The sequence below is a fragment of the Pelodiscus sinensis genome, chromosome 2, assembly GCF_049634645.1.
Source record: "Pelodiscus sinensis isolate JC-2024 chromosome 2, ASM4963464v1, whole genome shotgun sequence".
In the NCBI taxonomy this organism is placed as follows: Eukaryota; Metazoa; Chordata; order Testudines; family Trionychidae; genus Pelodiscus; species Pelodiscus sinensis.
This window is the reverse complement of record NC_134712.1, coordinates 55,428,970-55,573,148: the sequence shown is the minus strand read 5'-3', so window position 1 is coordinate 55,573,148 and position 144,179 is coordinate 55,428,970. Positions and strand designations below refer to the sequence as shown.

The following is a 144,179-nucleotide window of genomic DNA, read 5'->3' as shown; positions in this document are numbered from 1 at the left end:
GAAACAGGTCAACATTTGGCCCTGAAAATCTAATGCCACCCCTGCATATGCACATTCAGCCCTCCTGAGGTCAATGTAAGTGAGAACATGGAACAGATTCTAACCCTGGGTTTTTATTTTTATTAATATTTTGGATCAACCGATACATTTGAAAAGGAATAACGTTAAACATTAGGATTCAGATGCTAACAGCTACGTCTTGCCCAAGGGAAGAGGACGAGCATGGAACACAGTCTGTGCCCTTTAGCCATGCAGCAGACTTCAGCATTCAAGCAAAAGAAGGCTGGCTAATGTACTCGTTAAAGGATCATGCTAAGAACCCCAAGCATGAATGATGAAGTCTCCAGCTCGTAGTAATCTATATAATACTTGTATTTATAATAGTAACAAAAGGTAGCCCACAAATTTTCCCCCTCTCCCAATTCTGATCCATAGAGATCCTGCAGCACACAACGGATTTTCCAGCATTCTGCCAGCATACCTTTGCAATGTAGGTATCGGCAGGATTTGTGCTGAAGGCACAAATTCAGCAAAGCTCTTTCTTTACTTATATGTTTAAGTAGGCACTTAATTGCTTTGCTGAACTGGGGTCGAAAATAACTTAATCTATATACTTAAAAATGATTTGACTAACCTGTTCCAAGGCAGGAATGGTTATCTGGAAAGCACAATCCAGCTCCACAGGCTCTCTTACTCTATGCAAGTTCTTTAATGACCCCAACTTTTAAAATTTGTCAGACATAAAAGCAGTACTAATCTGATTAGTAACTGTGATTGAGTAAATCTACTGTAAAATGGACTGTGCACTGGTTTTGAACATGATACCTTGCAAGTCATTTGAGAACTGCCACTGTGAAACATAAAAGTCTCTTTGATGGAATATTTATTTCATGAGTTACAAAAAGGAATAAGCTTAGCATTGTTTATTTTCAGAATCACTTGTAAAATTTTATTAGCGGAGGAGACGATACTCAAAATATTTGGGCAAAAACCGTGCAGTGTAGTAAGAGAGAGAGATAAAAGTTCATTGAAATGGAAATCAAGTGGTTAAGTCTAAGGACTGCTTATTCTACTTCTGTTAGATGCAGTCTGATAGGAATAAGGGGCAGACCTATTTTGAAAAATTGCATTCGTTAAGCTGAAAAAGTCAGCAAGCTTTGTTGGGTGGCCTTGGAAACTCACATCAAGTTTTCTTGCTGCCCCTTAGAATGTTTCTGCATGTCACTTTGGCAGTCACAGCTACTCATCTTAAAACAGAGAAGACTCTTTGTTCCTTGGGGCTGACATGAACAGCAATTAGGCTTATAACATGCCAGAAAAAAAAAAAAATCTGGCAGCTGAAATAAAGTCCAGGAAAATGTCAGCATTGCTGAAGAATAGATTCTCTGAAAAGAAGTAGGAGATTGGCGTGCGCCGCAAAATTTGGATCTGAAACTAGGCTTTGAAGACTTGAGGTGTGGTGCTTTGGATTGGCCCATTATATAGAGAGCGATCTGCTGCAAATTTTGGATCCAGACCCAAGTTTGGTTAACTATTGTAAGTGTGCACACATATACACTTTACAAAAGTCAGTCCTGACTTAGACATCAAAATATCAGGTGGAATAGAGGTGTGTGTGTGTACGTGCACACCCACTTACAATAGTTAACCAAACCCGGATCAGAGTCCAAAATTTGCACACCCCATCCTCGCCACTATTCCACCTGATTTCTTGGTATCTATGAGTGACAAGTAATATTTCAAATCTAGTCTTTGTCTGAGTTGGTGGGGATTTTGTCTAAGTTATGAATGCAAGACTGAGCCCTTTTTGAAGAGGACACACTGACATAAAACTTCAGCCTATTTAAAGAAATCTTAGATCAGTTGACTGACACAGAATACAGCATGAATGGCTAAAAACTCACATTTGCAGTGCAGAAACCAACAATTTCATCACATTTCAGAGAAGTGAGACTGGAGTGATTTAGCAAAGTTCTCCCCCGCCCCAGGATAATAATATATAGGTAAACAAATATGTACATAAAATATAGCTACCTGTGCACACCATCAATTTTTTTTAAAGGGAACCCCTTTTTAGTCTCCATTTCATTAATTACAAGTTTAACATATTATTAAAAACTAATCTTAGAACAGTGCTCACACATCAGCAATCAGGAGTGCAAGCCCTTGTGCTAGGTGCTGTACAAACACAAAGCTTGATAGAGCTCACAGTTGCAGACACATGATGATAGCCTTTAGACATCTAACTAAAGCCGCTAGTGCTTTTTCAGAGTAAGGAATACAGAATCAGACACAAAATGAGCAGAATTTCTCAAGCACCTTAACCTTAAATGCTAGGCATAAAAACTATTAAATATTTCCTTCAAATAGTTCCCGTTGCCTGCCTATTTTGAAACAGAATTCTGGGGGGTGGGGGGGAAGCAGAATGGCATTTTGCGTAGACCGGGCCAAATTTTCTAAAGGCTGGATCTTAGCCATCCTTTCCCAGAAAAACAAAATTGCACCCAGCAGTCATGTAGTTAGAGGAATAAATACCCTGATGTTAGTTTGTAATTGAATTAGCCTGCGTTTTATGCCCACAATTCAATCGTATCTATGAATTTTGTGGATATAAATTGAGAATTTGGCCTATAGTGTTCCACAGTATTTAGTGTTGCATAAAACGAGTCTGTCAGTTTACAGGCATGAAGTAATCACAGGAACTGGTCTCCTTTGGTCAAACTTAGCAGGATGTAAAAGATTGTTGACTACAGCATCATAAGTAGCAGAGGGAGAGATCCTAATATTGCTCTTTAAGAAGAGTATATGCTAGAAATGCAATAGTTGTTTTGTCTTACTAGTCGTAGGTGATCCATTCAATGAATATTAAAGAAAAGGAAGGGTGAATTAGACTTCTTATCAGTTGTCAGAATTATATATAGCTACATCTGGACAAAACAATGCACATGCTGCTTTGTGTTCAATGTTTTACTTAGTGCATAGTCCATATTGCAGAGTCAACTCTAAAAGAAATGTCTCCCTGTTTCCTCCTCCCTCAGCATTTGCCTCAACTCCTAAGATATGCAAAAAACAGGGTCTATAACAGGCCTGGGCAAAATACGGCCCATGGGCCAGATCTAGCCCGCCAAGCCACTGGATCCAGTCCGCAGAGATAGTAGGGAGCCCCAGACAGCCTCCTCTGCTTGCCCCACAAGCCACTCAAATGTGGCTGCAGAGCTCTCTCTTTGCTCACAAACAGGGAGGAACTAATAGGGGAAGTAGAGGTGGGTGACAACCTGAGAAGCAGTGATCATGAGATGGTAGATTTCAGGATCCTGACCAAAGGAAGAAAAGAGAGTAGTAAAATACACACCTTGGACTTCAAAAAAGCAGATTTTGACTCCCTCATTAATCTGATGGGCAGAATCCCCTGGGATGCTAACATGAAGGGGAAAGGAGTCCAGGACAAGTGGCAGTATTTTGAAGAAGCCTTATTGAAGGCACAGAAAGAAACCATCCCGATGCGTAGCAAGAGAGGCAAACATGGTAGGAGACCGGATTGGCTTACAGGGGAAATCCTTGGTGAACTTAAGCAGAAAAAGGAAGCTTACAAAGAGTGGAAACTTGGACAAATGACTAGGGAGGGGTTTAAATGTATAGCTTGAGAATGCCGGGGGGTTATCAGGAAGGCGAAAGCGCAAATGGAATTGCGACTGGCTAAGGATGTGAAGGATAACAAGAAAGGTTTCTACAGGCATGTTAACACGAAGAAGGTGATCAGAGAGGGTGTGCGGCCCCTAATGGATGAAGGAGGTAACCTAGTGACAGATGATGTGGGGAAAGCTGAAGTACTCAATGCTTTCTTTGCCTCTGTATTCACAGACAAGGTGGGCTCCTGGACTAATGCGCTAAGTGATGCAAGATGGGATGAAGATGGACAGCCTTTGGTGGGTAAAGAACAGGTTAGGAAATATTTAGAAAAGCTAAATGTACACAAATCCATGGGTCCAGACTTAATGCATCCAAGGGTACAGAGGGAGTTGGCAAATGTCATTGAGGAGGCTTTGGCCATTATCTTTGAAAAGTTGTGGAGGTCAGGAGAAATCCCGGATGATTGGAAAAAGGCAAATGTAGTGCCCATCTTCAAAAAAGGGAAGAAGGACGATCCAGGGAACTATAGGCTGGTCAGTCTTACCTCGGTTCCTGGAAAAATCATGGAAGGGATCCTTAAGGAATCCATTTTGAGGCACTTGGAAGAGAGGGAAAGTGATTAGGAATAGTCAGCATGGATTTACAAAGGGAAAGTTGTGCCTGACCATTCTGATTAGCTTCTACGATGAGGTAACTGGCTCTGTGGATGTGGGAAAGTCAGTGGATGTGATATTCCTTGACTTTAGCAAGGCTTTTTATATGGTCTCCCACAATATTCTTGCCAGCAAGATAAGGGAATGTGGATTGGATAAATGGACAGTAAGATGGATAGAGAGATGGCTAGAGGCACGAGCCCAGCGGATAGTGATCAACGGCTCGATGTCAGGATGGCAGTTGGTTTCTAGCAGAGTGCCCCAAGGTTCGGTTATAGGACCAGTTTTGTTCACTATCTTTATTAATGACCTGGATGAGGGGATGGATTTCACCCCTAGCAAGTTTGCAGATGACACTAAGCTAGGGGGAGAGGCAGATATGCTTCAGGGCAGAGTGACTTAGACAAATTGGAGGATTGGGCCACAAGAAATCTGATGAGGTTCAACAAGGTCAAGTGCAAAATCCTTCACTTGGGATGGAAGAATCCCAAGCATTGTTACAGGATGGGGACCAACCAGCTAAGTAGTAGTTCTGCAGAAAAGGACATGGGGATTACAGTGGAAGAGAAGCTGGATATGAGTCAACAGTGTGCCCTTGTAGCCAAGAAGGCTAATGGCATATTAGGTTGTATCAAGAGGAGCATTGCCAGCACATCCAGAGATGTCATTATTCCCCTTTATTCGGCTCTGGTGAGGCCACATCTGGAGTATTGTGTCCAGTTCTGAGCCCCCCCACTACAAAAAGGATGTGGACGCATTGGAGAGAGTCCAGCAGAGGGCAACCAAAATGATTAGCGGGATGGAGCATATGACCTATGAGGAGAGGCTGAGGGAGTTGGGTCTGTTTAGTCTGCAGAAGTGAAGAGTGAGGGGGGATTTGATAGCAGCCTCCCGCCCTCAAGGCAGGACAAAGCTCCATCTACCCATCCCTTACAGATGTCTATCTAACCTGTTCTTAAATATCTCCAGAGAGGGAGATTCCACCACCTCCCTTGGCAATTTATTCTAATATTTGACCACCCTGACAGTGTGGTTTTTGCCGCATTGGGTGGAGAGAGCAGGCCTGACCATAAGTCAGCTCATTGGCTGATCTTTTACTGCAGTGGGTGGAGCGAGCAGGGGAAGATCAGTAATTTACATGCCCTTATATGGGAAGCGCTCTGCCTCACAGACAGAGCCCCCTATACCAGCCCTTGATGTATGACAAGCTATGGCTCTCCTGCGAGGGGCAGCCATTGTTGTAGTTCTGACTCGGACAAAACTAAATTCCATACAATTACTTGCTTGTACTACTCGATATATTATACACTGAAATATAAGTACAATATTTATATCCTAATTGATATATTTAATTATATGAGAAACACAAGAAATTAAGACTTTTTCAGTCGCAGTGTGTAGTGATACAAAATCAGACACAAATACAAAGGTAAGCAAGTTGTTTTTAAGTGATATGATACACAAGGGATACACAAGATGAATGGACTGTATTGAATGGAGTACAGTAGTTTGGAAAGGTTGAGAGCCACGCTTTAGACCTTCTAAGTGTTTAACACTGTTAGAAGCTCCCAACCTAGTATATTTGATGATGAGAATGTTTATCATGTACAAATTGTGTAATTTGTTTTAAAATGAAATTAGTATTCAGATTACTTGAGAGTTGTATAGTTACAGCCTTCCAAACAATGGAATCCCATACAATGTTCGAGGCTGTATATTAGGAATGACAGTGGGTTAAGAATAAGCTGGGAACATTATTTGTTTAATTTCCAAGCAGTTCTATAAACTCAGTTCGCTTACAATCTCATAAACTTCATTCTCTCATGAGGTCTTTCTGTAGAATTTCATTCACACACACACACACACACATACACACACACACACAGCATTTAAGAGGTTTACTTTAGTTTGATAATCTATTGGGACTGATCATAAAAATCAGGTATCTAGTAAAAATATTCTTTAACATAAACACATCACCTCATGCCATCATGGGTTCATTTCCGTAGGGGTTATTGAATTTATAACATTATTCCATACCAAATGAGAACAAACTGACATGTCTCAGGGCTTGTGCTTTTTCAAAAATTCAAAGGGCCAGAATAGGAGATTTATTTTACCAAGGAGAATTCCTCTCCAAAGAGAAGAAAATGGCAAATCAACTAAATACGGGTATGAATATGGCAGGAATGGGATAGAAAGAGCATCAGTATTGGAGATGGAGTCTGACATCTAAGATTACTTTACAACAGTGGTCTCCAACCTTTTTACACCCAACATCACTTTTTAAATGACAGAACAAGCCAAGATCTACCGCCCCGCCCCCTTCCTTGAAGCCTCGCCCTCTCTATTCTCTTCCTCTCCATCACTTGCTATCCTCAATACTTATACTGCTGCTTTCCCCCCCAATTCTTCTGTACGAAGAGGTTTTTCCAACATTTTGCCTGTTGAGACTGGACCAAATGTCAGAAAAACCCCTTCTTTTGGAAGCCCCCTTATTCCTCATGGAAAGAGGAATATAGGGGTGACCGAAAGATCATGTTTGCTCTTCCACTAAAATAAGCGGAAGAACAAATGCATCCCTGGAAGCAGAAGTGTTTTTCTGGGATCTCTCTGGAATCCTGAAAAACTCCTGCAGTCTAGCTGTACCCTCACTGGGTTGAGACAGGATGTGTAGGCTCTGGGCTGGGAATGAGGGATTTGGGGGTAGGAAGGGGCAAGAGGTGCAAGCTCTGGGAGGAAATCTGGATGCAGGAGAAGGTGGATAAGGGGACACTGGCTCAGGGAGGGGGCTCCATTTTCACTGGAGGCAGGTAGTCGGGCTTCTCAGAGGTGGGGGAAAAATAGGGGGGCTGGACGCCTCACCATTGACTGATCGAGGCCTCGTGATAGACCAGTCGATTGTGATCAACCTGTCGATGACCATGGCTTTACAGCCACTACCAACAGACCATTCAGAATTTCAGTAATAATTACTGGACATCCAACACTCTGGTCATCTGAAGAAGTGGGCTGTGCCCACGAAAACTCATGATACCATCTACATGTTTTGTTCGTCTTTAAAGTGCTACAAGACTATTTGTTGTTTTTTAAGTGTATCCACTTCTGTTTGGGTGGTTCAGCATACCTCATGCCCAGATCCTGTTACCCCAAAAATATTCTCACTGGAGACCATCCACGGTTACACTAGTATGGGTTTATTTCCACTAGGTAAAACTAAAGAGGCGAAAGCAGCCACCAAAGGTTTAAGCTAAAGAAGATAGAACTCTCTCTCTCTCCCTCTCTCTCTCTCTCACACACACACACCCCTCCATTCATACCCATTCATTCTTGCCCTCAGGCAATCACATACTTACACAGATATATGGGTTGCAGAAGGAGCCAAGGCATGTGGATCCTGGAGGGTCTGTCTGCTCATCATGGCTGGGGAAGCTGGTCAGGAGAAAAGACACTGGAGGGGAGCTTCTCAGGATCAGTGGAAGGAAAAAGAGTGTCTCACATGTGCTCCTTCGATTTATATAGTGTCTGAATGGCTCCTGTGACTCATTCACCTTGTCATCAGGGAGCATGCCCAGACTTCCCTTTATCCAGCAGAGAGCATGCCCAGACTGTGATAACTCATTGCCATGTGGTCCATTGTTCCAAGCCTTCTTCAAACACACTCACACTCTCTCTCCATTCACTCAGGGGAGAATGCAACTTAGGGAAAGTTACATGCAAGATGTCTGAGAGTTACAAAGATTACAAGGTTTCAGTTTACAGTAAATTTGAGTTACACAAAGTTTGACAAGTATCACAATGAGTTACAGTTTAAAACCTTAGATCTTACAGTTTGGTGTAGCTTCAGAAAAATCCATGTATATAAATCTAGTGAGCTCAGGCGGAGGCTTTTTTATGCAACAGATGCCATAGTCTTTGCTCAGTCAGCACTCCAGAGGGAGTCCACATTAGCTCTTCCTTGCACAGGAGTGCAGGATCAGGTTCACTGAATGTCAGACTTGACTGAAATACCTAGGCAAACGGGGTGAGTTAAGGACAAATGGGCGGTCTTACTGGCCTTTGAGGACTAAATCAGAGCATTGATGCTATTTAAATATAATACTTGGTTTCACTTTCCTTTTTAAGGCTCTGATCTTGCCAGCTCTAATGCACATGCCCCACTTAATGCACTGATTAGTCCCCGTCCACACTTGTACTAGTATGAAGCATGCAAACAAACTATAATCTCTCAGTAGTTATTAGCAAAACATAAAGTATATTGGGTTTTTTCTTGAAATATTGTTCAGTTTAGTTCAGCAGGACAACTGGCCTACATTACAAACAAACTAAAGAGGATGACAAGTTTTGTTTTCAGTCCCAAACTGGCTGAGTTTAAAACTCAGGCTATTACTTTTTGCACTTGTAGTTTGTGCCTACAACTAAATTCAGCTCCAGTACTGCTGGTCTTTGTCTCCTATAATAAGTGTGTGTGTAGATCTGAAACTACCTGTGGTTACCCACTAATAGAGAGTCAGACATCTATTTATCCTCAGCTTGTGCCACAACTAGCTACAGGCTGAACATCTAAAATCCAGGACTCTTGGGCCTGACAATATCTGTGGTCCAGCAGGACCATGAATATTGCTGGACCAGAAAGCCCTGGGTGGCCAGGTTCAAAAGCCTGGGCCAGGTTGGTGGCAGGGTATGCAGCCCCAGCAAGGCAGGACGCAGTGGGGTCAACCCTTGGCTAGGGGTGGTACAGTGTGGCGTGCTGCCCTAGCTGGAGCTGGCATGGTAGGGGGCTGGAGACTGTTGGGCCGATGGCAGGGAATGCAGCCCCTGCTGGGAACAGAGCCTACAACCAGGTGGGAAGCCTTGACCTCTCCTGGCCCGGAAAAATCCATAGTTCAGGACTACTCAGGTCCTAAAGGAGACAGACCAGGTAGGTTCCTCCTGTATACCTAAAGAGTTGGAAGCAGAAGAAGTGAGGGGACTTGGTTAAGGCTATTTTAAAAGTCATGTCCAAAATGCAGTTTTATCTTCAAAGATCTTTGGTCCTGGTTAAACATTGCCAGTCTAGAAGTTGGTATTTTATGGTTAATCCTCCTTGTTTCACTGTCAGGGTGTGTCTACACATCAGGGCTTAACGGGAAATAAGCTATGCAAATTGGGCTATGGCAATTGGGAGCATCTACACAGCACTTATTCTGAAATAAAGCACTCTTCCTCCGACTTTCCTTACTCCTCTTACAATGAGGCTACATTTACACTGCGCATTGTTGCCCAAAAAGATATGCAAATGAGGCACAGCAATGAATATCACTGCGCCTCAGTTGCATACCTAATGAGCCGCCATTTTTGCGGAAGGGGCTTTTGTGCAAGAAGGAGCTGTCTACACTGCTGCGCAAAAAATCCCTCTTGTGCAGTAGCTGTTCTGCCACTTATTTTCATTTTACTTCTGCAAAAATGGCAGCTCATTTGCCTATCTTCTTGCTCAACAATGCATAGTGTAGACGTAGCCTGTGGGTTACAGAAGTTGGAGTAAGAAGTCCTCCAGCTTGACAGTATTTTGGCATTATTTCGAAATTACTGCCTACTGTGTCGATGTGGACTAAGTTATTTCAGAATAACTTATTTTGAAATAATGTTGCTGTATAGATGTACCCTCATTGTTTACATGTGACAAGACCTGCAAAATATTTTGTACACATGTCATCAGAGCTTTTGGCTCCATCCCTGAATGCAGTCTCTTCCCACCTTCAAGATTAATACTATTAAAAGCAAGCTAATTTTACCCGGACAATAGGCCTAAATCCTTTCCATATTTAATGCAATGGGAGTTTTACCATTGCTATTAATGTGAGCAAAATCAGGCACTGGGCCGTGATTGATGTATGGTGCCTATTTGGCTCCAGGGATATTTCACTGGATATATACAGTGTTAGGGGGTTACACATCCCAATCAGCTCCTGCATTCTTGTTTGCCAGAATCCAAACTGATTGATCATCAGCTCATGCTGAGAGGGCTCTCTTCTCCTTTGTTTTTCTTTTGTAGCTGGGGAGGGTATTAGGAGGCTTTCGTTTTGGGAGAGATCATTTCTGCCTTTGTTCTTTTTTAGCCTTTGTTGTTTCTTGAGCTAATCAATGTTATTTATTACAGTGCATTTTTAAAGATTGTAGATGTGCCTATTGCATTGCATGGGGACGTTTTAAAGGGCTGAAATAAAATGAAACATAAATAAAATAAAAACAGTAATTCTACCAACACTAGAGAAAGGATGAATCATCAGCACTGTGCCTAGAAGTCACCAAGGACAGAAGCGTTTAAATCCATCTCTTCTCCTAGTTGTCAGATATCAAAATGTAGCCCTCTAAGTCATATGGACTCTCATAGGTTTACTGGACTATGAACTTCGTGCTCTGCCAAAATAGTACATTGGACTCCTGAATAGTATTTCCTGATCAGGGACCAAATTTCATCTTCAGTTGACCCCTCCCCCCTCTGTACCACAGCAATGAAGTAATTTTTTCACATTTTTTACTCTTTGCAAATATACCAAGTTGCCAATTCTGGAAGACGCTCAGTAAGATGCGAGGCTCTGGCCCTCCCAAGCTGCCTAAATGATTGGGATTTTGTAAATTCATTTTTCAATTTGGGAGCTGAAATTAATTCTGCATTTGTTACTGTTATGTTACTCTGAAATGCATCACTCCAAAACTGCAGCAAGAATATGACCCGATCTACAAGTCTTTGTACATTGAGCCTATTTTTTTTTTGAGTTCTAGAAGCTGCCATTTATTTCTATCGTAGTATTTCTATGTTTTATCTGCTTAGTGAAGAAGAAAGAATTGGAAGTTTCTATATATGAGACAATGACCAAGTATTGAAACGTATGTTGTAATTCATGGCATTACTCATGCTCTCAGAAGGCATAATCCCTAAATCACAAAAAATATCTGTCATTGGGACCAGGGCTGGTAGAAACAGTAGCTGCCTCCACAGGAAGTCTGCCAGCAGATGGCAGTACACATACACCTAACTCTGTAAAACAAACACTGTGCACACAAAAGAAATTGATACTTCAGTGAGGTCACATGCCATTTCAAAGAAACCTGATCGTTTTTGCGTACTAGGAGCCCATTTAACATTATCTCTCAGCTATTATCTCATCTCTATATTTTATCTGACAGTTTTCTAACTCAGCATTTTATATACAAGCAGTACACCAGCTTAAAGGTCAAGCATTGCTACAAGTGTTTGTTATTAGCTTACTTCATGTTTGAGAAGTTTGAGTGGACCATGTCAGCTTTTAATAGAAAGATTTTGTGTAGTGCTTCCTACAGTGACCTTGATGGTGCTATTTGCTACATCCACCTGTATTTTAATTTTGAATGACTGTCACGGCAAATATCTATATTCAATTAAACTAAACCTGGGAGTATTGTGGTCTTGAGTCTGTAGGAATGCTATTTTTAACATCATATTTATTATTTTCCAAAGCTATTAAAATTAGCTAGTGACAGCCAAGGAAAATAAGACCAAATAAGGGTATGATTTTAAAAAATTAAGAGTGTACAGATATTGTTTATGGACATTCACACTGTATGGAAATGAATAGTCACCATAAATATGAATAATTTGCTATATTTCTTATATAAAAATGTCCTATGTGGCTGATTTTTCTGATATTTGCTGATATTTATACCTTTACAGATAAAAAAAATTATTTTGGTGCTCAAATTGAGGCACCCTAAAAAAAAAACCCCTCTGATTTTCAGAGTCTGATGTGCTCACCACTTTCAGAAAGGCATTGAAACCACCAGTAAAAATAAAGCATCCAAACTGTTGTCAGAATTATTTTAGCCATGGTAACAGCAATGATCAGGCTTTCACATGAGAGTATAGTGACCAAAAGTATCACTTTGTGTTTTTGGTTTTAACAAACCTCACAAGGTGTGGGATTCAGGTTCAATTTGGGTAACCATCTAACTTGAGAAGGACCTGACACACAGCTAAAATCTGGATCAGGATCCAAATTTCTTGAAGGTCATGGTTATTTGGATGCATTTTTTAAAAAATTTACCATGTACGAAGAGTGGAAAGCTATGAAATTCATATGCATCCAAACTCTTCTAAAAAGTAGGAGCTTTCAGATCCAAGCTTTTAGTTTGAGTCTCTCTCTGCTTTCAACTGGATGTTTATCTGAAGTTTATCCAACCGATCGAAAGTTTGAGTCTGCAAAATACTGGGAATCTCACAAACAATCTCTCTTGCGGTATTTTTGCACTTTCAGTTTTGAACAGAAATTTTGGAAGAAAAAAAATGTCTGAAAACTTAAAAAAAAATCTCAGTAAAAACTTACTTTAGAGTTTGTCCTTAGAAAATAACAGAGGTAGAGGGTTGTTATGTCTATGTGGCAGTAGCAGTGACAACAGCAATAAAGTGAAGCGGTTCTTATTTTACATAAACTGGTTCTAGGAGGTTGTCACAATGCTGCATGGCTCCGTGGATATCTTGCCAGGTGAGCTCACTTGATATTCAGTAGTTCAATTAATATCTAACTCAGAGTGGCTGCCTTACAATCCACAAAATAAATCAAGTCCAATACTGATCTAAACGAAAAGTGCAATCAGAATTAGGATCTGGCCAAATCTAGTTTCTTTGGCTAAGATATATGAAGGATTCTCCATCCCCTCTTCTGGCTGAATCCAAAATTACCATCTGAGAGAAGCAGACAGACTTTTTCATCTGGCCTGATGATTCTTGATTGTCTTTTACCTGCTCCTAGCCGCTGGAGGATTAAGTTTCACTGGTTCCACTAGCAGCTGACCCTGGTCAATGCCTGGAGGTCCAACCTCTGCCATTTTTCTGTTAAAGGCTCCTTTCTGGGGCAGCATGCACCAAGACAGCATGGAGCAGCTTAGTACACCCAATCACAGAGGGGTAATAAAATACACTATACACAAAATACACTATACACTATACACAAATGCCTAGCTAATATGTACACTTTCCCACTTTTCTTTCTATTTTTCAAACAAGAACAGTTGCCTATAGTTTAAAACTCTCCAGGTTCTTTAAATTAAGTTCTCTAACTGCAATGAAATTTGTATCTTCTCATAATGGAGTACATCTGCATTTTTAATTAATGACTGACCTTCTGCTACCCAATAATAGGGTAATTAAGCAAATCAAATATAACATTTGAATGAAGCCTCAACAAGCCAACTAGGGACTTTTTACCTATCTGATCATCTGATATATATTAGTAATCTATGCCAGTGTTTTTCAAACTATTTGTATAAAGTACTCCTTTAAAAAAATAAGTATCCCCAATACCTACAGTTTTCAGGCACACAAAATTTTCCTACCATTGCAATTAAGTTTTTTAAACAAATGTATCATAGCTGGGCAGGCGATGAAGTTTTTGGGTGTAAAAGTACAAAAATAATAAAGCTCTGTACAATTTAACACAAAAATTCAGTTTTCTCCACATATCAGTTGTGTTGATGTACCCCCCAGGACTTCTCTCAAGTACCCCTCAGGGAACTCGTGCCACTAGTTGAGAAACACTGACCTATGCAATACATTGCCCCTCCCCCAATTTTCAGTCTATGAGACAGCAAAATTCCTGAAGTAAGATTGCATGTTGAACTGCTCAGAAATGAATTATTTAAAACTAGCTATACTTTGTTCACTACATTGTCTTGTCCTGATTCTGTAATTGAACCCCCCAAAAAGCACCATATTTGGTTGTATTTCTATTATCTTAGTTTCCTTAATGCCCATGAGACCACTACCCTATGTAAGGCTCTGATTCTGAAAGGGGATCTGCGCAAGGAAGCCCTTACTCATTTCATAAGCTGGAACATTGGCATAGAAAGGTTAAGCTTATTCAGGAAGGACAAGCAGGATGAAAAGGGAGAAGTTTTACATTATTCATTAAGAATCATGAATAAATGGTTCTGAGGCCCAGAAGTAGATGAGAAGCAGACCAGTTGAAAGTTTTGTTGAAAGTCTCTGGATAAAGATAAAAGGGTTAATAATTAGGGGCAATATCATGGTAGCTGTCCACTACAGACCTCCCAATCAAGAAGAGGAGATGGATGAGGCATTTCTAGAACAAATAAAAGTCATATCTGACTCACAAGACCTGATAGTATTACAGGACTTTAATTATCTAGATATCCATTTGAAAAGTAATATGGCAAAACACATTTCTAAAAAGTTCTTGAAATGTACTGGGGACAACTTTTGGTTTAATAAGAAGTAACCTGGGGGATAGTTAGACCATTTATACTTTATTCTCACTAACAGGGAAGAACTGGTAGTAAATTTGAAGGTGATAATTCTAAGGAAAGGAGTGAGAACAGCACAATAAGGTCAACAGATTTCAAAAAAGCTGGCTTTGAATAAACCGAGACCAGACAGATAAGGTCCCCTGGAAAAGAAATTAAGTGAAAATGTTTATGAAACTTGTCAGTTTCTTATGAAGACATTATTACAGGCACAACAGCAAACTATCCCAATGTGAAAAAGAGACATGAAGAATAGCAAAAGGACAATATGGGTATGTCCAGACAGCAGGGCTTAAATGGAAATAAGCTACACAAATGAGCTGTGTAAATTGCGTAGCTTATTTCGAAATACCTTATTTCAAAATTGGGAGTGTCTACACAGCACTTATTTTGAAAGAGCACTCTTCCTCCGACTTCCCTTACTCCTCATACATTATGAGGGTTACAGGAGTCAGAGTAAAAAGTCCTCCAGCTTGACAGTATTTCAACATTATTTTGAAATAACTGCCTGCTGTGTAGATGCAGACTAAGTTATTTCGAAATAACGCTAGTTATTTTGAAATAATGTTGCTGCCATCAGGAGCACCTTAAAGACCTGGAATCAAACATGAATACTACAAAAACTGGACACATACTTTGCTAAGAAGGAATACAGAAGACTAGCATAAACATGTAGGTATAAAAATCAGAAGGCTAAGGCACAAAATAAGTTTACAACTAGAGATATAATAGCAATAAAATATTCTTTAAATGCATTAGAAGCAATAGAAAGATGAGGGAAATTGTAGGTCATCTACTTAGTGGAGAAGGAGAGCTAATAACTATTGATACCAAGAAATCTGGGGTTCCACCAGGATCAGTCTACAGTCTGATACTAGTCGATATTTTCATTAATAATGTGAATGGAATGGAGAATATGCTTATAAAATTTATAGATAGCACCAGAATGGGTTGCAAGCAGTTTGGAAAACAAAATAACCTTGACAAATTGGAGAATTGGACTGAATTCAACAAGAAGAAATTCAGGAAAGATAAGTGCAAAATACTATGCTTAAGAAGGAAAACCCTGCTGCACAACTAAATAATGGGGATAACTGGTTAGTGAGTAGTACTGCTGAAAAGGCTCTCGGGGTTAGAGTGGATCATAAACTGAATATGAGTCAACAATATGATTCAGCTGTGGGAAAAGACAATACAATTCTAAGATACATTAACAAGAGTTTTGAACATAAGACAAGGGAGAATTAGAAGAAATGGGCATAGCCTGCAGCAAGGGAGATTTGGGTTAGATACCAAGAAAATCTTTCCAGCTACAAGCATAGTTAAGCACTGGAACAGCCTTCCAAGGGATGAATCCTTACTGGTTGTAGGTTTTCAAGGAGAGGTTGGACAGACATCTGTCAGGAATGGTTTAAGTTTATTTGGTCCTGCCTTAGCTTTGGGCGCTGGATTTGATTACTTCTCAATGTTTCTTTCAGCCCTATGCTTCTAAGTTTCTGAAGTGCTGTTGGAATCAATAGGGCTCCAGCATGAAGCAAATATTTTGCAATGCTAGGGTCTGGGCACTTGTATTTTACTCGCTTAATATTCATGCCATAATTGAGAACTAACTATTCAAAACCAGTGACCTATATTGTGTTGTCTGCTACATATACAGGTTTTGTTGTGTGGGCAAAACTGTATTCGGGCTCACAAACCAAGCAGCAGCATGGGCAAATGGCATTTGTGTTCACAATAATTAGTCAATGTTCAGGTTTCCTTGCCTACAGAAATGTGGCTTTTGCATGTACAATCGGTATACAGCACTTATGAAAACAATTCTAAAAAAGGATTCCAGAATTAGGCCTTATCTTACATATAATTAAGACTATACTTTTGGTATGTGTCATGGCAGAGTTTCAGGAGAAAAATAAGTCAGAGAAAGTTCACTGAATAAGGCAGTGTTTACAGAGTGCTGAAAGGGGAGGCCCACTGGCAGGCAGTTTTGGCCACATTCACCCTTCATTCACCCTCCAACCCGCATTCACCCTCCAGGCATTGTGACCTGGTGCACAGGGTTGCAACTCCACTCAGGTTTGGTCCATCTGCCCCTGCATAGATGGAGAGGGAGGGAGGGATGGGGAAAACCAGAATGGCACCGTCCCTCTGCGTACTATGTTGCACTGCCACTCATTTTGGGGCAGCAGGGCAGAGTGTTTTTACAGCTACAGGCAGTCCCCGGGTTATGTACAAGATAGGGACTGTAGGTTTGTTCTTAAGTTGAATCTGTATGTAAGTCGGAACTGGCATCCAGATTCAGCCGCTGCTGAAACTGACCAGCGGCTGACTACAGGAAGCCCGAGGCAGAGTTGCTCTGCCCCGGGCTTCCTGGAATCAGCCGCTGATCAGTTTCAACAAGCTGAATCTGGACGCCAGTTCTTACATACAGATTCAACTTAAGAACCCCAGGCGTCCCCAAGTCAGCTGCTGCTGAAGCTGATCAGCGGCTGATTCCAGGAAGCCCGGGGCAGAGCAACTCTGCCTCGGGCTTCCTGTAGTCAGCGCTGGTCAGTTTCAGCAGCGGCTGACTTGGGGATGCCTGGGGCAGAGCAGCTTGGGTGCTGCTGGGTTGCTCCAGTAGCGCCGCTCCTCGGCGCTACTGGACCAACCCAGCAGCACCCAAGCTGCTCTGCCCCAGGCATCCTGATTCAGTCGCTGCTGAAACTGACCAGCAGTGGCTGAATCAGCACGCCTCGGGCAGAGCAGCTGGGGTGCTGCCAGGTTGGTCCAGTAGCACCCAGAGCGGCGCTACGGGACCAACCAGCAGTGCCCCAGCTGCTGTACCACAGGCGTCCGGAGAAAAGCTGCGGAGCACGGGGGCAGCGGGACAGCCCAGACGTGCCACAGCTGTCCTGCTGCCCGCGTGCTCCGTGGCTTTGCTCCCCGTCTCCCTGGTCTCCAGCAGACCAGCAGACCAGGGAGACGGGGAGCCAAGCGGAGCAAAGCCGCGGAGCACGCCGGCAGCGGGACAGCTGCGGCGCGTCTGGGCTGTCCACTGCCCACATGCTCCGCGGCTTTGCTCCGCTTTGCTTCCCGTCTCCCTGGTCTGTTGGTCTCCAGCAGACCAGGGAGACGGGGAGCAAAGCCGCGGAGCACGCCGGCAGCAGACAGCCCAGACGTGCCGCGGCTGTCCCGCTGCCGGCGTCCTCAGAGGCTTTGCTTCCCATCTCCCTGGTCTGCTGGTCTCCAGCAGACCAGGGAGACGGGCAGCAAACCCCGTTTGTAACTCGGGGACTGCCTGTACTTCCAAGATTTCACAAATTTTGTTCAAATTTCTATCACAACATGACCTCCGTGACAAAACAGTAGTGCCATAGGTGACCTATCACAAACTGAACTTTTTCCCAGTCAAAATAATAGGCATTTTAGAATCTAGTTATTTAGCATTGTATGGTGAATGCTTCATGAACAACCTTTCAGGAAAAAAGCAGAATAGTTGAATACCCAATAAAATGAATAAACCAAGTCAGTTAAAGATAACAGATAGAAATGGAAAGGTGTGTGTGTGTGTGAGGGGGTGGGGGCTTTTCTCCTAAAATAAAACAAGTTTCATTAGATATTTAAGGTTAAGCTAGAAACTACCACTTTAAAGAGCTTTCAAATTTCAGAACAGGTTGCTTGAAATTATAGTCTTAAAAGATCTTCACCTGCAACTTGTATGATACTATTCAATTGCCAGTCCAGCCTCTTAATTCACCAAGCTTCATCTATAAAGCTATGTCTTCACCTTACTAGATTTTTCTGCATTTGGGCTCACAAACCGAGTTACGATATGGGCAAATGGCATTTGTATTCACGAGGATTAGTCTCACGGAAAATGCTAACTAAAGCTGGGCATATCATATCACTGCTTCAGACAGCAGTAGTGATGTTTGTGGAACCGTTCACTGTCTCAGGGCTAAACTCCAAGATAATTTAGATTAACCTTACAGGTCTCTGGAAGCTACACTCTCCATGACGGACTATCCCTGCTATATCCTTTTTGATCTTAAAGGTTTAATCCAAGCTGACATCACAATTCTAGATCAAAAACTTTAAAGAGAAAAATTCAAAAATATCTTTCCAGTTGGACTAACTTCTCACTTAGCTTTAAAAAGTTTTCCTTTCATGGCAGAAAACATAATACCTACTGTGAATAATTCTACTCAAAGATGGACTTCATCTTATGTTTACCTTTTCACAAGATGGATAACTGTGGCAAATAGATGCTATATATCAAAGACATGTCCTCTCTCATGTCTGGGATGGTTTTGAAGTTAAGTAGTGAGGGTGAGAATGGGAGAGTGTGCTTTGTTAGGCTAGTAGAGGCACCATCAGAGAAAATCTGCAAAGCCTGGATGTGGATTAAGGATTAGGGGAGCAAAACTGCTCTTAACTTGTTGGTAGAAGTATTCATGGCTATAATAACTTTGAATATATAGCACATACCCAAAGGTCACAAGATGCTTAGACAACTAAAAAAAACCCACATAATTTATCCAACAAGTCAGCTTGCAGGAGCATATAGGGACAAAATCAGGAGGGCCAAGGCAAAGAATGAGCTAAAGCTGTCAAGAAATGTTAGAGACAACAACAAGATGTTTTTCAAATATGTCAGACAAAAAAAAGTAAGATCAAGGACAGTTTGGGTCATTTACTCAATGGGGAAGGTGAGCTGGTAACAGTAGATGATAGGAAGGCAGAGCTGCTCAATGTCTACTTTATTTTTTGTGAAAAGACTGCAGCAAAATAATGTGACTGGCAATGTTCCCTCTTATCTTTTTCATCCATGTGTGGATTTTCTCCAACCATGTGCAGAATAATTGTTGTGTACCAAGGCATATGTGAATGTGCACCACAAGTAGAAACAAAAATCCCTAGTTGTGAGCACTCTGCTACTCAGCTGGGTGACATTTGAATTTCTCCTGAGTGGCGGCACAAGCCACAACTGGTGAACAGACAACTAATGAAGTTACTGTAGACAATAAAGGAGAAGGGATGCCAAAGTGGATAAGTAAAGAAAACACTGGAGATCTTCTGACTAAAGTGCTGGATGCTACTCACCTGAGGGTACTGAAGGAATTAGCTGAAGAAATCTCGGAGCCACTGGCAATAATCTTTACAAATTCATAGGTGACAAGAGTGGTTCCGGAAGACTGGAGAAGGGCTAACATAGTGCCCATTTTTAAACAGGGGGGAAACAAGGAGTTGGGGCACTATAGACCTGGCAACCTGACTTCAATGCCTGGGGACCAACTAGAGCAATGTATAAAACATTCAATTTGTGAATACCTGAAGGATTAAGGGGTAATCACTAGCAGCCATCGTGAATTTTCCAAGAACAAATCATGCCAAACCAGCTTGACTTCCTTCTTGGATAGGGTAACTAAGTTAGAGACATGCGGGCTTGACAGAACTACTATGAAGTGGATACATAACTGGCTAAACAATCACAAACAAAGAGTAACTATTAATGGAATGATGTTGGGTTGGAGGGAGGTCTCAAGTAGGGATCCACTGGGATCTGTTCCAGGTCTGGTGTTGTTTAACATCTTTATTAATGAGCTGGATATAGGCCTAAAGAATAGGATGGATCAAGATTGCAAATGGAGGAAGGGAGGTTGCCAAAAGTTTGAATGTTAGAGCTAAAATTCAAAGGGATCTTGATAAATTAGGGACTACAGTTATAGAGACTTCAACAAAGAGAAATGTAAGGTATTGCACTTAGGAAGGAAAGAAAAAAACTCACCAGATGCACAAATACGGAATGAGGGATAACTGACTTGTCAGTAACCCTCCTGAGAAGGATCTAGGAGGTGTGGTAGATTTCAGATCAACATAAGCCAGGAATGCAACGCTGTCACCAAAAAAAAAAAAAAAAAAAAAAAAAAAAAAAATGCAGAAGCATAGCATGCAAGCCATGGGCAGTGACAGTACTGCTGTACTCGGTACTTGTTAGGTCTGGGCTGGAGTATTGTGTTCAGTTTTGTTCATCAACGTACAGTAAGGATGTCAAAAAACTGCAAAGGTTCCAGAGGTGAGTGACTAAGATAAGCAAAGGGATGAAATGTAAGTGCTATGAGCAAAGTCTGAAGGACCTGGGTATGTAGAGTTTAGAAAAGAGGAGGATATGAAGAGGGTACAAGACAGCAGTTTTCAGATACTTGGAAGGCTGCTATAAAAAAGATGGAAAAAAGTTATTCTCTTTGGTTACAGGGGGCAGGACAAGAGGCAATGGGTTTAAACTACAGCAGAGCAAACTTAGATTAAATCTCAGGAAAACCTTCCATCCTGTAAGAACAGCAGGGCAATGGAACAGACTGCCTCAGGCAGTTGGGGAAGCTTCTGCATGGGAGGTTTTCAAAAGGAGGCTGAATAGCCAGCTGTCTTGGATGGTTTAGATAGCCAACAAATCCTGCATCTTGTCAGGTGGTTAGATGAGATGCCCCTTGCAGTTTCTTCTAACCCTATGATTCTAACATTCAGCCTAAAACAGGAGAAAAACCCTGAACAATAAAAGATCTCAATAACAAATGAAAACAAAAAACTTTGTATTTCATTTGGAAACATGCTATTCTGCTGGGGTGCAAAGATATAGAAAAATGGAGCTTTGCTATGGCTGAACAATAGCACGGCGTGCATGGGTTTCAAGCACATTTTCCATCTCTTGGGCATGCAGTGCACCCCAGATCTTCACCAAGAACTCATTTTTACTTACTCCCCTGGGCAGATGAGCACTCAAGTCACTGTCTAGTTATCTGGTAAATCACTTGATTGTCACCACTACCAATTAGACTGACTGTCCACCTGCCTTCCTCTCCTATACGAGCCATAATAAAAAGGAACAGACAGAGGAAATGCCTGGAAAAAAGATCACTAGACAGCTACAACCAGTCTGGTACAGATAGCTAGCTACCTCAAACAAATTCAGATCAGATGAACAGTAGGACCTCAGCCACATGCTGATCAATATAAGATCTCTGAGCAATAAACTTTTCACCATCCATGAACTTATTTCTGGTGATTCACCTGGCCTGATCTACATCATGCAAAGTGTAGGACTGGTATTAGCTCATCTCCTCTTTCCAGATATTCAATTTACCACAGACTCATTTTCAGACAGGACAAATCTGGAGGTGGAGTAATCCTTCTAATGCCTTCTGGGCTCAACTATAGGATAAAAATCCTTTGAGTATACAGTATCTATTTAACCTGTGAGCCCAGAGATAAAACTCATTTAGCTATATATTAATCCACTCAATTTGGAGGATGGGGAGGAATCAGACCACTGTCCCTTCTTTATGGTTAGATGGGGGGGGGGATATTTTTTCTGTTACAACTTTGGGTCACGGGGATTAAAAAGCGTGAGACTTACTGTGGTAGTCAGTGAAATCCTACACAATAAAGGATTCCCCATGTCCTTGGCATGGACAATAGTGTTAAGTCAACCCTGCCTAGTCTCAATTCCTGGGCAATAAAATTGATTAAACGTGCAAATATATATGAATGGCTATGGAACAGTAAAAGTATGAAGGTGAATAAAGTAGGTTGACCATCATACTATTCACTGAATTGTAGGAATTTTCCATCTTGCATTTCAAGTGCTAGCCTCAGTGATGGGGTATAAAAGCAGCTGCAAAGTAATGATGCAGAGAGTCAAATGTCTTATGATTTATGTACAAGATAGTGGCTGACATAACATTGTAGCTTATAACTGTCAAGGAGGCACCAGCCTTCTTTGAAAAAACGTTTTTAGCTTCCATGTGGATTGTGCTCTGGTGAGCAGTTCTGTGATTTTTTCCCCCCCTCTAGACACTGATTTCACAGTCTGTCTTCAAAGACATGTCTTCTTGAGTCAAAGACTACAGCAGAGATCTTAATAAAATAAATGCAAGTATGGTAGAAAAATTAGATTTGAAAAAAGTTACAAAAATGTATGCAAACTCATTTATTCTGCTTCAACATGGAATTAAAGCAGGAGGTGATCAAAAGGAAAAGTTATATCAAAACCTGAATCTGGGATGCTGTACTGGTTCAGTTTTAGTATTGGCTGAAGTGACCAGTTGGAGTTTCACCTAGTATAAGGGAATCCCTGGGGAGCACCAAATCAGCATAACCAGCGACCAGTGTATATTGAAAAGGACATATTGCCAGAGAGTGTAGCATTTTGGTAATCCCCAGCTGCCACTATGGATGCTTGGGGGCCATTTCAGCTAGCCATGAATTGAATCATTTCAGACTTCCTACCCTAAGCTCTCAGAGAGCATAGCTTAGCTGGAAACAAGCTCAAGGCCTAAGTATACTTAGGTAGGAAGTGATTTTCCCATGAGGGTCATGCAATGGGAGAGATGTTCATATACAATAGTGTTTCTGTGCCCAGTTATATGAGGTTTTCCAATAAACTGCAGGGGTGAGGCTCCTTTTTTGGACCAAAGGATGCTGACCCATAGGAAAAAAAAATCAATGTGTGGCTTCACAAAAACGAGAAGCAAAAAATCTCCCAAACCAAAAACATTTCATTGTCATGGTCCTGGACTGAGAAGCAGAAAGACTCCCTTCCCATTCCCCACACACATCAGTGCCTAGGGAGTCCTGGGCTAGTAGATTTTGTGGATCCCCCTATGCTCTGGTATAGGGCAAAAAATTAGGGGTTCAGTGTGCAGGAGGGATTGCCAGGAAGCAGGGTTGGGGAATGAGGGTGTGGAAGTGTGGTGGTAGTGGGTCTGGGAGTGTGATCGGGTGCAGAAGTGGGCTCAGGTAGGCGGGCTGGGCAGGAGGTAGGGTGCAGGAGTGAAGTGGGGGTGAAGGAGCGGGCTGGGGGTAGTAGGCCTGGGTGGGAAGTAGGGTGCTGGTGCTCTAACCCTACAGGAAGTTCATGGGGGGGGGGGGGGAGAAGGGAGAGAGAAATGTAGGCTCTGAGCACCAGTGCTGGCTCCAGAATATGGGGGAGGGGAAGGGGAGTGTGAGCCCCAGAGTCCAGATACAGGCAAGCCAGGGGCAAAGGTTCCCCAGCTCTGCATTACAGAGTGATACAGAAAATCTCCAGGTGGCCCTTAACCCTTCCCACCAATCCCTTTTCCTCAACCTCTTATTTCTGCAAAAGCGGCAAGGAGTCCTGTGGCACCTTATAGACTAACCAAAGTGGTGGAGCATAAGCTTTTGTGGGCAAAGACCCACTGCATCAGATGCATGACATGCATCAACGAAGTGGGTCTTTGCCCATGAAAGCTTATGCTCCACCAGTTCGGATAGTCTATAAGGTGCCACAGGACTCCTCGCCGCTTTTGCAGATTCAGACTAACATGGCTACACCTCTGATACCTGACACCCTTATTTCTAGTGATAGATCCTAGAGGAAAAGATCTGCAGCTAGATTCTTGGGTTGCTGTTATAATGCAAAGTAGCTGAAGAGGTGTCCTACAGGAATAGCTGAAGATTCCCTCAAATAGGCTGCTTAAAGTGAGATCAGGTGGCTTAGAGGCTGAGCACAGAAGAGGTTGTCTCATTGTGTTCCACTGCCCAGGGTTGGATATCATCTTCAGGGGAAAGGATAGAACCAACTAGTCACTTTCCCTCCAACATTCAGTGATTTCAAAGACCAATTTGAGATATCCTCATCCCCTCTTCCTCAGGCTATTTAGGGTACATCCTTGGGAGTGGGTGACCTGCTGCCCCTTTCAGGCACAGTGGGTCTCACTAACCACTCCAGGCATCTGCTTTTTGAAAGTTAAAAGTCACTTTGGAGCTTATGCATCATATTGTTGCACAGTCCTGTGAAAGCATGGAACACAGAAAATCAATCCCTCTTTCTAGTTATTCACAGATCAATATTCTAAATTAGGCGGATCTCTCTATAGCTCGATCTGGTATGGCAAATGTTACGTCTTGATGTCTGCATATTCTCATAGCACAGATATCTGACCCTCCCCACATAACCATCCCACTGGTACTAGTGACCTTGGAACCATTCCCTTCACCTTGACTGCAGCTGGGCTCAGATTTCAACTAAAGTTATAGTTTTTGTTTTAGCCTCAGTGGTGAGAGCCAGTTATGGCAGAGAAACGCTCGGGTTTCAAATGCTGTGATTCATGTGAGAATAAAATGTCGCTGTCAGGGAAGATTGCCAACTCTCACAGTTTCTTGCAAGTTTTGCAATATTTGGTGTTTTTTCTCTCCAAGGTCCAGCTGCTGGAACCAAAAAGCTTACATGAGTCTCATGATGATTTTTTTCAAATAAAAAGTAAATTTCTAGCACTCATAAGTTATGGAGAAATCATGAAAAGCACGATCCAAATGCACCCTCAAGGCTCTGAAATCATAAAGAAAGTCAGAAGTGCACACAAGGTATTGTGTGATTTACAAAAAATAAAGAAATAAATAAATAAAAAATCCCATGATTTTAAGCCAATCATGATTTTTCTGGCACCTAACTCTTGATTTTTGGCAGCTTCAGTTAGCAATATTGAACAAGGCACTCTCCCTTGTAGTCCTTATGCTAGTTATAGCCCTTGGACCTATTCTGAGAAGCATAGTTCTGCAGGAAGGACTGAGATTCTAGAGGTAACATGATCGAGGAATTAGTGGGCTTTGGGATCTGTAAAAGAGGAAGACTGCTCCTAGTATGTGGAGACAGGGACTAATTGGAAGATTGAAAGAGACTTGTAGGAGATGCTAAAGAAGGGCCCTCCACAGTGGACTTGGGAGAAGGACCTAGAAGACCCACAAAACTGTCAGCTGGAGCCAAAAGCATTTGGGCCATAAAGGTAGCAGGACCACCATGGATGATGTCAGCTGTCAAGACCAGAAGTCTCAGACCTCATAATATCGATATGTACAGCATGGGGGCCATCCAGCTGTGGTTACCTGGAGATATTTCAAGCGCCCTTTCCAGTCTTTTTGGAGCTCTTCTCCCACATCCCTTTTTTTTCACTGTGGTCTCTAATATCGAATTATGATATAACAGAAGAATATTGGTGGGGTGTCGGAACACATGTGCTGTGCTTATCACTAACCTCTTAAATATCTATCTAAAATTATTAAAAATATAAAACAAATGCAAATTAAATACAAAGAGTTTTATATAAAATAGGTTGCTTTGGGTTTTAAGACCAGTATGAAGGAAATAAAGATACATTATTTTTCACACATGGTTAATCATTTTGCACTTTAAATGGCATCACATAGCCCAAGCTAAGTTTCAGAGCTAAAAGAAAGCCATGGTATTCCCTATAAATCAGGCTTATCTTTCCTTCCCTCTTCACAGAATTTGAACCAGATGCCATGAAGGCCTAACAGAATATTTTAATTGTTCCAATAGGGAAAAATAAAAGCAATATATAAAAGCCATGTATACCTGGCACAAAAGAGAGGGAGCAGATAAAGCAGTATGGACAACCAAATATGTCATAGAAAACCAGAAGTTACTGGTCTTCCTATTAGTATTGAGGCCAACAAGATTGGTAGACAAATTCTTTGGGGGAGGGGGGGGGGGTCGCAAAGTTAGTCAACTAGAATAAAATCTCAAGCCATGGAAGTAACAACAGTAAATGAAGTCCATCAACCCAATGTTAAAATGTAGTTAGTATTTTCAGTGCAAAAAAAAAAAAAAAAAATTAGAATATTAACAGAAGTAAGAGGGGTCTTTGACCCACTTTGCCAGAAATGGATCTTTGCCCACTAAAGCTTAGGCCCAAATAAATCTGTCAATCTTTAAGGATTTTGTTTTTTTAAAGACAGATTCAGATTAATGTGGCCACCTGTCTGATACTTGTCAAGAGGGGTCTTTATAATTCTTCAGCTTCTTGTCTATGGCTAGGTCTACACTATCACTGTTTTTCAGAAAAAGCTTTTCCGCCATTTGGCCTCATCTAGACCAAGCAAATGGTGGAAAAGCCTCCTCTTTCAGAGGAGCTCTTATTCCTCATAGAATGAGGTATATAGGGCTCCCCAAAAGAGTATGTTTTTTTCTTTTTTGGTGGAAAAGCAAAGGAAGAGCAAATGCATTCCCTTGATGTGGTGGAGTTTTTCCCCAGGATACCTCTGGTATCCTGGAAAACCCTGCTAGTCTAGACATACTCTATGATAGGATTCTTTGCTGCTTTCCAGGCTGTATCTGAAGAGGAAGAGAGAAAATAAACATTGTCTAAGTATATGTAAGTGTGGTAAAATTTAATCCATTTGTATTCACACCTGGACGTGGTGGGTGAAATTAATTGCTAGCTTTAACAGGCACAACTCTATTAACATCAATGACGTTCTTCCAACTTGAGAGAAGTGAATTTGGCTGGTGTATAAATCTGCATGTGCACAATGGGCATCGTTTCTATTCAAATTATTAAAATTTACTGTTTCTGGCAATTCAAAACTGTGCGAGGCATTTACCAAAGACGACAGATGTGTTCACTAAAGAGTTTACAATCTAAGTATACAACAGATCAAGTAAGCACATCAAACAATGGGACAAGCAAAAAGGAATGAGGGGAATAGGTGATTAAGGTTACATTGATAATGTGTGACTAATGAATTCAATTAGGAGCACATTCTCGTAGGTTTAACTAATTACATGCAGTAATACAGGATGTGCTGTGCCACAAAGATTTATACAGTTTTTCTAAGAGTGCCCCCTCTGATTGGGTAGGCCCTTAAGGCAGTGATGGGCAACCTAGGCTAGTGAGTGGGTCACATGAGTGGCCCTCATTTGTCTCAGGGGCTGCAAGACAGTTTCCCAGGACAGCGTAGTTATGCTAACTGTGCTTGCGTACCTAGAATTTGTGGAGTGTGCTGATTAAACTGTAGCAGCGCTTTGGATGCAGAGGGAGCGCACAGCTCTCACAGTCAATGCTGTGCACAATCAGCAAGCACCTCCCTTTAAGTGCCCTTGCTTTATGGGCATGTCACTTTAATACCAACAGAAAAAAAACCTACGCAGACAGAAACCAGAAGAATTTGGCAACCCTGCAGATGGGCAAGGGTAAGCCAAGTATCTTGCAGCCCATACAGAAAACCTCAATGAACCACATGTGACCTGTGAGCCGCAGATTGCCTACCGCTGCCATAAGGCCTCCACTTTTTGCAAGAATAGGTCCCATAGCTCCATTATGGTGAGATTCGGTTTTCTGAATTCAGCATCTTGTTTTCTTACTGTGGCTCTCCAGCAGGACCAAAGGAACTTAGCCCCTCTGGCAGAGACTTTACCCCTTTATGGAGCAATGGAACCAAGAAGTATTTTCAGTCAGTTTAAAACAAGCTAACTTTATTAGTCAACTGGGATGCAAATATATAAGACCCCTTATGTTAATTTGGAAAAGCAAAATGTAACTAACTATGTTAGCAGTATCACTGGCCCCTCTTTTCCAAAGCTGCCTCAATTTCACCTCTCTGTCTTTTTACTCTTGGTAGTATGTATCAATCTTTTCACACCTAGTCCTTTGTCTCCAGTCACAGTTCCATTTTGTTTGTGTTCCACTTCCATGGCTCCCAGTTCAGTTAATAAACGGTCTCTGTTCCTCCACTGTATCTGAGGCAATTTTGTCTACATGTAGATGAAATTGCCTCAGATACAGTGGAGGACCAATCTAGGACAGTTCATTGATACTAACCTAGACATGCCTATATGACACCCTTATAGACCTGTTGCAGATGAGAAATTAACTCCTTCACGCATGGGGGTGGGGGAAAAGAATGGAAACACACAGTAAGTAGGGAAATTGAGTCACACATTCTCAAAAATTGCAAAAATTTCCACACACATCCTTGTATATAAAATGTCCCAAGTACATTTCTAGCTAAGGAAAAAAAAATCAAATAAAGAATTATCTAGTCTTGAAATCAAAGGTAACCAGCTAGCTCATATTCAGGTTTTATTAAATGAGGGAATAAAAAGTATTTCAGCTTGATGCTGTGCGATGGGATTTTGTCACAAAATGGATGCCCTTCCATTCTGAATCTTAAATCAAACATAACCCTAACATAGATAAAGTAAGTTCTAAAACAGAATACAAGCAGAAAAGGAAAGAAAACAAGAAAAAGAAGCAAACATGGTTTGGGTTCCAGCCTACCTACCTGCCAAAGAAGAAAATAGAGACCATTTCAGGCCTTTTCTATTCTCTGTCTCAGTATTCTTTAACATCAAGGATATACACTCTTGGATCGTATTCATCACTGATAGGATTACAGCAAATGTTGATTTGAGTTCTCCTTGACAAGTTAATAGATATTACAATTTTTCTCACATTCAGTGATCACTGATCTTAAGGATTATCAAAATAAAACTTCCTACCTAATCAACATACACAGAAGAAGCTTGCCAGCTTTGGTACTAGGTCTGAGGCAGTGTAAGGTTAACTCGTTGAATAAAACAATGGCATCCAAAATGAATCCTCTTGAGGTTTATCAATTTTCAGCTCTGTCTTGCCGTATTTCCTAACTGGTTTTGCTGGCATGGAAAAACCAAGACAGAGGCATATGATTTGATCTGGCCACCTGCTTTCTCTTTGGGTAGTCTGTGGTTAATTACTGCAAAAGGAATATTTGTCTTTTGGGTCTGGGCTGAACCACAGAATAAAGTCCCTATATCCTTTGTTATATGAGTGCTTTGCTGCTGTCTTCCATCTGGGAAGCAGAAGTCAGTAGTCTGTTTCCCGAAACACAAGCTTTTGAAAGGATTCCCTGACAGCAGACATATGATCATTGTAGAATCAGTCCCTGCAGGGATGTCCTTGTGTTCCCCTTGCAGACCACTTAGTCCTAGAAAAGCTAGGTAACCAAGAGCCTGAGAATAGTGGAACCATGGTCTGGCTGAAAAAGAAGTGTGGGGGAGGGGGGAAGTAATCAGTCTGACTCGTTGTTCACTATCTGATCTAGTACTTCCTGCAGTGCTGAAAAGTGAAAGCATGTAGCCAAGCTGCTTTAGACAGCAAAAATGTTGCATTGTATCCTCCTTCAAATCCTTGAATGATCTCGTGGTGGGTCAGCTAGAGTAGCTCTGGACTCGCAGCCCTTGCTTCCATTCCCCACCCCCAACACAGCTGTTGCTTAAAAAGTCACAAGCTAGCACAGAGTACAGAAGATAACTTTGTTTTGTCCAGATTCTTAGGAAAGATGCTAAATGAAAATAATGTAATCCTCATACTAGGCAAAATCCTCAGATGATTTAGATGTGAATATATGCAAATATGTCTGCTATTACTGCTCCATATATAATGTTTGTTTACCTGTCAGAGCTGTAATCACATAATTCTCAATGATGCACTTTATTGATGGAAATGTAATTTATAGTCATATTTAGTCAGAAATTTCAGCAGGCAATAATTTGAACAGAGATGAAAACCAAGTTGGACATTTGACCTTACAGAAAAAAAAATTAGAAAAACATATCTGTTCACCAAGAACTATATTTTTTTCAGAAGGATGAACCTCCCTTGAACCCGTGCACTGTTGGCACTTGCAAGTCTGTTGCAAGCACAGTTACACTCTTTGGATACAAGATCAATTGTGCAGTTGCAAAAATAAGGTAACACACACAGTTCCTGCCACATGTGATATACACTTCAAATACAGTACATCTTGTGAGCCAATAGAACACAATGGAACAATTTGACACAAAGAGTGTGTGACAGCAAAGTAAGTCACCAATTTTAGAAAAATTAGTCATGCCACTTTTTACTGGTGGGTAGTAAGTATCTACAGATAGTTATGTTGATGTTTTTAGTGGGGAAAAGAGGATGAAGCTAATTGTTCACCAACATCATCATATATCAAGATAAATAGTTATTACTCAAATACTTATTTTGTGCTAATGAGGCTTCCAGAGTATTTTGTTTCATTGTGTATTGATTCAGTGGGAAAATGTATACCTCTGGGCAGCCACCAGAATTACATGCAATGTTGTGACAAAATTTCCTTATCAACAAAAGCAATGAGAGGTGGTCTCACTAATTAACTGGTTACTGAGTAATGCTTCTGGGAATATCCAAATCTGTCTTTATCATATGCCACACCGGGCAAGCGTGAACAGTAGTGAGCTATTAGCAGTTATTGACATTTGTCAACTCTGGGTTTTGTTGCAGGAAAACGGAAATGGCAGCAATCTTGCCCAATTTAGTTTCTCATGATGTCAGGGCTTCATGGACCCTCATACTCACATCAAGAAGCACCCCAAAAAGGTTTACAGATGTGCAGAAGGCAGTCAGCTATGACAGTGATGCTGCCAATGTTGCACATGGATCAACTAACGATTAAGAAATCAAAAGCGATCACTGTGGTTTACTGACAGCTGGCTCAATTGTTTGCACCTGTTTCCCTCTGCATTACCCATAGGTCTGGAATGGATTACCCTGGCTTGTGCTAGACACATTTCACCTTTCCTCACCATGATATATCCCCAGCAACCTCTCTGCTAAAGATATCACAACCTTCCTTAGTACAGGGACCATTAAAGTAAAGGAGACAATTTGCTGTTTTGTGAAAGCCTTGATTGAAAATAACAAAATGTTTATGCCCATCCATGGAATTCAGCTCTTAAGTGAAAGCCATTAAAATACATAGAATCAGGCATGAGCCTGACTCTCAAAATCTAGATCCAAAACTGGGTTTGGATTCCAACTTACGGATGCACTTCTCTTTCTTGCACTCCAACTACAGTAGGATTCTGGAGATGCACCTTCTCTTCTTGGTTTTGACATAGGTCTTGTCCCCAGTCTAAGTTAGTATAAAATGGTATATCTCCATTGATTTCAGTGCATCTATGCAGATTTATGCTAGCTGGGAGTCTGGCTCAGTCTCCCAGTTCCTCATTTAAGATAATTCTTTCCCAGGGATATTGTGAAGAAAGTTTCAGTTATGTTTCTGAGTTGCTTGGGTACAGCAGTGATGGGGGCCATAGAAAAGCCATAAAAGTTCTCTCCCCCCAGAAACCTCTGAGAGCTCAGTAAAGAGGCCAGGCTTTTTTATCTGGAAGTGTCACTCTGGCTCAGATCTACATACATTTTGAAAATCAGGTAAGTCACTTAGGGTATGTCTACACTACCCTCCTAATTCGAAATAGGAGGGTAATGTAGGCATACCGCAATTGCAAATGAAGCCCGGGATTTGAATTTCCCGGGCTTCATTTGCATAAGCGGGGCTCCGCCATTTTTAAATCCCCGCTCATTCGAACCCTGTGCCGCGCGGCTACACGGGGCACGAACTAGGTAGTTCGAACTACTGTTACTCCTCATTCCACAAGGAGTAACGGTAGTTCGAACTAGGAAGCCTAGTTCAAACTACCTAGTTCGTGCCCCGTGTAGCCGCGTGGCACAGGGTTCGAACGAGCGGGGATTTAAAAATGGCGGAGCCCCGCCTATGCAAATGAAGCCCGGGAAATTCAAATCCTGGGCTTTATTTGCAATTGCAGTATGCCTACATTACCCTCCTATTTCGAATTAGGAGGGTAGTGTAGACATACCCTTAGAGTCTCAGTCCCATAATGTTATCCCAGATGCCTTCAATTGATTTTAAATAAATCTTTCAGATGTTAATGTGGATCAGATTATTTGTTTGTATTACTGCCCATTAGAACAGGGGAACTATATTCCTGTAATAGATTCAGTTATATGTTCACACAGAAGAGAGGCAAGTGGAGTTTGCTATGATATGTGGAGTTATACTGGAATGGCTTCCTCCTTGAGAAGCCACGTCTCTCCTGAAGCCATACTGCCACCAAGCTGGCTCCCTCTCTATGAGAGAGAGGCACAGCAGAAAAGGGCCCTCTGCTCTGAACAAGCTACCACCTCTTCCTTAGTCAGAAACACTGGTCTGGGCTGTTGACACTTCAAAATGCAGTTATTTGTTCAGTCTACTACTCAGGGAAGAGGTATAACCTATGTAGTGTGAGAAGCAGAGTTCTGTTGCTAGGGTGATGTGAGGAGTGAGCTGCAACTTAATTTTGTTTGTTGCTGTAACTTATGTTGTGGTTGCCCAGAGTTGTGCATAATATCCTCTATTGGTTCAGTTCAAAATAAATCCACAGAAATTAAATATATAAGAATAAAAATACATAAAATAGTCAACTGGAAGAGATACACCAATTATCATTTGTCCAAAAGTTCCTCTCAGAAGTGTGGTAACTATTCACTATTCCTGTGTCTAAAGTATGTCAGTCATTCAATCAGGGCGCAGAAACCCCCTGCCACAACATCAGTAGATAATGCTACACATTCAAAATGAACAGTTCAAACCTGAGGCTAAATATGTTTAAATGAACTAGAGAGCAAATAATTTCAAATCAAAATTCTCTCAAGGACACCATTGTCTGTTAATGAATTACACAGAATCACAGACCAGTCAACTTACCTTCTGTACCAGGAAAGATAATGGAGCAAATAATTAAGGAATCCATTTGCAAACATTAACAAGATAATAAGGTGGTAAGTAACAGCATGGATTTGTAAAGGACAAATCATGTCAAACCAGCCTGGTAGTTTTGATAGGACAAACAAGCCTTGTGGATAAGCGGGAAGTGTAGATGTGGTATATCTAGACTTTAGTAAGGTTTTTGATACAGTCTCATATAACTTTCTCATTGATAAACTAGGAACATACAATCTAGATGGAACTACTATAAAATGAGGGCATAACTAATAGGATAACTGTTCCCAGAGAGTAATTATCAGTGTTTCACAGTTATGCTGGAAGGGCATAACAAGTGAGGAGTCCACAGGGATCAGTTTTGTTCAATATCTTCATCAATGATTTTGGTAATGGCATACAGAATACACTTATCAAGTTTGCAGATGATACCAAGCTGGGAGGGGATGCAAGTGTTTTTGGGGATAGGATTATAGTTCAAAATATATCTGGATAAACTGGAGACATGGTCTGAGGTAAATAGGATAAAGTTAAATAAGGACAAATGCAAAATACTGCACCTAGGGAGTGATAATCAGTTTCACACATACAAAATAGCAAGTGGCTGTCTAGGAAGGAGTACTACAGGAAGGGATCTAGGGGTCATAGTGGGCCACAAGCTAAATATGAGTCAACAGTGTGACACTGTTGCAAAAAAAGCAAAATGATTCTGGGATGTGTTAACAGGAATGTTGTAAGCAACACACGAGAAGGAATTATTTTGCTCTATTCTGAATGGATTAGGTCTCAACTAGAGTATTGTGTCCAGTTCTGGGTACCACATTTCATAAAAGATGTGAACACATTGGAGAAGGTGCAGAGAAAAACAACAAAAAATGTTAAGGGTCTAGAAAACATGACCTATGAGGGAATGCTTTGGGCTTGTTTTGTCTGGAAAAGAGAAGACTGAAAAGGGACATGATAACAGCTTTCAAGTACATGAAAGCTTGTTGCAAGGAGCAGAGAGAAAAATTGTTCTCCTTAACTCCTGATGATAGGACAAGGAACTATAGGCTTAAATTGTATTAAGTGAGATTTAGGTTGTACATTAGGAAAAAATTCCTAGCTGTCAGGGAGGTTAAGCATTGAAATAAATTACCTAGGGAGGGTATGAAATCTCCATCACTGTATATCTTTAAGAGCAGGTTAGACAAACAGCTGTCAGGGCTGGTCTAGAGCCAGTCTGTGGGTCAAATCCTGCCCTCCAAGCCTGTTAATCCAGCCCACAGCCCACCCCACTGGGACCCTCAAACAGAGAGCAGTCCTACGTCGGCCAATAGGAACTGAGATATTGTGCTGCTGATAGGGGCAGTGCACAAAGCCTCTTCCCCGGCACATGGACCAGAGAGGCACATGGAGGGTACAGCCAGAAGCTATGAGCAGAATGGGGCTGCCACAGCCAGGAAGCCTGCCTGAGTGTCCTGCTTGGCTGCTGACCAGGAGCCACCTAGGTAAGCACCTCCTGGGCAGGGCCTGCCTAGTACCCCACCTCTTTCCACATCTTATTTCCTTGCCCCAGGTCACCACCCAAGCCCTCTTCACTCCTCCTCTCCCAGATCATAACTCCATCCCAGACCTTGCACCACCTCCTACATCCCTCCCCCAGGCTAGAAGCCTCTCTTGCATCCCTGCACCTCCAGCTGCACTCCAATCCTCTGCCTCATTTCACCACCCAAACTCTTTGCATCCTTCCTGTCCCAGGTCACAACTCTCCCTCTCCCCAGACCCTGCATACCTCTCTCAAGCCAGAAGCCACTCCTGCACCCATACCACCTGCCCCAGGTCACAACCCCTCCTTCTCCCAAACTCCCTCTCAGACCCTACACCCTTTCCTGCACCCCAATCTCCTGCCCCAAGCTCCCTTCTGCACCCCAGATCCTTCACTCCCCCATAGAAAAGTGTATCCCTTGACCCCTTACCAAAATCTTGGAGTGGCCTCCATCAAAAATTAGATGGTCTAGAACGGTGCCTGTTCCTTTCAGGTGTGCAAAGGACTGCACTTGATGAACTCTTGGGGTGCCTTACAATTCAATGATTCTATGATCCTGTAGCCAAAAGAAAGGTTATGATGGTAAGGAATATTTGTAATAGTCCATCCCCCTAAATACATCATGTACCAAACAGGGGAGCAGCTGAGCTGTTTTGCTTAATAACACAGCTGTAACATAAAGATTAGCAAAGAGCAGAGGCTTGACAAAGCCAGAAGCAATTAGCAATCACTATATGTTAGAATCATGCATTCCTGTACATCAAAGCCTTAACACTGTGGAATTTCCAGATTGTGTACATGAAGACTTTCTGGGAAATGATGTTGCCATAGAGTATGGCTCCGTGCATGTGTATGTTACCTATTGCTCAAATTCAGAAGCTGTAACTTTGCTTTAATGAAATAAAATTTAAAAAGCCCTGGTCTGCTTTATGGGATTAGAATGCTTTGGTTTGCAGGGTTATCCATATATACTTTATTTTGGTTAAATTTTAATTAAAAGATTTCCACATCCCCATTTCCATTACAGGCAGTCTCCGGGTTACATGGATCCGACTTACATCGGATCCCTACTTACAAACAGGGTGAGGGAACCCCGCACTAGCTGCTTCCCCCCAGCAGACCAGGGAGACGCGAAGCTAGCACCCCCCCCCAGCAGATCAGGGAGACGCAGAGCAGCTTCTCTCAGCAGACACCTCAGCTTGAGAATAAAGGACTGAGGGAAGTGAGGTGTGGGAGAATAAAACTGAGCTCTGGAGAAATGTTTGGCTAGAGTTTCCCCTACAATATGTACCAGTTCTGACTTACATACAAATTCAACTTAAGAACAAACCTACAGTCCCTATCTTGTACGTAACCCGGGGACTGCCTGTACTTTGGTTTCTGATATTCCGTGGTTTTCCCATTTGAACTTGTGCAAAATCTCTGTAAGAAGCAATGTTAATGTGATAGCACTGGCATCTTCCTCTGAATAAACAATGCAAATTCAGATTGTTTCTGAAACAGCTCACTGGGTTTGTTTTACTAATTTTTATAGCTCTTATCACAGTATCAACTAAATAACAATATCGACACTTAACAAAAATGTAAAATAAATATCAGCAATACATGGGGAGATCAAGACCAGTTTTTGTTGCTGGTGAATAATATTACTGCCTGTAGGCTTGTTATCAAAAAGGAGATGAGAAGCTTTTTGGGGGAGGCATCTCAGAATCAGTAAGAAACACAACAGATAAATAAATATTTTCATACCATTTCTAACTAATGGTCAAAACAGGTGCTCAGGCTCTTAGCCAGTCTCAGTTCTTCTGAACATGACCCGTCAAGAAAGGTTAAATCCTGCTATCTGTAGAGCATCTGCAAATGCCAATGAAGTGAATGACAGGACACTCTTAACTCATGGTCCTGTGTAACTCAGGAGTTCAGTGAGTGTAGAGAACTAAATATCAGAATTTAGAACAGATTTTGTTCACTGATCACCTCTTAGATAATAAAAACAATAAATAGTTCTGTGGCACCTTAGGGTACATCTACACTGCGGGCTAAAGTCGAATTAAGATATGCAACTTCAGCTATGTTAATTGTGTAGCTGCCATCGAAGTACCTTAACTCAGCTTCTGGCAGTGTCTACACAGCAGGAAGCTGAAGGAAGAACACTCTCCCTTCAACTTCCCTTACTCCTCATGAAATGAGGGTTACAGGAGTCAGAATAAGAAGCCCATTATTTTGAAATTATTTCAAAATAACGGGCTTGCTGTGTAGATGTGCACTCTGTTATTTCGAAATAATGCTGCTTGTTGACATGCCCTTAAAGAGTAATAAATAAATAAATAAATAAAATATCACGAGCTTTTGTGGTCAAAACCGACTACTTCAGATGAGATGATCACTCAAGATCATATCATCTGAAGAAGTGGGCTTTCACCATGAAAGCTCATAATACTAAATTTATATATATGTTAGCCTCTAAGGTGCCACAGGACTACTTGCTGTTTTTAAAGTTACAGACTAACATGGCTATCCCTCTGAGATGCTTAAATAATAATATTTTTCACATGCTATGTAATGCTACAGCATCTGGTTTCTCTTCAGAGTAGCATGGCCTAGTGGATAGTGCATTGGACTAGGACTCAGGAGATCTGAGTTTTATTTCTGACTGCCACTGGCTGCCAGATGACCTTGAGCAAATCACTTCCCTCCTCTGTGCCTCTGTTTCCCTAGCTGTCAAATGTATATTATGAAACTAACCTTCTTTATAAAACACTTTGAAATGGACTCACGAAAAGTCCTATATAAGAGTTAGCTATTATTATTATTTCTAGCTAAACATTTATAGTAAGCTTCGCAACACTGATTAAATATTTTAGACAATTTTTAGAGATACAATCAAAGATTACTATTATTTTGATCTTTTTCAGTGTGAATTCAATGTGAATTCAAGATGGATCCTTTACTTCCGGAAAATGAGCATCAGTGTTTTAAAGAGTGAGAATACCACTTTCAGCATCTTGTAGTTATCAGCCGGTGCACACTGTGTCACAAAGCACAGTTCAGAAATAGTTATCACACAACAAGGTAGGAAATGATAATCCAAACCCTGGTATCCTTAAGGTAAACTACCTGTATAATCCGTGGAACAGCTGAACATTTCAATTAAGTCTTTGTGAATGGTGCAATAGTGAATTAAATTTAAAAAATACTGTAGGGGTCAAGTTGGCAGCCAGATATTTCCCCAAGGTTAGTTCACTCAGTTAATCTATCCCCTTTCAGTAAGCATCTTTTCTGAATTGGTAGGAGGCACCCTGGGAATGGATAAATTCATTCAGCTGCTTTTCACTTGTGCTTTAAGTTATCTCTGGCTTGAATTGTTAAGGTTTAATTCTGATGTCACATATAGAATGTGAGTGCATAACACTACATATGGTATCTTGTAAAATCAGCTACTGTGTTTGAACATGCAAAAGGATTAGCTCACTTTACAAGATGTGTGTCAATCCATAGGCAGATATAACAAGAAACATAAATCAGACTCAGTTGTTTTATATTCTGTTAAATAGTTTACAGCCGGATGTCTTTTAAATCTGTGTTTGCTTTTATTTATTTTTGTTTCTGTTCATCCTAAATAATCTGACCCCGGCCACAGCCAGGCATGTCTGAGGGACAGACAGCAGCTGGATTGTGCCAATGATTTCCAAGAGAGCCAAACATGTGTTTGGAGTTCTATGCTGTTTGTTCCAGGCAGACGTGTTTAAACTACTGATGCCTCATAGAGAACTTTGAAAAACATTCTGTAGAGAAAAATTCTACTTATGTCATATTTTCTGCATTCTTTAAGTCTCATTTGATTATTATTCCTGAGGATATCTGATTTTGTGTTATGTATTTCATAACTAAATCAAACATTTTGATTTAAATCAAACAGTATCTCTCAGAACATTAAACATGAAAAACAAAGACAGCAGTTAAGGACATTATAAAGATCCTTGCTAAAAATACATCTTAATTGCAAAACAAACAATTCTCTTATCATCTCCCTGTTACTCCATCAATCTTTCCACACCCAAGAAAAGAGCTGGACTATGGGATCTTCCCTTCTAGACATTTATGTGCTGCTGCTGCTGCTGATTCTTACCTGAAATGATTATTTTACAAACATGGGTAAAGTACATGGGGTTACAAGAATGGGACAAATATTAACTGCAATACATGATCAGATTACACAGATAAACTGTCATCCAAGAAGGCTCTAGACTATTGGAAAATTACAGTTTGTACCTTTAGAATTTTTTTGTCAATTTAGCAAAATTAACCTGATTTAAACCACTATTTGCCACAAAAGAATTTGTGCATGACAGATAAAACAACAAAAATCATTGCCACATTTAATTGATAACTGTACTTATTCAATCATTAGACCAGAATCAAATCCTGCATATCTCACCCATACAAAACTCCTGATGAAGTCAATGAATAATAGTTTCACCCCGGAACTGCAGGACTAGGTCCAGGGCTCAAAATATGATGGAGTGGGGTCGAATGCCATTAGAGCTTTCCTTACAACCTGAACTATTGTGCAAACTGTTAACTTTAGTTAAAAAAGGGTGGGAGTACAAGGGGAGAGTACCCCCTCCTGCAAACAGACAGGCTATATCTACACTGCAGGCTTTTTGTGCAAGTGTATAAACTTGTGCATAAACTTGCGGAGCATCTACACTGCATGTGCGTTCTTGCGCAAGTAAATTTACAGTAAGGCGTCAGAATAGAGGGCTTCTTGCGCAAGAGTTATTTCTTTCCCTACGAGGAATAAGCCCTCTTGCGCAAGAGCTCTTGCGCAAGAAGGCAGTGTGGATGGGCAACAGGGGTTTCTTGTGCAAGAGAGCATCCACACTGCCATGGACACTCTTGCTCAAAAGAACATCCCTTGTGCAAAAGCACATGGCAGTGTGGACCTGCTCTTGCGCAAGACCGTTTGCGCAAGAACTGTTGTGCAAAGCAGTTCTTGTGCAAAAAGCCTGCAGTGTAGCTTTAGCCTCACCCACTTTGTGGCTACATCTTTTATTGAGCCTATTTCCATTGGTGGGAAAAACAAACTTTTGCATGAAGCTCTTTTTCAGGTCTTCAGAGTTTGCTCTGGGCCTCCCTACTGAGGGAGGCCTGGGGGCGGGAGTTGAAGAGTGAGCCAGCCCTGCACTCACCCTGCACTTATGGCTTCTGTCCAGGGAGACTGGTCTGATGCCCTGCATTGCAATCTGTTATGCATGATTGAAGCACCACTCAGGTTTGGTTCCATTGCCCCTCTGTCTTGGGGCCAAATTTCATTGCATGGTGCTGTGATCCAGAATTTGGATCACAATGCCATTCCATTTGGGGGCCCACTCAAGCAGGTGCTTAGCACTAATTGCCTCTTTTGGTCCACCTTCTGGGTGGCCCTGGTTCTGGAACAGCCCTTGCAAATGCTCACAAAGCATCCAGAGAGCAGGTGAGGGCTATTTACATCTCTCATGAACGGGGCCAGACTGAGAAGCTTGAAGCCAGCATTTCAACTCTGTACTGGAGGTAAAACAATGAACATTGTCTGAGCAGTGAATCCTTCCCTCACAGCTGGCCAGGCAAAGCCTGTGTGTCCAGAAACAGTGGATCAGATTCCAGGCACAGAAGACAGTTTGTGCTGAGGAACCCACCACAGACTTTGCCTTTGTCTGTCTCCTACACTAGGCAAGAAAGCCTTGGTTGAAGGCTATGCAGCATAAACGTGAGAGAGGCTCCTTCTGAGCACAGCTTGTCACAGACATCTCAACTAAATATTTTTTTTGTTGGGACCATAACTTTCCACAGAAAACTGTGCCCCTAGCAAAGGCACTCACCTGACCGAGGCAACAGACTGCCTCAGCTCTCAGGTGAGTGCTCAAACCAACAAACTGTTGGAGATTTGGGGGGAGTAATACAAAATGTCTAAAAAGCTTGATTAATTCTATATTGGGGGGGAGGGGGAGACAGGGCAGAACTGTCAAAGCCACTGACATTTTTAAAAAATAGAACTCTTGCTTTCCAGCCAGCCCCAGTTCTGAGCTCTGCCTTCCCACCAAAACTGTTCTGTTGTGTCATTCTTGTGTTTGCTCTGTCTCCTGCCTCCCTCCCTGCTTAAAGGGCAGGCACAACACGCTACAAGAACAAATATTTCCTCTGCTTGCAGGGAACACTGTGTACTGGTGCAGAGAGCTTTATTCCTAATCTAAGCACTCACTGTGCAATACCTCTCCCTGAGTGTGAGATATTCCTAAGGGCGACAGAGGAGGTATTACAGCTATTAAACACTGGAGTAAGTTACAAAATGATTTCCCCCCATATTATATTTTTTAACTTACAAATAAGAAAATTATGATTTTGCTTTGTTAAACTCTTTTTGAGGCAGACTGTTAAAAATCAGACTCTCAAAACTAAACTAAAAACATGATAACCTGGACATTTTCACAGAAATATCCTTTTTGTCAAAAAAGCCACTTTAACAGAAATTTTCAATACGTTCTAAATAAAATTGTATTTTTAAAAGCATCTAGTAACTCAGTTAAGCCAAGCCATGATTCACTTAAAAGAGGTATGGTTTGTCGTAATCTAACTTTTCATGTATTTGTGTTTATTCTAGGTAAAAATATTTTTCTGATAAATATCAGCACAATGGGAGAGCCATGTTTATAGTAATGAATTTACCTTTAAAACATCTCTGTGTGTGTGTGTGTGTGTGTGCATTTTAAACATAGGAAATGGCGGCAAAAAGATTACATGATTTGCCCAAGGTCAAACAGGCAGTCTGTGTCAAAACTTGGAACAAAATCTGGATCTTTGGTTCCAGTTCAATGCATTAATCCTTCCTCTTAGAATCATTGGATCTTTTGTTCCACAGTATTAATGAAGGAGCCAAAGTAACTCTAAGAATGGTTACTTCTTCCTAGTCATGTTCAGGCTATCTTTGTAAGTATGAAGTCATGATTTGTGATCACTCACATGCCACGCTTCCCTGCTTCCAAGAAAAAACAAAATACATCATTAGCCTTAGGGCAAGCTGAGTGAAGAGTAAATGGCTCACTGCTAGGAAATTTGCTAGCTTAGTCGAATGACTCTTTCTTGTATAAGACCATGAGCTGCACAGATGTGTCATAATTTACTGTTTAATGATTATTCTCAAATCAAATAATGTTCAAGACATTACCACATCAGTAAAATACTCTGACTAAAAGCACAGGACATTTTATACTGAATGACATAGATAAGCAACTTGTTATTGATAGGGACAGCAACTTTGTGTTAACATTACTGATGCATAAACTGGCAGAGTTTAGTTCAAGAGAAAAACAAAGACTCTCAGAGCTCTCATAATTTTGTTTAGACATTCTCTCTTCAGCCTGGTTTTTGATTTAGACAGCACCTGGAAGGCTGTTTGTGGCTTCCCTGTGTACTTTCGGCCATCCTTCTTTTCTCCAGCATGATGTTTGTTTTTCCTGCACACATGCTACCAGCATAGGTTCAATTATTTCCCCTGGTTCTTTGAAGCCTTCTTGTTACTGTCCACAATCAAATTAAGCATATTGCATGTGATTCTTTTTTTTGAGGCTCATGTTGAGTTTGGGGACTAAACCAGCTACAAAAGCATAAACACAATAGCCAGAGAATCAGCAGGCTCCTGAAACATGACTATTGTTTTTTCCCCTGCTGTTTCATAACAGGTGGTATTTATCTAAGCAGCCTGCACTGGGCAGCTGGTTGATGGGTGCTTCCAGCTGGACATCATCTCTCCATTTAGCTCAACCACACCTGCTTCAGACAGCAAACAAGAGCCTTTTTTTATCTTCAATATCTGCATGAAAGAGGGTTTTTTTGGGGTGGGAGGAAGGGTGTGTGAGTTGTAAGGGGGGGTGAGGAATCTTGGACCAATCACACCTCTTTCAGCTGTAATAATTCATAATGTCTGCAGATGCCATCTGGTCTTATACCAGAGAAAAAGAATTAGGTCTAAGGTTTTCTTTTCTTTGTTTTGCTCTCTGACACTACTCTCTTTAACACAGCCATTTCATTATCTCTTGCTATCATTTGATCAGATTTGTCTTCCATTAAAACTTCCTTTCCCTTGAAGCAGACAGTGACATGAGTATGCATGCCTCTCTGGGCTTTTATTGTTCTGAATTAAGAAATGGCAGAATAGCCTCATGAAAGATTAATGACTTCCTGCAAGCATCTTTGTACCTGAGGACAAGCAATTACAAAAATATGTCAAAAAGAAAACAAGAAAGGATGTTAGAGTGTACTGGCCAGGTATTTCCTGGCAGACAGCAAGCGTAGCTTGTTCCAGTGCCAGCTTATTTAGAGCTAAGAAAACTTCTGTCTTGAACTCATGTATCATGTTTTGTTTTGTACATTAGTGGCAATGTTGTCTTTGTAACAATATATATATATAACTGACACTGTACAGGTATTTCCCTTGTTGCTTAGATTGTACTTGTGTTTGCTGGCACGTACTTGCACTGGTTTATGTTAGCTGATTGACTTTAAGACTGAACACTAAGACTTGATTACAAAATATATATTGTCAATAATTGTTTCATATTTACCAGTTCTCATTTCTGTACAGAGTTATTTTCTGGTTGATTTTGTAAAGTTTGCTTTGGGTTCATGGGGAATCAAGGCAGGAGCCTGAAAGAAACTCTATATGCTGAATACTTTAAAGGTGAACGTTCATCATTCAACTAATTTTCTGTCACAGTCTTTGAGAGACATCAGGAACTAAACAGAGTCTGTTTCTCTAAAAAAGGGCATCAGAAGTACACTGAGAACTGACTGAAACTCATTTCTGTTTAGAAGAAGCACACCAAGATATTTTGCAATTAAACACAAATATTTATACCCAAATATCATGGAAAGTCTGAGTTAAGCCGTAAAAGCCAGAAAATTTAGAATGGAGGCGTTTCAATGCAGTCTTAACTTGGCCAGTTGTTCATAGGGAGTGCAGCACAGATGGTATGTGAGATCACCCCAGCAATAAACAGGCAAAGCAGATGACTTGTGTAGTCTTAATGGTCTCACTTTGTTGGAATTGGCACATTGCAAGGGCCCTAAAAGCCTCCATGTTGATGGACTGGGTTCCAACATGATTGTCCCCGAATGGGATTAAAGTGCTATTGCTGCATTTTAAAATCCAGATGGGACTCCTCGTGTTTAACCATGTCTACAAACCATGATATAAGCTGTCTCTGTCCAGGGTCCTTTGCAGGCCCTGTCCCCCCACATTGTGGTAGTTCTAGTGTAGATGGGGCCACTGGCCCAATCTATATGAAGGTTTCAAATCACAGGTCCAATCCTGCTCAATGGCATTTAGTTACTGAACCAAATGAGAACAAGATTATGCTCAAGTTAGCACAATTCCTAATGGAACTTTTTTTAATTATCTTCATCAAAATTTGCAAACTTGCCATTCTGTCACCAGGCAGGAAAACAATTATACATAGAGAGAGATCATATAACATCAGTACACAGGCACTCTATTTTGACATTAAAATAGGTTCCAGAGTGAACACACCAGATATGAAAGGGCTGATACACTGGAGAGGTGAATTGTGTATTTCTCTTGCCTTTTCAATAGTAGCACAATGGGTCAAATACCTGCTTGATGAAACATATCAACAATGGTTTTATCCCAAGGTGTGTGAAAAATGTTACCACTGAAATTGAGTTATTTTAAAAAAATCTGTCAATAGAATGCCCAAACTCCTCATTTGCATTTGATGTGTTCCAGAATGATAAGACATATTTTCAGTGAAATTATCCTTTGGTTTAATGTGAAACTGTGTTTTAAATCAATTACTCTATAGAGCCACTGCTAGGAATGGAAATGAATCCTGTATATATATATACACCTATATATACAGTATATAGGTTTGGCGCAATCATAATGTATTTCACAATTATGTAAGTAAATAGCAAACCAAGCATTCTGAAGACACATGGATGATGCTTGGGGATGTATCACAAATTCTTTTTCACAAGTGACATCTGCTCTTGCCTGATAAGAAGAGCATAGTTATCCAAGGTGAGCTTAACTTCCTTCCAGGAATTTTCATCCAGACCTGCTTATGAGATGCTGAATGTGTTTACATAAGTATTAAATAAAGAATAAATCCATTTCTTACAAGTAAGCGATACACGCACTCACGCTGTTAAACATGATCACCTACACAAAGGGAGAAACAACTGGTTCATTCTAAAGAACAGCTATTGGTGCCAAAAGTGGAAGAATAAGGCAAAAAGAAAAACTTAGTTCCTCCCTAGGATATTAATGATACAATGTTATCTTTCACTGTCTCATGGGGCACACACACAAGATGGAGCATGTGAAAGCAAGATACAGCCCTTTTCATTATAACCCTAGCTAAGACCAGAGCCAGCTAAACTCAGCTAATGTTAATTTCTTAGTTAGGACTTAGGCTCAGGAGTGTCTCAGATCAAATCTGAGTCACACTGCTGCTAACTGGGTTAGAAATTTCTTCTTTTCAGACTTGACTTTCAAATCTGTATAATGTGGATAGGAGCCATCTTTTTGTTGATGGGGAGATCATTTAGCTTTAGTCATCCTTGACAAATGCTAACACAATGCGGGAAACATGTGAGGGACTCTAGGGTTAATGGAAAGAAAACTCCACCACTCAAAACACAAGCAATCTGTCCCATCCAAAGATTCAGGCTGGATTTTTGGTGAATAAGGACATTACAAATTCAGAAGAATGACAAACTAATAACATATTTTGTATGTAGTATGTTACAACTTCTTAACGGTGTGTAGACTTAAAATCATCTCTGTTACTAATCTCACTGTATGTTGGGGACATACAGTGAACTACAAATTTGACTCAGGTATAGATCAACTGAAATCAATAGGGTTAGAGTAGGGTTATATTTGGCATCAAGGGAGTAAGTGACCCCACAATACATTAATGAATGAGCCACTAATTCCTTAAGAAATTATTGTATCAAGATTCCAGTATGAGAGCACTAGCCCATATTCTCTCTCAGTAAAAACACTAGCCAAATTACTACTAATCTTAATATTTAAAATAAAAAGTCACTGTTCAATTTTACCATATTTAAGATATCAGCTTCAAATCTGTGAGAAAATACACAAAGTCAAATCTTCTACTGCTTCAGTGTTATTCTCCTTTAAATTTAAATTACCGTATTCCATTTTAAAATGTATTTTTACTTCAACTAATGTGTTTACTGTAGCTTACTTGGCAATGTCAAAACTGGCTTGCTAGCAGTCTCCTGTTTTTCATTGTAATTATTAAGGTAATTTTCAGACTGTTTACAGATAAGAAGTGGATTTAAAAAAAAAAGCTGTTACTGCCAAGAAACTACACTATAAAAAGCCTTTCCAGAACTGAAATTCTATTACCTGAAATAATGCAACAGATATTGAAAATGGGAATTTTGTGCATCACTTGTAATCTATAACTAATAATCTGCTGACATGTATGGCAAAAATTAATTGCTGTTTACTTGGAAAACAAAAAGAGCCAGATTTGTCTCTAGCAAGACCATTCCAAGAACACTGGAACAATACATTGCTGCTTACTCTCCCAGCCATTACAATGTCAGCTGAAATAAAGACTGAAATATATGAAATGAACAAAAATAGTAAGCTGAAAATTACTCTCTGCAGATAAACACAATAAAAGGTTACTAAAACAATGTGTCCTCTCTTTTTGTAAACTATTATCTTAATTTCTACCAGAATAATTTTTTGGAGTGGCTCTGTGTTGTGGAATTTTAAAAGGACCAGAAACCTGATTTATTAAAATACGTGCTTGCATTAAGCTTTGACTTAGTGCCTGTAGGTCTTTCAACACTGGGACTTAACATTCTGACCTAACATTTAATGTATTAATCCTTATTTTATCCTGATACCAAGACTCTCTGCTGTATTAAATCAATCCAGGTTAATTCAAAATTAGGTCTCTCCCACCCAGTATCAATAGGTCCACTGTTGGTTTTCCCTAGAGCTGACCACCCAGTTTTATGAGAATCTGCAGTGAATTAGAAAATCTGACATTGCTGGAGGAGTTGGACAGCTAGGATATGGCTTGTCATTCCTCTTATACAATACACACTCTTTGTCTGCTATCTCTTAAACTAACCTGACATAACTTAGCCTCCTGGTCAATGGTATCTTTATTCTCTCAGAAGGAATGCCTTGCTCACCGGCGTTATTAAGAAATTTCTGGACAATGTTTAGTGGCTGTGCAATAATCCTAGGTTCTATTAAAAAGCCATCTGGGTAATTAATAGCACATTTGTTCTCAGCCTCCTCCCAATTTGTCCATTAGTGGAATAAAAGCACAGGACAAAGGGTAATGTGGTTCAGTTATATTTTACAAGAATTCTTCAGGAAGTTGAAAACACATGATAGTTTTCCAAAGATACATATGTTTATGGGCGCTCAGTGAAAGCAGCAAACAGCAAAATCCACTGGATTTTATTCAGGCTTTCCCACTGTCAATAGCTGATTGACTTAAAAAACTGATAGGCAGCATTTACTATGTTCTCAGTTGTATTGAGAGGAGTAGGGTGTATGATTTCCAGTACATTAAAACTGATTCCAAGATCCATATCATGGCTCCACATCAAAACCAGCACAAATAACTTTTATACTCTCTCTCACCTGGTAGTTGAAGGCTTTTCTGAGGTTTCTTTTTAACATGTCCTCTTGAAAGCAGGATTAAAGCCTCAGGCTGCACTCTCGTGTGAGTGATTTTCCCCTGTCTTTTATTCTCCCATTCTTTTTCTTTTTTCTTTAGAGCATCTGAAATAAAAATACTTTGAGATTTTAGAAGTTTGAGGTTAAAATTAAGAAACTAGATCAAGCTTAGCTGGGTTTTTATTCCTTATTTTTGTAATGTGGATAATTACTACAGTTTTGTTTCTTGCCATTAACAGAAAGCCAAGTTTGCCTCTTTTAAAATACTATGCAAAATTGGTTGAGAACTCGAGTGTTTTCATACAAGGACAACATCTTAGAAGTAGGAATCTGTGTTCAGTACAAATGTGAAGTACATATGTGTGTGTCTCTGTGCATATGAATGTGTGTGTGATGGGGGCCAGGAACTATAGCTGGGATAAGCCATCTAGCTCAACTGGAACTCAACTGAACTGTACTGATTTACACCAGCTGCAGAACTTTATATGGATTCACATATAGTAGCTCACATATATACAAAGATTTTCCCATCTGAACTGTTGTCTGCTATATGTGGAAATTGTAAATTTTTCTTCAAAACCCCAAATGCCTAAAAATGGAGATATTTGGATATGCTGCTGCGTTGCCCTATGGAAGTTGTAGTTCAGTTGCGTCACGCTCTCATTCTCTTCTTTGGGCCAGACGCCCCAAGCTTCAGTTCAGCTCTTCGATGCACCATGACCAGGGAATCCCATGACACCCTCTCCCCTCGCCAAGAGGAAAGACCATGCAGCGTCACAGGAAATATAGTCAGACTAAGGAAAGTGGTGCTGGAACAGCTTTTTGAGTGAGGGTGCTGAGCTGCACACACATCCCTTTCCCCAGTCTGTGCCTGTCACCCCCCACCCCCTAGAGTGGAGCCAGCAGTCGGGACACCACATGTGGGGCCCAGAGGTGGAGCCTCAAGGTATGGGACCAGCAGCTGGCTGGAATCCCAGGGCTGAGTGGCTCATGGGAGGCTGGCAGCCTAATGAGGAATGGGAGTGGTGGTGGTGGAGCTGAGGGGCTCGTAGCTGGTGTCAGGGCTGGGGGAGGGCCTAGGGGCTAGAGGTAGGGCTGAGCAAGGGGCTGGCAGCAGGACCGAGTGGGCTGTAGGGGCCTAGTGGCAGGGCTGCATGGGGTATGGAGGTCCAGCAGTAGAGCTGCCAGGCCTCAGGGGCATGGGCTAGTGCCTAGGATCTTGGGCAGCAACAGTGTGGAGCTGGGATGCCAAATACTTGGAGGTGCTGCAGCACCTCCCTCACCTATACTTCCAAAGCCTATGCTGAAGAGTCTGGCCTGCAGAAAAGAATGGGAGCACAAGGCACCTGACCAATCCCACTGAAGTAGACCAGGAACATTTCTAAATTGAAGCTATTTCCCTTTTTGGGAGAATTTTCAGTTTCTGATTTTTTGCTGAGAAGTTGAAAATTTCAACCCAAAATGATTTTTTTTTCATTTTTTTAAAGATCTTTTCTGAAGGAAAAAGAATCCAATTTCCTGATCGTCTCTAAAATATATAACACATACAAAATCACATACATACACAAGGGTTTGTTTTAGCTGAATAGAGAATGTTGGGATTTTAGTGTGGACTGCAGCCAAAGCAAAGAGAGGATGGAGCACAGAGGCAACACAACATGAACTGTGAGTTTTTAGGTTTCTTTGCTCTCATATTTCCACCAGCTTTGTGTCAGTGGGCCCTTTCCATAGCAATACAAGTATTTCTTGGCACTTTATGACTTACATAGCTGAAAAGACTTTGTAAATGCAGTATAAGAGTTCTGTAAATACTGAAGGAAGTACAGGCTGGTTATAATACCCAACTGTGTGCACCAAATGTGCACTCTGTTTGCATGCGGTATGCTCAAATATATAATGCAGCCTTCAAATTGTGACTATTTAAGCCCCAATACCACAAAGACTTTAAGTGTGTGCTTTATTTTAAACATGAGAGTTGTCTCATTCAATTCAATCTGACTGATCACATGCTTAAAAGTTAAGTACTTGCTTAAATGCTGGGATGAAGTGGGGCCCGAATGTAACATATCTTAAAACCCTTCAGTACACGGGAGAGTCATTTATTGTTTATATTATAATTATATTATATTATATTATATTATATTATATTTATTATATTATTGTCCAGATTTTCCAGTCAGAACCAGAGCTCCTTTGTGGCGGGTGCAACACAAATATAATTTAAAAACTGATTTAAAATGAATCCAGAATGAACAATTAAAATCCCAGGTGTCTCTCTCTCAGGGTTAAGGGTGATTCTGAGGTATCTGATGAACTGGTCAGTACAGACAGTGACAATTTCTAAAAGATCTATATGGGCCAAATTCAGCTGTTTGTAATTCTGTCTCTTTCAGTGGAGTAGTACTTGCTTATTACTCTGTGCTGAGCTGGTGAGTGTGTTTTCTTTTTCTTTCAGCACAGTACACTTTCTCTTATGCATTGTCAGAATGTTCCCCAGTGTTTTAGTTGCATACCCTCCACACAATATGCATTATTTTTTCTGAGAAGTTTGATTATGCTTATCCCCCATGTCTTCTCTTTGTTGCATGTTCTCAGACCCCATGCAGTACTGTACAAAATGTAACAACTTACTACAAATGAAGCCAGAGGACCTCGAGCATAAACACAAACCTCCTGTTGCTTCAGGGCCTGCCAAAACATCACACAGAAATGGGCGACTGAATTGCAAAAATGAATGTAAAAACCTGACATTTTTATTTAGAAAATAGCTCACAAGAGCAAAGATTAAATGTGAGATGCTTCTTCAAAGCAAAAGCCATTTCAAATGAAACAGACAAACCTAAACGACTTTTCACATTTGCAGACAGGAAAGATCTTTATGCAGCTGAGTTACAAAGCTCTCTACTTTGTTGGACTGGTCCGCAGCTAGTGAAATCTGGCACAGCTCTGTTGAAGCCAATGGAGATACCCTGGTATGTACCAGCTAAGCAACTGGGATTTTTAATAGAAATGCTGAGACACATTTCAGAATGTTTCTACTAGAGCGTTGAGACAAGAATTTGTGAGTCACAGACACTTGACAAGTTGTCAGTCGCTGAGCGTGCTCCAGCCTAATTGAATAATTTTGGTTTTACAATAGCTTTTCAGAAGGGGTTTTCTTTAGCCAATGGACTTTATCCATGGGCTAGAGGAAGACTATGACTGATTTTAAATTATATACACTGGATATTCTTGTCCTATTGTCTTTTTGGCATAGGAGAGGTGCCTTCTGAAAAGTTTAGAGCAGTGCAGATTGAATTGGGACTGACCTGTACTTAACCTATTCAGCTTAATCTATTCCTGACAGACTCTTTTCAACAGCAAGCTCACACAATTCTCCTTATGCATTATTCTTGGAGAAAGCCATCAATCAAGCTGTTTTTTCCTCACTGTTGTAGGCTCATTGAGGTTTGTGACTCGCATATGAACTTCAGCAAAAATCCACATATCACCATTACACCCCATCCTAAGAAAAGCACAGAGAGCATTTTATATGATAGGATGCATTTCAAAATGGTGTGAGCTTGTATGTAGAATAGATTGTTCTATATATGGAAGGATAGGAAATTAGAGAAAACGCTCCTGGCCATTTGATGCAAATCTCTATATTAGCAGAATGATAGTACAATGGGCCTTTAATTTTCTGCCTCTATAAAAATCTCTCTTTGATGTTAGATATGCTAAAACCAACAGGTTAAAAAGGCAGTAGCTCCCCCATCCTCCACTGTATTTACCACTTGCCTATGTATGCCCCCATCTGTCCACATAACGAAGTGTTCTGCATTCAATATGAATTTCATTGTAAGTGGTTCTGTTCTTAGCCCAACGCTCAGGTGCTGAGTATAACCTATGAGGTGCTAAGAACTCAGGGTATGTCTACACTACCCCGCTAGTTCGAACTAGCGGGGTAATGTAGGCATACCGCACTTGCAAATGAAGCCCAGGATTTGAATTTCCCGGGCTTCATTTGCATAAGCGGGGAGCCGCCATTTTTTAAACCCCGCTGGTTCGAACCCCGTGCAGCGCGGCTACACGGGGCACGAACTAGGTAGTTAGAACTAGGCTTCTTAGTTTGAACTACTGTTACTCCTCATTTCACGAGGAGTAAGGGTAGTTCGAACTAGGAAGCCTAGTTCGAACTACCTAGTTCGTGCCCCGTGTAGCCGCGCTGCACGGGGTTTGAACCACCGGGGTTTTAAAAATGGTGGCTCCCCGCTTATGCAAATGAAGCCCGGGAAATTCAAATCCCGGGCTTCATTTGCAAGTGCGGTATGCCTACATTACCCTCCTAGTTCGAACTAGGAGGGTAGTGTAGACATACCCTCATTGGAGGCAATAGCAGTTTAGGATGCTGAGCACATATCCAAAGGCTGTTCATTAGCAGTGCTACTAGAAATAGTATTAGATATCTTTTTTTTACTGCTAGTCTTACAAAATCAATGTTTTTTAAAGAAAGACACTACTTTTTTCTTTATTTTCACTAAAATTTAAGTTCACTGGGGGTGTGACAATGGAGAGAAAAAAGTATAATGGTAATTTCTCAATTTTTAACCATTCTTGAAAAATAATTTCTTATCTGGAAATTGTACAAATGAGGTAACATGAAATAATTCTAGGAGATCCTGTACACTTGAAAATATTTTAATTGTCACAGTGAGCTATTAGCAGAAATAACCAAACTGTATCATGTCTCTGTAATAACTAGTTTCACTGATTAAAGACAAAAACCTACTATGTAGAAATCAGCATTGTTTGTTCTTTCTAGGGTGAGTTCATTAAAAAACCAGACTAGAAACATGTGGGCTACATAACAGATTATGGACAAAATTAACCTGGTAGATCTACATTGCCCTATTTTGTACTCATGCACATTGGCATTTGTCGTTATTACTGCCTCTGGGAATCTGACCTATTTTGATTAAATCTATTGCCCTGAATTTCTGTCTTGTGCTTTGCCTGCTTTTCCTTCTGCCTGTTCAATAGATGGCTTCTGAACATTCACAAAAAAACCACCACTTCCACAGCTCTACAGTATACACAAATAACCATTTCTTAAGGGCTTCATATAAAAAAGGAAAAGGAAGATAAGTGATTAGCTTGCTCTTAATACTGCACTGCTTGAGGCAGCAAAGGATGTGCAGTTTGTTATTTAAAATCTGCCCAGAGAAAGTTTGTTAGTCAATTCTATCTTCACTGAAAGGGCAGAATTTACTTGTGCTTAACTTTATGACACTTTAGACCTTTATCTTGCTGGAGATGCAGGACTGCCTTTCTTATGGCACTAACTCTTAAAATCATTGCTGCAATGAATACTATCACTGGAACAAAATATAAATACAGTCAAGCACTGCTGATGACACATCAACCAAATACTCAGCACGCATTACTATTTTAAATGTGCACTGAAATGAACGAAATAGTTCAAGTCTACCACTTGCCCTCATGAAAAGATTTCCATTCTTTTGCCATCTTCCATAAAGATTCTTGGCACAAAGAGCAGGAGTACAGGGAAAGCTGGATTTCTGCGTATAGAGATGATCGCCAAGCTAGATTTGTAAATAGCAAACAGATGACGATGATGAAACTTTTGTTGGGTTGATAATGAAAGCCAACTGAAAAGTGCAAAGATGAAATAATAATGTGTCTGGAAGTCATACCTTGCAATTAATCTTCTTGTCTTATTCATTCAGGCTCCACCACACAGAAGGTCTTTTGCCAGAATGTAATAAACCAGAAGGGGCCACACTTTATTCCTTGTGCTCCTCAAGATTGATTTTCTGATTAAAAGTCTGCATTTTCTAGCTGACCTCTTGTTGGGCTAGGCCATTAAGAATGCTTTGCAGCAGTAATTATTTCTGCTTTACAGTGTAATACAGTTTATGGTGATGCTAACCTTAATTGTTCAGCAATCACACTGGTCCCAAACCAATCAGTGATTGGCTTAAAAATTAAGAGATTTTTAAAAAAGATTATAATAAATTACTTTTTTGGTCCTGAGTTCTGATTTTTGAACCTTTAGGGAAAGTTGCTTAGCCCTGATTTGACCAAAAAGCACAGGCACACCCAGCCTCGCTCTACATTTCCCTTTCTTAACTCTTTGGAGGTAGGGAAATTGTCTCTCTAGCTCCTTCCCCTATCACTCTACTGTCTGCCTCTCCCTGTCATTCAGTGTCTTCTGATGCCTTTCACAGTCTCTCTCTCTGTTCTCCCAGTTCTCCTCTCCCCCTTCACTCTTTTTTTTCTGGTCTTCTCATCTTCCCTCAGTTTCCTAACCTCTCACATTCCCTTCAGCTTGTCACCTGCTCTCTGTACCCTGAGGCTTTCCTCTTAGTGTTATACAATAAGCCTCCTCCTCATCCTTCAGACAACTACTTTTTCCCCACCTCAATAATCTCAAGCTCTTCCCTCACTCTATTTCTGCTTCCCTCCCCAAATTTCCCAATCTTACCTCAGTCTCCTGATCGTTCAGAGGCCAACTTCAATGGCCTTTCATTAATTCTCATTTTATTTGATATTTTTAAACCAGTCTCATATTCTTAGGGTTTCTCATTTTCTATAGGATTGGTATCTTGGTATCAATATTCTCTCTCAGAATATTTAATTTGCAATAGCTGACTTATGATAAACCATGACCTGTGATCATGGGTTTACACTCAAGGTACAGGATCTTTTTCATTTTATCTCTTGCCTATTAGGGCTGATGTTTGCTCACAAAGTTTTTATCTGTCACCTTTATGTGGGTGACCTTCACACCTATGCCTTAGTTTTATATTCTTTCTAATATCAGTCTTCATAATTCTCATATGCATAGATGCATAGCTTGCATCTAATTTCAAAGAGCCATAATTATCTTGCATTGACTATAGATAAAGTGGAGGGGTTTTGGTTTTAAAGTGAAATTTAGTGTTTCATTAGCCCTTGAAGGTGATGAAAATAATCTCAGAGCAATCATTCAACCCCTTGCTACTAAATATGTATTAGCACATAGCTAGCAGAACACTTCTTGCTTTTTCCCTATGCATAATTAGGAATTGAAAAGCAGCAGAGATCATGAAAAAGAGGCAAATTATGGTAGTGTTTATTTATCAGTTGCTTTTGATTCAAAACTGAAATCCCTATTGGTCTCAGTGAATATGGTATTCATTGAACCCTGATTTGCACCAGGGCATTATTTCAAAATAATCTCTCTTAGGTTGAATTTATAAGCAGAGCGTCCACACTACCAAGCCCGTTTTTTTAAAAAAAATAATGGGCCACTTATTTCAAAATCTGTACTCCTGCTTTCCTTGGGGAATAACACTAATTTCAAAATAGCATTAATGTGAATGGTCTGGTGCTACTCCCCAGAGTAATTTGAACTAATTACTCCCCAGTAATTCTTGGGACTCTAAGTTAAGATAGCATGTGCACATTAACAGAGCCTACCTCAGACTAATAGACTTCCCTATAGGGGGGACGTGCTATTTCAATTTTGTAAAATCAGGAGCTAAGTCAAATTTAGTTATTTTGAAATAATTTCCTAGTGTAGACATGCCATAACTTACTGTTTGACCTGACTCCACCTATCTTTATGATCTGTCATATTCCTGGTTTACTCTAGAGTGGAGGCAAGACTTTATGGAACTGTATGCATCATGCTCGAAAATGTATTTCCATCACTGAGAATACTTTCATAATTTGGCAAGGAGGGCAGTATCTCATCTCTATCGCATTGTCTTTTGACTTTCTTTTTCAGTCACTCAGCCTTAACTATGTCTCTTACCCAAGCTTTTTATTCGCTAATGAGCACAAGTTATTGCCTTGGCTGCTCATTAGTTGTTTTTTTATCTACATCAACTAAAATGTATGAGCACAGCCACATCTTCAAACCAATCGTGTACTCTATATCCAATCCTTAGGCACATAACCACTTGTAGTAGCTGTGCATGTTCATGTTTTCTAGACAGAATTCATAGATGTAATAGACTCCTGGAAGGCATTACACCTTAATTCTGAGACTACATTTCCAATGATAAAATAATAAAGATTTTTAGATAACAGGTGGGGGATGTTTGGATGTAAGATTAGTAGCAATACTGCATGTGATCTGTAAATCAGGCCCATGTTTATATGTCTTAGGTTTTTCGTGTCTCTCAAAACAAACCTTTTTATTTACAATTTCCAGATGGATCTCTGCAGTCATTCCGTGCACATGTAGTCATTGTGATTCTGTTCTCTACCTCTCCACTTCTAAGTGGTGTGTTGCTGTACAAAACAGATGCTGGCTTTTAAAGTTAACAAACAACAACAACAAAATATTCAGTACAAAGTCAATTAATAAAGCTGTGCCGTAACTATAAAGCCTATGTACCAATGCAATTAAAAACCACTGGCTGAGATGTTTCACAGCATACTTATGAATTGAAGACCCACTCACAGCTTTCATTTAAACTGACAGTACTTGTTTCTGCCACTAATGTGTACTTCACGGTGTTGTGACTAAATAATAAGGCTTGGAGTTGAGCAGCCTCCTTTCTCTTCCCAGATCTGCCACATTGTTCAACCTTGAGCAAGTCACTAATCAGTTTCCTAGCTGAAAAAAATTGAGATACATTTCCACTGCTTCGCTAGTGTTCTGTGAAGAATAATTAATTAAAGTATGTATACTGTTCTGAGTTCCTTTAACAGATGCTGCTGTTTAGATGTAGTGTCTCATTGTCCTATTGAAACCATACTGGGTATAACCAGGTTATAACAAGGCAGTGTTTGGTCCTGCTGTTGAGGGCAGAGGATTAGACTCCATGACCTCTTGAGGTCCCTTCTAGTTCTAGAGTTCTATGATTCTATGATGATTCTATGTTAACAAAACTCAAAATACTGAGCTCCCCTCAATGGGGATATTAAAGAGAATGAAATGTGGATACTGATATGACAGGTCCATCAGACTCTTTCATGAGTGAGAATGTAGACTCATAGATTTCAAGGTCAGAAGGGACCATTTGCTTTCATCTAGTCTGACCTATTGCACATTGTAGACTATAAAAATTCACCTACCCACTCTTCTAATAGACCCCTACAACTATGGCTATGTGACCGAAGACCTCAAATCATGGTTTAAAGACATCAAGTTATCGAGAATTCACCATTTACACTAGTTTAAACCTGCAAGTGACCTGTGCCCCATGCTGCAAAGAAAGGTAACCCGCCCCCCCCCCCAGGGTCTCTGCCAATCTGATGTGGGGAAAAATTCCTTCCTGACACCAAATATGGTGATCAATCAGACCCTGAGCATGTGGGCAAGACACAGCTACTACAAAGAATTCTTTCCCAGGTAAGAAAGAGCCCTCTTCATCTAGTGTTCCATCTTGGCATAGGCCTGGTTTGCTTCGGTCTTTCATTCACAACTAACTCTCACCCTTACAATCTAACCTGAGGTCTAAAATTCCAATTGCATTATTCCACAATAGGAACAGTAGCTAGAATGTCTGTTAATATTTTTTATTGGTCTAACATAAAAGGGAGTTTACACAAGCAGTCCAGGCAGCCTAGATCCTCATTTTCAGGTGTGAAATGTGAATCTAAAGCATATGAGCTGCTACAGCAACAGGAGTCAGTTACACAATGTCTGTCTTTGTTGCAAGCACAAGCCAGGGTTATTGGAACCTGAAATGCTGCCATCTATATGATTTTAATCAAACCAACAGATGTTAATCAGCTGCCATTGCTTTGTTCACGGGGTGTGTTATGTACTGCTTCTGTGGAAAAGGATTCAAATGAGAAAGCAAAGCGCAGATGTCCTTAGCTTTAAATACAGGGACCAGATGATGAGTGCTGCCTGTATGTCACCGTGCAAATCTTTCAGTGCTGAATATGTTTCTCTTCTGCTCAAGATGTGAACCATGTGGCTGATGTGTTATTATTCAGAGAGCCAACCCTGTAAAAAATCTTGCCCCAGATACAGAGTTTATGCTCAAAAATAAACTTATTGGGCCAGATCTTCAGTCGGGGTAACGGTGGTCCATTGAAGTCAATAAATAGTTTGCATTTAAAGTAATTAAATCTATGCTGATTCACACCATCAGAGGATCTGGCCCCTTTCTGTGAATAGGACTCTGTGCTAGGGAAAGAACTATGGTCACACTTTTCAATTCCAACTATACCTAGCTACATAACTCACTGACATTGATGGCTAAATCTCATAGTCCATTTTGAAAATTGCAGCCCATGTGTCAGAAAGAATTTGCAGGACTGGTCCTCTGGGGCATATCTATGTGTGACAAAGATTGCTTTCCTTCTTTCATTGCCATTTAGAGCTTCGTATTTCATTACTCGGTGTGAGGCTGCAAAGTTGGGGAAAAAAGGTTAAACTTCAACAGGAATGAGAAATGCTGACTCTGCACTGTGAATGTAAGCCACTTGCGTTCCAGGGTGAAGGAGGAGAGAGTCTTTGGTTATCCTAGCTCTAGCACCATTAGCCATTCAGAAAAATGGCAAACAATGGAAGAAACATATTCTTACATTAGTGAGGTCAAATTAAAGGTTGGACATAAGGAAAAACTTCCTAACTGTCAGGGTGGTTAAACATTGGAATAAATTGCCTAGGGAAGTTGTGGAATCTCCAGCATTGGAAATATTTAAGAGCAAGTTAGATAGACATCTATCAGGGCTGATCTAGATGGTGCTTGGTCCTGCCTGAGGGCAGGACTGGATTTGATGACCTCTTGAGATCGCTTCTGGGTCTACTATTCTATGATTCTATGATAAAATGCACCTGAAGGGTGTGTAGTCATGGGTCAGATCCCGGCAAGAAACTCCCACTGATTTCACCAAATATGTTCTTTCTTTTTCTGATTCAGCATATCCCTTTAGCAGGCTCCAACAGAAACAGCAGACTTTAAAGCTACCCTCACCATGTGAAATCTCTAACAAGGATTGACAGGGAAACACTGCAGCTGTGTCTAGACTGGCCAGTTTTTCCGGAAAAACAGCCGCTTTTCCCAAAAAACTTGCCAGCTGTCTACACTGGCCACTTGAATTTCCGCAAAAGCACTGACTTTCAACTGTAAGAAATCAGTGCTTTTTGCGGAAATACTATGCTGCTCCCGTTTGGGCAAAAGTCCTTTTTGTGCAAAATTTTTGCGCAAAAGGGCGGATGTAGACAGCTGAGATTTGTTTTCCGCAAAAAAGCCCCGATTGCGAAAATGGCGATTGGGGCTTTTTTGCGGAAAAGCGCGTCTAGATTGGCCACGGACGCTTTTCCGCAAAAAGTGCTTTTGCGGAAAAGCGTCCGTGCCAATCTAGACGCTCTGTTCCAAAAATGCTTTTAACAGAAAACTTTTCCGTTAAAAGCATTTCTGGAAAATCATGCCAGTCTAGACATAGCCTGCATGTCCTCCCCAGAGAATGAAGCCCTTTATGGGATGCTGTGGGCCTCCTCGCACAGGTAGATGTAATTTTCACCCTCTTGTGCCAGCATGCATGGGAAGTTACTGAAAAAAATTACCGTATTGTATCCACTAAGGATGGATATGTTAATCCTAATTATCTGGGAAAACAGCAGAGCAATTGAGTTGCAGAATTAGGGCTGAATGAGCCCTACTGTTTTAAGTTTAACTCAAGAAGTCAAGAGTCTGCACAAGAGCAATTTAATCTGAGGTAAAAGGTCTCAAGATGTGTCATAAGGACAAGTCCCAAACAAACAAGTCCTGAACATGGGGTTGAAGTGATTTGGACGGAGCCCTGAGATGCTGACCATAGGGAGTTAATGTTGATCACTGGATCACACAGTATGGACATTAGGACTAGACCTGAATCAAACCAGTTTGGTGAACTTGGGTTATCTTTTGTAGGAGATCCATGCTTAAATCAGGTATTTTTCTGCTTACCCAAACTACCAGCAAACCTAGGACTTCTAGCATGTTATTAAACCAGAGTCCTTAAAATTCAGACAGGCTTCTGCTGTGACATGAGGTTACATTTTACAACATTGTAAGAGAGCGACTCATAATGAAGGGAAGCCCACAAGAACCCAGCTGTGCTTTCACACATCTTGTAGCAACCCAGGTTTAAGCACTCTATGTATGGCACATCTTTAATTATTGCATTAATTATATATTGTATAATTACATTATTCTTGGGAGCAGAGGTTTGTGTAAGTTCCAAAAAATGTTGTTCTTGACAAGTCTGTAATACAGTCTAATTAGCTTGACTCTTGTAAATGGCAACTTTGTGACAAAGATAGCGATACAAGAAGGAGTCTGATGCACAGTGGGAGTTTTTCCAGTGGATTTTGTAACAGGCATAGAATTTGTCTGGAATGTGGAAAAGTTAGGTCACCTGCCATGTTGAGTTTACTATTCTGGGTAGAATACACTGTCCTGAACTTAGAAGTACCAGTGATTAAACAAATGTATTCAGCATTACAGGAAAGTCTAACACCAACATTCCTCTGACTTGATTAGTAATTATACTAGCAGAATTTAAAGGATGGGATATTGCCTTGAGGGATTCTTTTGATCTATACTATAAAACAAGTCTGTTTATGGCTGTATGAAACAGTTACTTTTTGATTCTGCCATTTTTATTGAATTACCCCCAAACCACACAATCACATGAATCAGGTTCTTTTGTTCATATACTTACTGTTTATTGTCATTTATGGTATCAAAGAATTTGACTTGTCAAACTAACTTAATAGGAAACTAAAAAGATTCTCGGTTCCACTGTAGTCCTGCTTGTGCAATAAGAACAATGTAGGTACGGCAGATGACCACTAATCACTTCTTGTTAGAGCCAGCTTTTGAGATGGAAGAAGCCCACTTATTGGGGATGACACAGGCCAAAATTTGTGGAAGAGGCCTGAATTTAGCATAAGATTATGGGGTCAGTTCTGGACATCACATTTTGGGAAAGATGAAGGCAAACTGGAGTGATTAAAGGTCTAGAAAACATGATCTATGAGGAAATATAGAAAAACCTGGGTTTGTTTAGTCTGGAGAAGAGAAGACTGAATGGGGACATGGAAACAGTTTTCAAGTATGTAAAATGTTACAAGGAGGAGTGGGAAAAATTGTTTTCTTTAACCTCTCAGGATAGGACAAGAAACAATGGAGTTAAATAGCATCCAGGGCAGTTTAGATTGGACATTAGAAAAACCTTCTTAACTGTCAGGCTAGTTAAGCACTGGAATACATTTCCTAGGGAGGTTGTGGAATCTCTGTCATTAGAGATTTGTAAGAGCTGGTTAGGTGAACACCTGTTTGTGATGACCTAGATAATACTTAGTCCTGCCATGAGTGCACAGGACTATACTATATGATCTGTAAAGGTCCATTGAAGTTCTATAGTTCTATGATTTAGGCTTCATTCTTGCAAATGCTTATGAAAAATCTTAACTTTAAGCATACACATAGTCTAACTGACTTAACTGGAAATAATCACATGCTTTAAGTAAAGCAAGTATCAGCAGGATTTGGTCATTAGATATTGCCTCTGCAATAGTACTTTTTCATTAGTACCATTTTCTGTACATTTATATTAAAACTATTAAATAATTATATATCTTTTCTGTAAACTGGGAACAATAAAATGATCAATTATAAAACTGAAGGATTACAGTGAGGGTCAAGGGGCAGTATGATGAATTCATAGTATGATCCCGCAATTGCTGTCTATGTTATCATTATGTTCTTGCCTTGACAGAAGGGGCTCAGTAATAAATACCAGAGCTTATAAGGATAAGATCCTCACATAAATTCTAGATGATGGCAATAAGATATCCAAAAAGTGGGACACAGAAAAGATTTTTCCAGTTCCAAGTAATAGTTCAGATATCATATAATATAAAATATATATTACCACATGTTCTAAAATACTATATTAATCTGCATGCATCATTCATATTCCAGATTTAAAAAATAAAGGATTTTGTACTTTTTTATAATTAGGGACCACTCAATTTGTTCACAGCTTCTGCCATTTTGTGAAAAAAATTCCTAATATGATTCATTGAAAATGTGTAGCTTTGTAATATTTTGCTTTCCAACCATTCTACAAGCTTAATTTTCTGAATCATTTTAACAAAAGGTATCATCTCCTCAAAAATGTGTGATCACCTTTTGAGAGGAGAAACACAGCTGAATATTATTGGCAGGGAAGTAGTTTTGTTTCAAGAGGGACACTAAATGTCTGGATTTCAATCAGGCAGGGCTCATTAGATGGGTACTAGGATAAGTAAAAACGACAAAGAGGAGCTTTTCTCCAGCTCATAATCCACCACATAATCCCATGTACAAGGCAAGATCTTGCTTGTCTTACCCTCCTTACTTGTGTGAACAAAATGAGTAGTGTACATTCTGACTGAAAAGATGAAGGTTCAGAATATTAATGGAGAACCAGATGCAAGCAAAGGAATTAAGGCCCTGATCTAAATCCCATTGGAGCCAGTGGAGAGATGTCCATTGTCTTCACTGGGAATTGGATCAGACCTTAGAAGAATTATTAGATGATGGTAATTATGTCCTAGGGTACGTCTACACTGAATTCCTCTTTCGAGATAGGAATGCAAATGCAGCCGAGTGAAATTGCAAATGAAGTGCGGATTTGAATTTCCTGTGCTTCATTTGCATAATGGCGTCTGGGTGCTTTTTCGAAACCCCCCTCAACCCTCTTAAGTCTAGACGGGGTTATTTTGAGAAAAAAAGCTTTTTTTGAAATAAAACTTAAACCTCATTTTTTAAGGAGTAAGGGTTATTTCAAAAGAAGGTTTTTTTCTCAAAATAACCCAATCTGGACTGCATTTTTTCTTTCAAAATAAGGTATTTTGAAAAAGCGCTTGGACGCCATTATGCAAATGAAGCATGGGAAATTCAAATCCGCGCTTCATTTGCAATTTCGCTTGGCTGCATTTGCATTCCTCTCTTGAAAGAGGAATGCAGTGTAGACATACCCCTAGTGAACATACCTGAAACTTTGTAGGATAGGAAGAAAAAGAGATGTGTGACAAAATTATTTTCATGTCACCTACAAGGAACAATGAAGTTGGTAATAGTGAATTTCTTGACTTAAAATACAAGATAAACAAAAAATAAGATAAACCAGGCACACAGTACTGGCTGCACAGTAAATAGATTGGAAGGTAAGAGTGAGAGGTTGGTAGAGAGAGAGAGAATGAAAAATTTCTGGACCAATTTCTAGAGTAGTAAAGACAATGGGATACTGTCTGTACTCATGGAGAACTTAACTAGCTAGGTGTCCATTGAGTAACAAACACAGCCAAACATACATCATCAGAGATATTTGTGGCAGTTCAAAGACAGTAGGCTGCAGGATCTTGATAGAGGGACGGTATATGAGCAGTGACTGCCTGAGACTGCTGCCCCAGCAATTAAGTCAGGCAGGCACCTGGAACTCATTTGAGCTGGCCTGCAGCAGACCATGGGAACACCGGCAGCCAATTAGGGCATGCTGGTCCCTTATAAAAGGCTTCCCCTCAGACATGGAGGGGGAAGGAGAAAGAGGGATGGACTGCAGTAGAGGAGGAAGTGGCACTAAGAGAGAGACAAACTGAGAAGGGCAAATAGAAGAGGCTTCTTCCAAGGTGCCAGGGAGGCAGGGGCAAGAGCCCCACTAGTAGCCACTTCCTATGGTCCCTGGACCTGAGCCTGGAGTAAGTGGGCAGGCCCTGGTTCTCCCCATCCCTCCTCCATGCCAGATGAATAAGCTCCATAGCAGTGGAAGGTTTTGAAGGAGCCGGGGCAATAATGAGTGATTTAATCCTGAGGCGTTCCCATACCAATCTTGAATGTATAACAAATCCTTATCACTAATTCCATAATAAACTAGGCTGTGTCTACACTGGCGCGATCTTGCGCCAAAGCGGCCGCTCTTGCGCAAAAACTTGCTGCCTGTCTACACTGGCCGTGTGTTCTTGTACAAGTAAACTGACGTTCTACTGTATAAAATCAGTGCTTCTTGCACAAGAACTATGATGCTCCCGCTCAGGAATAAGCCCTCTTGTGCAATTGTTCTTGAGCAAGAGTCCAGTGTAGACAGGCAACATGAATTTCTTGCGCAAGAAAGCCCTATGGTTAAAATGGTCATCAGAGCTTTCTTGCACAAGAGAGCGTCTACACTGGCATAGATGCTCTTGTGCAAAAGCACATCTCTTGCGCAAAAGCACATGCCAGTGTAGACGCTCTCTTCTGGAAGAGTTTTTGCACAAGAACTCTTCTGCAAAAGAGTTCTTGCGCAAGAAGCTGCCAGTGTAGACGTAGCCTAGAAGTTAGTAAAGGAATAATAGAGACAGGTACTTTCTTAATTTTTGTCTCAGCAATCTTCTGTATTTTGTGCAGACTGACACCAAAATGAAGGGCACAGTCAGATAAGCCATTCTGTTGATCTCACCCAAGGTGACAAAAAGCATGAATAAGGCATCTTGCACTCTTCATATTGAATCAAGATTAGCACATCAGATGTGAAACGATGTTAGAAACTGATAATTTCATATTTCCCTTAGCCACTATTAACATGACTGTGTGCAGAGTCTATCTACCTCTGAAGAGAATAAAACTCCCTAATTTTTAAAATGTTTCTCCACTTGTATTAAACAGTATTAAACACACTATTCAGATATCTAAAAATATCATCAGTACAGAAGTGCTGCTTTACCATTCTATAACAATTCTTGCTGTAAGTTGTGAGCTCTCTACAACTGTCCTTGTGGCTTTCAGCTTCATACTAGGGTATTTTTCTCAGTTCCTCACAATGTAGTCATATTTTTCAAGCTCCCCATATTGGTTCCCACCCCCACACTGGGAAATCTCTCACAACCTGTGCCAGTTCCCTAATATCCCTTCTCAGAGAAGCTGATTCTGTAGGACACCAGGGAAAGAGAGCACCTCTCTCGCTTCCTCTCCTCCTACCTCTGCGGAAGTGTCAGCTCTAGATTTACAGTGCTGGATAGTTGGAGAGGTGGGACTCTTCTAGTCATGTCAAAGCCAGCTGTGCCTATATTAAATCAAGAACGGGGAAAGCATCTGGGAAAATGCAGCAATTTAGAGCACAGCATTTTAGAGTAAGTCCAGAGGAATAACGTAAGTATAGTGACATTTTATTAATAGCTGCATTACAGCCTTCCCCCCCCCCCCCAAAAAATCTGCCTTCTGCCCTCAGCATGAAAATTTGCCTTTTACCTTCTGCATTTTCATATTTTAGTTTGAAAAGCAGAGGATCAAAACAATCAGCAACAGATGTCCCATATAATCTGCACGGTACATGAATTCAGTTAGCATGCAAATTGTCATCCCTGGGCTATTCAAGTGAACTGCTGAAAAAACAGGAGGCCTGCTTTGCAAAAATAGATAGAGTATGATTAAAATGTCTGGATCCAATCATATGTTTAATTACACCTCATTTTTTATCTCAACTCCAGTGACTGGTAGCTATTATGATGAAAATATTGAAAATGTATGTGATGCATAGTGGCACTGAGGAGACGAGAGGTGGTCTGTGTTTGATCAAAGTGATCAAAGCCCTCCACCACGAATAAGCCCTCCCCATGCTACAATTGACTTTAAATATACAAAATATGATTTATGGTACGATGTTCTAGGATATTTTTCTAAAACTATAATGCTATTAGCAGTTGTCTTGATCTTTCATTGCTATTGGTAGATGGTACAAGTAGTGTGTGTTAAAAATTATAGCTGAAGATTACATGATCCAGTATTAGTGAGAGGTCCATTCATAATGATTGTCTCTATAGGCCTGTTCTTAGCAATGATCCTCCGTTAATGATCCTCCAACCTCCAATAACTATCATGAAGAAAAACTAAGAAGTACTTAAAATGAAATTCACAGAAAAAACAGTTAAGAAGAATTGCAAATATGGATAAGTAAAATAATTTGTGAGTGCCCGGAGAGATGAGAGATACAGGCAAGATATAAGATTTGACTTGGAAAAATGCAGCTTCACCAAAAAAGAGGTTAGAATAACATAAAATATACATTTAGGAGTGGGGTGAAATCCAGAAAGCTGTAAAGTGGAAAGAGAAAAGATGGGAAAGAGATGCTCCTTGACTAGCTGCAGACCCAAGCAGGTTCATATTTTGAAGCTTCTCTACGCATCTCTGAGGACTAAAAAGACTTTAAAAAAGGAAAGCTAGGATTGTGGGGTTTTCATTTGACTTTGCAATTTAGGGCTTCAATGTGTTTATGATTTAATACAGCCAACAGTTCACTGACTAAGTTCTGTTACATTCCTAACTTCCATATTCTAAAAACCAATCAAAAAGAATTTTAGAGTTAATGAAAGGTGCAGACTTGACAGGCTTGGGGAAACAAAACCCTCCAATGATGACAGACTAGCGTGTGTAATATTTCCCAAATTCACACTGATGTTCCTCAAACAACTACCACTCAGCAGCTCTCTGGTGGTACATCTACACTGCAGGGCAAAAGTCAAATTAAGGTACGTAATTTCAGCTTCGTCAATTGCGTAGCTGAAGTCGAAATAGCTTAATTTGGCTTTTGGCGCTGTCTACACAGCAGGAAGTCAAAAGAAGAACACTCTTCCTTCGACTTTCCTTACTTCTCATGAAATGAGTGTTACAGGAGTTGGAGTAAGAAGTCTTCCATCACAACAGTATTTTGAAATAACAGCTTGCTGTATAGATGCACATTTTGTCATTTTTAAATAATGCTGCAGCGTAGACATATCCTGGAAGACTAAAACAATATGCTTGAATCTTCTATTAGAAGATGTAGATGCATGGAAATTTTCATCCTTTCTGAAGTTCAGAAAGAAACTTAAAGTTACAGGTTAAAGAGAAAAGTATTAAAATAAAGCATAGCAATCTAATCTAGCCATTGTCTGCAGTTGCAGCTGAGGTTTTACAGGATGACAGAACTCAGTCTTTCCATAGATTCAGCATTTGGTCAGCCATGGGCCATGCATGTATGTTGCTTAGAAACGAGAGTTTATGGCTGTGCCTTTTAAACCAGGAAGGAAGAGTGAGTACTGTAACGAGAAAGGTAGCATATGCCAGCGGGTCAAAGGCAATTTGTGTATTTTAACATTCAGACATTCTGTCCTGATTAAGGCTTAACTGGTCAAAACACAGACTCCATGACTACAATGAATACAAATATTTAAAAGTGTAGTTCTTGATTACAACAGTTGCTGTGCACCTCCACTAATAGCCCTCATATTTAAACAAAACGGAAAGGAATGAAAATATAAAATGTCCCTTTGGCTCCAAAACCACAGCTATAGTGATATGGATGCTCAGGTTCTCTTCACTGGAAGTTATTCTTGCTTTTAACTATCTGATATAAATAAAGGATGAGATTTTTTTCAAAGGACAGATAAGCACCCCTCTGTTTGACTTTCAATGCTTTCTGGCTGCCCTTATGGCCTTTGAAGATTGTCCCCTCAAGAGTAGATTCTCTCCATTTTATTCATTAAGCATTATTGTTTTCTAGCGCATATCATTAGTTGACAATAAGTGTTAGTGGAAGTAAAAAACTGAAGCTGCAACTCCCATTTAGTCATGGGCAAACAAGTCTGAGTAAAATCAGGATCAGTCCAAACATTATTTCCTCAGACCAAAGCTAGTTTTAAAAAGTTTTCTTCCCTTTTACAGTAGTTTTAAAATGATTAGCTTGAACCTCCAACTAATTCACCTCTCGCTACTTACTTTACCAGGACTTTTGGGAAGGTGCAAATGGAGGCGGGGAGGACAGCTGGCAGATCACAGTCACCAACAGTTGTAAAGTCCAGTGTCAGTCCAGAGCAGCAGTCAAAAGGGTGAGGTGTTTGGGTGGCTGGGAGGTTGACTGGTGTCATGGCAGTGGTCAGGGTTCTCACAGAGGTCAGTAGCCAGAAGATCCAATCCAAAGCAGGGTCAGGAGAGGCAGCAGGGCAAGGTGACGGAGACATCAACAAACAGCCAACAGTGTGTTGCTCAGGGTATGTCTACACTACCCCGCTAGTTCGAACTAGCGGGGTAATGTAGGCATACTGCAATTGCAAATGAAGCCCGGGATTTGAATTTCCCTGGCTTCATTTGCATAAGCGGGGCGCCGCCATTTTTAAATCCCCGCTCGTTCGAACCCCGTGCCGCACGGCTACACGCGGCACGAACTAGGTAGTTCGAACTAGGCTTCCTAGTTTGAACTACCGTTACTCCTCGTGGAATGAGGAGTAACGGTAGTTCGAACTAGGAAACGTAGTTCGAACTACCTTGTTCGTGCCGCGTGTAGCCGCTCGGCACGGGGTTCGAACGAGCGGGGATTTAAAAATGGCGGCGCCCCGCTCATGCAAATGAAGCCCGGGAAATTCAAATCCCGGGCTTCATTTGCAATTGCGGTATGCCTACATTACCCCGCTAGTTCGAACTAGCGGGGTAGTGTAGACATATCCTCAGAGAGCTTCCTTTTCCTGTTGTGGCCTTTATATAGTCTAGGAGTCCAGTGAAGTACTGCCGTCCATCCTTGCCTGTCCGTCCTATCAGGAGTCTGGGGCAGGACTGCTGTGTGGCTCTATAGGCTGTTAGCACAATGGCTGTTGGTCTGGGGCAGTGGTTTAATGTACAGTTGTGGCACTCTGGTCAAAGAGTACCTGGCATTTCTTGGCTCAAAACCAGGGTCCTGATAGCAATTGCTCAGGGCTTCACCACCTCATTCAGCAGTGGTCTCCAGGATGTGACTGGACAGCCTCCTCCCTGATGTACGAGGTCCTAATAATTCCTCCATTGTATCCTTTGAAAATGATGTAATAGACATTCTAGTCTTGGGTTTCTGCACCAGAGTGCATTGCTGCACTATGAAATCTCCCAGGCCACAATATACCATCCCCCTCCATTCCTCGCAAGCACTGCTAAGCTCAAAGCAATGGATCTGACATGTTCCAGGAATTCAAAAGGACATAGCTTACTCCGAGACCATACACTGGAAAGTGCCAAGATCAGTGGGCTAGGTCCTGTAACACCAGAGTTAAAGAGTGGAACTGCCTAGTCGCATTATCAAATGTGAAAGAGATTATAGGTGGAATTGTTGAAGGGAGACTTCCTAGAACAGTTCCAACAAGAGAGGTGTAGCAGATCACTGGGCAACTCTATTATATCTGAACTACAACTGTTAACCCTTTTGTGACTGGGTCCCTGGATTTGGTTACATTTGTATTGCAGCCAAAGCCTAAGTTTCTTACAATAGCAACTGAGCAACTGACCGGAGAGCAGTTCCCATCTTTACTGAGTCCGGGAGTCTCTCTTTTGCCAGCTTCCATCACGACATACTTTTGCTTTTGTCTCTCATGAATAGGGTTCAGAAAACTTGATCCCAGTATTGTCAGACTAGGGAGAAAGTCACAGATCAGTGATTTATGTTCAAGGAAGACCAGAAAAGACAGATAAGAAAAAAAAAGTACAAATACCTAGGAATTTGTAATTGTGTTTAAAAATCAATCCTAACAAAGATTCCTCCCAACTCCCGTTCCTGCTCCACACATTTAGTTTTGTCGTTCCTATTGTTTCGAAGAGTTTAAAATAAGAGATGCTAACACATACTCCACTGATACATTAAAATGCCAACAATCCATTTTCAAAGCAGTTGAGTTTTAATGTTACTTTAATATCACCTCATTACTTGTAAAACTATGTGAGTAACCATTTCATCTTTTAAAAAGCGAACCTTCCTTTGTAGACAGGAACTTTCTGTTAAAGTCATATTTGACGTCCACTGAATAAAAAATGCTTTGCAATGGGAGGTTGCCATCTGCTTAGTATATTAAATATACAGATCTCTGAATTTTACTAGAAGAATTTTCCTTTAACAAGGCAGCCAGAAAGGCTTATGTACACAACAAACTCTTTTACAGCAAAAATGTGTACAACACACAGCATAGAACCAGCATGATATTTGGGGTAGAGCAGAAATTCTCTTCTTTGGATGTGGGTCTCAGATGAACCAGTATTTGAGAAGACAAAGTAATCGCTTTTGGATTGTCTTAGAACAGTAAGTGTAAAATGGTAGTTAAAGAAGGCAAATTTTTCATCATGTCAACTCTGATGTTTTGGCAGCAGAAATGTCTAATTTGAGTAGTTTAAAAGTAAGTCTATAGCTAAAGATTATTTTTAACATACACACATGGAGGCAAAACAAAGCAATCTGTTGAGATCAACTCCATATGAGATTTGTACAAGCCTCTGCAATTAAAAGAAGATCAGACGGAACGCAGCAGACTTTGTAGCAAGTTTAAAACTCTGTGTGTAATCTTGTACAGGTGCTGCTTCCTCTATGGAAAATTCAAACAGAGCAACTGAGCCACACCTGTGCTTGAACTGAACATCTGGACCTACTCTTGCTTACTCAATCACTTTCTTCAAATCTTCCCTAAACAAATGACATTTTAACATAGCCCTGACACCAGAGATTTGTAAACCTCCTGCTCCATGCCAAATCCAGTTTGATATTAAACACAGCTCTTCCTGAACAAAATGTTTTACAGATATCATATCCCGGTAGTATATTTCAATTAGCAAACCTTTGGGTAATTTATGGAGGTCGTTTCCACCAGCAGTAATACATCTCATAATAGAGTAAGCAGTTTTCTCAGGGCATGTCTATGATAGGAAATTATTTTGAAATAACTAAATTTGAAATAACTCCCAAAATAACTATTTTGAAATAAGCTTACTCCCTGAGGAAAGCAGGAGAATAGATTTCAAAATAACCAGCCCGTTATTTCAAAATAATGGGCTTGGTAGTGTGGACGCTCTGCTTGTTGTTTCAAAATAAGGGGGGTTATTTTGAAATAACTCCCTAGCATAGACCAGGGCTCCAAGACATATTTTTTGGAAGATGTATTCTAGTGTGCAAAAGCTTTTTAGTACTGATTAGATTGCCCGTTATCGGTTGCTAGGATTCATGTATGATTTCTGCACAAAGATGCCGTAGACGGAAGTTTTAAATAGTTGCTTAAAAAAGATTATTACTATAAGTATCAACAAATCATTACGCTCTGTGAAAGATAATTCTTGGGCTCAGTGGAGACTGGGGGTCTGTTGAATAGGAGATATTGGTTTGTAGCCACATTCTCTATTGATGGAAATGGATGAACCCCCCTGAAGTCAATTGGATGGGGGAGGAAGGTGTGGGGGAGGAAGGAGATACTCATTTTTCTGATTCCACTATAAAAGGCTAAGGGAAGCTCCAGGGAAGGGTATGGAGGAAACACACAATCTAATAAGTATCTTATAAGTCAGCAAGGTGAGCATGTGCGGCAGTGGAAAGTATGTAATGTGCAGTTTCCTCCTCACAGCTTGTAAATTAGCATGTGCATTTTAAAAAAATTGAACAGCAATTACTGTTCTCCAGATAGGGTTATCTCATGCCCCAGTGGAAGTGTCTGGTGTCAATTTAGGACAGGGGGGAGGGAGGAGTAAGAGGGGGCAAGTATTTCAGAAGTGGAGGTAAATATATATAAGAAGAATACTTGAAAAGATCTGATAAAAGAAAAAAGTTCCTATGTACCAAATTAACCTGCTAAATGAATAAACTTGGTGCACTCCAAAAGGAAATAAACAAGGCAGAGAACTGGCTTTTAAAAGTATCCCGGGCAAAAGTCTGTTAATAATCACGGAACTACTTTGGATCCCAGTTCCACAGACTTAAAGGGGGATTTCTGACATCAAACAAAAAATGGAGCCCCCAATGTCTGGCTGTGCTGTGTAGGGAGCTCCACCCATGGTTCATATGTCCTCTGCGAAGGCTTGGAGCTTCCCTGCACACTGGGGATCCCCAGCTGCCAGAAGAGACCTTTAGGACTACACGCTGCTGGTATAAATTAGAGAAGACTTCTGACTGCTCCAGGTTAAACAAGGGGACAGGCCAAGTGCACAGCAGTCATGGATCAGGACAGCACAAAGGTAGACTGAACCCTCTCCAGCCCCTGTGCAATCCTTAGCTGGAGCCCATGACTTGGGTTCATCACTATGCAATATTCTGCTATCGCTGTTATGTCTAATAACTAGAGTAACAAGCAACAACACTGAGGAAGAACATGGAATCAGAGCCGAGGTTTAGCCTAGGAAAAATGTTGCAAGAAATTACTTCAATAATTTTAACTCTCTCCCCTTTGGCAGCTGCTCAACTTCTAAATCCAAAATCAAATACTGTAAAAAGTTTAAAACAAAAGCCAAAACCAAGCGAACACCAAATATTCAAAAATTATTACATGCTTGAATGGAGTTCACATCAGGTTTTCTACCCTCATCCACAGTGAAGTGGGAATTGTCTGGAGTAAAATTAGAGTTTAACACAATGCTGGACTAAGTGCAACACCTGTTGCTGGTTCTTTCGGTTCTTTCTGTCTCACCGACGCGCTCAGTGATTTGACAGTTTGCTTAGCTGCAAGGGAAGAAGGGAGAACTTGTCCTTTGAGCAATTCAGTAGACTCATTAGGATAATGATGAGCTTAATGGTGAACACAACAAGAGTTTTCAGGGCAACAGTTCCCTAATAGTCAAATTCCATCATGGTATTTTCATAGGTAGTTTCTGCTGCTTTTAAGTGGGAGCTCCACATCTTTTACTTAAGTGGGACTGTGATGCACATATCTAAGGTGGACTTGTAACAAGAGGTTATCTCTCAATCTCTCTCTCTCAGGTGAGAGCTCTTTATCTGGCAGTGGTGTATAAATCTCAGAAGATCCCTTCTCTCTGTGAAAGGTTATCGCTTTAGAGTAATTGTTTACAAACAGATCCCATTCCATTTCCCATCCATTTCAAGGAACAACAACTAATTATCATTCTTTCTGATCACCCTGCACCTTTTTGTCCTATCCCTCATGCCCATTCAAAACTTTGTTGCAAAAGTCACCTTTCTCTTCCCTAGCATTGGAACCTGAGGCTTTGGGCTTTGCAGGTTGGGAGGAATCAAACTATTGTAGGGTGTGGGAGAATTGCAAAAAAGGCTGCCGTCCACAGCTTCACCCTGATACCAATCCTGAGGGAATTTACTGTGTCAGCATTTACTTACTTGCCCTCCTATGTGATATGTTAACACTGTTCAGCTCTACTCCCTCAGAGTAAGGCTGTGACTGAGCCATCTTGCTGTAGGAGCAGGGGAGCATTTGTAAGTGAGCTGGAAGAAACAAAAATAACATTTTTTTTAAAAGGAGGTCTTTGACTTCTATATAGCACTACAGATAAATGTGAATCTGCTATTTATGGGATTCTAAAACACTGGAAACTTCTCTGAGGAGTGAATGACCAGGCAAACCTCACTTCCTCAAGAGAAGAGTGCTAGGGAAACTCTGTAAAGTAAACTTGAGGAATTCCTAATTCACTATCCAGGAATAATCTAAATCAGGGATTAAATGGGCCATGTAATGTAAGTGCTTTGGTGTCTATTTTCAATATCTTATACAGCGCTGAGCACACTTTGAATAATAATTATTGGAAAGCTGAAAATCTTAAATAAAATGCAAAGAAAATGTTAAGGATACACGCATACTAGAATTGGGATGCTTTTCTTAGTAGTCTTCACTTAAAATAGTAGTGTGAGAGATATAAGCCATCCAGGTAAAGAGCATAACGAACAATAGAATACATTCAAGAAGCTAAACTTTTGCCTTGAGGAAAATGTTTATCCAAATACATAGTAAATTGGCTATGACCCAGATGTTCAAAATTGGTCAGACAAATTCGCATAAAACCCTAACTAATCCTCAACAAAAGTATTCCTCTATAGCCCAACTTAATTAGAACAATATTCTTATATTACTGCTGAGGGTCTGTCTTGTACCATTCTTGTGCCTCAGTAAGCACAAGAAAATTAAGTATAAATCTATCCTTACCAGCATTGGGAACTCATGAGTTTTCTGATCACAAGCTTCACAATATTTGGTTTTTGCTTAAAGCCCCAGCTCCTGGATGCTAAGTTAAGTGAGAATTCCAGCCTTCATTAAAAAAAAAAGAGGTAATTTTCTAGCCTTCAAGGTTGCAGAGAAAAGCCTGAAAACTTGAAGTGAATGTGCCCAAAGACTCAAGTCAGATCTAGTCTATACACTTTTGATGGTATAACTACATTGCTTGGGGAGGATGTGTGAAAAATCCACACCTCTGAGTGACAGTTATACTGACCAAAGCCCTGGTGTAGCCAGCATTATGCTGACAGAAGGCTTCTCCTGTCGACATAGCTACCACATCCTGGGGAGGTGGATTAACTAAGCTTATGAGAGAAGCTTTCCTTTCAGCATAATAGCATCTTCACTGAAGTGCTGCAGCTGCACTGCTGCCATGTTTAAAGTGTAGACCTGCCCTCAGAAACCAGAAAGCCAAAACCAAGCAAAACCCCCGGTTTGTTATTAAAAAAAAAAAACTCTTCATTTTAAGTCAGTCTTGTGATTGAGCTCTAATGCATGAATTTTGAATGCTTGGGTTTTTCAATACTGCCTTACCCATGACAGAAGCATACAGGCCACAGAGTGCATGCCCAATTCTGTTGCCTTTCTTATAAATGAATGGCTTTCCAAAGTTCTCATGAAAGTGTTTCCTTTTCAGGCACCCTTAGGCTACGTCTACACTACAAGTTTTCTCCGCAAAAAATATGCTAATGAGGGACTCGTTTGCATATTTTCTGCTGATTTGTTTTTGCGTTGGGGTTTTTGTGCAAAAACAAGCAGTGTGGACATTTTCTTTTTGCGCAAAAACCCCGTAGATCTTGTGGTAAAAGGGGTTTTTGTGCAAAAAGAAAACGTCCATACTTGTTTTTGTGCAAAAACCCCAGTGCAAAAACGCATCGGCAGAAAATATGCAAATGAGATTGAAACTCATGCAAATGAGTCCCTCATTAGCATATTTTTTTGCCAAGAAAACTCTTAGTGTATATGTAGCAGTAGAGTTTCTTCTTAACTGCAATAATATGTTTATGTTAGTGACCCAACTCACAGGCTTGGGTGGAATCATTTAAAAATGCTTCCCTGGAATTGGCACTCAGAGTATCAAACTTTAAAATCTAACTAGTAGTGAAGGAGGGAGCGGCTGTGAGAGGGCAGTGACTGATCTATGCTGCTGCACTTGCACCACAGGCCTGGTTTAGGTGTGGCTGATTTTACTCCAACGAATGTACTGTACTCCCTCAATCATCTGTTTCCCTGGGTTCCCTAACCTTCTTCTCACATATACTTTTTCCTGCATAACACTGATGAATAGAAAGGTAAGGAAAACTCCATAGAGCAAGCCTAAAGAATTACTTGGGTTTTTAAAGGGAACTTTCACCCAGTGCAAATGAAACAAAAAAAAAATTCAGTAACAAAAGTATACAAGCTGAAGTAAATATGGCCATTGACAGGACTGAAAATCTAGATGAACGCTCATGTATTTAACTTCTTTATGCAATTGCAACCCCTGCCCTCTACCCCTGTGGGATAACAGAGTTAGATCAAGGCCAGATTATTTCCTGATATGTTCAGTGTTACGGTGGGTATTTTCGATCTGGAAATATTTATCATCAGACCGCCAAACCCAAAGGTGAAATCCTGGAACCACTGTTAGGCAATAGAATTTCACTGAACGTGTTCAAAAGTAACTGAGTAAAGATCACAAAAAATCATGAGACTGACTTTAAAATCTTTTGCTTTGCCTTCTTGTTTCTGAGTTTTTACAAGAACATTAGGCCACATTTTAAAGACTTCATTTACAACGGTAACGTTGGGAGCTTTGTGTTTTACCTGAAAGATGAGATTCTCAAGTAATCACATGAGCCCAGTAGATGGACCTTTAAGAAAAACCATCAAATATCAGGAGACTCCAGATAAAAATCATGGGATCTGGCAATACTGATACCATAAATCAAATCTATAACATTAGTGCTGTCATATTTTTTGGTTGGAGGTTGCTGACTGATATAACTATGAAACCACAATAATTAAAGTAATTGGCAGTATAACTACTTAATAAAGTATCATTACTGCTATTTATTTACTTACAAACCTTGATTTATCCAAATACCATAGCTTCTTTATACAAGGGCATCTGCTTTCTGCTACTTACATATCATTATTTAGAGAATATCATCTCTCATTTTCATTCAGGGGTATTTAGGTATATGTTAGAAGCCAATATTCTCATTATCTTTCTATAAAATATATAATTTTAATTCTTGGATTTCACACAAATAGAAAATAAATATTAATCCCTTCAAACATTATTATTGAAGTTGACTTTGGGTATCTTAATATAGCAATAAAAATAATTGCTAAAGGAAACAAAGTGACGATATAATTTCCCCAGGTTTGAGCACTCCATTTCTGTTGTTAGTCATGTCTTTCGTCACCTCATACATTTATGATTGCTTATCTTCTCTGTGGTACAGTCAAAGGAACTATATTGCTCTTCTTTGAATGTTTTAAAATGTGTGACGATATGCTCCAAACAGACTTTTAAATGAAAAACATTCACTAATTGACCTATTACAAGCTTTTTCCTCCTCCAAGTCCAGAGATTGAAGGGCAGAGTGCATCTTAAAGAGCTGAATTTTTATGATGTGCTAAATCAGCAGTTGCCAAATGTGACTTACTCTTACTCTGTACCTACAGTACAGAAAGACCCATCGACTGAACTGTTGCTGATTTACATCATGACTCTATTGGACATTTATATCTTCTTACAACTAAATAGGAACAAGATCTCATTTTTCTTGAATCTCCTTAAATGTGTCTCACTTGGGCTTGCATGGGGCTCAGACAAACAATCTCCTTTTTCACTTGCCCTGCTGCCTCTTTATTAGTGCAGTTTGTGTGTGGCAAAGAGCTTATGAGCCTTCTTCCTGATTTATAAAGTAAACTTGATGTACCAGTAAAGTGAGTCCAGTAAGCAGACTGAGCTAGAAAATATGTATTAATGTGGATACATGCCTCATGGCTTACTCTATAGTTCTTGTCAGGGATGCAGAGAAGAGCTTTCATTCAAACAGACAGGCCTATGTACATACATCTAAGACAAAGTAACAGCCTTCAATCATCAGTTATAGTTTAATTGGCACATTCAATGGCTGTGTCTAGACTGGCAAGTTTTTCCGGAAAATCAGCTGCTTTTCCGGAAAAACTTGCCAGCTGTCTACACTGGCTGCTTGAATTTCCGCAAAAGCACTGATGATCTCATGTAAGATTGTCAATGCTTTTCCGGAAATACTATGCTGCTCCCGTTCAGGCAAAAGTCTTTTTCCGAAAGACTTTTGCGCAAAAGGACCAGTGTAGACAGCACAGTACTGTTTTCTGCAAAAAAGCCCCAATCGCGAAAATGGTGATCGGGGCTTTTTTACAGAAAACCGCGTCTAGATTGGCCACGGATGCTTTTCCGCAAAAAGTGCTATTGCGGAAAAGCATCCTGCCAATCTAGACATGCTTTTCCAAAAATGCTTTTAATGGAAAACTTACCCTGCTGTGGCTCCCCCACTTATTGACTAATCGACTAGTCGTTGGAAATTCCATCGACTAGTCGATTAGTTGATTAAACTAAAATTAACATCTCTAGTCATGAGTTGTTACCAGCATAGATATGTTAGTAAAAATCACAAAACCCAAACCATGCCACTGGCCAACATAGCTGTGTCAGGAAGATCGCGAGGTGTAGACCTGGCCTATGCTTTCACTAAAAATGAGGGCTTTGTTTGCCTCAGAAAGTTGCACTGGTTTTAATATTACTGAGGTTTAAACCAGACTTATTTCATGAAAACAAATTGAGTTTGATTTAAACCAAAATAAAAGTGTTCACAGAGCACTAACTTAACATCTGTTTAAAATCATAACTTAAGTTAAACCAGTTCAACTTTCTTATGTAGACAAGGCCTGTGTCTCTAGCTGGTGGGGCTACTGAAATAGCCAAGATACATTCATACAACTGGAAAAATACAGTCTTTGTGTTTCACATCTTGGAAATTTACTAAAAAACTCTCCATGCATGCCAGGTTTATGTCTCAGCCAAAGATTGGGGGTCTGTTACAGGAATGGGTGAGGTCCTATGGCCTGCAACATCCAGATTGGACTAGGTGATCACCATGGTTCCTTCTTGACCTTAGAGGCTATGAGTCTATGTCAGCTTTTAACAGAAGAAATCTCCCCCGCCCCACTCCAGCCCTGGTTATACAAGAGCTGGCTGAATTGGTTAAGAGCATATAAAAATGAGGATCCAGATCAAGACATTTCCAAGTTTGAGGTTGCTCAGATACAGGATTTAGATTTAGTAACAATTTCTAGTAACATTAGCAATATTCATCTCAATAGGTTCCTTTGTCCATAATATCTTCCCCATAACTTCCCCTTAAAAGATGACATTTCTGAGGGTTAGCAGCATTATTCACAATACCTTTTTTTCCCCAGGAAAATTAAAGATGATGATTGAGATAGGAATCCTCCTGTTCTTGCCACACACAGAGGGCAACAGAATTAAGTTGTTTTCTTGGAGAGGAATATATTGCATGCATAGCTATTCTGAAATATACAGGAGTGGTGTATTTAGAACACAAAACAAAGTTTAGAATGTTCTTCCCTTTTAATATCTTTGGGTCATCATGGTCTTTAATATAATATTTCTGATTGATGTCAGTGATTGCTATAGAAGTGCATGCTTCTCTTAAAATACATCCCGAGACACCATGAAATACTTCATCGCATGTAACCAAGAATAGATGTGATTATACTGTGCTTGTAGATTTTTTAATTGAAAAGGAAAACGCAGTGTGTGTTTCCATTGTATACATATGCTCAAAGTCAACAGTGAATTAAGCCAACAAAGCCCACTGTGCCGTGCTCATATGTTAAGAAAACCTAACAGTGAACAGCTTTTATTTTTAAACAGGACTTGTCATCTTAGAAGCTGCTGAATCCCCAAAGAAAACTCATTAAAGGCTTCCTCATGGCCTTTCAATGCCCTCTACATACCTCTGACAATGCCATCTCAATCTTACACTAACACTTGATGTGGTCTATGCATTTATACCAGATTTATAAGCAGCAGAGACAGTCACTCTAAATCTGTTTGTTTAGGGCTGAGCACTTGATACACTTTATTTGTGTATCTACCAAATAACGTCGTTTGGGTGTTCAGTTTGAGACATGTTAAAAAGATTTAATTTCCAGAGAGTGGGTGGCTCAGCATTTTCTGAGACTCTTACTCTTTTAAAGTGGGCACCTCAAAGTCTCTAGTCACTTTTTAAGCAGTGGCCAGGATTTTTAAAACCAAAAGGCTCATAAGTCAGACCAGCAGGATTTGGCCTAAGAGAAATAAAGTTTAAATCTACAATCAGTGATCCATTTAATTTCAGTAGGATTTCTGTGAGAAAAGATCAGTCCAAGCAACTTGACCAGAGAGTTGCAAGTATAAAAATCTCAGTTATCTCCGCCTCTACAGACACCCCTGAAGTACTCAACGTTTTCCCAATCAGTTCTTCTTGTCCCTGGTTGTCAGAAAGAAAAAAAGATTAGAATACTGGGAGAACAGAGAATGCTGTAGAAGTAATTGACTGAAGAGGATAGAGGCATCCAATCCAAAATAAAGATGGTAAAAGACTTTAAAGAGTTTTATAATTTACTCACTTTCCATTTTATTCTTGAGTCTTAAATCTAAACAAAGCTACTGGAATAATAAGAGTGAGGTAAGTTCCTGGCTAGATTTTAGGTTAAAATCAAGTGAAACTTCTAAGACTACTCACAAATTTAAAAATCTAGTAATCCTCCCAGTTTATTTTCTCAATCTTGTTTATCTTCCATGAAAACATCTAAATGTAAAAAACTGCAGGGTGTGAGAGGGAACAGATTAAGCGATCGTAAGAAAGTTACCAAAATCATACTTGTATCAGGATATCTTTCAGCTGTGGTGAATTTGCTTGATTTCCCATTGTATCACATTATCCATGTTTAAACTACCTATAATTTTTAAGGTTGGCTTGTTAAGAGAAAAAAGAACAATTTACTGAAGTTCACTGACTGCTTGCTACTGTTTTGAAGTTCCTCTCCTCCTTCCCCTGCTTTTTAACAATAAAATTAAATGACTTCAGGAGCAGTGTTTTCCAAAGGAGGATGCTGGGATCAGGTACTTCAGTCAAACCAATTAGTATTTTTGCCATCTCCATAGTTCTTCAGAGCTACATTTTGCACAATATTTGTTGTGATTCCCATTTGTAGGCTAGAGAATACTGCAGTAAACTCAAAGACCAAAGCACAATAATCATCGATTTTTAATTGTGCCAGTGGTGGCAGAAAAATGTACATTATACCACACATTGGAACATTCACACTGGACAACTGGCAGCTGTTACCTGCACAAATTTCCTTATCCAGTCCACACTTTAGGGACACACCCCTTTACCCAATTCTTAGGGCTCAGGGTGTAACTTCCTGCAGGTCTGCAGGATCTTTTGCCACTCAGCATCATCCTGGGCCAAGGTTTACTGCATGTCATGGACGACGGTCACATGTTCCCTCATGAGATCCTCGTGGACCCTCCTGCACTTGGGACCCTCCCCCGGGGTCAGGCAGCAGCCTCGGATGGTGTTGATCACCCCTCAGCGACAGCTGGTCCAGCTCTATGAGCAGCGAGCAACAGTCCTTGGGGCAGTGGATGGTGATGTCCCAGGAGCAAGGCCATGTGTGGCCTATACAGTGGCCTCGAGGTCCCCAGGGACCATGCTTCCCACTTTCCCTTCCCCACCCCGTCCCATGGAAAAGCAGGCAAGGGAAGTATCCAGCCACACTGGGATCCCGTGGGTGGGAGAGGGGCCTGAATCAGCCTGGCCTTCCATGGGGGTTGCATACACACCTGCGCCTAGCAGAACTGCCTGCGGGAGCGGGTGGTGCCTCACGTGTCATGGCTGTGTGCTATGTACGTCAGGTTGACTGTGTTGGTCATGTCCTCTTCCTCCTGCAACTGCTCATTGTCCTCCTCCTCTTCGGCAGGGAGCTCTGGGTGGGTGACGATGTGCGTCTCTAGCCCGAGTCCACCAACATGGGCGGAGAAAGGGCTTCATCACCCCCCAGGATTTCGTGGCGCTCCTGGTAGTAGGGGTAGTAGTGGATTCCTGCCCAGGGCAAGAGCTATGTTCCCTGGCCTTGGTGTAGCCCTGGTGGAGCTCTTTTACTTTGCGCCTCGCTTGTTCTAATATGTGGGGGGTGGGGTGTCCCCTCCTGGCCAGAGTCTCAGTCTCAGCCATCCAGCCATCCATTGCGCCTCCAGGAGTGGAGATCCTGCAGGGTCTCCCTCTCACTCCACAGCTCCAGGAGGGACAGGATCTCTGTCCCTGGCCAGGAGGGTGTATGGCATTTGGTGCCCCTGGCTGGGTCCTGGTGGTGCTCCCTGTGAGAGCCAAGAGGGTCTCAAGGGTCTTGTCCTGGGTGCCTGTAGCTTTAAGAGCTGGCAGGAGACAGGAACTATAGAGTTGTGATTAGTCTGGATGGAGTGGCCACCAGGGCACCTGTGTTTTTTCCTGGAGGCCTCTTCTTTCTAAAGAACTCTCTCCTCCTCGTCCACACACGCCTTTTTCTGAAAAAGGTGGTGAGTTTTGAGGTGGGACTTCAAGGAAAGTAAGGGTTAGGTACTCAAACTGGAAGCTTTCCCCAATCATAATGGGTGGTGGCACTGCAATTTTGTAAAAGGATTTCATTGCTCTAGATCAGGGGTCTCCAAACTACGGCCCGCGGGCCGGATGCGGCCCGCGAGGCCCTCTCATCCGGCCCGTGGAGACCTTTTTGTCTACGGAAAAAAAATTACGTGAAGAACAATTTGAGAACAAACTTGTCCGATGATAATCTCAGGTCACTGTTGATGTTAGGGACAACAAATCTAAAGCCAGAAATGTCTGCTATTTTGGCATCCAGGAAACAATTTCACCATTCACACTAATACAGGTGTTCATGTGTAGTGTATCAATGTGTTATTAAATAATAACTGAATAAAATAATATTAAATAAATAATTAAAAAACAACATCCATGTTTTGATTGTTTTTTATTTGGACCTCAAGTGTGTAGTCGGCCCCCGAACTGCTGTTTGATAGTTAATGCGGCCCTCGGGCTGAAAAGTTTGGAGACCCCTGCTCTAGATGTTTGTGGGAATTGCATATACATGCTCTGATAGAAAAACAGAGATGGACAGACTGATAATGAAAGTCTTTCAATCAGATTCATTAAGAAGTTTCAGTAAATTGCCGTGTTACCCATTAATGGTACATTTTGGCAAAGATTCAGTTTGAGCTTGACCGAACTTAGCCACAGCCGCCGCACCAGGGATGGAATTTCCTGCATGCTAGTAGCAACCCAAGAAACAACCTACACATGTGCCAGTAGAAATGGAGTGGGAAATTAAAGTCAAAGGGCACCAAGTAACCAGACAGACAATATTCCATTCTAGAAGAGCAGCACTGGGGCTAGCAAGTGTCGAAGTACTGCACACTGTTGCAAACCATAGAGCCATGTTTGCCTCTCAGTTTTACTGGTGTAGTCTCTGAATTCAACTGACATGTATCTGGGTGATTTCAGGAAAAAAACTGGCCCATATTCTTTTGCATGTCTATATTCTGGGCTCTCTTTGTGTGTGTCTAAACTACAGAGTTTAGTCGACAAAAGTGGACTTTTGTCGACAAAACTATACCTGCGTCTACACTACCGCTGAGTTCTGTCGACATAACGTCGACAGAACTCAGCAGTTTTGTCGATGCTGGTAAACCTCATTTTACGAGGCATAACGCCTTTTGTCGACAGAGTTCTGTCGACAGAAGGTGTTATTGCATCTAGGGTTGTGTCTAGACTACACGGTTTTGTTGACAAAGCAGCTTGCTTTGTTGACAGAACTGAATGTAGTCTAGACGCTCTTTGTCGACAGAAGCTTTGTCGACAGTATCTGTCAACAAAACTTCTGTCGACAAAACCCTGTAGTCTAGACGTACCCTTTCTTTCTGTATATTTGTTGACTTTAAGTTCTGGTTAATTACAGTGAATAGCTATGGAACAAAGTGGTATTATTCACTATTTAAATATCCAAGTAAGTACCTAGGGGTATGTCTACACTACAGCGCTAATTCGAACTAACTTAGTTCGAATTAGTTAATTCGAACTAAGCTAATTCGAATAACACGTCTAGAACTAAAAACTAGTTCGAATTAGCGTTTTGCTAATTCGAACTAGCTTGTCCACATTAAGTGGACCCTGAACCGGGGTTAAGGATGGCCGGAAGCAGTGCCATCAGGTCATCAGAGGAGGACTTAGAGCGTGGAGATGCTGTCTCAGGCTAGCCGAGGGCTGCGCTTAAAGGGTCCCGACCCCCACCCCGGACAGACAGGTCTCAGGGTGCCCTGCTTGCAAAGCAGTCCTGGCTTGGATTTCCCGGAGTACCCACACTGGGCACATCACACCACTCGGCCATCAGCCCGGCTGCACTTGCCGCAGGCTGCCATCTGGGGAGAGGGAGCAATTGGGGGGCTGCAGGAGAGCTTCCACCCCCAGAAACCCACAGAGCCAGCCCAGTCCTCCCCATCGGGGGCTCGTGCCCCATTCCTCCCTCACCTCCTTCCACTTACCCTTCCCTAGCCCCTTTTCTTGATGTACAAAATAAAGGACAATTGTGTTCAAAAATGGAATCTGTCTTTATTGAACAAAACTGGGGGAGACTGGGAAAAGGAGGTGGGAGAGGGGAAGAGAGAGGCAGGGAGAGGGGAGGGCAACTAAAATGATCAGGGGTTGGGAACAGGTCCCATATGAAGAGAGGCTAAAGAGATTGGGACTTTTCAGCTTAGAAAAGAGGAGACGGAGGGGGGACAGGATAGAGGTCTCTAAAAGCAGGAGTTGGGTGGAGAGGGTGCATACAGAAAAGTTCTTCATTAGTTCCCATAATAGAAGGACTAGAGGACACCAAAGGAAAGGAATGGGTAGCAGGCTTCAAACTAGTAACAGAAAGTTGTTCTTCACAAAGCAAAGAGTCAACCTGTGGAACTCCTTGCTGCAGGAGGCTGTGAATGCTAGAACTAGAACAGAGTTTAAAGGGAAGTGAGATCAAGACATGGAGTCTGGGTCCATGGAGTGGTATTAGTCAGAGGGTAGGAGTGGTGTCCCTGCCCAAGGTTTGTGCTGGAGAGGGATGGCATGAGACAAATGGCTTGGTCACTGTCTTCGGTCCATCCCCTCCAGGGTTCCTAGGGTTGGCCGCTGTCGGCAGACAGGCTACTGGGCTAGATGGACCTTTGGTCTGACCCAGTACAGCCATTGTAAGCTCAGGGCTCAGGGTCGGGGGTCTCAGTGGACCCCCTTGATTTTCATGCACACCTGCTCCTGGGTGGCCAGGCTGGCAGCTCTCCTGCCCTAGCTGGCCACTTTCCTGTGCCTAGTGCGGAGATCGTGGACGAGGTCCACGATGTCTGCACTAGCCCAGGCGGGTGCCTGCCTCTTGCGGTCCCAGGCAAGCTCCCGGGAGCTGCCAGCCTGGTCCCAGGAAGAGGAGGAGGGCTGGGGGGCATCGGGTGGGTGGCTCAATCCGTGCCAGGTGCAGGGTCTGCTGGCTGGGTGCTGGCAGGCTTGCACCTGGCACGGGCACCGTAGCCAGCCCGTGCCCCTTTAAGGGGTCCGGGGCCGGGAGGGGGGCAAAAGAGTTGCCCTGGTGGTGCCCAGAGTGGCCACCAGGGAAACCTGGGGAGGGCTAGCCTCCCACTAGTTCGAATTAAGGGTATACACAGCCCTTAATTCGAACTAGTAAGTTTGAACTAGGCTTAATCCTCATGGAATGAGGTTTACCTAGTTCGAACTAACGGAGCGCTAGTGTAGCGCCTGTGAAAGTTAGTTCGAACTAACGGACGTTAGTTCGAACTAACTTTGTAGTGTAGACATACCCTAACTGTGTCATTTCTGAGAAGTGCCTACAGTTGTAGGTGTCCTTTAAATAGACTAAGGGTACGTCTAGACTACATGCCTCTGGTGACAGAGGCATGTAGATTAGGCTACCCGACAGAGTAAAATGAAGCGGCGATTTAAATAATCGCCGCTTCATTTAAATTTACATGGCTGCCGCGTTGAGCCGACAAACAGCTGATCAGCTGTTTGTCGGCTCAGCGCGATAGTCTGGACGCTCCCCTGCCGACATCAAAGGGAGTTGTCGACAACCCAGGTATGCCTCCTGGGATGAGGCATTTTACTCTGTCGGGTAGCCTAATCTACATGCCTCTGTCGCCAGAGGCATGTAGTCTAGACGTACCCTAAGATAAAGATAACAAACTTCACACATACAGGGATGGGTTCTTCCTCACTTCCTTGATGCTGAAAAATACTTTTAAGAAATAATTAGATCACAGAATTAAGTAGGACAAATGAAGGCCCTGAATACTGACTTTCTGCCTTTTCAGTCTCCAAGAGAATTCAGAGGCTGCCACAAAAGTTAGAAAAGGGAAGTGCAGAGGATGTGCTGAAGAAAAGCCATCTAAAAGTAAGTGGTTAAAAAAAGCAATCAGACTACAACAGCACTTCATAATCAGTTATTATTCTAGAACAGTGGTTCTCAACCTTCCCAGACTACTGGACAAGAAGTCTTATGTGTCTTGCATACCCCAAGTTTCATCTCAATTACAAAATGAGCTGTAAAAATACAAAGGTCTCAGTGTACTATTACTGAAAAATTGCCGACTTTCTTATTTTGTCTATATTAAATTTTAGTTTGTAATTTTTATGGAGAGTGAAAACATAACCACTGCCATTCTTACCCAAACAATGTTCTCACCCCTCCACACTCAGGAGTGAGATTCCAGAGGTTGTCCCCAAATTGAGCCACTGCCAGTGTGCTGAGGTCAATACAACACAAGTGTAGACACTGCATTACTTATGGTAAGCTTAGCAGTCCTTCAGCATCTGTCACACAATTCTTGACACTAACCATTCTGTTGATAATTGTGAACTCCACTGCCCAAGAGTCACAGAGGTTAATCATCAGACATAAGAACGGCCATACTGGGTCAGACCAAAGCTCCATCCAACCCAGTATCCTGTCTGCCGACAGTGGCCAATGCTAGGTGTCCCAGAGGGAGTGAACTGAACAGGTACTGATCAAGCGATCTCTCTCCTGCCATCCATCTCCACCCTCTGACAAAGAGAGGCTAGGGACACCATTCCTTACCCATACTGGATAATAGCCATTAATGGACTTAACCTCCATGAATGTATCTAGTTCTCTTTTAAACCCTGTTATAGCCCTAGCCTTCACAACCTTCTTAGGCAAGGAGTTCCACAGATTGACTGTGTGCTGTGTGAAGAACTTCCCTTTATTTGTTTTAAACTTGCTGCCCATTAATTTCATTTGGTGGCCCCTAGTTCTTCTATTATGGGAACAAGTAAATAACTTTTCCTTATTCACTTTCTCCACACCACTCATGATTTTATAGACCTCTATCATATCCCCCCTTAGTCTCCTCTTTTCCAAGCTGAAAAGTCCCAGTCTCTTTAATCTCTCCTCATATGGGACCCATTCCAAATCCCTGATCATTTTAGTTGCCCTTTTCTGAACCTTTTCTAATGCCAGTATATCTTTTTTGAGATGAGGAGACCACATGTGTACACAGTATTCCAGATGTGGGCAAACCATGGATTTATATAAGGGCAATAAGATATTCTCCATCTTATTCTCTATCCTTTTTAAATGATTCCTAACATTGTGTTTGCTTTTTTGACTGTTGCTGCACACTGCATGGACGTCTTCAGAGAACTATCTACAATGACTCCAAAATCTCTTTCCTGATTAGTTGTAGCTAAATTAGCCCCCATCATGTTATATGTATAGTTGGGGTTATTTTTTCCAATGTGCATTTCTTTACATTTATCAACATTAAATTTCATTTGCCATTTTGTTGCCCAATCACTTAGTTTTGGCAGATCTTTTTGAAGTTCTTCACAGTCTGCTTTGGTCTTAACTACGTTGAACAGTTTAGTATCATCTGCAAACTTTGCCACCTCACTGTTTACCCCTTTCTCCAGATCATTTATGAGTATGTTGAATAGGATTGGTCCTAGGACTTACCCTTGGGGAACACCACTAGTTACCCCTCTCCATTTTGAAAATTTACCATTTATTCCTACCCTTTCTTTCCTGTCTTTTAACCAGTTCTCAGTCCATGAAAGGATCTTCCTTCTTATCCCATGACATCTTAATTTACGTAAGAGTCTTTGGTGAGGGACCTTGTCAAAGGCTTTCTGGAAATCTAAGTACACTATATCTACTGACCCCTTCAAACAACTCTAATAGATTAGTAAGACATGATTTCCCTTTACAGAAACCATGTTGACTTTTGCCCAACAAATTATGTTCTTCTATGCGTCTGACAATTTTATTCTTTACTATAGTTTCAACTAATTTGCCTGCTACTGATGTTAGACTTACTGGTCTGTAATTGCCGGGATCGCCTCTAGAGCCCTTTTTAAATATTGTTGTTACATTAGCTATCTTCCAGACATTGGGTACAGAAGCTGATTTAAAGGATAGGTTACAAACCATAGTTACTAGCTCTGCAATTTCACATTTGAGTTCTTTCAGAACTCTTGGGTGAATGCCATCTGGTCCCGGTGACTTGTTACTGTTAAGTTTAGCAATTAATTCCAAAACCTCCTCTAATGACACTTCAATCTGTGACAAATCCTCAGATTTGTCACCTACAAAGGACGGGTCAGGTTTGGGAATCTCCCTAACATCCTCAGCCATGAAGACTGAAGCAAAGAATATATTTAGTTTCTCTGCAATGACTTTATCATCTTTAAGTGCTCCTTTTGTATCTCAATCATCCAGGGGCCCCACTGGTTGTTTAGCAGGCTTCCTGCTTCTGATGTACTTAAAAAACATTTTATTATTACCTTTTGAGTTTTTGGCTAGCTGTTCTTCAAACTCCTTTTTGGCTTTTCTTATTAAATTTTTACACTTAATTTGACAGTGTTTATGCTCCTTTCTATTTAACTCACTAGGATTTGACTTCCATTTTTTAAAAGATGCCTTTTTATCTCTCGCTGCTTCTTTTACATGGTTGTTAAGCCACGGTGGTTCTTTTTTACTTCTTCTACTATTTTTTTTAATTTGGGATATACATTTCAGTTGGGCCTCTATTATGTTGTCTTTAAAAAGTGTCTATGCAGCTTGCAGGGATTTTACTTTAGTCACTGTTCCTTTTAATTTCTGTTTAACTAACCTCCTCATTTTTGCATAATTCCCCTTTTTAAAATTAAATGCCACAGTGTTGGGCTGCTGATGTGTTCTTCCCACTATAAGAATGTTAAATGTTATTATATTATGGTCACTATTTCCAAGCGGTCCTGTTATAGTTACCTCTTGGACCAAATCCTGTGTGCCACTCAGGACTAAATCGAGAATTGCCTCTCTCCTTGTGGGTTCCTGTACCAGCTAGTCCAAGAAGCAGTCATTTAAGGTATCAAGAAATTTTGTATCTGCATCTCGTCCTGAGGTGACACGTACCCAGTCAATATGGGGATAGTTGAAATCCCCCACTATTATTGAGTTCTTTATTTTGATAGCCTCTCTAATCTCCCTTAGCATTTCATAGTCACTATTACTGTCCTGGTCAGGTGGTCGATAATAGATCCCTACTGTTATATTCTTATTAGAGCAGGGAATTGCTATCCATAGAGATTCTATGGAACATGTTGATTCATTTAAGATTTTTACTTCATTTGATTCTAAATGTTCTTTCACATATAGTGCCACTCCCCCACCCACACAACCTGTTCTGTCCTTCTGATATATTTTGTACCCCAGAATGATTGTGTCCCATTGATTGTCCTCACTCCACCAGGTTTCTGTGATGCCTACTATATCAGTATCCTCCTTTAACACGAGGCACTCTAGTTCACCCATCTTATTTTTTAGACCATGATCAAAGGGCCAAGAGATGAATATTGCAGACAGCCTGGAGAAAGAAAGATTGGACAGGAGAAAGGTCTAACAGGAAAAGAAGAGGGAGAGGCCCAAGGACCAAATGGGCTTCTCCTGTAGCACACACCGATGCTGCAGACTCATGTGGAGCTATGCGTTCCACAGTCCTGGGCTTGTTTCCCCTTACAATCCATGGAGATAGTCATTATAGCATTTCTCTATATTCCTTCACCATTCAACATGGTATCAGGGCCCACAATCCTATCACAATCACTCCACAACAGGAGACATTTAGGACAACCATAGCTTCACACTTACTGATCTGTGATTGTCACAGTAGGGGTACATCTAGACTACATGCTTCTTTTGAAAGAAGCTTTTTCGAAAGAATCTTTTGAAAAAGCTCCTTTAGAAAGAGATCTTCTAGACAGCCACAACTTTTTCAAAAAAGCGATCCACTTTTTTGAAAGCGAGCACCCAGGCAGTCTTTTAAAAAAGCCCTGTTTGCGGTTAACAACACCTTTTTTCAAAAGAGCTCTTTCAAAAAAAGGCATTCTTTCTCATAAAATGAGGTTTACCGCTGTCAAAAAACCCACCACATTCTTTTGATTTAATTTTGAAAGAACGCGGCGGCAGTCTAGATGCAGGTGAAGTTTTTTCAAAAAAAGGCCACTTTAAAAAAAAAAATCCTGTAGTCTAGACATAGTCCAGTTGTATACACAGCTAAAATGGATATGAAAGTCCTTTCTCCTTAAGTTCTACTAATTTCTTAAGTTTTTAATTTATTTGCTTTTAAATTACTCAGTTTCTTTGCATCAGTTTTGTTATTGAATGCAATTCTATTATTTGGAAAATAATTAATCTTTATTTTTGTTCACAACATATACCACAGTACACCTACTGATTTTTGTTATGCTCAACTTACAAGATCCATGACAAACACAATGTCACAAATGTACAGCAAGCACCACAGAATTAATAGATGTGCTGACAGTGTTATATTCATAGTTGTACATCCAACACCACACAATTCTGTACACCAGGGCCAGGTAGAGCGTAGTACACCACAATGCATTACTGTGATTGGCTCCATGAACTGTATAGCTCAAAGCTGAGCTCTTCTAATAACCTTTTTAAATTCTGCAGACAGCCACTCCACCTCAGCTCCAACACCTCCTTTGATTCACAGCTATTAGGCAGAACACAGCAGGCAATTATAACCTGTGGGGTGTTTTTACATTATTTACTCTTATACTTTCAATTTACCAAAAGTGCATTCAGCTGTTTTACTGCATCTGCTGAGGTAGAAGTTAATTTTTTTCTTGGTACTGTCAAAGTGGCTGGTGTATGGCTTCAGGAGTCAGGACAACAAGGAGAAGGTTGGGTCCCCCATGGTTGTTATTGGCTTTGCAAAAACAGCAGTCCACTGGTTGGGGAAGAAAGTCCCTGTCTATAGCTTTCTGAATAGTCCTGTGTTCTTAAAAATGCAAGTCTGACTAGCCAGCACTGATGTTAGCGAAGCACCTCTACTGATCAAAGAAAACCTGCAAAACTACAGAAAAGTAGCCCTTTCTGTTGATGTTCACGGCAGTATGTAGTGGTAACTTGATCTGGTTCCAAAGTAGGGACACGTGTGCCCTATGTTGCTCCACCGCAACTGGGAACCCCATTTCTGTTAATCCTTTCTCAGGTGTCAGTGCAGCTCTCTCACTGGAGTTCCTGCACTGGACAGTTGGGTAAAGTTCAGCACATAGATTCAGGAATGTGGCCTGTACATCGGAAATTTCTGCAGCCACTGCTCATCATCCCAGGTCTGCATTATGATGCAATCCCAACACTCTGTGCTTGTTTCTTGGGACCTGACGTGGTGCTCCATCCTCTATAGCTATGCTTTGAATTTAACCAATAATCTTGAATAATCTCACCACTGTCCTATAGCAATCTGTCCTCCAGTAAAATGTCATGTTCCCTGATTATTCAGTTCTTCTTGCAGCTCTTCAAATATTGGAAGACCAGGCATTCTGTGCTTGCAATGCTTATGGCAGTAGTGCAGAGCTGTGCAGACTCCATGCTTCTGTCAAAGATGACAGGGAGGAAGGCCATGCAGGTATGTGGGTTAAAGGCATGACAATTATGGGATATTGATGACATTATGGGATGGAGACAATTGCAAGATGGGAAATTACCCCTTTTTGACATCACACCTGGATGACTCATTCCTGCCCACCCCTGAATTCCCAAAACATCCCAAAAGACTAGTGCACCCCATAGTGCACTGCACTGTGAACCAATACAAACAGTCCTGTGAGCACGCACAGCTCTGACTCAAGAAGTCAAGTATGCAGGTACATAAGCGGTATATGACCTGTAGTGACTTTTTGTCATTAATGCCACTAACTGTGGCATCTGCAAACGTTTTTAGTGTTGACATGGCCTTACTGAGAAAAAACAAATTACAAAAATTGTCTTACATTCCTCTGCCAGGCACAGAGGCCAATTAACCATGTGGCAGTGACCTAACCGTGAAAGTCAAAGCATTTTTCTTAAGTACAGTAATATTTTCTTAATAATATACAACTGTTTTGGTGCAAAATTTCAGAAGCAGAATGTCTCTGAATGTAGACATGAAATATGGGTTTCTGTTCAAATTAAATGAGAATTTCATTTGAAGTTACTCTATAAGCTAACAACTTTGGGAGAATAATAATAATACTTGTATATTGGCTTTAGACCAGAGGGTTTACAATACTTGGGTAGAAGCCAGGTACTCAGTGAATTCTGCATGTTAATGCTGGGGGGGGGGGGGGGGGGGGTTGAAAGATGGAATCCTAGCATGTGGAAATTCATCAAGAAATGCAATTGTACCAAGAAAGGAATCCACTCAACATTTGGAAACTTATTTAATTGGTTGCTAGAAATTAAGCAGTTCAGACTGTATTGCTGCACACACGACACCAAGTAAGAAGAAAGACAAATTAGGATTTAATTTGCTAACTACATTTCTAGTTGGCTAGTTTTAAACAGCATATAATAACACTTCTATTATTCTAAAACTTTATCATTCATATCCATTTAAGAATGCTTTACTAGAATTTGTTTAAATGACATCACCTAAACTGGATTAGAGAATTAATATCTGCAACAGCTGTGATTTAAAAACTACCATAAGAAAATAAAAACATTGTACATGGTCTTCAGTGGGACTATTCATTGTGAACAAGGGAATTAGAATCTGGATTTGTGGAGGGGTGGAGCTGAGTGGGAGGGAGAATTGAAGCAAAAGTCCTAATACTATATAATGATGGGTCAATGTTTTTTAAAACTGTGAATATAGTTCTTAATTCTTGGACAGATATTCTATGTCATGTTAAAGTTATTCACCCACGGGCACTGGAGTCAATATTGTCACTTGATGGATCCTTATTACTTCTCCAGGTATTAAAAGGGTATGATATGTTTTCATTTCATTAATCTTTTCTCAGGGGGTAGTGATGAGTTCATCTGACTCTCTCCCATCAAGACTGAACATTCTTTTCATTTAAAAACTCATCTCCACAGATGGTACTGGCATTAAGAGCAACCCATTCTGTCTACAACAACAAGCATTGAGATATTTCAGGAATTACCCTATAAATCACTGGACATGGAATGGCCTACAAATTAAAAAAAAGAAAGAAAGAAAGCAGAAGTTGAGATGATGAGAATTTGGCCCATGTGGTTTATTGTCTCTTGGACCTATCATATTCATCTCTGTGTCTGGCTGATTTAATTGCACATTAAGGTGAAATATAGTGAAAAATGTAACCAGGCTATTAACTGTAAATATGTGATCCAAAACATTAGGTTCACAAAGGTGATAATAGAAACAGTTTAAACTCAGGGAAAATGCTCTGTTAAAGGGGATTAAAGAGACCATTTATTGAATAGGATGGATTTCTTCCAAGCCCCTGTGTGCAGAAAGCATGCAATGCGTGAATAATTCATCTAGAAATTCTATCGTGAAGTTGTATCAGTTTCCACAGTAAAACCTGGCTGTGGAGGAGGAAAATACATCAACATCTGTGACAGGCCCTATGAAGAGACAGTTGCAAAGCCGTTCAGGCACCAGGAGCAAAGCAAAATATAATAAATTCACCAAGTGTCAAATTTGTGTCGGCTGAATAATGACACCATATGTCTGGGTTGCTGTGTCACTGCAGGCCGCACCAAAGAACTCCCCCGCCCCGATCTCCCATTCCCACCCCCCACTGCTAAAAAAATCTCTATAGCTTTATAAAAACAGGGAACAGGGGAAGTGCACTGGCTACTGTTTTTCACTCAAAGCAGATCGAGAGTCTCCTGCTGAATATACTTGGGTCATTCTTTTCTTTTCAATCACATCTCAACCAGATAGACTGATCTCCAGCCCAAACTGGGCAAGAAGTTCTCTTTCCATGCAAAATTTAACGTCTCTAATTTATGGTACAGTGAAATGAAGAGTTGCATGTCTAATGCCTTGCATACTATTTATATGCTGCAAAGGTCCGCCTTTTCTGATTGTTGGGAGGGATGAAACTAAGTTTAAAACTGTGCTGTGGCTGGCAACAAAGCATCATTCTCCTATGAAGGGGGGAGGCAGAACAGTATTATTTGTGGTTTTATCTCTTGGGTGATGAAGCTCAACAGTCTGCCATGGTGCTTGGATCCCAGAAGTAGGTGCTGAATAAATTGGACCTCTGATACTGCTGGCAAGATAAATACGAGTGCAAGAGGAAAATCAGCAAGTGGTATCCTGAAGAGGTGGGGTGTGCTCTACTGGAAAAAACAAAGGCAAAAAAAAAAAAAAGAAAAGGGAGAGGACTTCAAAATGTTTCATTAAAATAATCTGTTACATATTAAACTGAAAGGTGTAATCAATCAATTCACCCCAAGCACTTGTCTCAGTTCCTTGGAAATGTGCCTTAATTCTGTTCAAGTTCCATTTCAAACCACGACTTCTAGAAGCTGCCAGTTTTCATTGCACTGAAGAAATCTGTTTTCTGATCAAATAAGATCTTCATTTATTGTTGTTCCTGTTCAGTCTTTATCCTTCTTCTCAGTTGATGCTCTTGTAACTCAGCCTTCCTGAGGCACTGATTGAGACTCTAACATAAATGTTGCAGATCCGAGCCTTTGACGTTCTTGTTGAATTTAAGAATTGGAAGGTAGTGAGATAGTATCCATTGATTACAGTAATTTTGTTAAACCTCTTCTTACAGCTGGCTTTATTCATTGGTATTACCATCTTTTTTTCACACATGCGGCTACGTCTACACTGGCCCCATAATATGGAATAGTCATGCAAAGCAGGTAAGTCAGAATAGGGAAATCCGCAGGGGATTTAAATATCCCCCGCGGGATTTAAATAAACATGTCCGCCGCTTTTTTTCCGGCTTGGGGAAAAGCCGGAAAAAAGCGTCTAGACTGGCGCGATCCTCCAGAATAAAGCCCTTTTCCAGAGGATCTCTTATTCCTACTTGAACGTTTGGAATAAGAGATCCTCTGGAAAAGGGCTTTATTCTGGAGGATCGCGCCAGTCTAGACGCTTTTTTCCGGCTTTTCCCCAAGCCGGAAAAAAAGCGGCGGACATGTTTATTTAAATTCGCGGGGGATATTTAAATCCCCCGCGGATTTCCCTATTCTGACTTACCTGCTTTGCATGATTATTCCGTATTATGGGGCCAGTGTAGACGTAGCCCATATGTTCCAAACATAAGTAAAGGTTTTCCAAGCATTGTGAAAATGATCTGGAGAAAATAAAAGGATAATTGGTAGGCAAGATGGTGTAGAACAAATAATCATGAAAAAGATTGAGTGATAAGTAAAAAGGGATCCATTTAGAATTAAATTATTTAATCTCTGGGAAGTTAAGCAACAGTAAATCTAGGTCATAATGATGGAAAGGCTAGCAGGATAATATTACTATTCAGCAGAATTCTATACTCTTGACATTGGGTTCATGAAGGAGGGTCCAAAATATCCCTAAATATGCTCAGGAAGAAGAATGGATTGCTGCACAACTAGGAACAGGAAAAAGAATAGAAAGAAACATTTACTAGAGCAAGAGATCCCTATCTTAGATTGTTCCATTATAGTTGTCATCACTTCTTTTATGAGCATCACAACCAATGATAAGTCTATCAATAAAATAAGACAAAACCAAAACCACAGCTTTAAAGTGGAAAGGAAATACAGGTGATATATTTAGATTTTCAGGATGGCAAATCAAAGTATACATAGAAAATGAAGAATGGCCTCAGCATATTTCTATTTTAGTTCGGGGGAGAGAAATAGCAAAAAAGTGCAGAAGAGAGGGACCAACTTTGTCTTGACTTTTTATTTATTTTATAAAACAATAAGGAGATGGGGGAAAAACCTCTTCATCTCCTCTATGCCCAAATGAAAAAAGTTGTATAAGTTGGAGACAAAATAATTTGCAGGGAATAACTTGCTTGAAAAATAAAGCCTCTTTTCAATTCATGGAATGGCTCTGAGCAGATCACTGTTTCCTGATATTAACTGATCACTTATTTACAAATATTGAGGTTATTATTTTGCAATGCCCTGGACTGACTGGGAACAATTTGTTGTCAGTATCTGATAACTTAATATTCTAAATTCTAGCAAGCTTGCTTAGTTGTGACCGATATAATAACTCTCACTGTCTTTGTATTCTTTCTAATTAAATGAATGGACTTCTTATCAGGGTCCCTTCGGGCGCTGAATCTCTTAGGGGAAGGTGTTACGTGTAAAGGAAGGTTGTAGACAAGCATGGTTAGAGCATTTTAGAACATTTTAAATCTTGTCCTTTCTGAGACAGGCCGGCCTTGATAAGGACATGAGGCTTAGCAACATTATGCAACTTTAAGGTTAATTGTCTAGGTAAAATGCTAAAATTGTAATCTTTCTCATCACACTCACATAAAGCAATTGTGTGGGTCTGTGCAGTCTGTATTGCAAAGGGTACCATCAGATTCTTGTGTGGCTCATTTTAATTGTCTCTGCTCCAAGATTCTGGAGAGAGATTTGGGTAACTCTGTGCCCCTGCTACAATCATCATCTCTTCCCACAGAAAATTGACCATATATTTGAAGGGAAAGGCTTAAAGCTTGCTTTCTGAGAGCACTTGTGCAAATAAGACTTAACTGCTCAAATGTTCATAGAAAGGAAGCAGATAATAGATGGGAACACTGCAGAATGTCAAAGGCTGTGATAAAATGTTTCAAGCTCTAGCACTGGTAGAGTCCCTGCTTGATTATGCTTGGTCCCAAAAAGACACATAGGTAGCAAGACTGGAAGAGCAACAGCAGGACCAAAGGGAAAAAAACCCAACATCCTCACAGTGAATCACTCACCCCCAGCCCTACCTGCTACTTTCCAACCATCCTTCCATGTACTTTCTTTTCTTAGCTCCTGCCTCACTTTATGTGGTCTCTTCCTTCCCTTTTTTCTCTCATGCTTCTATTCAAACAAAAATATGAAAGTAACAGGACATAGGCAGCCATCTTGTTAATCTCACTGCTTGTGTATTTTGTCTACTTTTTCCCAACTTTTGTTTGTCTTGTCTAGTTGGATAGTAAGCCCTTCAAAGCAGGGACAACATCTTCTATGTGTATTTAATACCTTCTACAAAGGGGTGCTGAACCTGATTGAGGTCTTTGTGACACCATGCAACAAACATTGAATAATAATAACAGCGTAAAGGAAAACCTATGTCAGATATATTCAAAGAGCAGAAATCAAGTGGGTCTTTTCCCCTCTCAACCACAATACTGCTGTTTCATTCTTCAAATGTGTTTATGAAAATACAGCCAGCACAAGGGATCCTAGTGCTCTATGGAAGACTAGAAGTAGTCAGAGATTTATGGGGAAATGAATCTGTGAAAGTGACCTTTACCCTTGAAACAGAGCACCCTTTGATGCATTAATCTCAAGGAAAGCACAGCAGAAAGGGTTTTAGTTGTTGATTAAGCTTCCCCTTTTGTAATAATGGGATATCATGAGAGAAGCCCATGTGGCAGTTGCTTTAGGGGTCTATAGATGAACTCTTCTATATTTTTTAAGCAGTTATATTGGAGATGGCGTTCAGACCATGATAGCATGCGGAGCTGTGCTCTTTCTGATTGTTTCTGAATGTTCAACAAAAACACAGGAGTATCACTGAACTAGGGTACACTGTGAAGATGCTACGTTTTCCCCACAAACATTTTTACTGCTTTGTCAGCTCCATTTCACAGAAAAAACTCTGGAGATTTATTATTTTGCATTTAAAATAGAGATGTGAAAAGTCACTGCTGTGTGCAATTTTGTGAGCACAAAATTTTATGCAAAGATGATCCATTTTCTTTATTGGGTTATGTGCTCATGGAAAAATCCACCAGCATACACCACATTGGCCCCAATATCAGAGGTGCTATCTAAGGGTGCGTCTACACAGCAAGGCTTAACTCAAAATAAACTACACAAATTGAGCTGTATCAATTGCGTAGCTTATTTCAAAATTGGGAGCATCTACACAGCATTTATTTTGAAATAGGGCACTCTGCCTTCCCTTACTCTTCATATAATGAGGGCTACTGGAGTCGGAGTAAGAACTCCTCCAGCTTGACAGTAGTTTGACATAATTTTGAAATAACTGCCTGCTGTGTAGACAGAGACTAAGTTATTTAGGAATAACATTAGTTATTTTGAAATCATGTTGCTGGGTAGACGCATCCTAAGATAGAAAAAAGAAGTTGGTTAGCTACTTTCCTATTGCCTGTCTGACATTGTGTAAATTATTAGATGCAGCAGTGGATTTCTGGGAATTGCATATAAGTACATTCTGCTAGATGCTGCAGTTGCAGTATTGTCTCCTTTTGTCTCTGTCCAAATTCTCCATACACCCTCAAAACTAATCTAGTCAGCCCTTATATATATAGGCCCTGGAGCTACAAATGAATTGAGGCCTTTTTGTTAGTGGTTTGACAGCCTGGCCACATGTCTGTTGTGAGGTAAATGGTCTGTTCTACACATATACCCAAGTCAACAAATCAAAACACATGTAAGCCAAATGTCAACATTTTTGTCAATTTAGCAAAAAAGATCGCAGGTGATTGTAATGGAATGTATGCAGTAGAATTCAATATTTTCCCAACTGCATAAATCAGGGAGTTAAACGAGTTAGTAGCTTAGGGGTGTGGAGAGCCTAATCCACAAACAGAGACACGAGGCATTTAATGTCAGAGAGAATTCTCTGGGTTCCATTTTCCACATATAAAATCTGACAATTTAAAAAAAAATCAATGGTGCAGCCACAATTTCCAGATTTTATATTAATCACAAATTATAACTGTAATTAGACTATTCCTGCCTCCTAGAAAAATGAGTGAAAATGCCCTTGTAAGTCTATGGTGTTCCTGAGCCAGTCAGGGAAGAACCAGACACAATAATGTGACCTCAACATTATGATCAATCCCAATGATCCCTGTTAAGCACCATTGCAATTTTACTGATACCAGAGAGCGTACACAGAGAAAAACTGGATTTCTTTGAGAGGATTTTCACAGATGCAATACAGCTTCACAGAAGTGCTGTGTACACTCTTAAAAAAATTAAGTCACCTGAGTGATTTTGACTTTTCTCTGAATAGTTTACAAAGTTGCACCTGAAATACTTGGTCTATTATTTTTTCACTTGATTGTGTTATGTCACTCAAAAGCAGAAAATAAAGGCAGTGATGCCAGGTTCGGAAATGTCTAAGTACTCACAAAGCATGTCACCAGTTAGTTTACAAAGCAAATTTCCAGTCTGCTGAGCAGACACACTAAATTAGATCTTTTACATCTCTAACTGCTATTTGATCATCCGGTCTACTTTCCCATAATGCATTATTATTAATTAAAATACAAATTAAAACTTCCAACATAATTTTCCTCCTGATGGAAAATGTTACAGATGATAGGACTCTGCTGTTGATAGACCCTGTTGATAGGACTCTGCTGCTTTGCTAAGCAGTGTTGTAAATGAATCTGAACAGAAGATTCTTCTCTCCAGTACCTTTTCCCATTCAGTCTTGTTTTCAATGGATTCAGCAATTGGATGACAATGACTTTTCTGGGAGATCTATTCCACAACCTATTAGTTCTCTCTGGTAGGTAATTTCCCTCAGTATTCTGCCAACATTTTCCCATTTGTAATTCCATACTATTTCCCTCTTAGTTCTGTGCACTTGTATTACCCCAAATTATAATTCTTCTTCTTGATGTTTATACCTCTTTTCATCTTACATGCCCCCTATTACCATAGTTTCTGGTGCTTTCCACTAGTAAAAATGACAACAATGAACAACTGTAGACTTGAGTATTAGTTGTCACTTACCCAAGCTAAATGGTGCATAGTCAGATCTTGTAATCTTTTCTCATATATCAGTTCTACCAGCCCTGTGATTATTTAGTTGCTCTTTTCTGAACTCTCTCCAGTTTGTCAATTTTTTTTTTGGCAATGACTTGCCCAGAACTCAGCATGATATTTCAGGTGTTATTGTAGCAGGGAAGAGTAGAGCTACGATTAACCTTCATGCTTTTTGAGCTGATGCCTCTGTCTGAAAGCACAATGTCTACAATAATGAAGCTTTGCACTCCTGAAGGAAGGTGGCTATTATCACACTTCCACAGACATGTGGCCAGGCAAGCCACCACACTATTAAAAAACAAAACTGGGGTCACCATAAAATCTTCTAATTGATAAAAATCTTCATACAAGAGTTGCACTCTGTCTGAAGTTCTAGTAAATCTAAAGGATAACCAAACCATTATCCTTCTGATGCAATCTTTCTACTTAATATATAGATTGCACTGTCAAAAAAGCCCCACCTAAATCTATTTCAAGGACCTTTTTTAATTAGCTATTCCTGTCTGTGCCTTAAAAGAGCCATTTTCAACCTTTGATGAAGGGATGCCCTCTGTTTTACCTATAGTGAGAGCAGCAAACCTGTGTGGACCAGAAAACAACCTGAGGCATCAAACCTGCAGTCTCAAAAAACCACTAACAAGTCTATTTCTCTCATACATTCCCTCCACTCTGCAAAATATTTAAACTAATGCCAGAAACATGAAGAAGATGAGCTTCCTTAAAAACTCTTGGCTACCACTGCTTGCCCTGAAGTCACAAGTCCATTGTTTAACCGTTCGTTTGAAGCCTGGGAAAAATATATCAAAGTGTTCTATGCTGCCAGAACTTTGCACACCTTGCCACTGGCATTGTGACAGAAAATCCAGACAAGAGAAAAGATGTCTAGGTTTTAATATCACACTATCCCCTGATCTCTTGTCAGGGACTTGAAAGGTAGGCTGTGTCAAGGCAATGATTACAAAGTCTCTCACAAAAATGGAGAGACAGTGTGAATAGCCTGTTCTCACTGACCTGAGGACCAGCTGCCTCAGGTAACATGTCACAAGTTATTGGCACTCTGCTGCCAATTCAGTATTGTACCTTACTGTATACTGTTGTCCCACTGATGAGAGCTAGCAGAATTGGGGGCTTTGCGATATATCAGTTTTACACTGGCAAAGATATTGATGCTAGTTTGTCATGTCAATTTCTAGTGTGAAAATGTACCTTTGTAAAGAAAATGTACCTTTGTATCTTTGTAAAATGTACCCAGGTCCTTTTCATCTTGAGTAGATGTTTTTAAAACAGCTGCAAAGCTGCACACTACCCTTTCCATTAGTGGATACCTCAGTCTGATACCACTGTCCGTTAGCCAGTAAGCTATTCCCTTGTTCTCCATTATTCTCGCTTTCAACATACTGTCCATTTCTGAATCTTACTTGTCCCCATACTTTCCTTGGGGAACTCCCTCAGCCCACAACCTTTGACCATATGGCACTTACTGTGCTCAATACTAAGCCTGCATTAGTTCAAGTAAGCCTGGATATCAACCCTTCTTTCATTCACCTGCAACTTCTTAGAACAGTCTGACAGTAACAAATATTCACTGCAGGCAGCTTCTTTTCATCACAAACATCCTGTATCCTTTGTCTATCATGGCCACCATAGAAAGGAGGCATGACCCCTCAAGCGGAGACAGAGGGAGTCCTGCTTGCTGCCTGGTGGTTTGACACCCGAGGTTTTGCACAGCAGAAGGAGAGGGGCAGGACAGGAAGGGGAACTATAAAAGGCTGGACCAGATGCTCATCTCAAGAGAGGCTTCTGGAATTTATAGACGTTTCTTCCCTGCTGCCAAAGATAAGCACCAAGGAGAACTGCTGTTGCCCCAGGGACCAATAGGTGCTTCTATAGAGCCATGATGCTCTCAATGCAGGCGAGCTGCTACCACTACCCTAGGCTATGTATCCAGGCAAGATTTAGGACAAATCTTAATCCAAGTACTCTCTAGAAGGACACTCCCCCTTGTAAAGTGCTAATTCCCCCACTCTTGTTCTGATCCAAGAAGGCTCTAAGTGGTCCATGAACCCACTCTGAAAAAGCTGTTACTGGGCCACTCCAGTTTATTTACTGGCTCTGTGAACCGCAGCCAATGGGAATCATGAGGATCTGTGGCTGCATAGCTGGTAAGTAAACAAAGCGGAGCAGCCTGGTAGCAGTTTTCTCAGAGGGGGCCACAGACCACGTTCATAGAATCATCAAACCCTAGGGCTGGAAGAGACCTCAGGAGGTCATTGAATTCAGCCCCCTGCTCAAAGCAGGGCCAACCCAACTAAATCAACCTAGCCAAGGCATTGTCAAGCCAAGACTTAAAAACCTCTAGGGATGGAGATTCCACCACCTCCCCAGGTAACCCATTCCAGTGCTTCACCACCCTCCTAGTGAAATAGTTTTTCCTAATATCCTCAGGGCTTTCCTAATATCCTCAGGGCTATCCATCACCATCCCCTAATAACCCTAGTTTAAAGCCCTCCTCACTAGGTTTGAAAGCCTGCCTGTTAAGATGCTTTTTCCTCTCTTGGTTAGGTGGATCCCATCTCTTCCTAGCAATCTCTGTGCCCAAAACAGAGTCCCATGGTTGAAAAAACCGAAGCCCTCTCTCTGACACCACCTACGCAACCACGCATTTACTTTCATGATTCAACAATCCCTACCTGGACCTTTTCCTTCAATTGGGAAGGTGGACGAGAACACCACTTGTGCTTCAAATTCCTTGATCCTTCTTCCCAGTGCTACATAATCTGCAGTGACTTGCTCAAGGTTATTCTTGGCCATATCATTAGTTCCTATATGGAGAAGCAGGAAGGAGTAGCAATCCAAAGATCTAATCAGTTTTGGAAGACTCTTGGTCACATCCTGAATTCTAGCTCCTGGTAAGCAGCACACTTCTCGAGATTCAAAGTCTGGTCGGCAGATGGATGACTCCATCTCTCTTAAGGTGGAGTCCCCAACCACCATCACCCATCTTCTTCTCTTGGGGTGGTGGTTGTGGAACCTCCATCACTAGGACTACGCATCCCATGCCTTCTGGTAGACTCCTTCTGATCTCTTCCCTGAGAGGACCCTGCCAAAGTATTCTCCATAGTAGTGCCTGTGCAAAGAACCTGAAAGTGGTTACCTACCTCCACCAGAATCGGGGATACCTGAGTTGGCTTCCTTCTCATGGAGGTTACAAGCTGCCAGTTTTCTTCCTTGTTCTGTACTGCCCTCATTGGCTCTTCTGCCTGTTTTGCCTGCAGTATTAAATACTGTCTTCTATCAAGGAAGTCTTCATCCTCTCTGATGGAATGTAGGGTTGAGGATGTCGGGCCTCACTTGGGCCTCAAGTTCTCTAATTTTTTATTCCAAAATGGAGACCAGCTTGCACTTAGTGCAGATGAAATCCCTTCTATCTTCCAAGAGGAAGACAAACATGGCACATGCTGTGCAGGTAACAACAACAGACCTATCACCATCCATACCCGCCTTCGTTCAGAGAGATTCCTCAGATGTTTTTAAATGCCTCCTTGAAGGGCAGGAGAGAAACAAAATTCAAGAAAAGAACCACCAAACACTATGGGGCTCTCCCAGGATGAACTCCCATGCAAACTCTCCTGTTGGCTGCTGCCCCATTTGCTGCTCACTGCATTCGCTCTGGCTTCCTTTTTGTAAGGCTGCTGGCTCAAAAACCTAGCCTCTGATCCAAACAGCCCCTGAAGGCCCACCTAGAACAAAGCACTCTCAATTCACACTTTTCAAACTTTCCAACTGCTGCTCTTTTCAAACTATTGCCAAACACACAGTCAAACAAATGCTCACAGACAGACAGACTTTGAGAAACACTGTCTAGCAGATGCAACTAACAAGGAGGCATGGCCCCTTTCAGGAGGAGATGCAGAGGGATGGCCCTTCTAGCTTACAGCCACATAGTACCTAACACAAAATTCTCTCCTTGTTTGGCTAAAGTTGTAGCCCCAAATATCCAGTACTTTTAAAGCTATGGAATAATCTTCATGCTTTGATAGTTCAGTGAATGTGGTAGAATCTGGTGATTATCTGTACCCATCATTCACATGGTTTTTTTTACCCAATTTCGTGTACAAATTGGATCTTTAAATTCTAAATGTTCCCAATGAAAAGTCTTTCCTTTGGTATATTAAGGAATACAATATTCCTGGGTAACTAGAACTGCCAATTGAGCTTCTAATCTCATACTATTTAATATCAGGAACCTCCATTGGAGAAATCTAACTGTTCAGAGGTCCACTCTAGCAATCCTGCCTCCATTGTCCTAGCAGCGGAAATCGGAACATTTGTTCTTCTGTACGCCTTTGGAACGGAACTAAACTGAACTATGGGCTTGCGCTCTCTCTTTTTTCTTCTTCTCTCTTTCTATGGCACACTCCTGCATTTGGGCAGTCAACCCCTTGTTCTCCTGATTAGGGCAGTAATCTGATTAAGTCCTTCTACAAGACCACTTGGACAAATTATCAGCATCTCTATGCTTTTTCCCTAGGTCTGCATCTGACTATGACATCATACACCACAATTTCTTGAACCACCTGGACAGATACCCTTCAGGATTCTTGAATTTAAAGAACCCTTGTAAAAATGCATGCTTCATCGTGAGCACAGCTGTGTCTCATAGATAGAGCGAAAAGGTCAGTAGATTTCATGACTGCCAAAGAGGCCTTTCTGGTGTTGTGAAATTTTTTTGCTAACAGAATAGAGGCTTTTCCTGTATTCAGTGCATTTTATTGCATTCCCTTTCAGCTTCTTCATATCCTTGTTCCAGTACTACCCCACTCTGTCCATACTAACAGCGGGGTTTAATATGAATGAGGTTTTGAAACATGGGATGCCTAAGACTGATGTCACAAGAGGTTTTCAACTCAATACATTCCAAATGAGGTTCAGTGACTTGAAGAAGTGGTTTTCCTTTTTCACCCAACCCATGTGACAGTTTGACTTATATTGGCTAACCTAGAAATGAAGCTCCTATACTAGGAATAAAGCCCTGTGAAACTCTGTATGCATGTGGGGAGTTGGTGAGGGGAGGATTCAGTCAGTTTTGTAACACTTTAATTTTCTTTGTCAGTGGAAATTCCCTCCTTTCTGATTGTACACCTGAGGGTGGTTGCTTCTTTCTGAAACAGCTCACATTTCTTTGGGTTCAATTTCAACATAACCTGCTTACACTTATCACAGACCATCTGTAAATGCATCAGTTCACATTGGAAAGTTTTAGCATGTCCAAGTTCTCGATCAAGAAAACGAGACAGGTTGAAAGAGGCATGGCATGCAGAGACATCAGTCTTGTAGCAGGGCATTACTGAAGCCAGAAGCCAGCACTTGAAATTACAAAAAGGAGTCACTGATATGTTGTACTAGCAATTTTCTCCCCATTTTTTGGATTCACTTCCATCTGCCAAGAGCCACTGTGAGACCAGGTGTAAAAAACCCAACATGTATTGCATCTTCTGCAACAACTAGCAAAATATCTATTCAAAGCTAAGGATAAAAATTCTTTGAATCAAAGAGATCTTTCTGGTGTTGCGATATTTTTTTGTTGACAGAACAGAGGCTTCACTAAATTATCCACAATAAAGATAGATTCTAGAACCACTATCTCTTTTCTTAATCAGAACTGCGAGTGAGATCCAAAATCAGCTGAAAGCTCAGTTCTATCTTCCCAACATCATTTTTTTTTCAATGCCTGGCAACTTTTCTTCTTGAAACGGTTAAGCTGAGAGGTACCTGTCTGACACAGGATGATGCCAGCCTCTGAATCTTGTTCTATACCAGCACAGAGAACCTATCTTGTTGCAACTGAGGAATGGTTTCCAGTTCCTCATTGGAAAGATTTTCATACCTTTCTGTTGGTCTAAATTTAAAATTACAGCAATGTCTGGAGCAATTCCAATAAAAACTCTGGGAGCTTATGTTTATCCTTTTATCCTATAATGACACTTACTGGAATTAGTGGTTCTCATTTTGCCATGGTGAACCCTACTCTACAATTTGCTGTTTGTCAGGAATAGTCCACAAGTGAACATGGAGCTGCTCCTACTTCATTCCTACAAGAACAGTAGCTGCTAAAATTCTATCCAGATTGTCTGTTTCAAAGCAGGTCTCTGCCATCACTTCATTCTCTTGGCCCTGATCTACACTAGGGAGTTATTTTGGAGGATCCCCACTTATTTCAAAATAATAAGTGGAGAGTCCACACTACTCAGGGCTGGTTATTTCAAAATCTGTACTCCTGCTTTCCTCAGGCAATAATGCTTATTTTGAAATTGTTATTTTGAAATAGCGCTAGTGTGGATGATCTGGTGCAGCTAATTTGAAATAATTGGCCTCCAGAAGCCCCTCACAGCTGCACTTGTGCCGCTCTGGCCACAGCTGCTAGCTCCACTGCTCCCCTTCTCCTGCTGGAGAAGGTCTTGTGGTAAGTGGCCAGCTTGGCAAGCCCAGTGCCATGCAGCAGCAGCCGACAGAGTCATGGCAGACCACAATGCTCCCTCAGAGCCCCCCACAGCTGCCAGCACTCCCGCAGAACCCTTAGCTGGCACTGGCCTGGGATGCAGGAGAGCACTGGTCTGGCCTGGTGCAGAGATCCTTGACCTGATCGAGGTCTGGGGCAAGGAGACTAACTTCCAGGATCACCACACCAGAAAGTACAATGCCTGACCAAGGAAGTGTCTGTCTTCCTGTTGCCCTCCCTGGACTACTTCTGGTTCTAAATTCAAGGTAGGCTCCAATCAGTGTGAGTTATTGTTTTGATTTTACTGCTTTCAAAATTATTTCCCAGTGTAGACATGCCCTTACTGGAAAATTACTGTACAGGCGATTGCAATGATGGCTATGTCCCCTGAGAAACACTACAAATCAGTTGCCAACAAAGCATTTGCTTCACATGGTCCACATCTTTACAGAGAATTTCCATAGGCTGGATGTACAAAATGCAGGTTACACAGCTATTAGCCATCCAGAAATCCATGTTGATTACGAGTTTATATATTCTCTTTGCTACCCAAACTATTTGGTCACTTTCCAGAGGCCCAGTTTTCCCCTGTCACAGTCTTCACATGACATCATTTGCACCTTCCTGCATCTTCAGTCGTTCAGTCTAATTATTTTTAAGCCAGCATCCATAATTCCTAGGCACTTCATAATCTTTTTTGGCACTGAAATGCATAAGACACGAGGATATTTACTGTATGACCTCACTGCAAGGCTATCTTGCATGATGTTAAGGCTATCTCGGTGCCTTTACTGTATCTATTGAGATTTCTTTTAAGTTTGAACTTAAGAACAATGAGTAGTCCTGTGGCACCTTAGGGTATGTCTACACCAGCCTCCAGATCGATCTAGGGAGGCTAATGAGGTGACCAAAATTGCAAATGAAGTGTGGGATGTAAACCTCATTCCAGGAGGAATACTAGCTAATTCAATTTAGGGCTTTATTTTGGAATCCCGTTTTACTGCGATGTGTAGACGCGGGCAGTTACTTCGGGCTAGTCAATTTTTAAAATGGCGACCTGCCAGAAACATGCAAATCAAGCACAGGATATTTAAATCCCGTGCTTCATTTGCAATTTTGGTTGCCCTCCTGAACCTCCCTAGATCGATCTAGGAGGCTAGTGTAGACATACCCTTAGGCCGTGTCCAGACTCAGGGGTTTTTTCGGGAAAAGTAGCCTTTTCCCGAAAAAACTTCCCCTGCGTCCAGACTCAAGCCGCGTTCTTTCGAAATTATTTCGAAAGAACGCGGCTTTTCTTTCGATGGCAGTAAACCTCGTTTCACGAGGAAGAACGCCTTCCTTCGAAAGTTCCTCTTTTGAAAGAAGGCGTTCTTCAATGTAAAGAGGCCGTCTTCGAAAGAGAGCATCCAGACTCGCTGGGTGCTCTCTTTCGAAAAAGCGGATTTCTCTTTCGAAAGATCCGCCTGCAGTCTAGACGCGATCTTTTGAAAGAGGCTCTTTCGAAAGATGCTTTCAAAAGAGCCTCTTTCGAAAGAAGCCTGCAGTCTAGACATAGCCTTAGAGACTAACAAAAATATATAGGATCAGATGAGTTGGAGTAGAAATAACAGAATCCAAGATATATATAACAGCAAAAGAAGTGCCTGTCAATTGTAAGACCCATGTTAATGAAACTAATTAAATGGGCTAGATGTGTCGCATTATAGCTTTTGATGTGAAAATGCAGATGTCAGTGGCAGGGGAAATTGGCTTTGTAGTGTGTTAACCATTTTTATGCCACAGGGCTACTCACTGTTTTTAAAATTACAGACTAACACAGTTACCACTCTGAGACTTTTAAACTTAAGCTACACAAATTCAGGTAACTTAATTGGCTTTTTGGGGGTAATTAACATTCTAACAAAATGTTTTTCTTTTAGATTATAATTTATATTGCAATTTTAATTCCAGTTTGATATTGTATTCGTATTTGTTTTTTTTACCACCACACATGCAAAAGGACTGTGTCTCAACATAAAAGTTTCCTTTGCTACATTTCCATTTCCTTCCTTTAGAACTAAGTATCTTCAACAAATGGCTTATAATCCTTAAGGGCATATCTAGACTACATCCCTCTTTCGAAAGAGGGATGTAAATTAGACAGATCGAAATTGCAAAAGAAGCCAGGATTTGAATTTCCCCTGCTTCATTTGCATAATGGCAGCCAAGTGTTCTTTTGAAAAAGTGAACAGCTGTCTAGATATTGTTCTTTCAAAAAAAACCAACCCTTTTTCGAAAGATCCCGTGCTCCTCATTTTTTTAATTGGAGGACAGGATTTTTTGAAAAAGGGGTTTTTTTTCTTCGAAAGAACCACGTCTAGACGGCGGTTTCACTTTCGAAAAGCCCTTTTTAAAAGAACGCGCAGTCGCCCTTATGCAAATAAAGCACAGGAAATTCAAATCCCAGCTTCATTTGCAATTTCATTCTGTCTAAATTACATCCCTCTTTCGAAAGAGGGATGTAGTCTAGACATGCCCTTATTGACATTATTTTACATATATGCAAATTTAATGCTAATTGATTGATTAGTAGTATAGATGCAGTGCAGAAGTATTTAGCAGCAGGTTCAAAAGAAGCAATAAACAAAAATGACTGAAGGATCTTTCATGGCTAGGAATTTGTTTGAGCTGGCTTCCCTAACAGCTTACAATGACTGAGGGAGAACAAAATCACTTCATCCCCAAGACAACAGAAATGTTGAGAAATATTTTGGAAGCAAATTGAGGATTTTGTGGGAAAACCCACTCATGAGGTGTTATGGAGCAAGAGGGCTGGTAGGAAATGTCTTTGAAATCAACATTTATATATCACTAATGGCTATACAAATTATCTACAGATGTTCTAAAGTGACCAAAGAACCTTTACCAAAAAGGTAAAAGAGTGGAAATACAATTGATGTAACATGATATGCAAGATTGATCAGTCTTAAATATATAGAGAAGCAGCCCTTTTGCAAATATTTTCTATTATCTGTGCAATATATTCTTGTTGATGATGCCTTTGCACTTTCAAATGCAGATTTACTATCCTTAACCAGAAGCTAATTTGGTTTCACCTGTATCATTGCTTTTGCCTTTTGCTCGAAGAATTGATCAACAAAAAACACCATAAACACAGAAGTACTGTGAACATGAAGAAATCCAGAAAGTATGATCCAAATTCCTAAACTTTAGCATGCAGAAATAAATATTTCTGCAGTAGTATAAGAAAGATTATAAAGTAATAGCTAAGAAAAAAATTAATCTTTGTTAAATCTACAGGAATTTTTCTTTCACTTTAAACTGTCCATTTTCCTTTTTAGGTCCTCTTAATATCTCTTCTACTTTCTGATTCTAGCATATAGCCTTTTTATCTCAGTTAGATTTTTACCCTGTGCCAATCACTAGGGGTGTGTCTAGATTACATAGTTCTGTCGACAGAGCCATGAGGATGAGTTTACTAGATATAGCAAAATGAAGCGGCGATTTAAATAATCACCACTTCATTTACATCAAAATGGCCACCGCGCTGTGCTGACAATCAGCTGATCTGGCACAGCAGGGCAGTGTGGATGCACCACGGTCGACAAGGGAAGCCTTTGTCAACCGCTCCGGTAAACCTCGTTTCACTACTGCAACTCCATCAAATCACTTCTTATAACCGGTCTGTCACTTGCTTCTTATTCAATGTACTAAATCCAGGACCATCCTTAAGATTTATGGGACCCTGCACAGTACTGTTAAACTGGTGCCCCTATGCCCAATGACAGCCAAGGGGGGCAATTTTTTAGATACGTGATTTTATAATCTTCAGCAACACAGTTATGAAATATTTTTAAAGCAAATTTTAAAAGAAGGTTATGTCTACACCGCCAAGTTTTGTCACCAAAAACTATCTTTTGTCAACAGAACAGTGAGAGCATTCACAGTCTGTGTTTGGATCTCTGCTGCCCTGCAGTTAGGGCTGGCCTGAGCCATTTGTGTGCCCTGGGCCCCGGGAGTGCAACGCTTGTGCGGCCCTGCCCCAGGTGTGCGGCGCATGCATGGCGCCGCCCATGTGTGCCCAGCATATGTGTGGCAGCTCCCTGGGCAAATGGAGCATGTGCGGTGCTGCCCCTGCTCCTGCTCCTTCCTGGCCCGGCCCGGCAGCCCCGCGCAACGCTCCTTACAATGGGGCACCCCAGGCGGTAGCCCAGTTGGTCCGTACCTTGGGCCAGGTCTGCCTGCAGTCATGCGTCCCTCCCCTTTCAAAGGTCTGGGACGTATCTGACAGCTAAGTGAGCCGCTCTGTTCAAGGAACAAAGAGCATATTATTGGGTTTTGCCATGCACTAGAACACAGTGGCAGACAGACTGCTGCTGCATGGAGAGGGGCAGGACTGGTCCTAACCAATTGGTGGTCCTGGGACAAGCAACAACAACAACAACAACAAAAAATGTCCCTTCCCTACTCCCCCCTCCCCTCCAAGACCGGCTCTGGAGAGGGGCACAGGCTGCCGTGCTGCTGTGGTATTCCTCAGAAGAGTTCACAGAACAACTCATGATGCTGCTCCCAACAACTGAGGATGCTGAGGGAGAACTCGGAGGGAATCCTAAGATCAGCTCTGCCTTCCCACAGCACTGCACTGTTGGATGCTTACCTACAGTGCTTTGCTCTATCTGACAACAGGGAAACTAGCAATGTAGCCATGAAATGTCGACAATGGGAAGCAGAGAAAACAGGGTGACCGGTTTTCACTTTTGACAACTTTTGCATGCGGATAGCACTTTTGTCACCAAATCTTCCAAATGCAGATATAGCCTAAGGTTCTGAAGACTAATACAATACATTCAGAAACTGACAGTATATACCTGGGTTTGGCAAATGCCTGTTAAATGGCTTCATTACCACATGAATGGCTCTTTCACAAGTTCCATGTTCTGCTAATAGCTCTGTCAGGCAGTTTCACTTTCAAGTTAACTAGCTCGGCTCAGGAGGAAGCAGAGCCACAGAAAAGGGATATAAAGTCTCAGAGGGGTAGCTGTGTTAGTCTGTAATGTTAAAATCAGTTAGTGTTGTGTCGCTTTACAAACTAACAAATATTTATATAGGATCATGAGCTTTTGTGGGTAAAACTCACTTGAATTGGAGTGGAAATAACAGAATCCAAGATTATATATATATATAATCTTGGATTCTGTTATTTCCACTCCAATTTTATATATATATATATAAAACTGCAAAAAAGGAATAGGGAGAGGTGGGTTGGTGGACATTAAGACCCAGTGCCCTACGCAATTGCATATTCTGTGAATGGATAAGGACAGCCCAGTCTGTACCTGTCTAGACCATTAAAGAGCAAACTCTTTGATCTGGTTTGTGGGTCAGACCATTAGGAGTGGCAAAGCTCAGGAAGAGGAGCTGTATGTAACCACCTTTTATACCAAGGGTAAGGAACCTTTTCTGGATTAGGGGGATGGTGACCCACAAAAAATTCAGTTGGGGCCAGACACAAGTGAGAAGCAACAACAACAAAACCCAAAAATCCCACAACCCCTGCCCCCACTGGCCTCCGACTGGTTGTGAAAAACACACATTACCCTTCCACACCAGAGCCTAGGGGGCCCAGCCTAGTAGATTTCATGTGATCCAGCCCCATTGGTGGGTCAGCGGGAGGGAGGAGTGGGGATGGAACACCAGCATTGGCTCCCCAATACTGGGGGAGGGACCCTGAGTCTCGAGGGCCGGATCCAGGCAAGCCAGGGGCCGCATCTGGCCCCTGTGCCTGAGGTTCCCCACCTCTGCTATATCTCTTCAATCCTTGAAAGAATGATCTGGTCATAGGGCGTAACTCTGAGTTGGCCAGCCACTGACTTCCAGGTGACAGTTCTTCAGCTAGGATCTGAGAAGACAGGGAGCCTCTGCTCTGGCCTGATGCCGTGTGGTGATTCAACAGCTTTGGAACCAGCTTTGGGAAACTGGTTAAGGCTGAGGGAATCCTTGATTATATTGGCTTTGGCTTGCTGGAGCGGTGCATAGTAGCTGCAGCACAAGCCCAAATCTGCTCCTTTGTCTTCTGTTTATTATATCAATTTGCTATGAAGTGCCACGACATATACAATGCTACTCAAATAATAAATAATATTTTATAGGCTATTCTTCCTCCCCTTTGCAAACTAGCTTGGTGAACAAAAGTTTAGTGTTAATAACTTCGACAAATACTAGCAAACATACAGAACTTTCTGTAATAACAATACTGTTTCATGTGGCTCTTCCTTATCTTTGCTTTGTCTCAGCTTTTTAGATCATTTATTTAGGAGATAGAAATTCAGCCTAAGGTCTCAGATTCAGTTCAAGAGTTAAACAGCCTCCAAAGGAGTATTTTTCATAATAATGGCCTCAAGAGTGAGAGTATTCTGCTTTCAAAGTAATTAAACATTTGCTTTCTGTGATACAAAATAGGCTGAAGAGAGACAAATGTTTTCTTCACGTTGATGTTGTATGGATGGTTGGTACATCTGAAAATAAGAGCTGGCTGGGAAATAATTCACTGAGGTTAAGTAAGTGGTGAAATAGTATGATATATGGTCGTGTGCAAATTGTTCAGGCATGTGTACATAATGCTTCAGATATGTCAGAGGGCATTCAGGAATCTGGTTCTCGTACTGAATAAAAAAATATGGTGTGTATTACTAAAACACTCCCCTGAGCTTCTGTATCACAGGAAAAACTTTAAGTCTCCCATTTTAACTTGGGCTACTGAATGATATGCAGATAGATGAAGGGAAAAGTTAAACTACATATTTCCGGTCCTTGGTTATTTTTAGAAAACTAAGGTACAGTATATATCTGTGAAGCTACTGTATCTAAACAAAGCATTTTATTTCACATGTCTGTAATGCTGTCGTCAGAGAACTGAAGACAGAGTCAAAGCAGGCAGTTTTCTCAGAGAGCCTTCCTTCTGGTGCTAAGTGAGAACAAAGGAGAGCAAAGGGCGACACTGGAGGCCAACTGATGACTGACTCAATGTACGTCTACACAGCAGTGTTATTTTGGAATAACTGGCATTATTCCTAAATATCATTGGGTATGTCTACACTGCATTCCTCTTTTGAGAGAATAATGCAAATGCAGCTGAGTAAAATTGCAAACGAATCACGGATTTGAATTTCCCACGCTTCATTTGCAAAATGGCGTCGGGAGCTTTTTCAAAATACGCTATTTCGAAAGAAAAAACACAGTCTAGACGGGGTTATTTCGAAAAAAAACCCTTCTTTCGAAATAACCCTTAAACTTCATTTTTTAAGGAGTAAGGGTTATTTCGAAAGAAGGGTGTTTTTTTTCTCGAAATAACCCTGTCTAGACTGCATTTTTTCTTTTGAAATAGGGTATTTTGAAATAGCTCCCGGATGCCATTATGCAAATGAAGTGTGGGAAATTCAAATCTACTCTTCATTTGTAATTTCACTCGGCTTCATTTGCATTCCTCTCCTGAAAGAGGAATGCGGAATAGACATACCTATAGTGTGTGTCTACACAGCAAGCCTTTATTCAAAATAATGTTGAGCTGGAGGACTTCTTACTCAGATTCCCGTAACCCTCATTTCACACAGAGTAAGGGAAGTCAAAGGAAGAGTGCTCTTCCTTTGACTTCCTGCTGTGTAGACAGTGCCAAAAACTGAATTAAGCTATTTCAGCTTCAGCTACACAATTGACATAGCTGACACTGGGTAGCTTAATTCAGTCATTCCTGCTGTGTAGATGTACCCTCAGAGAACAGGAGCACAGATACGAGTCCGTTTGCACTTTGGCATCCACTCCACTTAGTCTTAAAGCTCTAATTGTCTTGGCTTTAATTTAAAATTACCTCAGTAATGAGGGCAAAAATCATACTAATTTCAATTTTTCTTCACTTGGACTTGCATCCATCTACTTTAGTGTCCCAGTGTTGAAATATCATACACAATCTGAATACAAGATGAACAGCATAGGAATAAACAATAGTACAGGATAAGCCATATCAGAACTAGTTTTTTAGCATAAATATTCTTTGCTAATTCTGTTGCATTATTCAGCATTTCTGGAAGAAATAATGTAGACTGCTGGAACTGAAACAAATATCTCTGGGACAGAGGTAGCCAGAGATCTAGAGTGAGGGATGGCTCTTGTAAGGAGGGACAGGAGCAGCTGCTATTGCTTCAGCTGACAGCTGTTTCCCCACATAACTGCAGAAATACAGAGTCTTGCAACATATGGGTAAGCGGATGTGTAGGCATTGTTCATTGAATATTTTGCCTCCCTGTTTTGAAAGAGAGACGTATCCAATATTTCCAGAAGACCTGAGGGGTCTTTTCTTGCTTCATAATTCTTCATTGCTCAGGCCACCTTTCACCTGTACTTTATCCTCGAAATGGCAATCATCTGTCTGAAACATTATAATCATACATGAGCGCCCAAAGGGCTGAAGCGTCTCCTCTTCATCTACCCCCAGCAAGATGATTCAGTCTCCATTCTCAGAAAGAGAATCATCATTTCCATTTGTGTTGGAGATTGGTTTTAGCCCCCTTTCACTGCCAGATCAGCCAACCTATAAACCCTAGCACTAAACACCTATTTAAACAACTCCTGTGTTTTACTCTTTAGCTCACCTGGGCTATGTCTAGACTGCAGGCTTCTTTCAAAAGAGGCTCTTTCGAAAGCATCTTTCGAAAGAGCCTCTTTCGAAAGATCGCGTCTAGACTGCAGGCGGATCTTTCGAAAGAGAAATCTGCTTTTTCGAAAGAGAGCACCCAGCGAGTCTGGATGCTCTCTTTCGAAGACGACCTATTTACATTGAAGAACGCCTTCTTTCGAAAGAGGAACTTTCGAAAGAAGGCGTTCTTCCTCGTAAATTGAGGTTTACCGCCATCGAAAGAAAAGCCGCATTCTTTCGAAATAATTTCGAAAGAACGCGGCTTGAGTCTGGACGCAGGGGAAGTTTTTTCGGGAAAAGGCTACTTTTCCCGAAAAAACCCCTGAGTCTGGACACAGCCTTGTTGGTTTACCCTGCCTTTGCAAGGAGGCAGCCAAAATGATCTTAGCCACCTGTGTGCATGTCTGTTTTGGCTGAACAACATATCCTAGTTCTGATTTTCCTTTTTCATGCAGGTTGGACCTCTCTTGTCTGGCACTCTTGGGACCTGACTGATCCTGAATGAGGGAATTTGCTGGTCCAGGGGAAGTCCCCTGCTACTGGCCCCCCAGCCCACCTCTCTTCCCTGCTGCCAGCCTAGCTGCCCCCCTGCTGGGCTGCTGCATCCTGGGCCCTGCTACCAGGGCTGCCACAGCCCCATCCCTGGCCCTGCTACGGGGGCTGCCATAGTTGCTGCATCCCTAGCCCCACTACTGTGGCTACTGGGACTGCCTCAGATGCCACGTCCCTGGCCCTGCTACTCAACTGGCTCCGTCCCAGCCCCAGCAGCTCTGAGATGCCAGCCCTCTTGCCACTAGGGCTCTCAGCCAGGACTCCCTGGTCCAGGAACAACCATGGTCCTGCCATACCACAGATGTTGCAAGATGAGGGACTCCCAGTTTTTGGAGGTCCAACCTGTAGTTGCTGCACTTCAGGATTTATGTCTGTTCAAACTAGTGCTGGTATGAACAGGGATTTCATGAAAATCTAAATTATTTCCCCACCTATTTTACAACCCCCACCCTTCCCAGTCCAGAAACCCTTGCTCATGTAAGTTGTATTGTTGATATTCTGTATTCTCCTGAACTAGTGTTGCATGTTAAATTCTTTGACAGGTATATGTTTATATAACAATTCCTCATCCACTCTAATCATGTTTTTTTCCCTAAATATTGATGCCAGTTCCTTAGAAGTTCTTTGAGCTGACATCAGGTATAAGCACCACACTGCAATTAACCAAATACTACTAACCCGTATAAAATGTATTGCAAAGTGATTTTCCTGCCACCTGAAGAATAAAGTAAATCCTTCCTTAACCCTCAGCATTGCTAAATGATTTGAGATTGGCAAGGCATCACAGAAAAAATGCAAACTAAATTATAATCACCGTGTTTCTCTAGATCTGCCTAGAAGCAATTCCTCTCCTAGATGCTCTTCCAATTCATCTAGTTTCCTTTGCCTTATCCTTTTTACCCTCCTGTCTTTTTCACAATTAATTTCTCTCACTTCTCCCTAAATCATTTGCTCAATCTTCACTTTGGCTTTCTTTTCAGATTATTCCCCCCATGTTAACTACACTAAATGCATCAAATTCTGAATGAGTAAAATTTGGCACCGAAGTTTTACAGTGCAAACAAACAAGTAAGCAAAAAGGAAAGTTTAGCCAGCTGTTGATATTCTGATCATACAAGTCAAAATTTTTATACTCGCAGGTATAGATGTCAGCTCCCAAATCCATATTTTGGCTTGTAAATAAAAGTGGCAGCAGTGAAGTATTTAAGTGCTTCACTTTGGACACTCATATTTAAAACCTTCTTTCACTGCAATGGTTACACATTTACTGTAGTGACTGACTTCCACAGATGACCCGATTTCCTTGTCTAAAAGGAGACATTGCTATGCAAATAAAATTTAAAAGGACAATAATTTAAAAATCCCATTTTAAATTTTAACAGATAATTCTCAGTTCAAAGAAAGAAAAAGCAGTAAGAAAATCCTTGATCTATACAGAGTGTGGCTTGACACAATCTTTGAGAAGGCTAACCAGACTAAACCTGAATCTTATCTCCTATACACAAGTGTAAATCAGAATTATCTCCAATAACGTCCATATAGTTACAATAATTCAAAACCTGTGGGAGATCAAAATCAGGCACTCTGTCCCCAGCAGGAGTGAGGATATATTAGATTTGTTTTTATTGTCTCGCTTTCTTTCAGCTGTCCACTATGGCTACGTCTAGATTGCACTGTTAAATCAGAAAAAGATACGCAATTTGCATACCACAAATTGCGTATCTTTTTTTATTTACTTTCGAAAGAAGCTCTTTCGAAATTTGGCACATCTACCCAGCATCAAATTGCAAAAGAAAGTGCTCTTTCAAGCCATCCCTTATTCCTTGTTGAACAAGGTTTACAGGGATGGTGAGAAAGTGTGTCCATTCATTCAAAATTTTTTTCAAAAAAGCAGATGTGTTCTTTGGATGTAGCATTGCTTTTTCAGGGTACTTTCAGTATCCCGAAAAAGCAGTGAAGTCTAGACATAGTCTTCATTATTTATCTATACAGAACCTTTATTTCTCCACAGAAGTTTTTATGCAATTCATGAAACTTGCAAGTATCGCGTTATTTTGATCATGTGATTCAATAATGTGGAAAATACTAACATGAAGTGTATGTGACAGATTGGAGGTATGTTTAGGTCAAATGGGAAACACCATGTTATCTGGAGAACACCATTTTTGGATTGCAATCATCAGTACAACCTTCATATTGTCATGCAACTTCCATGTTTGTTTAAGACACCCAAACGGCTGGGAAAACCAGTCTAATTCTGCCAGATCTAATTCTACTATTCAGGAGACTGTGTGATCATGCTGTGTGTGTCAGATGTCTCCTAGAGAGAGGTGCCATCAAGGGCCATGAGAGGGCCACCAGTGATGAATTACTCTTTTCCACAGGAGCAATGGATTTTCTATTAGCAGGGCCATTGACTTTGACTCTGCACAGAAGTTGATGGGGAAAACGAGAGTCTGGGTCTGGAAACTACCGTTTCACCACCAAAGCCTGGGGCTGAAATGGGACAGATTGGTTTAAAAGGTGGCTATCTTTCTATGCAAGGAGCCATTCCATCACAGCTTGTAAACAGAACTTGCTGGAGATATAGATGGGAGAAACTGACTCACCCTGATGATGGTGCTCAGAACCAGGACTCACAAACTGGGTGCAATCAGACTGAGTGGGTTGCATTCAGGATTTTCTTATTTTCCACAGAAACTTTCTTGTCCTTTTTTAAGAATAAAGTATTTATGGCTAAGAACTTTCTTGGCTAAGTCAATGTTTTTTGCTTTATTGCCATGTTGTTGCTGAAAGTTTTAACTAGAAACCAGAGGCTCCCAGAGCTAATGTAGACTCTGGGGGAATGCAACCAAGGGCTCAGGAAGCCTGTGGCACCAGTTCTGGGAGTTAGGCTGTTGGACTGAAGAGTCCCACTGCTTAGGAAAGGTGTCAGACAGGGGTGTGATAGACCTAGAGCTAGCAACAGTGACCAGACTTTACCCAGAACCAGAGGTACAGGGGATTCAGCAGCTGGGTCCAATCATAACAGAACAAGTGTTAGCCCAGAGTAAGGGACTGGGCCAGATTATGACATATCAGCAAACTGACTTCTTTATCCAATAATACAGTAAACACTTTGGCCTTAATCCTCTAAAGATTTATTTAAATGTTTAACTGTACTCATTGTGAGAAGTTCTACTGAAGTTAAGTCTTCACATGTGTTAGTCTTTGCATGGTTGAAACCTTTAGTCACATTGATTCTATTACACTAGTAATTACTGAGGCTCTTCAGTTAAGATTCATAAGCATTTTTCTCATCTGTATATTTTGGGGTTCCAGCTCAATTCTACAAATTGCCCGTGAGCTGAAACATGACATAAACAGAGACTCAATTTCAACTTAGGAAATATATTCTTGAATACATATTTTCACACATTTTGCAAAGTTATTTGATTCTTTTTGGCGTATTTATGCAGTGACTAATTGTATAAGATAAACAGTGTTATGGGCTCAGATATCTGGGATCAGAATCAAGTTTTTAGGACTTCACAAAGCTTTATTCTCTTCTCCCTAGTGTATGTGTTTTGGAATGTGAATAGCAATAACAGCAGTTACTATGTACAGTATTATGCTTTTTATCCAAAGAGTACAAACAAATTTACAGAAGTGGGCTAAGGCTATTATTCAATTTTACAGATGAGGTAGCTGCAGAAGACCCAGATTTCCAAAAGTAACCAATAATTAGGCATGCAATGTTACTGGACTGATTTCAGAAGTGCTGAGCATCACAACATCATGTGAAGTCAATGGGAGCTTCCAGTGATCAGCATTTCTGGAAATCTGGCCACAGGTGAGTTACATTTCTCATCCGAAAACTGCAGCACGCAAATACAAAGGTCACTTTTTTTTTTAAAGTGGGCTTTAGGCAATTTGTTCAAGCTAACACAGTGAGTCAGTGACAAATCCAGGGTTCTAACTTACTGCCTCTGCTACTCTAAGATAATATTCTGTCATGTATAAATCTAAAAGTGCCTTCAGTCTCTAAAACTACAATTTAAGGCAATTGATCCATAATGTGAACTAATGGTTTTTAAGGTGACTTGAAAAATCAAATTATACAGGAACAATGAAACCCTAATGCTTTAGTGACAGGCTGCTGTGTTTGTTCAATCACTTTATATTTCAAACATTTCCAGGGGGTTTTAGGGCAGAGACACATGCACACACATAGATCCCACAGTGATGTTAGTAATGCCAAATATTCACAATACACTTAATTAAGGTGTCTCTTGGTCAACCTTTCTGTGACAAGGATTCAAAAGGAGCTGTTCAAGACTAATTAATAAGTAATCCCCTTCAAAAGGGTTCACAGAAATTTAGGAAATTGGGATGGAAAGAACTATTGGTCCATCTAATCCACCCTTTGCTTTTTTTTCAGGTCAGCCATTCACCAGACATACCCAGAAATGTTCTCAGCACTCAGCTGTTAATTTCCTTGGCGTTTGTATCTTCATCTTTTGTCAGACTATTCCATACCCTAATTACCCTGGAAGTGAAAAATCTCTTACTAATTTCCAGTCCTAACTTCTTTCTCATTTCTAGCTTCAGTTCACAATGAAAACAAATAAATTCCCTTCTATCAGAGTGACCCAGTGTATACAGTATTTCTTACAAATAGGTCACCTGGCCAGCATCTTTATTTTTTTTAACAAAAATATTCAGGCTCTTTCCCAGGCAGTGGCTATATGACAGCCATCGATAATGGCAATTCAGAATATCCCCTAAAATCTATGGGAACAATGGGGTTTTAAATCTATATTTTTTGCCCCTTCTCTATTTTAATATGCCAGTCATTCAGGTGTATCACTAAGTTTAATGAATAAACTTTTCCGCTTTTGGGCAAAGTTTCATAGGAAACTCACAAAACAATGCACACCTACACCAGGACTGTCCAAGACTTTGTAGCCAATCACACTAAACATATTTTTACCATTGTTTTCTCAGACCAGTTGCAAGCATCACAATTATTTGAATAATCAAGAGATAGCTGATGATGTGGTTAGGACCATTTAAAAGAACGTGATTTTGATTCCTGGCACTGGTCTCTCTTTTTCTGAACCTTCAGTGGTTAGGGAACAGGAGTTGGGGGTCTGCTTAAATTGTTTACTTTCCTTTTTAATTGAAAAAGAGATTTTCATTGCAATTAAATTATGTGTATGTAATTATAGATGAGGAAATTCCTGTGTTATATTGCTCTCTCGCTAAACAGTTTGCATTAGTGAATGGAAAATGTCTTTTCAGTGTTTGAAAGAGGAAAAAGTCAGTCATTTTTATTATACTTCAGATTAGGGTATTTTTAAAGCATAGAATTTAAAGTGTTTGAGTGTAAACGGGACTATTAAAACTTGAGATAAATATGCAATATTTGAAGAAGAAAAAAAATAAGGCTAACTTACCATGTTCCTACTGGCAGCTGAACACTTCTCTGTTGTGAGTGTGACCTCACCAATACTGGGCAGTTCGAGTTGATAATCCCAGAAGATTTGGATGCTGCTGTTCTGAGCTGAAATGAAGGATAAGGAAGTTAACTACCACAACCCATTGAAATGGCCATTTAGTTCATTTCCATGGGACACTTAGCACTAACATTGTTCAAACTGGTATGCCAGATTGCATTGTTTTGGTTACAGTAGCTCTAGGTGCTCCGAAACAGGGCTCCATTGAGACTGGCTCGGTACAAACACCGGCAAACATGGTCCCCCATGCTAAGAGTTTACATACCAATCTTAATTAAATTATAATTATTTTACTATAGTGTGTGTTACCCAGTTTTGTTTTTATTCATTTAAATCATTGCTCTGGGGTGGGGCTGGGGATAAGGGGTTCAATACACAACCTGCCACCGGGAAAGTGCACAACCCCTGCCCTCTATCACCAAAGGAGCTTAGGGCCAGGTGAGAAGCGCTGGTCCATGGCAGCAGAAGGAGGGGTGAGTATAGCCAGGGAAGGGGCACACTGACACACAGACCAACAAACACAGAAACAGACAAACTCCCTGAAATATATTGTAGATAGTTATCCCTTTCACCACACCGTCCCCTGCTGGCCCAAAGGGACTATAGTGATCCCAGTTCTCATCTCTCAGGAAGTTGCATTCCAAATTTAGTGGTTCTAGCTTTTACCATTTAGGAGGAAATCTTGAACAAACATACTCACAGATGGAAGGACAGACACGTTTCTAAAACATATAGTAAGATTAAAGTCTTGAGTAAAACGATAGCTGCATTTTTGTTACAGAATTTAAGACTCGTATAAGCTGTTGGACAGATTCATCAGACAATATAATCAAAATAAAGCTCTGACTCTCAAGCTCAGTTCTACACCCCTTTCCCTAGAACTAGTTTTACTCATAAACAGAAGAAACAAAATTCTTACACAAAAATTATCTAAGGTGCCGGGTAACAGAGCTCTGTTCTACTGCCTCAAGCGGGAGAGGGAGAAAAGACATCTTTCCCTGTAAGTAGCCTTTTCCAGCTATCCCCTAATCTTGCATTACTTGACTGCAAATGAGCTTGGGCTACAGAACATGTTTGTAAAGACTAGCCTGTTTACTTTCCATGCACTTGTTCCAGGTTACAAACTTTCATGAATAAATGTAGGCTGATTCCGAGGTATAAACACAAACTAAGCCTCCAACTAGGCCCAATGAAGAATCTTTCCTCAACTTGCCAAAACTGAGACAAGAGCCTTTAGACTTGAGACTTAGTTAGGTGACCATTTATTATCATGCACTATGTCTGCAGACTCTTACTCCCAGCAGTGCTTTGTCTTAAGAACCCTAGGGCCATTACAGGAACATTGGGATACATGCCTGTATTCCAAAGTCCACTGCATTTTTACCAGTGGATTAAATATTTAAAAAGATATATCCAAGACTTTCACCATTTTGATATGAGTGAGTTGATGTGATAGCAAAATAGTGGAATAAATTTAAAATGGTTAGAGCTGTCAAATAAAACCCTGTGCTGCTCAGGAGGCCAATAGAGAATGAAGTGAGATTTAAATGCTTTGCTGAACAGAGTTTGGCTTCATCTCATACATGGGGTGTTTTGACGAACAGATTAACTTGTAATGTTACCTATATGACCCCATCAAGTAGTCTGAGTGTTTCCCAGGCCCCTAACTATAATACATAGTAGGTTTATATAGATTTATTTTTGTTCCTGTATATAGTATTTTCTTCACTATTGTCTTGCAAGGAGAACTGTGGAAAGGAATCTGGAGGGTCATAGTGGATCACAACCTAAATATGAGCCAACAACATAAAATTGTTGCAAAAAAGGCAAACATGTTGGGATGTATTAGTAGGAATGCTGTAAGCAAGACACAAAGACGTTATTCTCCTTCTCTACTCAGCATTGATAAGGCCTCAGTTGGAGAATTTTGTCCAGTTTAGAGCTCCACACTTTGGAAAAGATATGGATAAATTGGAAAAAGTCCAAAGGAGAGCAACAACAATGATTAAAGGTCTAAAAAACATGATTTATGAGGAAAGGTTTGTTTAGTCTGGAGGAGGGAAGACGGGGCAGGGGAGGGGAGACGAAGGAGAGGACATGATAACAGTCTTCGAGTAAGTAAAAGGTTGTTAAAAAGAGGAGGGTGATAAATTATTCTTTTTAACCATTGAGGACAGGACAAGAAGCAATAGGCTTAAATTGCAGCAAGGGAGATTTAAATTAGACATTAGGAAAAACTTCCTAACTGTAAGGGTAGTTAAGCACTGGAATAAATTGTCTAGGGAGGTTTAGAGACTCCATTGTACAAGGTTTTTAAGAATAGGTTAGATAAACACCTGTCAGGGATAGTCTAGCTAATACTTAGTCCTGCCTCAGTATTAGATTATCTAGCAATGTCCCTTGCAGCTAGATTTCCCTTCATTTCCATTATTCTGTAATATTTACTGTCTATATTTTTTATTATGTACATAGAAAATGGTCACTGTTTTGAAGTATGCATCTTCTTTATTGCCAAAGGCCATATCTGTATGTGTGTGTGTGTGTGTAATAGATATAGATGGTACAGAATGCTTGTTATAGGTTTTTTTCTGTTGCTATGGGCATATCTACACTGGGAAGTTATTTCAAAATAACTCCTCTTATTTTGAAACAAGGTGAGTGTCCACACTATTTTGAAATAACTCCTGTTCATGAAGAGGAATACGCTTATTTCAAAATAGTTATTTTGGGAGTTATTATTTCAAAATAACTTGATAGTGTTGACATAGCTCAAATTATTCTCCTCATTATAGTAATATGTATCTTCAGTGAAGGAGACTGAGGATACGTCTACACTGAATGCTTATTTTGGAATAAGTAATTTCAGAAGAAATATTCCAAAATAGCTTATTTCAAAATAGCATGTGGTGGAGGGTGCCTTCGGGTGTCTCAAGGCATGATTCAGATGCCTCCTTATTTGGCTGGATGTTGGGGAGAGAAACATCCTACAAGTGGTGGTTGCATGTTGTGTGCTCCATATTTGTGAGAGGAAGGGGAAGACATTCCTCCCTGGGTGGGGGGAAGAAGCTGGCTGGGTAGGCAGGGCCTTCAAGCAGCTGTGCACAGCTGCCATCCAGCAAGCCCATCGAGGGGGTGTGCACATCTGGGAGGCCCTGATGGAGAGTTTCTCACAAGGACCCAAGTGACACTATCACCTGGGCTTCTCCACTAGGAGCCTGTACATTGCCCCCTTTGCCTTTCCTCCGTCACCCCTCCCTTCCCTGCAGAGACAATAAAACAGACTCTTTTTTGAAACTATAAACTTTGTGTGGTTTTTATTTGGGGTCAAAATAAATGAGGAAAGAACCTGGGAGATAAGAGAGGGGGGATGAGAACCTTCCAAGTGGGAGGAGAGGTGAGGAGAGGCTCAGGGCAAGGACTGGGATTGGCACCTGGTGCAGTTGGTTCCACCTCCTTGTGTACGGGTACCTCAGTAACCATAGGGATGGAGGCTAGAGAGAGATGCAGGAGGTGGCTCTAGAACAGGGTCAGGCAATAGGAGGTGGGGCAGGAGCAGGAGCTGGCTCCGGGCAGGCGAGGAGAGACTGAACGGCTGTGCACATGGTGCAGCCCTGCTGCATCAGCTCCCTCCAGGTCTATCTCCGCAATTGTGTGTCTTCCCGGAGCCTCTGGTCCAGTGTGTCATGCAGGGCCCAGAGCACAGAGATGTGCTCTCGCAGCAGTTCCTCCTGTATTCTCTGGCATCTGCGAGTCCCGGTATCGGGTGGCTGTCCCAGTTGGTGTTGCCTGCCCCCCTCTTGCAGCTGGTCCAGCTGAGGAGAAAAGAGGGACAGTCCTTGAAGACACTGTCTTGAAGCCTTGTCCTCATCTGTGAGCGGAGACAGCCAGTTCTTGGGTCAGATGAAGGCGATGTACTGGGAGCCAGGCCATCTGTGACCTGGACAGTGGGTCCTTTCCTACTGAGGCCCAGATGTCCTCAGGGGAGCAGCCTCAGCATCCCCACATCCTGGCGACAAGCAGGCGTGGGAAGTTGCCGACAAGCAGGAACTGGCAGGTGGGAGGGAGCCTCTGGCTGGCTGGGCTTGCCTCGGTGCTGCGGGTCCAGCAGTGGTGGTCCCCCAAGGGAAGAGTACTTATATCCCTGGTCGCTGGAGGAGAGGGAGTCAGGGTTTAGGGCAGGAGGTGTATGTGTGCAGCATATGCTCCTGCACCTCACTGCACTATTCCCAGGAGTGGGTGCTGGCTTGAGTGTGCAGGCATGCCTGTGTGCAGAACTCCTGAGTATGTGTGTATGTGTGTGTGTGACAGGAGTGGCCTGAGGCCGGCTGCAGCAGCTGGCACCCTAGGCGGGGCGGCGCAATCGGCGCCCCTGCCTGAACGGCCGTCAATGCCCGTGACGTCATCATCGGGCGCCCAGGCCAGCAGCACCCTAGGCAGCTGCCTAGCTCGCCTAGGCTCACGGGCCACCCCTGGTGTGTGGCCATGTCTCCAGCCTCCTTCTTGTGTGACTTGTGGTGGGAGAGTGTCCCACCCAGGTGTCAGAAATGTGGCCAGCCTCCCCAGACCCTTTGAGCAAGAGCCCGGGGTGCTCTGGTGCAGCCTCCTGGGGCTGCATGGCCCAGACTGGCACTGCACGTGCATCCACATTCACAGACTGCAGTGCAATCCCCAGGCCAAGAAGGCCATGCTATGAGTGCACACCCCAGCCCCTCGCCACCCGCCACCTCCATACTGTCTGTGTCAGGTAACTAAGGTCACCCACGTAATGTTCCTTCCTGTGTCTCAAAGGATGCCTGAGACACATCCAGGCTGTGAGGTACCGGCTCAAGGGTCAGTGTAATGATGGTGCTGGCCTTGTTGGGGTCCTCCTTCCTCCTACTCCTTCTCCTGCCCCTACCCCAGCAGGGTAACAATGGGCATCTCCAGCCCTGAGTCTACCACCAGGGATGGGCAAGGGACTGCATCACCCCTCAGGATGCAGTGCAGGTCCTGGTAATAGGGGCAGAAGTTCTGCCCTGGAGTAGGAGCTGTGCTCCCTCGCCCTGGCATATGCCTGGCGGAGATCCTTAACTTTCATCCAGATCTGCTCCTGGGTCCGAATGTGGCCCTTTGAGGCCAGGCCATTGGCCAGGCAGCCATATATTTTGGCATTGTGCCGTCTGGTGTGGAGCTCCTGCATGTTTTCCTCTTCATCCCAAACCTAACCTCAATGAGGAATAGGAACTCCACCCCAGACCAAGACAGTATATACCTCTTGTGGCGCCTGGCAGTCTCCTGGGAGTCATCAGAGTGCTCCCTGGGAGCAGTAGAGGGTTCTTGGGGGGCTTGTGCATCACTCATGATGGCCCAATGAGTTCCAGTGGCAGCTGCAGTGTGGCTGTAGGCTGTGTGGGCCAGCTTCCTGCCAGAAGCCTTTCCCCCTGTGGCTGCAGCTTTAAGGGCTGCAGGGGAAGGGGAACTATAGAGTCCTAATGAATATGGACAAAGTGGCCAGAAGGACACCTGTGGATTTCCTGGAGGCTCCTTATTTTGAAATAACTCCACCTGTCGCATCTACACATGCCTTATTGCAAAATAGCTATTTCGGAATAGGCATTATTCCTTGTGGAATGAGGTTTACAGAAGCTGGAATAATTCTCCTGTTATTTGAAATTTATTTTGAAATAATGGAATTGCTGCGTAGATGCTCGCATTGTTATTTTGGAAATATTGTTATTCCAAAATAACGCTGCTGTGTAGATGCACACTGAGAAGAATCCAAATGTTGTGTCATGAGCTAAAGCCTGCCTTTTACATTACCTTGAGCTTTATTGAGTACTTCTTAGTTGACTGACCTCATTTGAGACGACTGAATGCCTAAACTACCCTTTCCTTGCATCATTTTCTGAAGATTCATGGTATAAAATAAAAACATTTTATGTTCAAATATTCCTTAAAATATTTTTATTTTAATGTTTGAATTAAATAAATATGATGACAACAAAATGGAAATTATGAAAACATGCTGAAAATATTTCTTTAATGCAATATGTTTACCAGAAATAATGTTTTCTTGTCATTTAAGGTGAAATATAATACATTCATTTTGAACATTGAATTTGTAAATTTTAAAATTGAAAGAAAATATTATTTAATTGTACTGAACAAAGATACAGCCATTACTAAGTATATTTTCTATTTACCACGGATACTGGAATATTTAAACTTTTATCAGTGTTCAATATGCCTTCAACAGTCAGTACAGCTGTAACATGAAACCTTGTGGGGGATGGGTATTGGATTTGTTTTATGTCATGTCTACTACCAGGCTTTTTCATAAAAGCTCCCTGCTGAATAATTTTCTCTTTAACTTGCTTTAAATCTCTCCATTGTTTGGAGGTAGATTCTTCATGATGCTGAATGCCCTTTTGTACTTTCTGATGAGGAAGACAACATGAGCTGAGGACACTCAAGATAGAATCAGAACTGTTTTCTTAGCACCCCTCTGGGGGAGGAATACCAATCATAGAATCATAGAGTACTAGGACTGGAAGGGACCTCGAGAGGTCATCGAGTCCAGTCCCCTGCCCCAAATACTGTCTAGACCATCCCTAATAGATATTTATCTAACCTACTCTTAAATATCTCCAGAGATGGGCATTCTACAACCTCCCTGGGCAATTTATTCCAGTGTTTGACTACCCTGACAGTTAGGAACCTTTTCCTAATGTCCAACCTAAACCTCCCTTGCTGCAGTTTAAGCCCATTGCTGCTTCTTCTATCCTCAGAGGCCAAGATGAACAAGTTTTCTCCCTCTTCCTTATGAAACCTGTGGAGAGGTGCGGCGTCGGCACGGCCCTCCCCGAGGGCCACGCAGGGTGCTCCGCCCTCCCCTCCGGTTTCCCTCACCCGAGGTCTCGTCCCCTCGTGCTCCCTGATCACCCAAGAGCCCTACCCCGAGTCTGGCAGGGTCGGTCCACTTTCCGCCAACGGCGAGTGGCGTCTGCGACGGCACGGGGAGGTAGAGGGGCTCAGGCCCACCCTCACTCTGAGCCCTGACCCAGGGCCCTAAGGTCTTGGGGGATACACCAATCCCTTCAGTCCTGGTTGGTGGGGGACGGAACCCCCTAAACACACCAACCCCCCCGGGTTCCAACACCCAGCCCTGGATCGCTTCCTACCTCCCTCGCTGGGCCGCCGTGATGACTGGGTCCCGAGGGTCTGCGCAGACGGGGTCCAAGGTGCCTCTGTCCCGGCATCTTCCTTCCAGCTGCGCGCCTTCCCTCCTCTTACTCTGACGGCGGCGCTTCTTTTAAGCATCCTGCCGCGATGACGTCTGCCGTAGCGGGGTGGGAACGCCCCCTCCGCGGGGGATGGTTGTCCCGCCGGTGCGCCTGCCCGGGTTGGTGCCACGGGGCAGTGTCAGCACCCCGGCATTCCTGCCCGGCCGTGGAAGCGGTGGCGCAACTGGGCGCAGCTGATTGGGTCCCCCGCTCGGCCCTCCCCACGGCAGAACAAGCCGCGCAGGGCAGGAGCCGGCGCGGAGCCGCCGCTTCGCCCCAGCATGCCGGGGATGGCACCTGGTTAGTGCGGGGCGCGGGGGCTGCCCCGTCACAACACCATTTTAGATACCTGAAAACAGCTATCACGCCCCCCCCCCCCCCCCCACTCTTCTCTTTTCTAAACTAAACAAACCCAATTCTTTCAGCCTTCCTTCATAGGTCATGTTCTCTAGATCTTTAATCATTCTTGTTGCTCTTCTCTGGACCTTCTCCAATTTCTCCACATCTTTTTTGAAATGCGGAGGCCAGAACTGGACACAGTACTCCAGCTGAGGCCTAACCAACGCAGAGTAGAGCAGAAGAATGATTTCTCGTGTCTTGCTCACAACACACCTGTTAATGCATCCCAGAATCATGTTTGCTTTTTTGCAATGGGGTGATGGGTGGAGCGCCAATACCACAGGGGTGGAGGCAGTAACCATTTGGCAGTTGAGGAAGCCGTCTACTCCCTGCAGCAGTTAGGCAGTCTTGGCTGCTGGGAGTCAGCTCCAGAAATGAACAGAGCAGCAATGAAGAGCCATGGTTGGGAAGGGAGTGGAAAGATGCCCCTGTGAGTACTGATCATCTGCTGGACAGGCTCTGTGTTGGCAGAAGAACAAATCCTAGGTAGAGCCAACCACCCACCCGTTCTGGAGTGAGGTTAGCCCTGAAATCCTTGCACTTACATTACAATATCTTTAAAGTGTTGGTGAGTACAAAGATTGATCTCTGAGAGTGTGTCTACACAGCACCTGAAACTCGAAATAAGATACACAATTTACACTATTTCAAAATAGCTTATTTCATCATTTGACACTGTCTACACAGTGCCAAATTTCAAAATACAGCGCTATTTCAAGCCATCCTTTGCTCTCGTACAATGAGGTTTACAGGAATGGCAAAATAGCATGTCCGCTATATTTTGAAATAGTGGACATGTTCAAAAGATGCGAAGAAGGTATCCCGAAATAACTTTACTGTGTAGACATACCCTGAGGGACAGCATGTAGTGTTTTGCTGTCCATGAATCCACCCATTCTATGGATTAACCAATTAATATTGTGCCTGTACCTTTGCTTTCAAAGCTATTATAAAATATAACGGATGCATGTGAATATTTATATATAATTTCTGAACTTTTCTTTTAGACAAGATCACATACCAACTTAAGATGTTTTATGGGATGCTGGTGTGCTAAGACTAGAACAGTTTCAGATGTGAAACTTCTTGCAAATTTGATACAAGAGTTGTGAGTAAGGAGAAGTTTCTTGGGGCCAGCAAACTATCTCTCTCTGCACAAATGCATCCCTCTTTAGATGAGTGGTTAATGCATGTGCTTGGGGCATGAAATTTCTCTTCTGAGGAAGAGACTTCAACTTAGTTCCTACCCAGGTGAGCATCCTTGCCACCGTACTGTAGGCTGATGTGGAGAAGTTTGTGCTCATTCTGACCTGTGGAAGCTATTCTGTCCTGTGGAAGCTGGTATAAATACTAAAACCCCTCTCTTTCCTCCATGGATGCAAAGGGCTTTCAATATGGTGCACCCCCTGCCTGCAATGTGGCAGCAATCTGCAGAGGTATTACTGAGATGGGCCAGAATCAGAGTAGGGAAAGTGAATGTGCTTTCCTAGTGTATGGCCTACCCCCAGGCTGGAACACTTTGGCTGCAACCACCAGGCAGGATCTGGTTAGAGAGGAGTAAGATATAGTGAGCATCTTCATGGTGACAGAGTCACCAGTCTTCACACAGGATTTTGAGAGACTCCAGTGGGTATGGCAGTTACTACAGACCTTAAGCTGCAGGGTGGTTCTTCTGGTAGTCCGCACCCTAGGAAAGAAGTGGAAAGGGATTCTGTTCTGCACTAGTTCCTGTGGACAAGTCCCGTCAGAGGGCAGACACTCACCACCATGGCGCCTCCTTCTGGTAGCACTCAGAATTAGCTTGAAAGCAGGGTGCCTCCTCTGGCAGGTGTCCCTCCACATCCTCACGTCATACTCTGGCTCAGACTCACGTCACTCTCGGACCTGGGGGTCCTCTTCAGGACACTGCCCTCTGGCAGTGCCCATTCCAATGTCTTGACCCCATTCCCAGGTGGGGGGTGTTTATCAGTCTCTGTACTCTGGGGTCCTTCCTTCCCAGAGAACTCACAATTTCCCTATGTCCACCTTGTCTCAGTGACCCACTGCCACTCTTCATCAAGCCCCTGCCTCAAGGGCAAACTGCAGTCTGAAATGGCCACTCATTATTGGCAGGGGGATGGACCTGCTGCCTTTGCCTATCCTGGCTACCTCCCCACAACCCTAGCCCTCTGAGGCCTTGCATCTAGACTGCCCCCTCTTGCGCAAGAAAATATGCAAATGAGGTATAGTGGTGAATATTGCTTGCCTCATTTGTATACTTAATGAGCCGCCATTTTGCATAAAACCCGCCTCTTGTGCAAGAGCTGTTCTTCCTGAAAAAAGTGGCAGAACAGCTCTTGCGCAAGAGGAGGGTTTTGCGCAAAAAAGAGTCGTGCAGACAGCTCCTTTTTGTGCAAAAGCCCCTTGCGCAAAAGTTGGAGGCTCATTAAGTATGCAAATGAGGCACAGTGATATTCACCGCTTTGCCTCATTTGCATATTTTCTGACACAAGAGGGGACAGTTTAGACGTAGCCTGGGAGTTAGGTGAGACCAGGCCAGAACTTCCCCAGCCCCTGCCTGCCTTTCCCCAGTACTGCTCTTTCCCAGGAAGCTCCCCTGCAGCTTTCCTGGCAGCCAGGTCCCTCCTGCTCCCCACCTACAGCAAGAACCTCCCTTCTTCCCTCCTGGAGCCCTTATTTATGTAGCCCCAACTAGGCCTAATTAGCTACTATCTGCCACAGCTGTAGCCTTTGCTGAAAGCCCTCTTCCAGAGCTGGATTTTTACTTTTAAAGGGTCAGGGTAGGGCAGTCAGAGTCCTACACAAAGCTTATTTACTGTCTTTGAGCAAGAGGCAGAAATGTATCCCTTAGAGAACAAATTTCTCATAAAACATTAGGCATTCAAAATCATAATGACTGTTCTTCCTAATGAATACATTACTTCTGAACCATTATCAATGGGAGTATCTTGCTACATGCTTATTAATAATTGTGGAAAGGTGGCAAGCTCATACAACCCTGGCATTTCTCAAGCATAAGATTCATTTTGCTACTGATCTTTCTGATTTGCTATTTTAAATTAAGTGTTTTGATTTAAAGGAAAAGGGCCAGGATTAACATTTGCAGGCAATCTGGATGCCCAGGGTAATGGAAATGCCTTGTACATTTTTCTACATTTTGTTTATTTATATAGCACCTCTATTCCAGAGCACTGGAGGCAGTGAACAGCAGGACATGGCCATCTAACAATCAGTGACCATGAACAAACAAGTCAGCCACTAATGGTTCTAAAAAGAGAGCTAAATATCACCGGAAGACAAAAAGGCATGGAATCTTTAAGGCTAGCAATAAACAGAGGCAAAGGATATTTTTAGATGGGATTTAGATAGTGCTACAGACAGAAACAAATAGTTGAAGACTGGAGAGAAACAGGAATATGAATCATTTTATGCTATGCTTTGGCCCATATACTGGGGGGCCTAATGAAGGCTCTAATCCTGAGACTGGACCTGCCTCCAGGGATCAGATAGTATGATCAGAGCCTTGGCTTTCTCTCAGGAACATGCCACAAGGAGTTTTGCATGAGTGAGGATTGAGTAAGAACCTTTGGTTTTGGTCACTGATACAAAGCATTAGCTATTTATTGACTCTCAGGCTGTGTCTAGACTACATGCCTCTGTCGGCAGAGGCATGTAGATTAGACAGATCAGCAAAGGCAAATGAAGCTGCGATTTAAATGATCGCGGCTTCATTTACATTTACATGGCTGCCGCGCTGAGCCGACAAACAGCTGATCAGCTGTTTGTCCGCTCAGCGCGCTAATCTGGATGTTCCCCCTGTCGACATCAAAGCCCTTTGTCGGAAGCCCCGTTATTCCTCGTGGAATGAGGTTTACTGGGGCTGCCAACAAAGGGCTTTGATGTCGACAGGGGGAACGTCAAGACTAGCGCGCGAGCCGACAAACAGCTGATCTGCTGTTTGTCGGCTCAGCGCGGCAGCCATGTAAATGTAAATGAAGCCGCGATCATTTAAATTGCGGCTTCATTTGCCTTTGCTGAACAAACAAATCTACATGCCTCTGCCGACAGAGGCATGTAGTTTAGACATACCCTCAGGTATAACAGTGCAGCCAGCTGTCTAGGCACTATAGAAATAATGAATAATAATAAGTCTTTGGTGTCGCCCTTTGGTGGCCGAGTGGAGCAATTTGTGGCCTTTTGCTAAATCAAACTTCAGTGATGAAGTTCAGCAGGGTGGTAGTGGTGGCAGTTCATGTATCTATGGGGAATTGTGGTTTCCCAGCTGACCTGGACCCTCTCTTGCCTCTTCATTTCTTATTTTCTCTTTCCTTACACTAAGGGTGAAATTCTGGTCCCACTGAAACCCAAGGGAGATTTACCATTTACAGGCAGTCCCCGAGTTACGCGGATCCGACTTATGTCGGATCCGCAGTTACGAACGGGGCTTTTCTCGCCCCAGAGGACGGGAGCGGTGGGACGCCCAGATGCGCCGCGGTCTGCCACCCCCATCCTCCGGGGTGAGAAAAGCTGCTCCCCATCTCCCTGGTCTGCAGGGACACGGGGAGCAAAGCCTTGGAGCACGCCCGCAGCGGGACAGCCCAGGCGCGCTTGGGGCTGTCCCCCTGCGGGCGTGCTCCAAGGCTTTGCTCCTCGTCTCCCTTGTCTGACCAGCAGACCAGGGAGATGGGGAGCAAAGCCTCAGAGCACGTCAGCAGTGGGACAGCCACGGCACGCCTGGACTGTCCCGCTGCCCGCGAGCTCTGCGGCTTTGCTCCGCGTCTCCCAGGTCAGCAGACCAGGGAGACGGAGCAAAGCCGTGGAGGACTTGGGCGGTCCCGCCACCCCCGTCTCCCTGGTCTGCTGGGGGGGTGGTGCAACTAGTGCCCCCCCCAGCAGACCAGGCTTTTCTTGCCTATCCCTGGGGTAGAGCAGCTGGGGGCTGCCGGGTTGGTCCCACAGCGCCGCTCCGGACCAACCCGGCAGCACCCCAGCTGCTCTGCCCCAGGTGTCCTGATTCAGCTGCTGATCAGTTTCAGCAGCAGCTGACTTGGGGACACCTGGGTTTCTTAAGTTGAATCTGTATGTAAGTCAGAACTGGCATCCAGATTCAGCCGCGGTTGAAACTGATCAGTTTCAGCAGCGGCTGACGCCAGTTCCGACTTACATACAGATTCAACTTAAGAACAAACCTACAGTCCCTATCTTGTACGTAACCCGGGGACTGCCTGTAATTCAGTGGAGTCAGGATTTCATCCCTATTGTCTGACCTATGCCCTGTATGGTTTCCCATCCCCACACACAAAGCTATCCCCTTTTGCAGAAGTGACATCTTCTTAGTGAGATAAAGGAATTGCTGCTTCTTGCTGTGTAAGTTCAGCCCAGGTACTAGTGGCTAGAAGGGACAGTGAAGGGGAAGGAGGGTGGGCAGGCCTTAGCATGTAGCTAGTTAGGAAAGAGTGACATGGTGCCTGCCTGTCTACATTATTTGAAAAAGCAACACAAGAGTCAGACTGTTTACAAAAAAGGGGTGGTGGTAGTCAGAAAACAGGATGCATAGCAAGTCTGCATAGGCAAGATGCCATAAATCAATGATGCGAGCTGGATACAGATCAAAACCAGAACAAATTATCACCTCCACCCTCCTGCTCCTTAGAATAGGAGTAGTGTTGGAGTTGGAAAAATGGGCGTTGGACACAACCCACCTCTGCCTTTGGCCTTGGAACAAGACTCCAACAGATGAAGTGTTGCAAAACCAAAATCATCCTTGCTCATTCCCTTTGGAGCTAGTTGAAAGTTTAGAAACTGCAACAGTTTCATCCAAACAAACAAACAAACAAAAAAATCACTATACCTTAGTGATTCATCTGAACATTGTTTTTCATGTGTGACATATTAGTTTATGTATTAGTTTGCATGCACATTATAAGGATTTGCATAGGAAAATATAGATTCTGTGAAGCGAGTATAATCTATTAAGCATGAAGATTTGTGTTTGAACTCTGCTGGGTTTCTTTCTCTATTAAATAAAGCTATGTCAGAGGGACCTGAGCATGAATCCCAGAGTAAGGATAAGAGGGTCCTAACTTGCAACATTTTTCTAAGATGATGGAGCAGAACAGGGAATAGTCAAACTCTGGATAGCAGCCGATAAAAATGGAAGCTTATAACACACATCATTGTTTGCTAGCAACTAACTGTGATGTTCCCAGTGAAATCATACATTGCAATAAAAGGCCCCCATCCCTCCATTTTATACACATGTGCAGATCCTTATTGCCTTTGCAAAGTCCCACTAACATCAACAGGTGCTAGGAGCCTCTTGCATAGCTCAGATTTCAGGACTGATGTTTTTACCTCTGATGTTTTAAGAATTTTGAAAGGAAGGTGGGAAAACATATCTTTGCCAGCTGCAGTAGTAGGAGATGAAAAGGTTATTTCCTGTCTTTTGAATTGGACCTACCCCTGGTTTTTAATATGGATAATTGAGTAAAACTCCTGTGAAATGGTTGATGGTTGCTATAGATAGTTTAGTACCTGTCTGTGCTCTCACTGTGTTTCTTTCTATGGTACAGATTTCTATATTGTACCATCCAATAAGTACTATTAATTTGCCCTGGGAAGTGACATTGTTTGTATCACGTCGCTTCCCTCTTATTTGGAGACTTCACTCCAATCCCCCTTATGCACATACCTGGGGTGAAGTTTTCACCATGCTCTGTTCCCCTTAACAATAGGTAAGAGTCAGCACAGCATAAAGGGGCTCTAAAGGTATGTCTACACTGCAACCCATGATTGGTCCGTTCCATCTGACTCAGTCTCATGGGGCTCAGGCTCAAGAATCCTGCGCTGAAGCCCAAATGTCAACACCACAATTAAATAGCCCGGCAAACCTAAATCAGCTGTCACAAATGTCTAAATAAAGTGTAGACATACACTGAGAGCCCTGGATCCAGTGAGTGGTGCATTCCTTGGCACATGTACTGAGGTGGATGACAGCAAGCTGTCCACTGACTGTCTGTTGGCAAGCCCCAGTGTAGAAGGCATGGCTGGGAATGGAAGGGGCATGTCATGCGTGAGGCCACTGCATGCATCACCTGCAGAGGTTCTGGGAAGCATTGTTATTTCGTTAGTGTGTGGGGTTAGGCTACTATAATTTAGATCTAGCCCTGGCCAGGAGCTACTCTGGCCCTGGAGTAGTCCAGGATTAGAATGCAAAGGCTACTTAAAGCCACCTTAGCACTCTTCCTCATGGCTAATGCGTTCTGTGCTGTGCTTTTATAGCAGCACACCAAGAATCTCACCCTAGGTCTTTAACTTACCATTTTGTGACTACCATCTGACAAACTATTTGCTGTTTGCTTTTAAAAGATTTGACAGTGTTTCCTCTTACGTTACCTGCTCTGGTATGAACTGGTTCCCGTTAAGTTTATATTTAAAGGGTAGCGTAATAGCCAATATTCATTTTGGTGGGTAACTCTGTCATGTGGTCATATTCATTGGCCTCCATTTTCAGAAGGGCTCAGCAGCAAGCACAAAGGGGGAAGCTTGAAAAACCAAAAAAAACCCCAAACAAGCACAAAAAAATCCCTCTTAGTTACATTTTTGGCATCTAAATAGATCCAGCATAGTAGGGACTGAGTTCTTTTAAAATCTGTTCACAAGCGTTACAAATGGGAGAGTAGGGGCTAAGCACTCCTAAAAATCCAGGCCTTAATAGGAGACATAAATGAGCTCTTTTGAAAATCTGACCCAGTCATAGGTGACACTTCTGGAAATATGGATTGTGATGTGTTTCCCTCTATCAATATTTATAAACATTAGAAAAATGCCGCAGAGACAATTGAGTTAAGTGAGCCCTATAGCACAAAGTGAGTGACTAAACTGTATGATGTTCTCCATGGATGTGGGAAAGGAATCCTCTGCCCTACCCCTCGGACCACTTTGCTGTTTCTGGTGCAGCCTTGGGGCTGTGATAGCCCTGACTGCTCCTGCATACCCATTCCGCAAGCCAGAATGACAGGTGAATCCACATTACTGAAGATCCCACGAGCTCCACCCATTCTACCTTCACAATTGCCTGTGCACTGGAGTTCAGCAAGCCCTAGAAAGCACAGCTCCTCATCACACAGAGTCCAGAGCCTCCTTCTGTGAGGTTCCAGAATTTTCTCCCAACACTCTATCCAGTGCAAACAAACTGGTTTTGTAAGGGACTTTTTGGACCTTGGTATCTTACCTGTACCTTGGAACATTGTACATTATTTGAGTGCATTGACAAGCTGATTCATATTATCATCTATTTACACTCTGCAGCGAGTGTAAAATATTTACACTCTGCAGCGAGTGTAAAATGGATATGTAGCATGGGGGAGAAATATATCCAGTACACCAAAATGGTATTTACTGTAAAACTCACTTAAAATTAATAATTTCATGAAAAGACCTTTATTACTCTGTGATTCATTTCAGAATGGTGCATAGGGATGCAGATACTTCCATGTAATACGACAAATCTCCCCCCTCTCACACTATCCTGTACTAAAGGGAGAGTCAGACTAATGGTAGCAGATTTTGGTTTCAGTGTTATATAGGTCTGAAGGGCTTTAATAAAAGGGATATTTTATTACCCACAAATCATAGACATCAGCATGTTTTTCAGACATTCCCCAAACTATCACGTACAGTACATAAACTGGTACATCTGTGTAGGATGTTGCAATCTTGTAAAATAATGGCTATAATCTCTCTAGAAGTACTGCCATTTGCTGACAAACTCTCGTGAATTATTGCACTGATGATAGCGTGTGTGTGTGTATTTTGAGGGATATCTACAGCTGTGCATTTATAGTTGTATTGGTGCTTTTTAAAATCCCATGAAAACCATTTATTCTCATATATTTCATTTGTATGAAATAGGCGGATATTGGTTGGGCCTGCCTTATGGAATATGATGATTTGAGAATTATGCAATTTTTTTAAATTTCCAAAACTAATTAAAATTTCTGAACCTTTCCCCCCTGGAATTTAAGTCCATGTTTTGGATTGTTCTTTGCTAAGAGTGACACATTTTAAATAAATTACCAACCCAACCAATTAACTATGATTTCTTGCAACATAGTAGCCTGTACTTTATTTTTGAGATGGAAGATCATTTTTCCCTTCAGCCTACAATAAATAAAAAAGTTTGGATGGTACATATAGGTTCTCTGTAATGGCAACACTCTTGATTTGTGCCAGTTGCTCAACTGATGCAAATTGACATTGCTCTACTAAACTCACTGGCTTCAATCTAGCTACGCTGATTTACATTAGATGAAGATTTGACTCACTGTACTTATTTTTCCCTCTGTGCTCCTTTTTTTCCAGTATTTTATAAGAAGAAAAAAATCCAATAATATATATGTTTGGATCATATTTTCAAACATGTGAAGTTCAAATGAGTTTGAAATTAGGCCAAATAAGTTCATTCAGCCCAGCTAAAATAAATGCTCTACAGAAGTGGCTAAAATTACTAGTGATAACCATTTCATATTATATGGACTGTAACCCTACAGTGATATATTTTCTGCTTGTTCTGGAAGAGGCACAACAGTGTAATGTGGGCAATTAAAAGGTTGACAATCTTGTATTTGTAAATTATGGTTCTGTGCTCATTCCACATGGGCTGAGGCCCAAGTGCCCGTATGTTTTTGGAACCTAAATCTGTGCACTTGCTTAAGCCCTCACACATCCTGGCATATGAATCTCTTGCATTCAACCTTTCTTCCTGACAAGTGCATAGAAGTAGCAGGTTCTGTTAAATTACTACAGTGGTGAAATATTCCGACTGCCTTCTACATAGTTGATATAAATCTGTGGGTCAAATCTTAACTGACACAAGCAGACCCATTGATTTCAATGAGACCATTTATGTGGGTATAGAATGCCTATTCATATGGTTAAGCATTTGCAAGGTCATCCCACCCCACCCCCAAAACAATTTTTATTTTGTCCTTATTCTGGCAAAACTCTGACTGCAATAAGATAAACATGAACACTTGCAACACTAGGAAGTAAACACAAGGAAATTTGAAAACATTACAATGGATAAAAGTCTGCTTGACAAACACAAGACTGTGTAAAAGATGTGTATCAGAAGCATGGTGCATAGCCACAAGAATTCTGAGGCAAAAGCTCTTAGCTAAATATGTCTGAAATATAACAATTTTTTATTTACATAAAAATAACAAAAATATGTTGGTTAATTCAGGAAATCAGTCATTCTAAAACCTCATTTCATTATATGATATTATACCCAGTACTGTTTTTAATCTGTGACAGAGTAAAATGTACTTCCCTTACAGAATGTAACTAGGTTCTGTGTGAAAGTAGTGCAGGTGTATTGAAGATGTGACATTCCACTTCTGATAAAATCCAGGGCATGGGAGTCTTGCCTAATGAAACCTGAGTAAGGAACTCACAATTTAGGCCTGAATGTTTTAGTGTGTGTGCGCACAGACTATAATTTTATAGGATTGCATAATGGGAATCTAATGACGACACACTGATTCAGTCCAGCCAAGCTGAACTCAATGCAGGGTGGAAGACTTTATTTTTGCAGCTATAACATTCTGGGATCAACCAAAGATTGGTTTGACCCCTTGATACTATTTAGAAGCGTCCCAGGGATGTTCTAAACTGTATCTGACTGCCTCTGGCAGCAAGGGACTATTCTGGAAGTTGAGGCTCACTAGAACACACTTACTCCCATTTTGTCTAGATATAACCCCTATTGAAAGGGCCAGGACAGGATTGTGTAGAGATGACATGATGACTTTATGCCACCCAGACACTATACCAGGGTCATCTTCAGAGAGTTGGTTAAGCAACTGGAGTGACAGAAAAAGACAGAATCTGAGCTAAAATCTAACTCACAATCCCTTATTTTGGTAATTAAATTGGAATATGAGCTCCCAAATGTCCCAGTTGCCAAACTGATAGCCCAAGGATGGAATTAGAGTCCTAATTAGATCACCCAAGTTAATGAATTACAGTGGTGCATGAAGGCTATATAACAAAGCACATAACATATATTTTATAAAGGAAAAGACATGATACAATTTATCTTTCAGTGCAAATGCACTGTAATTTTATTCACATTTTAATAAGTATTAAAGTCCTCCTTTTTAAAAAAACACCTCCAAAAATATTTCCAATTATTTTCAATTCCCCATAACCTAAACAAATGATATTCGCTAAAAACTACTGAGTATTAAAAACAAACATATCTGACCATATAAACAAAATGCAAACAAAATGGTTTTGATTTGAATATATCAAAATTAAAGGGCCTTTACATTTTTTGTTCAATGCCACTAATGAGGTTTTACATATATGGTTTTAGAAATAGACTCCATTAGTGAAATGCAAAAGCCATATCAGTAAGGTGACTGCCTAACAACACTGGGAAGAAATAGCAACACGCAGTGTGGACTGTTAAAACCAAACCTACTCTGCAGCAGATCTCAAAAACAAAAAACACAAACAAAAAATCTGAATCTATAATCATAAACACTGAATTTTCAGTGTACTTAGCTATTAATTGTGGAATAATAAAACTCCAATATTCTATTCTTCCCACGGTACATATGCAATTCTCCCAACTGGAGATCAGTGAACACCAAAGTGGAATTTAACATGGACTCTTATTATAGCTAACAAGCAACTACAGGACCTATTTCTCAGGCTAGCATTAAAATGTTAGTTTATTCAATAAAGTAACAGAGCAAATAGAGACACTTTAGATTCACTGGTGGCAGCAGAAGCAAACCAGTGAAAAAATGGGAGAGACTGTTGCAGCTAACAGAGCTTCTGTATCTCAGGGTACGTCTACATTTACACCCAAGTTTGAACTAGGGATGCAAATATATGTGACCGAAATTCCTAATGAAGCAGGGACTTCTCATTTTTTGAGAAGTAACATTAATTTGAACCAAGGGGTTTGGTTCAAACTAATGCGTCCCGGCGCGCACTTTCACTTTCAAAACAGCTGTTGAGTGGAGTAACGTGCCGGCGAGATCATGCTAATGAAGAGTGGGATATTTAAATCCCCGCTTCATTAGCAATTTCAGTCACCTACATTTGCATCCCTAGTTCGAACTAGGGTGCAAGTGTAGACGTACCTTCACAGACTGATGAACTAGCAGTGGTTATTCAGTGGAGGTACTACTTATAGAAGGTAGAGTGTACCATAGCTAGGACACCATGAACTCCAGGCTCTCCACAAATTGCACTTTATAATGAAAACAGAAGATAACTTAGGCTTTATCTTCCTTATCAAAGCAGGAAGCATTCCAATTGTCTGATGATAACTTTGTTAGTGCATTTTCCAGCATGTGGAAGTGGGTTGTAGCATATTGTACAACAACTTTGTGGGTGGAAGTCAGAATGTATTCATTCATGTTGTTTGGAAAATGAAAAAAAAAACAAATATTTTTAAAGAACAAAAAGGGCTGAAAATGTTCAGTTCAGAAATGTCACAATAGGTTTTGACATTTTTGATTAAAACACATGTTTTCATTTCAAAATATCCAAAAGTTGACTTTTTAAAAATCATGATTCAGAACGTCAATGAAAAACAAGATATTTCATTTTGAATTTTCCCATCAAAAATAAGAAATTCACGTATTCTTATGCAAATTTTCAATTTAAATGGACCACATTTTTTCCAGGAAAAATTTTGTTCAATATTTTTGACCCTCTCTAGTTACTACTTTCTTCTGTTCCAGCTAGAATATGTTGTTTGCAGCTTAAAGTTTCTGCAGCTCTCAGTCTTTGTAGCAGACTTGCATATATCTTTCTCTTGCACAGTATGCCAATTGAATTAGAACATTTACTTAAACGTATTCACACACATAACTGGATAAATCATGATCTCAACATTAGCATGAATATCGAATAACTTTATTGTCTTGTATGGAGTTGCTAGGGATTTACATCACTGTTAACAGATAGCAGAATTTGGCCCAATTTCTTTATTGTGTAGGCAATTTATTAATGCTCTGAGTCTCAAATGTGGCATCCCTCAGTTTCTCCACACATTAGATGATCTCCTTAGTCAGTTACATAATAATGTTCTTTAACCCTACTCACTTACAGTACGTTGAATTTTCTGGCACCAGAGATTCAAATTCTCACTAGGTTTTACTTAACTCTTCATCGTTCAGAGGTAGATAAAATGAGGTCCATTCAGGTTATAATTTGGGGGGTCATTGGAAACAGGCCTGGATAATCAAAATCCTGCCTGGTGTGCATTAATTGTAAAGATCCCGTGGCTCTATTAATCAGAATAGCTGTCCTTAAATAAGACTTCACCTTATCCCCCCATTGCTGTTCATTGTACAGTAACCTACCTGCCTGTCTGGCTGCTGTCCTTCACCTCAGAGAGAAATACATTTAACTGGTGAAGAGACTCCTGTTGCATATAGCTTATAAAAACACTTTGCCATCCTTTGAGAGGAAAGAATTGTATATTATTTTTGATTGGGGGGTATTGTTTAACTGACATTTACCCACAAGCAATAGGTACGATTCTTCCCTCCATTTGGTGACGAGGAAGAGACAGAATTATGGCTCCCTCATTCTGCACCAGTCCAGACCTTTAAGGATATTATGCCAGTAAAGGATAAAATGTGGCTTCACCTGACTCCCAGAATAACTCTACCTTCCCTGGCATGTGCCCTATGCTGGGGTCGGATGCCTCACACAGGAGCTGCCTCTACTAGGTTTATGCAAACCAGGAGTTCTCCTCTACTAGAGAAATTCTCCACTGGCCATGTATTAATTAGTATTAGTATTAATAATGATAATGTTTATTAGGATGGTGCCTAAGGGACAACAAAGAATGGGGCTCCATAGTGTTAGGCACTGAACAAACACAGGGCAGCAGAGCTCTTCTGCAGTCTAAATATAGAAGACAGACACAGGATGGGGAAAGAGGTAGAACACACAAACAGAGAGAACAATATGATGGCAGCCATTTAAGTCCAGAACCTGGCCCTATAGATTTAGTCAGGATCCTACGGTATTCATGTTTGTTCTGCTTTACGCTGAGATATAGACATAATTTTCTGGTCTATAAATCATCAATTACATCTGCAAAAGTCAGACGAAGTTGAAATTTTATTTCAACTGCATCATTGAAATTTTATTTCAACTGCATCATTGACTTGCAGTCTAGCTAATGCATGGTTGTGTATGTCTGCAGTAAATCCTCACCTTCTTCAACACCTCAGAATGATTGGCTGTCTTTAGGTATACTAGCACCTATTTCATGTGAGAACTTTATGGCTTAATAACTATAAAGGGACAGCTGGCTCAGTGGAATGGTTATTACTTACTCTCACCTCCTAGTTAGAAAGAATTTAAATATATAGAAATACTACTACAATTCTCTCTTGTAACTTGATATATAAAACACGTTCATTTATGTGTAAGCTTATTGCTGTGGGGATAAGTGCCTGACATCAGCAGTTGCTTTGCAAGTCCCTTTTTAATAATATAGCAAGTAGCAGAGTGCTCAAACTGAATCCTTCTGAACTTTGGGAAAGTTTGGAGCCAGTTTGGTATTGAACCACAGAGCTAAGGCCAATCTCTAGTTTCAAAACTTTCTGTTAGAGCTTCATGGAAAATAGGAGTGAGTGTTTGATGGAAAAAAGCATGACTTAAGATACTGTCAACTATATATATGAATTATAACCCATGTTGCGAACAGAAAACTGATGTGTAAGATCAGCATTATAAAGGAAAACAACTTCCCTGCTTGGGCCAGATCCTGCATTACTAACATTTTACTTTTGATTTTAATGGGAGCAGTAAAGATCAGGCATTAAAGAGAAGACCAATTACTCTCTCCCTCTTTCTCATTGGTGTATTGTTTAGTTTTGAAGTCCATTCATAGAAACCCAGTTCACATGAAGCTGAGATTTTCTTTGTGACTTATTGCCCTTGGGAGACTAGTAGGCTGCTTGTGATTTACAAACAATACAGATCTGACAATGACTAATCACTTTTATATATCCTGCTTCCCAGCACACTTTGAGGTAAACTGACCATAGTCTCTTGCTTGCCAGTGATCCAGGAAGCCTGGATTTGGAGAATCATTACAGAAAAGTATTGAAGTTTTGTAATCAGTTACTTGCATGGCATTAAGGAATATAATTATAATCAATCAGGAGCAACAGGTGGTACATGTGTCTATTATTAATACAAAGAAATCGGCTATATGTTACCTAAAAACACCTATTTTATTCTAATCTTTTTTTGAGTTTCAGTTCCATAAATATTATTCTTTCCATAAGTGATATTGTAATCACTTTTATTCACACTTCGCATCTCCTCTCGTGTGTTACAAGACCTCCTCTATACCTGATCCAAAGTACATGGGTTTACTGAAACACCTTGAGAAGCTGTCTCATCATTTCAAACCATAGACACTGGCAAGATGGCAGCATCCCTTCTACACTAAGCTTCTTTCTCTAGGATAAAGGAAGCCTTAATACAGACAAGCCACCACTATTCTAATCACTATGTTTTGTTATCCTACTCAGAGTAGAACTGAGCAGGATAAGATGCTCAAGGAGGGGGAGCACTTGTGCATGGCTAACAGACCAAGGCTCTGAAACTCACTGTGGGAAGAATTAAGAATGACCACTGGCCTTATCACATTTGGAGCTAAATGTAAAATCCACCTTTTTGATCCAGTTCCCCCACAGTAGTGCTCTCGTTCTCGTAGATTTATTAAGAGGGAAACAAAGGGGAAAACACACCCAAGGCTGCTCCTAGGTAGCACAAAAGAGAGGAAGAGAGTGAGTGAACAAGCATTGTTTCCTTTTTTTAACTTGTAGGAGCATCTCAGATACTATAGTGATGATATAAGAGTATCTAAATGGATCAATAGTTAAAACAATAGCACAAACACCAATGTATGGTCTACACTAAAATGAACTGCCACCATTGCAAACCATGGTGGAAATGAAACACTGGAAATGACCGAGGGACATTTTAAATCTCAGGAAGAATTTTAGAAACTGATTCAGAAAAAGCGAAACAACTGGAAGTAGTACATGTCCATTCTCAATATCCAACAAACTGGTCAGACCTACCAGTAACTCAGAAGGCTTGATTTGGTTAAGAATGATAAAATAATTAAGTTGGCACATGGAGGAGAGGGGGGAAGGCTGGTATTCTTTGGTTCAGTATCTCCAACCACCTCCAGCATTAGCTGCTGCTGACAGCCATGTCTCTGAACTTCACACCTGGAATATTCCAAGTGTTAAAGGTGCTCTAACCAAACACACAGTCATAACACTTCTTAAACACGGTATACAACAGTGGACATATTCTGCTTCAGGATGCCAAAGTACAAAGAAATAATGAGCATTGCTCATTGGAAATAGTTTGAAGAAATGTTAAGGCTTTTTTTTATGAGATTCTCCAGCGCTGCTAACAAATCATAAATAGTGTAGAATCTAGAAAATAAAATAAAATCTAAACAGCAACAAAACATCGATCGTTACTTGATTGTTTCCAACACTAACATCATCTTTAGCCAGATTTCACCAACAATGTTTTCAATAGCCTCTTGGAAATTAACTTTACCATCTAATTAATGTTTTAAATGTTTTTGCCAGTTTTCATTGTATTTTCTTTTTCCTTCAAAGTTGTTATTTTTGTTAAACATTCCATAAATCCTTGCTAAATTCTTCCCAGCACATTGCTAATATTCTA

The 144,179-nt window shown here is 41.3% G+C and overlaps 1 long non-coding RNA gene across 1 annotated transcript; it reads left to right on the top strand.

Moving 5' to 3' along the window:
- The first annotated feature begins 48,813 nt into the window (after window positions 1–48,813).
- Window positions 48,814–119,938, top strand: LOC142826714 (uncharacterized). Its single transcript, XR_012900922.1, has 5 exons — window positions 48,814–48,853; window positions 50,052–50,160; window positions 90,100–90,213; window positions 117,935–118,088; window positions 118,677–119,938. It is a non-coding gene; the product is annotated as an uncharacterized LOC142826714 (long non-coding RNA).
- Window positions 119,939–144,179: the final 24,241 nt, after the last annotated feature.